Source organism: Perognathus longimembris, chromosome 15, assembly GCF_023159225.1.
Source record: "Perognathus longimembris pacificus isolate PPM17 chromosome 15, ASM2315922v1, whole genome shotgun sequence".
In the NCBI taxonomy this organism is placed as follows: Eukaryota; Metazoa; Chordata; class Mammalia; order Rodentia; family Heteromyidae; genus Perognathus; species Perognathus longimembris.
The window spans coordinates 19,823,045-19,967,223 of NC_063175.1; the positions used below are offsets into that span (position 1 = coordinate 19,823,045).

The following is a 144,179-nucleotide window of genomic DNA, read 5'->3' on the forward strand; positions in this document are numbered from 1 at the left end:
CCTTCTTGCTTAATTTGTTTGTTATTGTTTGGCTATGCAATATCACTCTCCCTCCCCCAAGAAGGCTCATGAATTAAAGGTTTGGTCCCCAGATGCTGGCACTATTTAAAGATGAATTGTGAGGGCAATGACTTCATCAATGAGTTGATTCATTCGTGAGTTCATACCTGAATGGGATCTTAGAATGAAGACTAGTTGGAGCATATAGGTTACTGGGGACATGCCTTTGAAGGATATATCTATCCATTGTTCCCAGCCCCTCTCCCTTTCTCCTCCCTGGTTATCAAAAGGTAAACTGCTTTCCTCTACCACACTATTCGATCATGATGCTTTTGTCTTACCACAGGCCTAAAAGCAATAGATGCAGCTGGCAATACACTAAGAACTCTGAAATCATGAGACAAAATTAATTCTTCTTCCTTTAAGTTGTTTTCCTCCTTATTTTGTTACAGCAAGGAGAACTGCCTTATTTTTATTTTCACTAAGCATATATGTTTATTTAGATAATATTCTCTGACTCTCTGCATAAGCTCCTCTGGGACGGAGACTTTATTTATTCTGGGGTTGAGTTCAAACCCCAGTACTGCAAAAACAAAACAACAAGAAAACTGGTTGCTTGTCTCACATGCTCAAGGTCCTGAGTTTGATCCCTAGAAATTTTTCTTCAACAAAGTAAAAAAAAAAAAAAAAAAAGTTTCTCAATAAAGCAAGAAAAGTGGGAAAAAATCAACTTGTCAATGTGTCTATAGCTAAGTAACACTCCTTAGCAAATTTGAATAAATTGTAAGTGTAAAGTTTAATTACAGGATCCTGGAAAGAGTTAAATCTTTCTCTGTCTCATACATGGGAACAGTACTCTGAGCATCTTTGTACTTCGTCATATTCTCTTTTTAGCCAATAAAATACTGAGCAGGTTATATTAGACAAAATTGCAACTAGAAGAACTTTTACTCATTATGTACTATCTTCCTCTAAACTTTCTAAATGAATAATGGACAAATGAAAATTTTTAAAAATTCTTAACCATCCAAATGATGAATCAGGTGCTGGTGGCTTATATCTGTAGTCCTAATACACAGGAGGTTGAGATCTAAGAAGATTTGAAAGTTCATAACTCTTTTCTCCAATTAACAACCAAAAAAAGCCACAAACAGAGCTGTGGCTTAAGTGGTAGAGCACCAGCCTTGAGCAAAACACACACACACACACACACACACACACACACACACACAATTGAGAGCATGTGGCCCTGAGTTCAAGATTTGAAAAAGGAAAGATGGAAAAGAGGGAGGGAGAGAATGATGGAGGGAGGGAGGGAGATGATGAGAGTATCGAATATCTAAATTATATGCTACATTTTACTAAAGGACACTTCAGTACTGTAAGTGACAGGTGTGATTATGTAAAAATAAAACTAGAGATATGAGTGATAACATTTGCAATTTCATGGTTTATAAGCAGGAAAAATAACTGATAAGTAATGTCAATTATAATTTTTGTATCAAAATCTTAAAGTAATTCTGTCACCCATGCCTTTTCTTTTCTCAGCAATAGCTTGTCCAATGATCTGAGTTCATACCCTCTTCATTCTCTAGGGAAAAACATGAAAGTGCCTGTTTCAAAATAAAATGAGAGGTTGAAACCCTATACTTTAGAAGAGAGAATCAGTTACCTGACACCTAATACCAATCTTTGCTGTGGTCAGTGTTTCACATGCTCCACTCAGGAGAAAAGGTGCTTGAATACATGCGTCTGAGGCTTTATCCAGTTTGGTTCCACTTCAGAGAGTTTAATTTCTTGCAAAGCTTTCAGATAGTGCTTTGCAGTGGCAGGAGTACATCTGGACACCTGCCGTTGGAGTTCAGGAAAATGAAAGCAACTTAGTCTGCTAATGTTTTATCTAAACTTTTCCCTTGTTTTTAAGTTAGCCTTTAAGAACTAAGAAAGCAGTAGAATATTGACAACTCCGGTGATATTAATTAAAAATGTAAACATAATGGCATGAAAGATATCTGGTTGCATTTGTAGCTTATAATAAGGCCATAAAGGGAAACAGCAATAAGTCGATGTTGGTGATTTAACTAAACTAAACTGGTTTCATAAAAGGCTTAAGGATCAGCCTGACTGGGAAAAGAGGCAAAACACCTGCACTACTAGTCCACACATGAACAATACACTTATTTTCAAACAAAGAGCAGATAATACTCAAGCTTTGGAAGAGGAGATCTACTTTTCAGAGAAAGCATGGACACCTGAAAGAAACACAAGGGGCATTGTGTTCAGGAATGAAACATGTGATCTAGGCAAATGCCAGTTTATCCAAGTTTTGGCTGAGTTACTTCTTTGTTAAGAGAAGGGACATATTTTTGAAACAACTGTGATTAACTCAGGTTTAATGTGCCTTTTTGTAATTATCTATAATTTTAAAAGATTACATTGTAGCTTGTAAGCCTGGTTAAGGAACAAATCAGGTGATCTTTTCACAAAAATCAAAACATCACATGTGTTCAGTTGTTTAGAATTTATCCTAAAATACAAAAGACATCTACATTTCGCTATTTACTAAGAGCAATTGTGATGATTCAAGTTGGTTTTTCTTTTGGCTTTTAGTTTCTTAACATTTTTCTATCAACATCGGTTATTCTATGTTTTCCAAAGGTAAACATGCTAATAATTGAAAAGAAATCACTGCACAACTAAGATTTAAAACTAAGACAAAGTGTCACAATTTATCTTTAAAGAACCTTCACATTTTGCATTTTCTTTAATTCAAAGGACAGAACCTGAAAAGAAAATTCTTATGCATTCTAAAACTTATAGACAAGAACTTTCTGGTTTACAAATTAACTCTAAGAATGAATATAGATTGTCAATGTGGCTTTTTGTGTCTTACACATTTTTGAACCAGAAGACATTCTCCATGCCATGTGACATCATACACGCTTGGTACACATCTCCATCCTTCTTACCTGCTTTCACAAAAATGGAAAACTAAAGCCACACCTGTAATCTTAGCTATGCAGGAGGCTGATATCTGAGGAGCATGGTTTGAAGCCAGCTCAAACAGGAAAGTCTGTGAGACTTTTATCTCCAACTAGCCACCCAAATGCTGGGATTGGGGCTATGGCTCCAATGATAAGAGTGCTGGCCTTGAGTCTTGAGCACAAAAGCTAAGTAGTCAGGCCCTAAATTCAAGCCCCAACACTGGGGGTTGGGTGTTTTGCACGCGCACGTGCACACACACACACACACTCACACACACACACTGGGGAACTAAGTATCCCACAGGATTATTCCTATTGTTAGTTTTCCTAGTGTTAGTTTTTATAATACATATGTACAAACATGTATTTTTGCCTTGAACAGTCTGTTTAATCAACATTATTTCTTACATCTCAATCCTTTCATTCCCATTTGGTTTTCTTCTGACTAAACTACATCATTTAGTGTTTTTTTCATTATATACTTGTGAGTTTTGTTTTTGCATGGTAGTTATTTAGGATCAGTTTCAAGAAGAACAAGAGAGATAAGGAGGAAGAAGAGACAGAAGGCAAGGACTCAAAGTATAAGGGAAATTCATTGCACAAACATTTCTCTGGCAGGCATCAGTGGCCCATGCCTGTAATTCTAGCTACTCAGGAGGCTAGGATATGAGGATTGAAGTTCAAAGCCAGCTCAGGCAGGAAAGTTGACACTCTTCTCTCCAATTAACTACCAGAAAACAGGAAATGGCACTGTGGCTCAAGTGGTAGAGCACTAGCCTTGAGCTGAAGAGCTCAGGGACAGCACCCAAGCCCAGAGTTCAAACTCCATGACTGAGAAAAAAAAACCTTTTTTTCTCTGTTACTGGCTTTATAAAGAGAAGGCCATGTAGCAAGGAAAGCAGATGGCTTTTAGGAGCTGGGAATGGCCCTTGGTTGATAGACAGGAAGGAAATGGGGAATCTCAGTCATACAAGCACAATAAACTGAATTCTGTCATAGCTACATATGCTTGGGACAGAACTTGAAGCTCTAGAGAAGAATACTGCCTAGGCAATCTGATTTTCTTTCTTACTTCATCACAACTCATTTATTTGTTTTGGCTAATAATAGAATGATACCTAAAAATACAACAATTAAAAGTTATTTCTATACTTGCAAAAAATGTATTTACAAATAGCATTTTATTTCTAGTGCTGTTATAGTACAGATGTACCAATTCTACTTTACAATATATATACTCCACTTGTGTAGATAGCGTTTCATTTTGGTATAGAGAAAGCAAATTGGTATGCCAGTAAATATGTTTAATTAAAGTCACGATCTGAATTTTGCCAGTTGTGAGGCTTGAACTCAGGGCCTGAGCACTGTGCCTGGCTTCTTTTTTGCTCAAGGCTAGCACTCTACCACTTGAGCCACAGCACTACTTCTGGCTTTTTCTGTTTATGTAGTGCTGAGGAATTGAACCCAGGGTTTCATGTATATGAGGCCAACACTCTACCATTAGGCTGTATTCCCAGCCCCGTGATCTGAATTAATTGAAACCTTTACTAGAATTTGGGATCTTTAGTAGAGTAACAAATAAGAGTACGTGGCCTACAGGCAAGAAAATACAGAACTGTCAATATAAATCAACTCTGAGAGGATTTAGATGTTTAATTTAGTAAAGACTTGCAGAAACTGTGAGAGACCAAAGGAAGGAGATGGAGTGACATTGTCCAAAAAGAAATATACTCTTTACTTGACTTATGTAACTGTAACTCCTCTGTACATCATTATTGTAAGAGAAAAAAAATCGAAAATGCTTGCAGAAGCAGTTACAAGCATGGCAGCCACTCATTTCTTAGCGATCTCTATAACTTTGCCAATTCTAGAATGTTAAATGAAATTGTACCGCATGTGACCTTTTCAGATTGGCATTGCTGTGGCTTGGATATGATTTGAGTATGTTCCCCAAGGGTTTGTATGTTGAAATTTAATTAATTTTGAGTTATCAAGAAGGTGGAAAGTAGATCCAACTCCTTTTTAGAGGTGGGGCTTTTGGACAGTGATTACCATTAGTGAAGGTCATCATGGTGGATCCTCCTTGCTTACATGCTGGTGGCTTTAAGAAAAGAGGACAGATATGTTGAGGATAGGGTCCCTCTGTGAGCACAGCATTTTTACTTGCCTGCAGCAGGTTCCAGATAGTGAGAGACTTCAGCCAACTGGGAACCTGACTTCACAAAGAGCTACACTGATCCATCCCACCAGTACCTGGACTTCTGTTACAGTTCTTTAGAACTGTTCTATGCTTTCTCTCAAAGATTTCTGTTCTTCTTACTGCCTGCCCCTATGAAAATTTTTAGACCCTCATTCAATTTGAAGTTCAAGAGGAAGTAACATTTCCTGAAGCCAGTCATATTCTCACAGACAAACCTCAGGTAGCCAAAGCCTATCCCTGACAGGTTTAGTCAGCAGAATATATGTCTGATTGCCTGGAATCACAAAGCCTTCCAAAATGGAAGTTTTTTTGTTTTCTCCTTATTTATTATAAAGGTGAAGAACAGGAGGATTACAGTTACATAAGTAAGGTAATAAGTACATTTATTTTTAAATATGGTTACCCCCTCCCTCATTTTCTTCCACTTACCCCCTCCTTTCATTGTTGCATTAGTTCATCCTTTGTCCCGCTGTTGCTGTGATTCCCTTTCCCTTCAGATAAGCTTATATACAAGACAAAGGGTGCAGAAAACTAAAGCAGAAAGAAAAAATAGAAATAGCTGCATATAAGACATAATAAGGGGCTGGGGATAAAGCCTAGTGGCAAGAGTGCCTGCCTCGGATACACGAGGCCCTAGGTTCGATTCCCCAGCACCACATATACAGAAAAAACGGCCAGAAGCGGCGCTGTGGCTCACGTGGCAGAGTGCTAGCCTTGAGCGGGAAGAAGCTCTTGTTTCCAATTCTTGGAGCTCATTTTGATATTCTTTATTATATATGGTCCTATGCACTTCATGATTGGGCTATTGTGATCCTCTGTGAAGAATATCATGGACATATTATAGTTATTACAAATGAGGGAAACCATGCAACATACATATCTTTGGGCCTGGCTTGCTTCACTTAATATGTTTTTCCAGGTCTTTCCATTTCCTCACAAATGGGCAATGCCATTCTTCCTGATGGAAGCATAGAATTCCAGTGTGTAATATATAGCACATCTTCTTGATCCATTCATCTACTGAGGGACATTTGGGTTGTTTCCATATCTTAGCTATGATAAATAATGCTCCAATGAACATGGTTATGCTGGTAGCTTTAGTATGGCCTTGTTTGTGATCATTTGGGTAAATGCTCAGGAGTGGGATTGCTGCTGGCTCATAGGGGAGTTCTATGTTTGTTTTTTTTTGAGGAACCTCAAGACTGCTTTCCAGAGTGCTTAAACAAGTTTATTCTCCCACCAATAGTGTAGTAGCATTCCCTTTCGGCCACATCCCTGCCAACATGTTGTTGTTAGCTTTTTTGATAATGGCCATTCTAACTGGGGTAAAGTGGAATCTTAATGTTTTGATTTGCATTTTTATGGCCAGAGATATTGAACATTTCTTCATGTGTCTATTGTCCATTCTTATTTCCTCTTCAAAGAAGTCTTCTTTAAATCTTTAGCCCGCTTGTTAATGGGGTGGTTTTTTCTTTGGAGGTTTGTTTTGGGGGTATTTAATTTCTTGAGCTGTAAGTATACTTTAAATATGAGGCCCTTGTCTGTTGTACAGCTCTAGTGAAGTTCTTCCCCCTATTTGTGGGACTTCTATTTATCTTGCTAGCTATGTTCTTTGTCATGCAGAAGCTCTATAGTTAATGAAATACCACTTATCCAGCCTTCCTTTGATTTGTTGTATTTCTGGGTCTTATTAAGAAAGTTCCAACCTGTGTCAAGGAGCCTTAGTGTTTCCACTAATCCTTTTTGTAATATTTTCAGGGTATCTGCTTTTACCTCGAGGTCTTTGATCCATTTGGATTTGATTCTGGTGCAAGATGATATATAAAGATCTAACTTCAGTTTTCTACATGTGTTTAGCCAATGCTGCCAGCACCATTTGTTGAAGAGGCTATCGTTGTTTCATACTGAGTTGGTATTTTTGGTGTTGTGTTTTTTGTGGGGCTTTTTTGCTCCGTTATCAAAGATTAGATGGTCATAAGTCTATGGGTTGTTTTTTGGGTCATCAATTTTATTCCATTGGTCTTCAGGCCTCTTGTTGTAGCTGAAGCCTATTCCTGACAGGCTGTCTGAAGGATGTATGCCTGATTATCTGCTATCACAAAGCCTTCCCAAGAGGAGGTTTTCTTAAATAATTTTTTTTTAAAGAGCAGCTTTTGGTGGTTTCATGCTTTTTAAATTCTAACTGTTTTTAGGAAAATCTTACTGTGGTCTTAATTTGTACTTCACTAATAGCTATTCATTGTGAACATCTTTCCATGTACTTATTTGCAGGTGTGTAGCACCTTTAGTGAAACCTAGATTGCCAAGGTCACCTTGCAATAAAAATATTTGGCATGGTAAAGTTATTGGCATCATCTTTTAAAAAAACAGTCTCATATAAGCTACTTGGGAAAGGTGGATCTTGAGCTTGGCAGGATTTGGATAGACAAACAGAAAGGAAAAGACAGCGAGTATGTGTTATACTCATGCTGTCATTAAGAAACTGAAAAGAATAAAACATTTCATTTAGTCAAAAGCATAAAATTATAATAAAATATTTGCATATATGGAAACCAGGACATTCCAATTTTACACAGTTAAAAATCCTCTAACAAGTCTTTATTCATCTCTTCTCCCAAAATTTAGCCACTGTCTATCTATTTCACATTCACTCTCTGTCCTTCTCTGCTACCCCATAGGTCAATATGTCTCTCTTTACTATCTTCATTATACAGAACATCAGATAAAATAAAAGGATTGTATTGTGACCACCTTATAAGTGTTAGGGTCAGACATGTGTTCCGTGATATACAAAGTAACTTCGGGGGAAAGACAACTTTTCAAATAAAAAAAAGAAGGGCATTCTAATTTTTCAATGGGTTTCAACAAATAATAACAATTTTCTATGTGCCCAATTATGTCTATGCATCCATTCATGTGGATTACTAAATTATTTCTCAGACAGTAGCTTTAAAATACAAATAAAAGGCAAACTGAAGATAATACTAACAAGGAAGCACAATAACAAGACAATAGCACATTCTCGTCTAATCAGCCTCTCTTCACTTGAAAACAGTACCAACATAATCAAAATCAAATCTGAAAGAAGATGGACAAAATAATTTAAAATTATTTCTTAACTTAATTATTTCTTTTTCTTTTTTTCTTTCTTTTTTTTTGCCAGTCCCAGGCCTTGGACTCAGGTCCTGGGCACTATCCCTGGCTTCTTTTTGCTCAAGGCTACTACTCTTCCACTTGAGCCACAGTGCTACTTCTGGCTGTTTTCTGTGTATGTGGTGTTGGGGAATTGAACCCAGGGCTTCATGTATACGAGGCAAGCACTCTTGCCTCTAGGCCATATCCCCGGCCCCTTAATTATTTCTTTTTTTTTTTATTAATGGGACATAATTTTTTTTTACAAGGTGTTGTGCAAAGAGGGTGCAGTTACATAGTAGGGCAGTGTGTACATTTCTTGTGATATCTTACGACCTGTTTTTCTATCCCTTGTCTAGGTCAGGTTGACACATATGCAATATACAATGTATCAAGAACATATACAGTATTCACAGACTTGGTCTCTACTGTCTCTCTGTCTCCCTTTGTTAACAGTCATATATCAGGGAGAGCATGCCCCTTTGTTTTCTGTGTTCTAGGCTTGTCTCACTCAACATTATTTGTTCAAGTTCTGACCATTTCCCTGCGAATAACAGTATTTCACCATTCCTAATCGCTATCTAGTATTCCATTGTGTATAAGTACCATATTTTTTGGATCCATTCGTCTGTGGAGGGGCATCTGGGTTGTTTCCATATTTTGGCTATTGTGAATTGTGCCGCGATAAACATGGAAGTACAAATGCCTTTTTGATATCTTGGATTTTGCTGTTTAGGATAGATGCCTAGGAGTGGTATGGCTGGGTCATAGGGTAGGTCTATATTGAGCTTTTTGAGAAACCTCCATACTGTTCTCCAAAGTGGTTGTACTAATTTGCACTCCCACCAACAATGGAGAAGGGTTCCTCTTTCCCCACAGCCCCTCCAGCATTTGTTGTTTCCTGAGTTCAGAGTATAGGCCATTCTAACTGGGGTGAGGTGGTATCTCAGGGTTGTTTTTATTTGCATTTCCTTTACTAGCAGGGATGTTGAGCATTTCCTCATATGTTTCTTTGCCATTTTTATATCTTCTCTTGTGAAGTCTCTCTTTAGCACTTTTGCCCATTTCCTAATAGGTTTATTGGGCTTGGAGGGGCTTAGTTTTTTGAGTTCTCTGTAGATGACCGATATCAGGCCTTTGTCTGTTACTGTGCTGGTAAATATCCTTTCCCATATCGTTGGCTGTCTTTCTATTTTGGTGGCTATGACCTTAGCTGTGAAGAAACTTTTTAATTTGTAGTAGTCCCATTTGTCGAGTCTTTCGCCTATTTGTTGTGCCCCTGGGACTCTATTCAGGAAGTTCCTTCTTGTGCCTACAAGTTCTAGTGTCTTTCCTACTCTGTCCTTCAGTAGTTTCAAGGATTCAGGTCTGATGTTGAGGTCCTTGATCCATTTTGAGTTGATCTTGGTGCATGGTGATAGGCTTGAGTCTACTTTGAGTTTTCTGCATATGGCTGCCCAGTTCTCCCAGCACCAGTAGTTGAAGAGGCTATGTTTATTCCATTGTATGTCTTTAGCTCCTTTGTCGAATATCAGTTGGCTGTAAGAGTGCGGTTTTATTTCTGGGTCTTCAATTCTAATCCATTGGTCTTCCGATCTGTTTTTATACCAATACCATGCTGTTTTTGTTATGATGGCCTTGTAGTAGAGCTTGAAGTCTGGTATTGTGATACCTCCTGCACTGCTTTTTTTGCCTAGAATTGCTTTGGCTATTCTAGGTTTTTTGCTGTTCCATATGAATTTATGGATTGGTTTCTCTATTTCAGTGAAGAATGTGGCTGGGATTTTGATAGGTATTGCATTGAATTTGTATAACAATTTGGGCAATATGGCCATTTTCACTATATTGATTCTGCCTACCCATGAGCATGGGAGGTCTTTCCATCTCCTTGTGTCTTCTTTGATTTCCCTTATTAAATTTTTGTAGTTTTCATTGAATAGGTCCGTCACGTCCTTGGTTAAGTTGATCCCTAGGTACTTTATTCTTTTTTTGGCTACTGTAAATGGAATTGTTTCCATAATTTCCTTTTCTGTTTGTCTATTGCTGGTGTACAGAAAAGCTGCTGACTTTTGTGGGTTGATTTTGTATCCTGCTACTTTGCCAAATTGGTTTATTAGGTGTAGGAGTTTGGGGACTGAGTTTTTTGGGTCCATCAGATATAAGATCATGTCGTCTGTGAATAGGGATAACTTGATTTCTTCCTTGCCGATGTGGATCCCTTTGATGTCCTCCTCTTGCCTTATTGCTATGGCTAGGGATTCCAGCACTATGTTGAACAGAAGTGGGGAGAGTGGGCATCCTTGTCTTGTTCCTGAGTTTAGGGGGAATGATTTAAGTTTCTCTCCATTTAATATGATATTAGCAGTTGGTCTGTTGTATATGGCTTTTATTGTTTTGAGGAATGTTCCATCTATTCCTGTTCTCTCCAAAGCTTTTAATAGGTATGGATGTTGTATTTTGTCAAAGGCTTTTTGGGCATCGACTGAGATAACAATGTGATTCTTGATTTTAGTTCTGTTTATGTGGTGAATTACGTTGGTTGATTTACGGATGTTGAACCATCCTTGTGACTGAGGGATGAAGCCTACTTGGTCATGATGTATGATATTCTTGATCAGTTTCTGGATCCTATTAGCTAATATTTTATTGAGGAGCTTTGCATCTGTGTTCATTAGTGATATTGGTCTGTAGTTCTATTTTTTTGTTGGATCTTTGCCTGGTTTGGGAATGAGTATGATATTAGCTTCGTAGAATGAGTTTGGGATTTCTCCCTCCATTTCTATTTCGCGGAAGAGTTTGAGGAGTATTGGAATTAGCTCCTCACTAAAGGTTTTGTAGAATTCGTTGGTGAATCCATCTGGGCCTGGGCTTTTCTTAGTAGGGAGGTTCTTGATTACCTCCTGTATCTCACCATAAGTTATTGGTTTATTTAGTTGATTTATTTCTTCTTGGTTCAGTTTGGGCAGATTGTACTTCTCTAAGAATTGATCCATTTCTGTAAAATTATTGTTTTTTGCTGAGTAGAGGTTTTGGAAATAGCGCCTTATGATTGTCTGAATATCGTGTGTACTTGTTGTAATTTTTCCTGTGGAGTCCCTGATTTTACGAATATGAGTCTCTTCTTTTTTTTGTAAGTCTTGCAAGGGGTCTGTCAATTTTGTTTATTTTCTCAAAGAACCAGCTTTTAGTCTTATTTATTTGTTGAATGGTCTTTCTATTTTCAATCAGATTTATCTCTTCTTTAATCTTTGTGATCTCTCCCCTCGTAGTCGTTTTAGATTCTGTCATTTCTTGTTTCTCCAGTTGTTTTAGTTTCATCGTGAGGGTATTCACCTGCTCTGCTTCCATTCTTTTAATTTGGGTGCTGAGTGCAATGATCTTGCCCCTCAGTACTGCCTTAGCTGTGTCCCATAGGTTTCTTTGTGATGTGTTTTCTTTGTCATTGTGGCTTATGAATTCGTTGATTTCATCTTTAATTTGATCTGTGGCCCAAGTGTTGGATAGCAGCATGGGGTTTAGCCTCCAAGAGTGTGTATAGGCTCTGTGGTATCCTTTGTTGTTGAGGGTTACCTTTAATCCACTGTGATCAGATATAATACATGGGATGACGTCAATACTTTTGTATTTGCTGAGGTTCTTTGTGTGGGCTATGACGTGGTCTATTTTGGAATATGATCCATGGGCTGCTGAAAAGAAGGTGTATTGGGTCTCTGTAGGGTGAAAGGTTCTATATAGGTCTGTTAGATCCATTTGGGAAATGGTGTTATTTAGGTCCTCAGCTCCCTTACTAATCCTCTGGGTGTTGGATCTGTCTCTTGGAGAGAGAAGAGTATTAAAGTCACCCACTATGATTGTGTTTGCGTCTATCTTGCTCTGTAATTCTTTGAGAATTTGCTTGACATATGTCGGGCCTCTTTTGTTTGGTGAGTATACATTTATCACCGTGATTTCTTGATTCTGGATTTTTCCTTGTATTAATATGTAGTGTCCTTCTTTGTCTTTTTGAGTGGACTTTAAAGAGAAGTCCAGCTTGTCTGAGATCAGAATGGCTACACCTGCCGTTTTGGTGGGTGCATTTGCTTGGTAGATCTTGCTCCATCCTTTCACTCGAAGCCTGTTTTTGTCCCGTGCTGTAAGGTGGGTCTCTTGTAGACAGCAGATGTCAACTTTTTGTTTGCGAATCCATTCTGCCAGTCTGCTCCTCTTTATCGGGGAGTTTAAACCATTTATATTTAAAGAGTTCAAGGATAAGGGTGTTTTTTCTCCTTCCATTTTCTTGGTGGGCTGTTTTTTCCTCTTTTTTTTTTCTTGTCTTTAGTGAGCTAGTGTTTCTGCTGGACTTTGGCTATTGAAGTTTCTTTCTGATTCTGTCTATGTGTCTTTTACGATCTCTGTTGGGTGGGGTTCCCCTCTTAATATTCGCTGTAGGGCTGGTTTTTTATTCACATACACCTTTAGCTCCTCTTTGGTGTGGAAAGATCTGGTTCTCCCTTCGAATGTGAACTCCAATTTCACTGGATATTTGATCCGAGGTTGTAAATTGTTATTCTGGAGTACTTGGATGGTGTTCTTCCACTCACTTCGAGCTTGGTAAGTTTGTGTGTTTGTGTGGTAAGTCGGATGTTATTCGAATCCTCTTCCCATTGAAAAAAGTTTCCTTCTTCGCTTTGGCTGAATTCAGAATTTGCTCTTTAATCTTGAGGTCTGTAGTCTTGAATATTATGTGCCTTGGGGTGGCTTTCCTGGGGTCTGGCCTGCCAGGTGTCCTATAGGCTTCGGTTACCTGGATGGGGTCCCCTGTGAGATTGGGGAAGTTTTCTGCAATAACTTTATTGAGAACATGATTAAGCCCTCTGCTCTGGTATTCAGCTCCTTCTTCTATTCCAATTATGCGCAGATTATATCTCTTGTCTTTGTCCATTAGTTCCTGGATTAGCCTTCCCTGAAGCTTCACCATTTTCTTGGAGTGTGGTCATTTTCTGGTTGTTGTCAGCTGCTTCATCGTCCAGGCGAGAGATTCTGGATTCTATATGGTCCACTCTTTGTGTTATGGTTTCAATTGCGGAGTTTATGGATGTCAGAGAGCTATTTATGGTTGTCATATCAGCTCTGATCGTGGAGATTTCTTCCTTTAAAGAGTTGTATTTTAAATCTATTTTTTCATGCATTTCCATTCTCAGGATGTGGAGATTTTCTTTAAAGGCAGCTTGCATTGTATCCATTTTTGCTTCCATTTCTTTAAAGCAGGCTTGCATTGTATCCAGTTTTGCTTCCATTTCTTTCTTGGCTTCCTGGGTGTGCTTCCAGATTTCCACTCTAAATTCCTGGAATTGTTTTCTGATTTCATTTCTGACGCTTTCGATCATTCCTGTTAACATGGCCTCATTTGCTTTTTTAGTCTCCATCTCCTATTCAGTCGTGCTGCTTTTTGGAGCTGGGGAGTTGGCTTGCCCTTTTATGAACTGAGTTATGTTTCTTGGTGATTTGTGCATCTGGAGATCTGGATGGCTTCTCAGGTTTGGTTTGTATCTCTTCCCTCCCTCCTGTGTAGGCATGACTACGGCAGCAGGTGCTGCCGCTGTGGCCCCACCCACCAGTGCAGGGTATGCCTACCAGAGCGGGCGCTGTCGCCGGGGGCCCCGCCCTCCTGTGCGCTGTGCATCCACTTCAACAGGCACTTCAGTGGGATATGCCTCCCAGAGCAAGTCCCGGGTTGTTGGGTTGTGCTTGCGCCCTCCTTCGAGTCTGTTGGGGGGGGGCGGTATGTGTGGGGCCCAGTGGGATCAACTGTCCGGGTGTGGCTTGGCACCTTCAGACCTCACCTCCGCTGAGAGGAGGGGACGTGATCAGGCTCAGGTGACCCTGCTGGGCTGGTATTGCCCACCAGTACCTGTGGTTTTAGTTGTAAGAGTCTGTGAGGTCCAGGCGCCTCGGGTGGGGTTTGCACAACCGGCCATCTCCCGGCCCCTATTGGGAACGGGGCGGGGCCGGTTCTGCCAGTTCAGGAACCTGTGGGGTGTTGGTGCTGCTGCGCCCTTCCCCTGCTAAACTGACTTCCCAGCGCCTGATGGGAGCTTCCCCGCCTGATTTGGGGGTTCTTTGTTCCCTCAGGGGTGGGGGAGGGGGAGGGAGGGAGATCTAGCTTCTTTGTCGGGCTTGGGTCTCAGATAGCTGGTCTCCCGTTGGGGGAGGGGATAATGGGGCACTCACTTTTGCTGCTTTGTGTGTGTGTCCTGCGCAGCCGTTGGCCCTCCAGGGGTTGGCTAAGTGTCATGGTGGCTTCCCTGGTTCCCGATTTCTGCCGCGCTGGGTTCCCTTGTCTGAACCCGGTATGGACCCGAACTTCTCGTAGCTGCCAGTGTGTGTTTTGGTCCGCACCCTGCCTTGTGTCCGTGGGGTCTCCCACTATATGAATTCTGCGCTCCTGGCAGCCTGTCTGCCGATCGCCGGGTTCCCCTTTCCCAGCCTGACCCTGTTTGGGCCAGGGTCGGCTGGTGGGGGGACGGTGCCCTGGTGAATCTCTGGCTCCGTGTAGGTTTTCGGTTCTTCTTTTTTGCTCCTTTTTGTTTTCCTGCGTTTCTCCACTGCTTCTGGCTGCTGGTTTTGCTGGGTTCTTGATGGGGTGTTGGGTGTTGGAGTTCCCAGCTCACTATTCCATTGGAGCGAGTCAGGGTGCCTCCCTATTCTATCGGCACCATCTTTCCTCTCTCCTTAATTATTTCTTAATTACAATTTTCCTTACCAATGAAATTCCTTATATAGTGATGTTAGCTAGCAGTACAAGTTATACATATATATATAATATATAAGTAAATGATTAAAGGTCAACAACTAATGAGCTAAAGATTTAGAGATCAGTGGGCATAAGCACTGACAGTACTATTCTCTCCACCTCTCTCCTCTTCCCTCTCCCCAGGTTAGACTATTGAGACTGCTGGCCTGAGCTTCTATTTCAGTTCCTGAAGTTTCTCTGTAGACCTGAGCCTCAACTTCAGTTCCTGAAGTTTCTCTATTTCCTCTTCTTCAATGGAGCCTGGAGGACTAATTGAATTGTATGATCTTGCTTTTCTTTGGCTCAATTCTAGACAAATTTCCTAACTTACATCTCACAGTCATTCCTTCCTCTAAGCCACCAATGCTATATCCAGAATCTAGGTTGACTATGCTGCAATATTTGGATATGAAGAGCACCTGGCTATCTTCTTCCTCATACCTAAGTGGTTGGCAGCACTTGGAGCCAGGACAGAAGCAACAGGACAGAGAATGCCAACAGTTACTCTTCTGAGACTTTCTACAATTCTTTGTTCTAGGTCTAGAAATTTTAACAGCCAAAATTAATAATAAATTTTATTTATAGGTAATTTTTAAAACAACATAGCATTTTATGGAAATGCCAAGAACTATCAAGTACTAAGTGCCTTCCAATATAAAAGAATATTTACAGTGATACATTTTAACTGAAAAATAAAATCATTCATATTTGTAATACGCAATATGATGTTTTGAAATATGAACTACAGAATGTCTAAATCAAGTCATTTAACATAGGCATTACCTCACAAACAATTTTTTTGGGGTATGAGAACATTTAAAATCTATTCCTTTAACAATTTTCAAGTATATAATGAATTTTACTAACTATAATCACCATGTTGTATACATATCCCTTAAACTTATTCCTCCCCTCATGTAGTTGAAATTCTGTTTCCTTTTATGAATATTTCTCTGATCTCAAGTCCGATTTGGTGGCAGTATTTAATCCACTCCTCTACAATTTCCCGAAATCAATAACTTTATTCCCTCAGTACTACATTACAAATAATTAGTTATTACTACTATCTTTTAAATATTACTTGTGTTAGGCTCTTTTTGTTGTGGTTGTTGTTGCTCATGGGGTTTAAGTTCAAGGCCTAGACAATGTCCCTGGGCTTTACCATTGTGCCACTTTGAGCCACAGCTCCACTCCCAGTTTTCTAGTAGTTGTTTGGAGATAAGAGTCTCATAAACTTTTCCTGCCCTGTCTGGATTTGAACCTTGAACCTCAGATCTCTGCCTACTGAGTACCTAGGACTGCAGGTATGAGCTATCAGCATCCAGCTCTTTTTGTGTTAGGCTCTTACTAACCCCATTGTAAATATTACCCCATCCAATCCTTATAATAATAATCTTATTATCCCCCCTCACAGATGAAAAACTAAGCTCAGGAACCCAGTAACTTATTCACAACTTCATAATTAGTACATGGTTAACCATATACCACAAGAACCCAAGCCTTTCTAATTTTGAAGCCAAAACTTTTAGCCTATGTATTATAATTCTTAGGGGGAAGAATTGAATGCATATGGAAATGTAAAGGCTTGCCACTACCATCCAGACCAGAAGCAATGGCATGTTGCTACAATAGCATTAGACATTATAACACTAACATACATAGGAAATCTCTAACATGTGTCACAGAAAAAAATAAGTTGTAGAGGTACAGGTATTAGGTCAGAGAAAGAAAGCTGAAATACTAGAGTTTTAAAAAGTAGCAGAGGTTACTTTTCCTGGATGAGTCTTCTAACTACTATTGTCATGTAAAATAAAGCTATTCTTGAATTCATATCTGTTCATTTGACACAAAGTACAATTTAAAGGAAAAAGCTATGAATGGAAACAATACTACTTACAACAGCATACACAACCAAAGAGTGATGCAATTTTCATTTCAAGTCTCCTCAAGTTGAAGAATTCATTAGTATGTATATAATACTTGTGTAATTTTAAACAAAGCAAGTTGCAATATTTAACCACAGTTCATCTTCCTTTGGAGTTCTACTACTTCATATTAGAAGTTTAAGTATACCAATTATTTCAACATTAAATCCAGATGGAAAATAACCATTTCAAGTTCTTTTTTCTTTTAAGTCTTGATCAATCATAAAATCTTCTAAGTAATAAATTGTCATGGACATATCCTACTCTAGATGTTAGTTTTAGAGCCATTAAAGTAGGAAAATATAACCTACAGCTCGTTCCAATTCCAAATAAATTTTAATTTACAACAATTTTCAATAGTAGATAATGCTTATATTGACTAACCAGCTTCTCTGTCTCATTTCACTGGGAACTATCACTAGTCAATAATATGGGTCCCATCAGCCTTGTACAAAAACAACCTTATCCCTGACCAAACTGAGAGTTCTGAAATGAATATATATATATTCAGTCTGACTCTCCCTCCTAGGTATTTGGAATCACAACCCAATTCTAATCAACTAAGACTGTTTGCTTAAACTACATCATTACAAGAAGGACTTATCCACAATCACCAGCATAAAGACTGAGAAACAAAACTAACAAAAGTTAAAAAAAAGTATTACCTTAAGAAAAATCTACCAATATTTAAGATGAGTTGTACCCCTCCCTCAATTTTTTAATTGTAAAGGTGATGTATGTAGGGGTTACAGCTACATAAGTCAGGTAATAAGTACATTTCTTTTTGAAAAGTATCACTTTTCCCTTCATTTTCTCCCAGTTTCCCCCCCCAACCCCTCTCCTCCACAAGTTGTATAGTTGATTTCCAACATCTTATATTTAAGTTCTAACCCTCAATACCTCAGGCTATAAATGAATTTGGAGATAGGGTCTTCAAAGAGTTAAGTTAAACTGAAGTCATTAGGTTGGGTCCTAATCCTAAAACTAGTGTTCCTATTAAGATGACATAGGCAATACAGAGAGAAGACAGTATAATAAATACAAGAATATACCATATTACAAGCCAAGGAGAAAGACTTGGAATAAATTATTCCTTCATGGCCCACAGAAGAAGACAATTTTATAAATATTTTAAACTCAGACTTCTGGCCTCTACAATTGTGAGAAAATAAATTTCTGTTGGCTCAGCCATCCTGTTTGTGATTTCTTTTCTGACAGGCCTATGATTATAAAGACCATAAAGGCACATATCCATATTTGAATTGTTTATGACAAAATATAAGACCTTGAGAACATAGATATTAGAAGCCATAGAAACAATAGAGATGGTAAACTTCTCTTCAGAGCACCAGAAAAAAATGGTTTCCCTCATGAGAAGAAAAGAGGTTCATAAGAAAATTTGGTGTTGAAGGAATTGGGTGAAATGCCAAAGAAAAATTTTCAGGGAGGTGTGCAAGTATCTCTAGCAGCCAATTTGGGTTACAACACTGATATTAAACATGCCAATCTTCAACAAAGTCTACAATATTGGAAATGGAAATCCAGAGGGACAGTGGCCATGAGTATATCACCGTGGTCATCCCCTTATTAACTCTCCTACTTATTAACTACTCCTACTACCATCACTTAGAAATCATTAGAACTCAGGCAGAAACCACCAGAGTCCCACTGGGTAGAGACTATGGTGCAGAACAATGCAATTAAAATTTCAAAGTACTTACTTTAGTCAACCTTTGAATCTACAAAGAAAAAAAAACGACTAGAAGACAGATGAAGAAATGAAAAAAACCAATGTCTCCAATGAGAAAGAAAATAAAAGTAATAAGACTTTTCTATTACTTGATTCTAAATTCCTCATTTGGCCACAATGACTCTATGCTTTTGAAATACTTTATCCTTCTATTTCTTTCAGGATTCCTTTACAACCTCACAATAAATCCTTTCCTTTATTAGTTTAAAGTAGCTTCATTTGTAACTAAAAGAGTTTTAAGCTTCATATAATATACATACATATAAAGCGACAGTAGATAAACAGCAGATAGATAGATAGCTATTGAGAATTTTAATCATATCATTATTTCAGAGAAGACATTGATATCATATACTACAATGTATTATCAATGCAGTGAATAACAAATAGTATTGTCAAATAACTATACCAGTTTTAAAATGTGTACTGGTTGGGTGTCAGTGGCTGACACCTGCAATCTTAGCTACTCAGGAGGCTGAGATTGAAGACTGAGGTACAAAGCCAGCCTAGGCAGAAAAGTCTGTGATAACCTATCTCTAATCACCAAAGAGCCAAAAGTGAAGCTATGACTTAAGTGGTAGAGCATCAGCTTTAAGCAACAAAGCTGAAGAGCCAGTGGCAAGATCCTGAATTCAAGCCCCAGTATCAGCAAACACACACACACACACACACACACACACACACACACACACGCGCGCGCGCGCGCGCACGCACAAAGTGTTGTGTATTGAAACCAAACAGTTGGAAAATAATTACACAAAATGACTGCCTGAACAGTAATGGAGAACTCTCCCCTATGTGCTTCAGCCCAGGGGAGATCACTATAAATATTGCTTCTCCTATGGAGGTTCCTCAAAAGACTAAACATAGAGCTTCTCTATGACCTAGCAATTCCACTCCTGAGCATTGTCCAACAGACTACAAAAAAAAGGCCACACTAAAGCTACCAGCACAACCATTTTCACTGAAGCATTGCTTACCATGGCCAAGATATGGAATAAACCCAGATGACCCTCAATAGATGAATAGATGAAGAAAATGTAGTATATACACACAAGGGAATTCTATGTTTCCATCAGAAAGAATAATATTCTACCATTCACAAGGAAATGGAAAGACTTGGAAAAAATTATATTAAGTAAAGTAATCCAGACCCAAAGAAACAGAGTTTGCACAGTTTCTCTCACTGTTATAACTAGAAATTTACAGGTAAACACATTGGATGGTAAAAGACAAAAAAATACATTTGGACATGATAAATTATACAGGCTCTATACATTCACACAGTGAGACCAAAGAAGGATATTCTTAGGAGAGGATAATAAAGATTCAATAGCTGTGTGTATATGATTGTATAAAATGGTGATTATCAAAATGAATTCCAAGAAATGAAACAAGAGAGTTTTGTTATTTTGCACTTTTTTTCCCTCCTTTGTTGCTGTTTTTTATTTCTGTACCTTTTGTCTAGCATGTAAGTTTAGCTGTTTGGGGGAGGGTAAGGGGTAGCACAGAAATGGTGGAATAAAAGGTGAATAAATGCACCAGTGATGCTCACCAAACACTATGCTGAAGTTGAACTATGCAACTTGGGGGGAGGGAAAAACAAGGAGAAAACAACAGAAGATGTGACACTGTTCAAAAAGAAATGTACTCATCACCTGATTAATATAACTTGTAACCCTTTTGTACATCACCTCTACAATAACAATAAAAAAGAAAACAAGAAGTATGTTATTTAAAAGAACTAGAACAATAACGTTCTTTATAATAACAACTAAAAGCAAAATTTGTTGAATCATTACATTATACTGCAGAGAAATGAGCTAGCTTTTGTCCTTAATGTGATACTTTATTACTTTAGCTACTTATGTTTATAGTTGTTGTTATTATTAAGGAAGTAATATTATTTGGAAGCAAAAGTCTTGGTGTTTTACCCTTAATGTTATAGAACCTTCAGCCTTTTTCAGAGGATTAATCTCAGGTATAAGAAGTACTTTATACATAAATGTTGAGAACCAAAAATGGCTGGAGGGGCTGGGAATACATACACATGAAGCCCTGGGTTTGATTCCTCAGCATCACATATATAGAAAAAGCCAGAAGTGGCGCTATGGCTGAAGTGGTAGAATGCTAGCCTTGAGCAAAAAGAAGCCAGGGACAGTGCACAGGCCCTGAGATCAAACCCCAGGACTGGCAAAAAACCAACACAAATAAAATGGCTGGAAATTTTCATCTCTTTCAGTTAGTCAGTTGCCAATAACTGGTTGAAGAATAAAGAAACTCAGTTCCTTTTTCTCCAGGTAAAATAAACTCTTTCACTATAATGTATGCTTTAGAGTTCCCTGGGACTGATAATGAAATCATATCCTTGATTTTCTTATTATTCTTTCTGGCTCTGCCTCCTTAAATGTCTACTGGTTTCACAGGAGAATACATTTAAAATAAGTCATTTAAACCTGCATCCATGTCTCAGAATCAGATTTTATAAAACCTAACACAAAATTAGCTTGCATGTAAAAAAGTGTTCTTCTATAAAAGGTCTCCTTAACTCATCTATTTTGTTTTTATTTAATATTTTAAAATATTTTATTCACATTCCTCAAAGAATCTTAGGCTAAATATTATGAGCTGAATACATATTTAAAATATACCCAGTTAAATTCCCTCATTTAATAAAGTCACTGAGAATCAGAATGTTAAAGAAATTTTTAAAAACTCATGTTTATGTAATCTAAGAGTAATTGAGGCAAACTCAGAATTAAGGTTCTTGTTTGAGGCTTATGCAGATAAAACATGCTCATAATTTTCTAGTTATCAAGTTTAACTAGCTATTGAGTAGTGTGTTGCTTATGAAATTGGCAGATATAAGTGTTTGTGCATACTCTGTAGGTACAAGTTTGTACTGGTACCTCTTTGATTGCCTTCCTCATTTTATGGTCTGTGAACATTAACTCTATTTTCTATTAACTTTACATCAGTTAGGAAAGATTTCCAAATATCTGAGGTAACTCAGTTTAACTATGTTGCACAAAATAACTAAATTTATTTTTTATTTGACTAAAAATGCAATTCTGGTTCAGTGTAGACTATGTTTTTCATCATTATGGTAGGTTTAATATTGTTCTATGAAACTGTCAAATGAAACTAGAAAAATAACTTCCCTAGTGATACCAAGGTCAAAACAAAAAGCTTGCTTCAAGCATCACCTATTAAGATTAATTTGGATAAAAGCTACTCTTTCAGAATTCAAATATCCTCATAGATTATTAAATCTACTATTCAATCACACAGTTACTTTTATGCTTATAGTCTCTAAATGAAATCAACTTCCAGGGAAAGAGTTTGCTTGAGGGAGGAGGGAGGGAGAAGAACAAAATAGATCTTGGTCTTTGTATTAGTCAGTTTTATATTACTATAGTGAAATGCCTAAGGCTGGAAACTTTATAAAGCAGAGAGGTTTTGTTAGCTCAGGTCTACTTGTTCAAGAGCATGATACCAGTATCAATCAGAGCTCTGTAAAAAGCATTGTGTAGGATAGCATGACAATGGCCAAAGCACATGTAGGAGGATGTCATATGGCAAAACAGGAAGCCAGAGAGACACTGAAGTCTTATAAGAACTAGTTTATCCCTTCCAATAGCAAGACACCCAAATGGTCTAATGAGACTCCAATACTCCCCACCTCTCAAAAGTTTCACCACCCTTATCATCACCACAGTGGGGACCAAGCTTAAAACATGGAAGCCCTTGGGAAGCACATTCATAGCATATTCAAATCATAGTCATCTCTAGTTACAAATGTTAAGATAATCTATCCTTCTTCCCATAGATAGGTCTGCAGCTTCAAGATAAATATTAACACCCTGGGCTCAAAAGTTGAGAGTATGTAAGCTTGTTAACCCAAGGTGTTCATCTTTTAAATAGTTCTACCATTTAACAGTTATCACTTAAAATGGTTTCATTTCTGTGTGTCTCATTTTTTTCATCTGTACGGTAGGAAAGATTTACAATATCTTCAATCTTAAGAATAGTTTAATAGACTATTAATATAGGAGCATCTGTTCATTTAGCACAATATTATATGTAATGTGTTCTGTTTCTTTCTAAAACCCCTTAGGGATTTTTCCAGTGTAGAATCCCATAGCTTTAAGGCCTACTCAGCCAGGTTTGTACCATGTACACCTGATAAAGTACAACCACTGAATTAAGTAATCCAGTTATATTCTACTAATATATTCACATAATTTTCCTGTATCCTTCTCCTTCAGTAAAAGTCATAGGATATTCAATAACTTACTGGTAAAGTAACTCATAGATTTTGGAACATGAACTCATAAATTATAGCCATGTTGGACCTTAATTAAAAAAACACCCTTCTCCTGGATTCCATGTTTTCATATTCCTTAATTTTGTATTTATTTTGTAGCACATCTTCCATTAATTTCTTAAGGAAAGATGAGGATATACAAGAATCTCCTGTAGTCAATACTCTACTTATTCTCACACTTGATGGAACAAGTATAGAATCCATGGTTTGTAAATAATATTTCACTGAAAATTTTTGGGCTGTCCCTGAGCTTTTTTGTTCAAGGCTAATGCTATTTGAGCCACAGCTTCATTTCTGGCTCTTTGCTAGTTTACTGAAGATAAGAGTCTCACAAACTCTCCTGCCCAGGCTGACTTTATACCATGATCCTCAGACCTCAGCTTCCTCAATACATAGGATTACAGGTGTGAGCCACTGGTGCCCAGCAATTCTCATTGAATTTTGAAGGTTAATCCATTGTTTTCTAGTTTTCTGTGTTGCTCTTAATTTCCATGTTGTTCTGATTCTTGGTCCTGAGACAGATTTTTGTGTTCATTTGTGACCAATTATCTCCCGTGTGTGTGTGTGTGTATGTGTGTGTGTGTTTCTCCTCTCTCTAGAAACTTTTAGATCCCTTCACTCTCTCCTCCCTCCCTTCCTTCCTTCCTTCCTTCCTTCCTTCCTTCCTTTCTTCCTTCCTTCCTTCCTTCCTTCCTTCCTTCCTTCCTTCCTTCCTTCTTCCTTCCCTCCCTCCCTTTCTCCCTCCCTCCCTCCCCCCTTTCTGTCTGTCTGTCTGTCTTTCTTTCAGTCAGTCCTGGGCTTGAACTCTGGACCTGGGCACTGTCCCTGAGTTTCTCTCAAGATGAGAACTCTACCACTTAAGCCACAGCACCTGGCTTTTATGAGTCGTTTATTGGAGATAGAGCCTCATGGAGTTTCCTGCCTGGGCTGACCTCAAACCACAGTCTTCAGATCTCAGCCTCCTGAATAGCTAGGATTATAGGAGTGAGCCACCAGACGTGTGTGTGTGTGTGTGTGTGTGTGTGTGTGTGTGTGTGTGTGTGTGTGTGTGTGTGTTACTAGGGCAGACTCAAGGCCCGGCACTTACTGGGCAGGTGTTTTACCACTTTAGCCAAGTCCCAAATGATATTTCTTATTGAAACTCTCTTTTCAATTGGTCATTGGTTGACCTTTTTGATCTAGAACTTGTGTTTTTTGCTTCTAGGGAAAAAACATTCAGATCTATTTGATAACTTCCATTCTGCGATTACATTAGTCAATTGTTGGGTTTCTTGGAATGATCCTCTGATTTTAGACAATTTTGTCTTCTGTTTCGTCACTTGGTAATTTTTTTCAGTGACAGGGTCTTAACTTACAGAAAGACAGAGACAGAGAGACATAGAAAGAGAAAGATAGGAACTCCCTGTTGTCTAGGCTGGCCTCTTAACTACTGAGTTCAAGAGATTCTTCAGCCTTCTAAGTAACTGGGACTATAATAGCATGCTATCACATCTAGCTTATGTCCTGTCTGTAACTTCATGTTTTACTTTCTGAAATTTCCTTGACTTTGTCTTTTTTTTTTTTTTTTTGGCTAGTCCTGAGGCTTGAACTCAGGGCCTGAGTCCTGTCCCTAGCTTCTTTTGCTCAAGGCCGTAAGACTCTTAGCTACAATTAACCATCAGAAAACTGGAAATGGTGCTATGGTTCAAGTGGTAGAGCCCTAGCATTGAGCTGAAGAGCTCAGGGACAGTGCCCAGGCCCAGAGTTCAAGCCCAATTGCTGACAAAATAAATAAATAAATACTTGTCAAGACATAAAGGGATTAATGTGTTTATATGTTTAAACTAAGCAGGTTAATTTTAGCTCATATTTTACACAGCCCTTCATGTGGACTACATTTTTCAGATAAATTTATATGTAAATTGTTATTTGAATAGTATGATAATTTTAGAGGGTACTTACTGCTGTTTTACTTCCATTTTACAAATATAATTGATGCTTGATTAGGGTAACCATTTTACAAATATAATTGATGCTTGATTACGGTAACAGAATTTGATTTAGGTAATATAACTGGTATAAAACCTATGTCTTTCTGACACTAAAGTTCATTTTTCTAAGCAACTCTGCAATCTTTTTTAATTAAATTTTATTGAAAGGTGATGTGCAGAGGGGGTACAGTTACATCATAAGGTAGTGAGTACATTTCTTGTCATATTTGTTACACCGTTCCTCATTTTTTCTTTTCTTTCCCTAGTTCAGGTAAGCATATATACAATATCCAGCGTACCAAAATCATATACAGTAACCACTTGGGGTATGCCAAAGGAAATTCACCTAGAGCATTAAATGAAACGACAACAATAGAATCCTCCTGTGTCCTTTTCTTGGAGTTCTTTTTCTTATCTTCATCTTATATAATCATGTACACATAGCTGTTGAGCTATTGTGAGCCTCTGATAGGTCTATCCTAGACCTTTTTATGTTTGCTTAGTAGTTGGTTTTAGATACATAATGTAAAGTTGCTGACCCAAGCATGTGGAAATACCATTTGTAAAGAAGTTTGTTATTTTGCAGACCTGATCTCTACTGTTTCCCCTCCCTCCCCGTAACAGTCATATATCAAGGAGACCATGTGGCCTTTGTTCTCTGTGTTCTAGGCTTGTCTTGCTCAACATTATTTGTTCAAGCTCTAACCATTTCCCTGCACATACCAATATTTTATCATTTGTAATAGCTATGTAGTATTCCATTGTGTACAGGTACCACATTTTTTGGATCCATTCATCTGTAGTGGGGCATCTGGGTTGTTTCCATATTTTGGCCATTGTGAATTGTGCAGCGATAAACATGGATGTGCAGATGTCTTTATGGTATCCTGAGACCAGTTGTTCAGGATAGATGCCTACGGGGCTGGGGATATGGCCTAGTGGCAAGAGAGCTTGCCTGGTATACATGAGGCCCTGGGTTCGATTCCCCAGCACCACATATACAGAAAACGGCCAGAAGTGGTGCTGTGGCTCAAGTGGCAGAGTGCTAGCCTTGAGCAAAAGGAAGCAAGGGACAGTGCTCAGGCCCTGAGTCCAAGGTCCAGGACTGGCCAAAAAAAAAAAAACAGGATAGATGCCTAGTTGTGGTATGGCTGGGTCATAGGGTATGTCTATTCTGAGCTTTTTGAGGAAACTCCATCCTGTTCTCCAAAGTGGTTGTACTAATTTGCACTCCCACCAACAGTGGAGAAGGGTTCCTCTTTCCCAGCATCCCCTCCAGCATTTGTTGTTGGCTGAGTTCAGAGTATAGGCCATTCTAACTGGAGTGAGGTGGTATCTCAGGGTTGTTTTTATTTGCATTTCCTTTACTGCCAGGGATGTTAAACATTTTCCTCATATGTTTCTTTGCCATTTTTATTTCTTCTCCTGTGAAATCTCTCTTTAGCTCCTTTGCCCATTTAATAATTGGTTTACTGGGTTTGGAGGGGGCTAGTTTCTTGAGTTCTCTATAGATGACAGATATTAGGCTTTTGTCTGTTGCTGTGCTGATGAAGATCCTTTCCCATTTTGTTAGCTGTATTTTTATTTTAGTGCTTATGTCTTTAGCTGTGCAAGCCTGTTAATTTAAAAAAGTTCTGCAAACTATGATCCACTGGGCAAATTTGGCCTGACATCTGCTTTATAAAGTTTTACTGGAATGTAGCCACATCTATTCATTGGCTAAGTCTTCCTTTTTTTTTTTTTTTTTTTTTTGAGACAGGATTTCAATATATAGCTAGTTCTCTATGTATAGCTCTAGCTGGCATCGAATTTGGTTATGATCCTCCTACTTCAGCCTCATGAGTAGTGTGTACCACAGCTCCCTGGCCAAATCTGGTTTTGTGCTACAATGTTACAACTGAATACTTGAAACAGAGAGTCCCATCCACAGATTAAATTTTTTTTTAATTAAAAAATGGGCTGACTTTTGTTATAGAAAATAACCAGGTCACCCAGTTTAAAGCAGTGGTGTCCTAAGATATCTAACACTTCTTCTAAACTATACCAAAGAAAAGGCATTTGTTGTTTTTGTTGTTTGTTTGTTTTGCTAGTCCTGAGGCTTGAACTCAAGGCCTGAGCATTGTTCCTGGCTTCTTTTGCTCAAGGCTAGCACTCTACCACTTGAGCCACTGCACCACTTCTGGCTTTTTCTATGTATGTGGCACTGAGGAATCTTACCCAGAACTTCATGCATGGTAGGCAAGCACTCTACCACTAAGCCACATTCCTAGCTGTGAAAATTTTTTTAATTATACTTTTAAGCTTTTGCTACATGCAAATAGCAATCTTTGACCATAGTCAAAAAAGTAATCCTTAAACCAACCTTTTCTCCATACTGACAGTCATACTTGCTCTTATTTCTGGGCTTCTACATCAATTATTATAATTATAGTATTTCACGCAGTTACTAGCTGTGGGTTTTCCTAGGATGCAGTATGCTGACTCTGAGTAGATAGTTACTTAGTAAGCACTCATTAAGTCCTTTCTAAGTGTCATTATTATAGATACTGGAGATTCAAAATTAAATATGTTAACATTTGCACATGTATCAAAATAGAAAAGAATGAGAATAATTAGAATATATTGTAAATGTGTGGAAATGTAACAGTTTAATCACCCCTCTGTACAAATAGCATAAACTTATAAAAAGTAAATAGGTAGACAGATTATACACAGAGAGAGCGAGAACGAGAGTGAGAGCGAGAGAGAAGGAAAGAACCTAAGCTGAAGTCCGGCCTATGGTGCCTGGCACAGCTGCATCAGAATCACTGCAAGTGCTTGGACAACATTCCAGACCTATCCAGTCAGAACTCCTTAGGCAAGGCCCAGCAATCTGTATTCTTCATCCTCTTAATTCTTCAAATGATTCTAAAAGTGTCAGAATCATTGTCACTAGGAAAAGTCATTTCAAATATGTTAATATTATGAGAAAATAATAAATCTCACTTGAGTCCCCTTAACATATGCCAATTTCTATCAAAATGCAATCTTGTGTGGCTTGCTTTTTCCTTCTGAAGCTTATTAGACATGTTTAATCAGAAAGCTTGACATCATTCCCACCTCTTACTAAATTTGTCTTTTTCACCATGCATTTGGCACAGTTCCTGGGACACAAGACACATCACTAACTTGTGTTGAAATGTTGAAGAGCCAATGTAAAATCTTTCTAAATTCTTCCTAGTATATAGAAGTTTTCCAATTTTAAACTGGAATGGCATGAGGATCATTTGAGAACAAGGAAAGTAACACACCCAGGCAAATGTTTGGTCAACCTACACCTTGTTTCTCTCCCTCTGGAAATGCTTCCTTCTAGCCCTCAGAGCAACTACCCTTGGGGAAATACTGTCTCCCTTCAAAGGCTAAAGTAGAACAACTAAAGCCAAATGTATTAGAGGGAAAGGCTGAGCTTTATGGGATTCTACTTTATTGTAGATAAACTATTTCTAGAGATATCAGTAGAAACAGATCCCTAGAATACATTTTTTAAAGATTTTTATGGACCTCTGAGTATAACAGGTATTTGCTTATATGTACCTATCAGGAGAGGCATATAATAACAATGAAGTTTTGCTATACCTGACACACATCTACCCCTCCCACTAGAACACCGAATTATTTTGCTGGAGGCTACAACATTCTGAGTAGTTTGTTGGGAGTGGATGAGAGGTGGGGATAACTCACCCAGTACAAGCTTAGCAGCACTGAGCCGCTGCAGCACGTTGGGCTAGCCTTTGATGCAGACTGGTCCAACAGGTTCGGGATCCACAGAAGAACCAGTTTGACTGGCCTGTTATGCCAACACATTCTGGTTTGATTCCATGTTCCACAGACGGTAGAAACCTGCCCGGTGAGTTAAATGAAAGGCATATTAGGTTATCCATTGCACACAGTATATAGCTGAGATGCAGCAGAACTCTTGCACATAGCAATAGTGTCTAGCAAACTCTGGTGTGGTCTAGAGAGGTGACTTCCTCTGATTTAGCATTTAACTCCATTGCTTCAGAGAAAGTGAGCAGTGAAACGACTTCTGCTTTTGACCAAGAGCAGAAGTTTTCTAAATAAATTGAAGGGTAAGTTAATTTTTAAAAAATATTTCTCAAACTTCGATGCATCTTTAGAAGGTAAAACTAAATGATACTTAAGATACCTATTCTTGACATGGTAATACTTGCATAATACTTCTCTATAAAGCTGGTTAGATATTGTTATATAAAATTTGGCTGCATGTTCATTGATTTGTTGGGGTAATTTATAACAATACAATATATTTTTGTTCTTTTTCTGTAAGTTGGTTATGTCTGGCATGTAAAAAGCTGGGTCGAATATATATTTCACATATTAATGATTCATCTTAAGTCATCTACTTCTTTGATAATTACTATTATGTTTTACAAGCTGTTGGTATATGGTAACTATCTTATATGGTAAATCTAATTGTAGATAAAATAATAATTGCTTTTTTAAGGCAAAAGAAAAAAGTATTGGCCTGCTGGGTGATCCTAAGTACATGAGAGGAACAATTCACAGGAAGAATTGAGGAGAGAGGAAAAACAAAGACTGGAATCTGGTAACTGATTAACTATTGGAGCTCAAAAGCCCTGCTGAGCTGAATAGAAAGGAATGAAGACAGGTTTTGTCATGCCTATTAGGTCTGAAAAACTCTTAGGTCAAAGAATACTTGGATCTTCCTTTCACTTATATTTTAAAATATTTCTTTTACCTCTCTCTTTCATTGATCTAATTTGTCTGAGTAGTTTGTGTCACTTAGAAAATAAACTGCCAATCTTCTTAGATTTATTTTATCATACAATATACCTCCTTACTTATTGCTATTAGAATTAATTGAATGCACACATCTGGAGAATTCAACAGAAGAGCTAACATATGAATCTGAGATTTGGAAACATTTTAACATTTATATTGCATACTTTGTTAGTCTATCTGGAGGTAAGTGTAATGATGCATACATGTAATCCCAGCACGCAAGGAGGCTGAGGCATGAAGATGACAAATTTGAGGCCAGCCTGAATATATAGCAAGACTTTGTCTCCAAAAACAAATAACTAAATCATTTAAAAATAATTTTAAAGATACAATAGGTTATTTCAATGGGACTTTGCCTTGAATTGAGCAAGAAAGACTTATGTGTCCTTCTCATTGTTGGTAGTATTCCTAATTTGTTATGTTTGAACTCAGTTTCTTTAGAAAATTGAAAGATAACAATGAAATTAAGTGTTCAAATATTTCCTTTTCTAAGGGAAACATTTTAGATGTTTCTTAGTCTTACTTCTAGAGAATTCTGCATAAAACTTCTGGTAACCAGTAAAACTTCTGAAAAGCTGTGTAATACATCTGCAAAAGGAATGTGCTGATTCAGCAAGCCAAAATTAATTTTATCCAGCATAAGTTGTATTTTGACAAGCTCCTAGTAATATGAATCAAAACATACAGTTGATTGAATTTTCTTTTTTCAGTTAATTTTCAGGTGGAATAAAAATACCAATCAATACAGTATATTGCTTATGTTTCTGGTAATACTTTACATATATCTAGTGATTAAAACACTTTAAGCTATATTATATTTAAAGCACAGGGCTAACCATTTAAAAATAAGCTTAATTTATTGAACATTGCTTGTTTACGTCTTTGAAGAAAGCAATGTAGAAGCTTCATACATATTTCATACAAAAATCCAAGAGTAAAATGGCAAGTTTAGGGAAGAGGTACTATGGCTCAAGTGGTCAAGAGCACAAAGAGGCTCAGGGACATCATCCAGGCCAAGTTCAAGGACAGGCAAAACTAAACCAGGACAGGCAAAAACTAAAACTAAATTAAAAATTTTTTAAAGCAATCCTAATTCTACATTTTGGAAGGAAGATTCCTAGTGTTTTGATTAAAGTTAAGTATAATGCATATAATACCCAAATTAGGATACATTCATTTCTCTGTTTCTAGCAAACAATTTCAAACAATGCCTCTTGTCAAAACACTAGCTTTCTTAATAGCTGCTTATCCTTCCTTCCAAAATGTCTTTGTGTGCTACTTATAAATGCATTTAGAACCATGACATTTTTTTGTCCCAGGAAGACTTTTTGGTTTTGTTTTTCTGTGTGTGTGTGGGGGGGGGGGGTTGTTTGTTTTTTGGTGCCAGTTCTAAGGCTTAAACTCAGAGCATAGGTACTGTCCCTGAGCTTTTTTGCTCAAGGCTTGTGCTCTACTACTTGAGCCACAGTACCAGGTCTGGCTTTTTGGTGACTAATTGGAGATAAGAGTCTCACAGACTTTCCTGCCTGTGCTGGCTTTGAACAATGATCCTCAGATCTCAACCTCCCAAGTAGCTAGGATTACAGGTTTGAGTTATCAGTGCATTGCTTTAAGAGGACTCTTAAAGAGTAACTAGTGAATCCAACTCCAAGTTTTTCAGTTGAATAATAAAAAGTACCGAACTGTAGCTAAGCCACTACTGTATAATTTAAGGGTGTAGCTAGGACCAGAAAACCAGATTTCCTGAATACTAGTTGGAACTAGCAATCTTTTCACTGTGCATATATTGACTGCCCTGAATACTACATGAAATCTGTGTTAAGTAAAGTACTTGGGAAGTTGTGAAACTGTGTTGTATATTTATGTCAATGAATCTTCAGTGAACTAAAAATTTTTTGCTTTTGTTTGAGTCTGTACTATTATTGACACCGAACATTTCTGGAGTTGCCATTGATAATGAGGGTGACTACCACTTCAAGGCCTAATCCCTATTGTCATAACAGTCTGTTACAAACTGAGTAGAGTGCTTCACATTCCTTCATATTGGTCATATGTATCGTGTTGTAATTTTCCAACTCAATGATGCTGTACATTTGTTTTCTTGGTACCTATTATGTAGTTTGATATTGTTTCAGTCACTTTTTTTTCTTGTGCCAGACAGGGACTTGAACTCAGGGCTGGGGTGCTTCCCTTAGCTTTTCTATTCAAGGTCAGTACTGTACCATTTGAACTACAGCTCTCCATTTTTATGGCTTTTTTTTTAAGGTTCAATTTTCTGGCTTCAAACCATGATCCTCAGTTCTCAGCTATTGTTACAGGCCTGAGCCACTGGAGCTCAGATTGTTGGCTTTGTTTTAGTCACTCTTATGTAGATATAGTTTCAAATTTGCCTAAGAGCTTAAAACTCCTAAAACTTGACTTCAACTGGTAAGAAAACTTGAATGTTTATGAAGACTAGAGCAGCCACAACTCAAAACTCATCTTACAAGTGATAGAGCCTGTTATATAAGGGATAAGCTCTTTAAAAATGCTTTGTACAGGGCTGGGGATATGCTAGTGGCAAGAGTGCCTACCTCATATACATGAGGCCCTGGGTTCGATTCCCCAGCACCACATATACAGAAAATGGCCAGAAGTGGTGCTGTGGCTCAAGTGGCAGAGTGCTAGCCTTGAGCCAGGGATAGTGCTCAGGCCCAGAGTCCAAGCCCCAGGACTGGCCAAAAAAAAAAAAAAAATGCTTTGTACACAAGTACTCAAAAATGCTTCAAAGGTTTTTAATTTGAGGAATCCCTAGGAACGAGGAGTACAGAATGTTTGAGAATCAGACCTACAGTTATGGTTCAAGAGATAGAGCTCTTAAGAGCTAAGCTTTGAGTCCAAATCTTGTGCCACCAAAAAATAAAAAAGAAAATAAAAATTTGAGAACTAAAGGTTTGGAATTTCCAATCCCAATTCCTAGTACTAAATGCTATTTCTCCAAATCCCTCTTTTTACAGAAAAAAATCTTACCTGAAGAGTACTTATAAATTTTTAATCTTGTCCAAGTGGACTCTAAAAAATAATCACTTTGTCTATTTTACAATTAAGAGTAAAGAAAGAATATTGAAAAGCAAGTGAGCTTTTCAACCAAACTGACATGGGCTTGAATAATGACTGCAACAAACTATTTAACACTTGTGAATTAATTAACTCTCTGGGTTCCTTTTCTTCATCTGTAAATAAGGAAACTAAAGTCTTTCATTAAGAGTTGCTAAATTAGAGCTACAATTATAGCTGAGCAGTAGAAGGCTTACCTAACAAGAGTGAGGCCTTGGTTTTCAAAACAATTCTTAAGGAAAAAGAGTTGTTGCAAGGCTCTGGTGACTCTCATCTGTAATCCTAGCTACTCAGGAGGCTGAGATCTGAGAATCAAAGTTCCAAACCAGCTGGGACAGGAAAGTTGGTGAGATTATTCAGTTAGTTAGAAGTGGAGCTGTGGCTCAAGTGGTAGAGTGCTAGCCTTGAGCACAAAGTTGACTGACATCACTCAGGCCCAGAGTTCAAGCTCCAGAACTAGCAAAAAAAAAAAAAAAAAAAAAAGACAAGTTTTTGAATTAAATGATGTATCATGTGTAAAACACTTAACAGTGTCTAGACCATAGCAGGTGCTCAGCAAATGCTAAGATGCTCTTATTCCTTTAAAAATGTGTAATACATTTTCAAAAATACTACCAGTAATAGAAGTCAAAGCTTTACCTAGAACACACAATTCATTTTGGTCAGAGCGATGAAAATTAAGCCAGTAATCTTGGAAGGCATTAAGATTTAATACTGGAGAACATTTTAATCTTTTTTTTGTTATTATAAAGGTGATGTACAGAGGGGTTATCATTTCATAAGAACATTTTTAATCTTATTAAAATTTAAAAATTAAAAAAAAAACTAAATTGGGGATTTAGCTCATTGGTAGTGTGCTTGCCTGTTATGTACAAGACACGTGGTTCTCACATAATCCAATTAAATTAAAGATTAATTTCAAAGAAGGCTTTGTAAACATATTTTGAGAGCAATATATCAAATGTTTAAAGTTTAAATACTTAAAAAAAAATTCTGGGCTGGGAATATGGCCTAGTGGCAAGAGTACTTGCCTCGTATACATGAAGCCCTGGGTTCGATTTCCCAGCGCCACATATATAGAAAATGGCCAGAAGGGACGCTGTGGCTCAAGTGGCAGAGTGCTAGCCTTGAGCAAAAAAGAAGCCAGGGACAGTGCTCAGCCCCGGAGTCCAAGCCCCAGGACTGGCAAAAAAAAAAAAAAAAAAAAAAAAATTAAATTAAATTAAAAAAATAAAAAATAAAAAAATCTGATTTCTGGCTGGGGATATGGCCTAGTGGCAAGAGAGCTTGCCTCGTATACATGAGGCCCTGGGTTCGATTCCCCAGCACCACATATACAGAAAACGGCCAGAAGTGGCGCTGTGGCTCAAGTGGCAGAGTGCTAGCCTTGAGCAAAAAGAAGCTAGGGACAGTGCTCAGGCCCTGAGTCCAAGGCCCAGGACTGGCAAAAAAAAAAAAAAAAAAAAAAAATCTGATTTCTATCATATACAGTACTACTGACAGAATATATTATCCAATAACTCAAATACTCTATGTGTGTCTATTAACTGAGGTTTCCGAAAGGTATTTACATCTATTATCTCATCTGACATCAAATTAGTTGGCCAAGGACTTCCATATGCTATAAAGATCATGCTATTTCCTTTTTTTTTTTTTTTTTTGCCAGTCTTGGGGCTTGGACTCAAGGCCTGGGCACTGTCCCTGGCTTCTTTTTGCTCAAGGCTAGCACACTTCCACTTGAGCCACAGCACCACTTCTGGCTTTTTCCATATATGTGGTGCTGAGGAATCGAACCCAGGGCTTCATGTATACAAGGCAAGCACTCTACCACTAGGCCATATTCCCAGCAAGATCATGCTATTTCCATTGTCAATTGAATTATTTCCTCAGGGCTTTAGAATGTGTTTATTCCTCCAAAAGATTCTTTTACAAATTAAATTTATTATAGCTAATATTAAATTATGTTGCATTATTGTAATATAAGTCAAAATGCAAAGAGTGAGTCCAAACCATATTCAGTATAAAAAGTGTCAGAGAGTAAGACTTGACAGTTTCTAAGGATATTTATCTCAGAATAATTGGTGAGCAAAGATCACACAGGAGCTTTTTGTGAAACATTAGTGAGAAGTTCAGGATCTATGACAAGTATTCTAAGAGCCTATCTATTGGCGAATATTTCAACAAATAAAAAGTGGTGGGAAATCACTTGAATTAGAATCAACTCATAAATCTATAATACAAAGTACACATATACAGCTCTTGTTACCAACTTCAATTTCCTGAAAAAAAATGTTTAAATGAAATACATACAAGCTTTTGCTGTTTCCTTCTTTCTTTCTTTCTTTCTTTCTTTCTTTCTTTCTTTCTTTCTTTCTTTCTTTCTCTTTCTTTCTTTTTTCCTTCCTTCCTTCCTTCCTTCCTTCCTTCCTTCCTTCCTTCCTTCCTTCCTTCCTTTTTTTTTTTGCCAGACCTGGGGCTTAAACTCAGGGCCTGGACACTGTCCTTGAGCTCTCTCTCTCTCTTTTTTTCCTCAAAGCTAGCACTCTACCACTTGAATCACAGTGGCACTTCTGGCTTTTTCTGTGTATGTGGCACTGAGGAATTGAACCCAGGACTTAATGCATGCTAGGCAAGCAATTTACCACTAGGTCAAACTCCCAGCCCCACAAGCTTTTTTGAAACCATACTATAATTTGATTTATAACCATGGTAATTGAATTTGATTTTTTTCTTACATGATAGAGCTTCTATGTAGGTGGTATACTGAAAAAGTACTGCCTAACCAATATTCACACACACACACACACACACACACACACACGTATGTATGTATGCATAATATGTGTCAGTCATAGCGCTTGAACTCACTGTCCCTGAGCACTTTCTACTCAAAACTACTGCCCTACCACTTTGAGCCACAGCACCACTTCCAGTTTTCTGGTGGTTAATTAGAGATAAGAGTCTTCTGGACTTTCCTGTCCTGGCTAACTTTGAACTCAGATCCTGAAATCTCACCATCCTGAGTAGCTAGGACTACAGCTGGTAGCCACCAGCACTCTGCTTTAATTATATATTCTTTTTTTTTTTTTTTTTGCCAGTCCTTGGGCTTGAACTCAGGGCCTGAGCACCGTCCCTGGCTTCCTTCTGCTCAAGGCTAGCACTCTACCACTTGAGCCACAGCACCACTTCCATCTTTTTCTGTTTATGTGGTGCTGAGGAATCGAACCCAGGGCTTCATGCATGCTAGGCAAGCACTCTACTGCTAAGCCACATTCCCAGCCCCAATATTCTTACTGAAACTCCCTTGTTGCCAGGCACTGATAACTCAGGCTTACAATTCTAACTACTCAGGAGACTGAGATCTGAGGATCATGGTTCAAAGCCAACTAGGGCAGGAAAGTCCATAAGCTTTTAATCTCCAATTAACTACCATAAAGCTGGAAATGGTAGTGTGGCTTAAATGGCAAAGCATCAGCCTTGAGTGAAAAAGCTAAGGCCCCAGTATTAGCGCACACACACACACACACACACACACACACACACACACCCTACTTTGTTAGAGATATAAGCAATTTAGCCTATATAATCAGTCATTTGACTAACATTTAATTTCTATTAAGTTATTTTCATACATTTAGAGTAGATATTACTAGAAGCAATTGAAAAGAATTTAGAGATATAAAAAATTAAATGTTTTTAAAACAACTCTACATACATAACTGATTTGTATAATTTAGGATAATTCAGGACAAAACTGGCTATGAATAAAAACCTAACTGGGAAATAGTAGCTTATTTTATTAAAAATGGCTTCATGACTTATGATTGTAATCCCAGCTGCTTGGAGTACAGACAGAAGGACTATCATCTATGGTTGGCCCAGAAAAAGGCAAGAAATCTTATCTGAAAAATAATTAAAACCAAAAAGACTGGAAGCATAGCTCAAGTGATAGAGCACCTGACTAGCAAGTTCTAACTTCTGAATTCAAGTGCCTAAAACCATTTCCTACTCCCCCATAACAAAAGACTGACAACTGTACAAGTAACCAGAAAATGTACTTTGAAAGTAATGTAACACTACAAATAAGTTCCTTCAAATCCAACCCATTAACACTATCAGACAAAGAAACTTGAATGAACATATTCACCCAATCTTGAGTCAGCATTATCAACCTTACAAACAACTTCATATAATTGCCATGTCTATCCCCTTCAAACCTGTATGAGTACAAACTTTCGAAACTTTTAAATTTCCATTATACAAAATAGTGAAATGGAAATCTTCTGTTTCCCTTTTATCTCTTAGAGTACATTCTACATGGAGAACAAAGCTTGAGTCCTATAATTTATGTAAAAGCCCTTTACTTCGGAAGTCATCCTGGGTACTAGAGTGAGGGATTAGAAGGAAACAGAAAAGGAAAATCAACACAGAGCGCATGTCTGAGTTCATTTTCCACTAAAAGCTAATAATACTCAAACCTAGTATGTTTTAGGAGTGGTGAAACTACTCAATGTTGCCTGCCAGAGGGCAGAAGAGAGAAGTATGTATGTGCCAATTCTGACTTCCTTCAGTTAAGGGTGGCCTCATGCATTATTAATTTCTGAGAGGGCCCTAGGCCACAAAGTCAGGTGAGGGACTGTCAGGTTTCACCTGCATGAATCTGGTTGCTACTGAAATGGCTAGAACAATCAGGGCCCAAAAAGTATCCAGTGTATCATATGATAGAACAAATATCATCTTTTATTATGCTTTTTCTTTAGTTTTACTAGTGTAATTTTAACACACAATACAATGGACTTTGAGAAATTACTGTAGCATTTTCAAATAGAAAGTAGGCCTATTTTTTGTCCAATGTACTCAATTCATTCCCACAAAACCTGAGTTGTACTGAAAGTTGATATTCTGTGATCAAAGTATTTTCTAGTAATCTACAATTCATTTCCTGAGTTTTAAAGAGCAAAATAAACAGTACATACTAAAATGCATTTAGACCCAGCATCGATGCAAAGATGATCTTTTAAGTTTATATTAAAACCATAGGAAAAACAAACTGACCACACTGGACCCACAAGTAACATTTTTCATTATAGTGAGACATAGAATTTTTATTGGAACAAGTTTGTTTTGGACTGTGTTCAAGATGGTCTAGTTACAAGAAGTAATTCATTATAACCTATAATGTGATTTTGGAGCTTAGCTCTGAAGAATACATTATGTGAAGGCTCTAGTGGATTAAAATGGAAAAACTGAACAAACTACTCATATGCTCTAATTGAGTGAATATCATTTTCTTTTGTATAAGGTATGATGTTAGAAAAAATTGAGGAAGTGCTTGCTTTGGCAGCACATATACTAAAATTGGAATGATACAGAGAAGATTAGCATGGCCCCTACGCAAGAAAAAGTTGAGGAAGAAATTGGTGTAAATAAATAAAAAGAAATATGACAGTATATTTTCTCATTTAACTTGACTTCTGTTATCATAAATATTTCTTAGGCTGTAAAGTAGCTAATGAAATGAATAAGGATAAATAAGAAACTGAGCTAAGGAGTACATAGCAAAAAAAACAAGTAGAAACACATACTGTTGAGCAAGACCTCAAAAAAGGAAAGAGAAGAGGGGCCTGGAATATGGCCTAGTGATCATTTCGTATACATGAAGCCCTGGGCTCGATTCCTCAGTACCACAAATACAGAAAAAGCGGGACGTGGTGCTGTGGCTCAAATGGTAGAGTGCTAGCCTTGAGCAAAAAGAAGCCAGAACAGTGCTCAGGCCCTGAGCTCAAGACCCAGAACTGGCAAAACAAAAAAGCAAAAGAAAGAATAAAATGTACTCTGGTCTTACAATATTGCCTCAGATCAAAATATGCTGGCATTTATAATATTTCCTTACTTGAACTAATAGCTGGATAAACTACATATCACTATTAAATAAGGAATTTCTTATACATACTATTTCCTGAAATAAAATTAGTTTTCCATTTCAATATAATTAAAAAGTATTTTATGAACTTCTGAATCTCCAATTGGCTGTACAAGGAGGTTACAATTTAACATGTCCATTTTTGTGTTCCTTTCTATATAATTTTGATGTTTTATATAATTTTGAAGTTTATTTAATGAAAATAGTATCAACCATGTTGCTTTACCAAAACTTAATTATGTAAATCAAATAAGGTTATATATTATAAATATATATTCAAACCATGTCTATACAAATATCTCACGGTTTGCATAGCAATTCAACACTTTTACCATAATAATATAACTTTAGCAATTGGAAAGAGCACTGATTAGCCAGAGCTTTTAAATCTAGCTATTAAACAAGTTTTTGCTTTTGTTTCACTTTGCTGGTCCTAGGGTTTGGAATCAAGGCCTGGGTGCTGTACCTGAGCCTCTTTGTACTCAAAACTAGTGCTTTACTATTTGAGTCACAACACCACTTCCAGCTTTTTCTGAGTAGTTTGTGGGAGATAAGAGTCTCACCAACTTTCCTGCCCGGGCTGCTTTCAAACTTCGATCCTCAGATCATAGCCTCGAAGGTAGCTAGGATTACAGGACTGAGCCACCAGTGTCCGGCTACAAATTTCTTACATTGGTTAACAATGTAATAATTTAAAAGTCCTCAATCTCGGGCTGGGAATGTGGCCTAGTGGTAAAGTGCTCATCTTGTATACGTGAAGCCCTGGGTTCGATTCCTCAGCACCACATATATAGAAAAGGCCGGAAGTGGCGCTGTGGCTCAAGTGGCAGAGTGCTAGTCTTGAGCAAAAAGGAGCCAGGGACAGTACTCAGGCCCTGAGTTCAAGCCCCAGGACGGCCAAAAAAAAAAAAAAAAAAAAAAGTCCTTAATCTCATTCAGTTTCATCAACAATTCTGTGAAATATCCAACGTGTGTGTATTTGTCATGTTGTTAATAAACAACCAAAGCAAAGTTGCATGATTTGATCAACAGGATTAGAATTAAAAATTAGAATTAATCAGCAAATTGAATGAGGCTGTTGCTTTCCCAATGTGGTAGCATAGATCTGTATCATCACAGCAGGCCCTAGTCTTCTTTAAGAAATTTCAAAATAACTGTAACCTCTCTGTACATCAGTTTGATAATAAAAATTTGAAAAAAAAGAAATTTCAAAATATTATTTAATTCTTACAACCACCACCACTTTGTATATTAAGTATTAAAATTTTCAGCTCTCAAGGAAATAAGACAGATAACGAAAATATGCAGATAATCAGAGACTGGGCCAGACTTGAAAGCCCGGTCCTATCTCTCAGCTTAGGGCTGTTTTCTCATTGTCATAGGCCAACAATATAGCAAAATGCCATCACTGAATAGAGAACAGTATCACCAAGAGCACTTCTTGCTCTGGTCCCTCATGTGATTACTATAATTCAAGGCTCTTTCATCTTTTGTTGTGTGTTTGTTGCCTTGTGTTGGTTTTTGACACACGGTCTTACTAAATACTCCAAGTTGTCCTCAAACTGGCAATCCTCCTGCCTCAGATACTCAAGTGCTGGGATTACAGATGTGCACCACCATGCCCACGTCAGTCTGTTAAATTTTAAACTTAGTACCTGAAAGAATCCACAACTCTGGGCCAGAAAAGCTAGTATAAACATTTTTGTTAATTCCATTAAAATTCAAATGATATTCATCCCATACCTTTTATAAAGCAAAGTAAAGTATATGTGTGTGTGTGTGTGAAATTGTTAAAAAATAAAGTATTAGTGGAAAAAAGGCTAAAAATGTGAAGTTGGATGGTTCATAATAACTCTATCCTTGACTAAGAGAGAACAGTTTATTGTCTTCTCGGTTGTGAGATTAAATTAAATTGCTGCCAAATTTAAAGAAATCTTTTTCATAAACTCTTGAAATGTAACAATTTCTGAATGAATAGAAAAGCACTGGAACATACTGGAAATTAATTAATTAATTTTTAAATACTAACATTTTGGTCAATATTAGAAAGTTTAATTATTTTTTCAAAAGTGTTTTCTAACCTAAAAAAATAAAAAAAGGATAAGCTTTCTATAGATTCTATTATTCAAAAACATCATGGTATGCTGATAGTAATATACATATGTACACACATATACATATACACATGTAAATGTACATATATTCTGGTCATTATACATGCATAGGTTATATATGTATATTTGTTTTACTTTATGACAGGGATTTTTAGGTTGAAAAGAGAAGATATATAGGAAAGATACTTTGTACACTATCACTGTTAATTCTCTGGAATTAATTTCTTGTAATAAATTACTTCTGAACTCATAGGAATTTCAGAGTACTATTAGGAAATAAAAAAGCATAATTCTTTCATAGATTCTATGTACACAATACTATAAAGAGAATTTAGGTCTGTATATAGATAAGAAGGAAATATCTTGGATGAAAAAGGGCATTTAAATCTTCCCTGCTTGATTCATTTTTGAAAGTAAAAGCTAGTACTTACATAAGAAGCCTACTAGATGTGGGAAGAAGAAAATTATTTCAGCCTTAGGATCTTAAATATCCCACAAAAGTGTGAAGTGAGTTATGACATAATTTCACAAAAAAGTAAATACTTCTCATTATAGCAAAAAAAAAAAAAGTACTGGCTAAAACTCAGGGTCTTCCTAACTTTTTAAGGTTATTTGTATATGTGTGTATGTGTAAGCGCATGTGCACGTGTTCATATTGTATCCTAAACTCATAGCATAGCCTTTACCTTGCTTAGCTTGATTGCTTGCTGGGCTGGTGCTCCACCACTTGAGTCACAGTTCCAGCTCAGCTTTTTGTTAGCTATTTTGGAGATGGAGTCTTGAAGACTTTTCAGCTGGGTCTGGCTTTGAATAGAAATCTTGTAATCTTTGCCTCCTAAGCAGCTAGGGTTACATGTGTGAGCCACTGGTACTATTAATTTGTGTGTGTGTGTCCTGGGGCTTGAACTCAGGGCCTGGGCCTTGTCCCTGGGTTTTTGTCCTTAAGGCTATTACTTTACGACTTCATTTACAACTCCATTTCTGGGTGTTTTTGTTTGCTTTGTTTTGTTGTTTTATTGGCTAGTTAATTGGAGATAAGAGATTCATAGATTTTACTGCCTGGGCTAGCTTTGAACCACAATTCTCAGATCTCAGCTTCCAGAGTAGCTAGGATTGCAGGCATGAGAATCTGCCCAGAGGCTATTTTTAATTGTACATATTTATGCAGAACAATATAATTCAATTCATGTATATAATGTATAATAATGTATAATGTATAATAAAGTTAGGGTAATTCTTATATTTAGCTCCTTAAATATTTATTCTTTGTACTAGGAAACTTCAAACTCTTTTCTTGTAGTTCTTAGTTCCAGTCCTTTCCTTCTTTCTTTCCTTTCAGTTAAATCTTCCCCATGAAATGAAGTAGCTCAGTAAATGATGTTTAAAAACAAATGAAACTACTCTAATAGTCCAGTGTAGTTTTAGCTATATAGTTTATCAAAATTAAACTTTTTTATGTATGCTGAAAATTGGCCAGACCATATGATCCTATTTGTAATTGAAGCAATGTGTAATATTTAACTGTATCTTTCAAAACAATTATAAAACTCTTAAACTGACTTGGAATCTTGGCACTATCAAGTCATACCATAAACTAAGTATTTTGGCACTTAGAGCAACATCATGAGTGCTGTATACTCCAACACACAAACATACTTACTAATTACTATAAACAATTTTTAAAAAATTAAATCAAGTGTTCACTTAAGTTGACACAAATACTGACAGCATATTTCCCTTTTGATGTACTTTTCCTATTATGTCAAGCAACTTTTTGTGCTGTTCTTAAAACAGTTCTGACTGTAAGGATCCCAGAAAGGAAACCTGACACATGGTTCAGGCAGAAAGGAGTTTATTGCGGGGGTGGGGGGGGTGGGGAGAAGCAAACTGCCAGCCCACACAAGATGGAGGTATAGAAAGACAAAAGGGAAGGAAGAAGGGAAAAAGAAAGAAAAGAGCAAGAGAAAGAAAGAGAGAAAGGGAAAGAGAGCAGGGACTTGTGTTGATCTGGATTATACAGGGAAAGGCAAGAGATATGGCCAGGTGGATTGGATGTGACCTCAGAGAAGGAAGAGGTAACTGCCTCCAGGTGTGCCAGTTACCTAGGTAACACAGGTACTGGGCACAGACTTAAAACAGGTGCAGAGCATCTGCATGGCGCTCTCCTGGGGGTAGACTTTACACTGACCACGGATATGAGAGCTCGCCTTAATTTATCAGTATGTGCTTACATTAGAGGTGCTGAAAAATTTAAACTAATAGTAATTTAATCACTTTTTTGGTAGTATTGCTAGGTGGGCACTCCAGCAGTGATTAGTTTTGCGATAGTAGTTTCATTTCCTCCCTGAGCATTCTTCTGAACCAAGATCTACTTACATTTCTCATGAATATAGCATGTGAGGTGCATGCCACCATATCTAGCTATTAGTAGAGAAAGAGTTTCACAACCACCTTCACCTTCCCACACCACCTCTGCCACTGGCCTGGACCCTCTCTTACACTTCCACAAAAGCTGCCAGTACTTGGTTTAATCACTTATTTTAAAGCTTTAAGTCTAGCCATGCAAGTACTCAGTGTTGGGGCAGAGGAGGGAACAACATGAGGAATACAGAGAGATGGGAAGTGCCCAAAGAATTAGCATTACTGAGAATCAGACAGTATGTCTTATTCCAGCTTCATCTTGGTTCTACTTTGTTCTTTTGACAGCAGTGTGTAATTATATATTGTTAGGCCTGTGATGTCCAAAATAGTGGTCACTAGCCACATGTGGCCTTGAGCACTTGAAATGTGTCTAGTCAGAGCTGAGGTATGCCATAAATTTAAAGGATTTCAAAGACTTAGTATGGGAAAAAAGAATGTAAAAAGCTTCATTAACTTTTAATTAATTCCATTTAAAATTTTAGATGAATTAAGTTGAATAAAATGCTTATTTCACCTATTTTTATTTTTTAATGTGGCTATTAGATCATTGGAAATTACACAAGTGATTCTGAGATAGTGCTGTGTTAAGACTGATAAGAACTAGAAAATTTAAGAAGATTAAAGAAAGCTGTCTCTGATATTGAGAAGTCCATAGCCTAGATGGAAAACACAGAAACTTTATGAAAATAATTACAATGCAATGACATCAGTGTACTGATAAAACTATGTATTGAGGAGTATGGGAGAATGAGGAAGACTACTTGTGGAGTTGGCTTCGAAGGAGAGGTAAAGAGAAATACTAGGTTAATCTATTGGAACTACTTGAGCCAAATCTTAAAGGATAAGTACAAATTTGAGAAATGGATTGGTGAGCACACATACACACACACACACACACACACACACACACACACACACAGCCAATCAGTGGAGAGAACAATAAGTGCATTTTCTTACTGATAAAAGTGCTAGGACTAGGTATGTGGTAGAGAATGTTCAAGGCTAAGAAAAGTTTCTGTGACATTTTAAAGGGGTTGAATTTTAACTTTGGAAAAGGAGGGTTTTAAGCAAATAGTGATAAGATTACAAATAAAGGTTTAGATCTCAGGCAGCTGTGTGGAGACTAGATTAAAATGAGTAAGACATCAGAAAGGCAGTCATCTAGGTAAGAAATAGGGCTGGAGCCAGGGCAGTAAAACTGGGGAAGTGAAGAAAACATTAACTTGAAACTTTAGGAGGTAATATCAGTGATGTACCGTGACTGACCTGTCCTGACTTTTTGGAAAAGTGTTTGGATATCCCTAAGGTGATGGGAATGCTCTACAATACTTTGAACAGGGAAGTACGATGTTCTGGCCAATTGTTTCCTGGTCCTGGGGCTTGAACTCAGGGCCTGGACCCTGTCCCTGAGCCTCTCTGTGCTCAAGGCTAGCACTCCATTTGAGCCATAGTCCCAATTCAGCTTTTACTCAGTAGTTTATTGGAGATAAGAGTCTTGAGAACTCTCCTGTCACAGGTTGGCTTCAAACCATGAACCTCAGATCTCAGCCTAATGAGTAGCTAGGATTACAGGTGTGAAACACTGGTGCCCAGGAGTCCTGGTAGCTTTTAAGGATGGTTCTGTCATTAGAGGATAGATTGTAAGTAGGAGTAAGAGTAGGGAGAAAATGGTATTTTTTTTTTTTTGTCAATCATAGGGCTTGAACTCAGGGCCTAGGTGCTATCCCTGAGCTCTTTGGCTCAAGATCAGCACTCTACTACTGTGAACCACAGCTCCACTCCCAGTTTTTGAGTGGTTAATTGGAGATAAAAGTCCCATAGGGGGTTTTCTGCCCAAGCAGGCTTTAAATTGCAATCAGATCTCAGCCAGTAGCTAGGATTACAGGTGTGAGCCACCAGGGCCCAGCAATGTTTTTAAATGGAAGGTATTGATAGATGATGAGGTAGGTGGCTGACATTAGGTATATGAAATGAGGTGGTGAGAAGCATTTGAATTAGTTATATTTTTAATATGCAATGTGGACTGCCTAATTCTTAGAAGGAAAAAAACTAACATCTTTTGAGCTCAGTTATCTCATTTAATCAAGCTCGCTTTTCAACTGTAGTGAAAATACTATAAAAACAAGCTTAAGGACTATAATAAAGGTTTGGAAGACAGCAAAGGAAACAGAATCAGCTGAATGAAGGCTATTTTAGGGATTAACAAATAGGTGGCATGGGGTTTAAAAACCATGTAATTTTAGGGTTATCAGCCTAATCTGATGTGATTTTTTTTTCCTTCACAATGCTCATCTATCCAGTGATATAGAAATTAATCATGGACTGTAAAATTAAGTTTCATTTATAAAATTTCTTGAGTTAGATGGCTTTTGGTTGTTCTTGTTGGAGACTGGGACTTGAACTCAGTATCTGAGTATCTCAGTATCTGGTTTGTGCTCTATGACTTGAGCCATGCCTCCAAGCCCAAATAGGATAGTTTTAAAATCTACATTGAGTTCCAAAATTTTAAGAACCCTAGTTTTACTGCTGCCACACAGTTTCCTTAAAATTGGGGTTATATATTAACACAGATTTTACCACTTTAGCCAATTCACCATAGTTTTAAAATTGAGTGTACCAACTGAGGACTTCCAATGGGTTGTAGATGTGCAGAGATTTATATTCTTGGCTCTGAAGATGGCAATGCTGAGCATGAGGTGACTTGGAGCTGCAACTTCTGCTGCCTTTGAATGGAAATAGCGTTATTCTGTCATCACAGTATGTAATACAAGTACTGATGCCTCTCTACTTATAGTGGGGCTTCATCCCATTAAACTCAGGATGACTTTAAAATTTTTTCAGTGAGAAGTGCCTTTAACACACACTTACTGAATGTCATAGTTTAGCCATACTATTCTGTAGAATATCAAATATAGCAGGAAGGGGTGCTAACATCTCCCTTTTCCTATTTCAAAGCTGACAGAGCTGTGTCTAGCTGTGGCTGACCCAGCATCATGACAGAGAATTTCAATGCCTGTGGTTAGCCTGGGGAAAGACCAAAAGCCAAAAATTGAAGCTTGGCTTTTACTGAACACATGTTGCTTTCACACCATTGTAAAGTAAAAAAAAAAATTATAAATCCAATAGACCTAAGTCAGGGACCATCTATATTTATTTTCTAAGAATGCCAAAATTGAAAATATTTGAAAAGTAGTTTTAAGCCACAAAATATGAAAAACTTATGAAGTGTTCAGAGTGACTGCTTCTCTGATAAAGACTTATTTTTGTTGTTTTAACAGATCTTTGGGATATCATAATTTATTCCCATAGTAGATTCTAAAACTCTTCATTGAGGGCAAACACCTATGATTATGATCACTATTTTCATCGTTAAAGAGATTATTATAAAATATCATTAGCTATTTTTTTTGTTGTTGTTTATGTGTTGAGAGTCAAAACAGGCTGGCTTCAAATTCTCAATGCTCTGCTTCTACCTCCTGAGTACTAGGATTTATAGTAGTATGTTACCATAACCAGCAACCTCAACATTTTTGAATGTATCCAATGATTTTTATGTACAAATAACAAAACATCAAAATAACAAAACAAACAACAAAACAAATAATAAAAATAATCCACTCAGAATCAGGGATGCAGAATTCATTTATTTATCCAGAGTACTGATTCTGTGACAGGCTCTGTGTTATAGAGCTAGTGGAAAAAAAGGATAAAACAGTGAACAAAACATGGTGAATTGAATTAAAGGTAAAACTGAATTAATTAAAACTGGAAAAGATTAAATGTAAATAGCGAAGTGAAGGGTGCTATAAAAGCAACTAAAAGACTATTGAAACAAAATAAGATGATTAGAGAACAAATAAGCAAAAGGTAGGGGGTAAGTTTGGTGGAAAATTCCAGAGACAGGCAACAGCATGCAGACTAAAAGGAAAGTGATGGGGTTGGAGGCATGGCTCAGGTGGTAGGGTGCCTACCAATAAGCAATAAGCATTAATTCAGAGTCAGGTCCCAGTCTCTGACAAAAGAGAAAAATAAAGAAAAGGCAAGTGAAATTAAGAGCAGAAAATGGAAATGAAGCTAAAGAGGTATGAGAAGCAGACCATAGGGGCTTTCAATGGCAAACAGGAAGTCACTGAGAGATTTGTGCAGCATAAAATGATCAGATCTACTTTTCAGGATCACAATTGTTGTAATGCAGAAAAGTCTCAAAGTGGGCACATTTTAAGGTGTGGGAGAAGATACTAGGTTTTCATTTACATTTTTAGAGGCTGAGATGTGAGGATCACGGTTCAGAGCCAGCCCAGGCAGTAAATTCAGTGAGACTCTTATTTCCAATTAACCACCAGAAAACTGGAAGTGGCACTGTGATTCAAGAGCTAGAGCACTAGCCTTGAGCAGAACAGCTCAGGGACAGCTCCCAGGCCCAGAGTTCAAGCCCCATGACACCCCCCACCCCCCCACCCCTGCCTTAAGATCCTTCCATCTCTGCTTTCCAAGTGTTGGGATTACTTGCTGTACCACTAGGCTGGCCTAATAGATTTTGTCAAGCATACATTATATAATCTAAAGATTGCACTACATGGTATTTGTTTATTTATTTTTATTTAATTTTTGGGGGGGGCCAGTCCCGGGCCTTGAACTCAGGGCCTGAGCACCATCCCTGGCTTCTTCCCGCTCAAGGCTAGCACTCTGCCACCTGAGCCACAGCACCCCTTCTGGCCGTTTTCCATATATGTGGTGCTGGGGAATCGAACTGAGAGCTTCATGTGTAGGAGGCAAGCACTCTTGCCACTAGGCCATATTCCCAGCCCACTACATGGTATTTAAATATATGTATTTAATCTTCATACCCTATGAGGTTGGTCCGATGATAATCCCCATTTTGCAGGAAAAATGTGACACAGGTTAAATAAGCAATTAGCCCAAGATCATTCTGTCAGAAAGTATTACTGCAAACAGGATTCAATGCTAGGAGGTCTGGCTACAAATCTTGTACCTTATTCATTAGACTACATACAATTTTGTGATTTCTAGTAATACACATATATAATTAATAAATAATTAATAATTTGAAATAAGATTTGTGTATCAAATTAGAATAGGTACTCAAATATTTTCCTGAACACCAGAGAAGAAAAAGATTTAAATCAGGTATAGTTAGCTGGATATAGAAAACTGTCTATGTGAAGATTAGATAAAAAGGTAATAGTATTTGAGAAAACAGAAGTAGTGATAAATACAAGGAGATGGATTTAGAAGACACCTGGTAAATACAATTAACAGGATGTGGAGATAAATTGGAGAGGATAGGATACTTTGGATTCTGATTTGCATAAGTAGATTACCAGGCAATAGGAAGGAGTTTCTACTCTGTTTTTCTGCAGACTACAACTACAGTTCTTGTTTTTTTCCAGTCCTGGGATTTGAACTCAGGGCCTGAGCACTGTCCCTGGCTTCTTTTTGCTCAAGGCTAGCACTCTACCACTTGAGTCACAGCGCCACTTCTGGCTTTTTCTATATATATGGTGCTGAGGAACTGAACCCAGGGCTTCATGTATATGAGGCCAGCACTTTACCACTAGGCCATATTCCCAGGCCACAACTACAGTTCTTTCCATAATACTACACTGATGTCAGATTCTTTCTAACATTTCTAGTCCAGGTCTCCATTTTTCTTATAAGCATTTATACAGCTTCACTCTGCCAATTATGCATTCTATGTTGTTTTACAAAGGACACACTTGGGCTTGGAACATCCGTCTGTGCTATCTAGAGCCCAGGGTTTGATCTCTAGCTCCACAAAAAGAAAAAAAAAATGGCATTATCATTCTTTATCCACTTGTTTCAAAATGTGCTATGTAGAAAGTTATTAAACTAGGGAATAAATTACTGTAATAAGGTAACTAGTGTTTAGCAAACTTTCTTTAATGATACCAACAATACATAGGTATAGTATTGGTATACAAAGTTGCAATAACACAAATACCTTCATACTATTCACTCCCCTCAAAATAAATTAGGATACATTATTAATCCTTAAGATTAATTAAAAATAACATGGATGGAAAAACTACTTATACACCTGGTATTTTTGGTTTTATAAGCATTACTAAAATTTTAAGCTTATAATATCTCCAGCTCTTGCAAGCAGGGGAATTACAGAAGTATTTGGGCTCGTTTAAAAGATCTTAGCTACTCAGGAGGCTGAAATCCGCGGGTCCACTAGAAGCCAGCTGGGGCAGGAAGTCCTAGAGATTATCTCCAATTATCAGCAAAAAGCTGAAGTGGAGCTGTGGCTCAAGCGCTGGAGTAATACCCTTATGCGGAAAAAACTGAGGGACAGGGCTCGGTTCTTGGGTCCAAACCACACGCACAGCGATTTTTGAATTTCTTTGGTAGAATTTCTAATTCTAAAAAACGCTTCTTTGAAACTCGAGATAAATATGTAAATATCCTGCCAGTTTGAATAGCAAACAACCGCCAACAGGCACAGGAAAACTTGACTCAAACAATGAAAACATTACCTAACCGGATGTTGGCCCAACAAATAAACTGGTCACTAGGATTCCTTCTTATTTCAGGTTTATCTAGAAACATCTCACGTGAGCTCAGCAAAACATCCTCTAGGAACGTGGCGTTAGGCTCCACTCAGGCGGACGCGAGTCCATCCCCACTCACTTAAAGCGGGTCACTCACGCCCGACAGTCAAGACCCCTTTCACATGACACCCAGAACTTGAAGCTCTCCACCCAGAATGGCTGCCATTTTCTCCAGGGCACCTCAAACGCGGCTGCAGTCGCCAGGCTCTTGTGGGAGGCTCACAGCGCGGACCTCAGGCACCACAGCCCCGCGCCGCAGAAAGGGGCGTGGCGCCGTGGGAACTCCCGCGTGACGTCAGGTGACGTCGTCGCAGGACTCCCGCGTGAGGTGGGGCGGGGGCGGCAGCCTCTGAGCCAGGCTGGGCTGGCCGCCCTCGGGCCTTCCCCCACCCGGGAGGCAAAAACTCCCTCCAGCCCTGGGTCTTGCTGTCTGGTGAGGGAAGCGGGCGAAAGAGAGCCGCGAGCTGTCCATCTCCTCGCATCCTAGAGGGCATTCGTTCCCCTCCTGGAGTTTCCGGGAATCTGAAAGCGACTTTGGAAGCCGTAAGTAAGTGGCATCTCCTCCCTCCCCTCCCCCCTACACAGAGTTGGAGGTCCTAGCGGCTACTTCCGGTCTGCAGCGGGGAGCTTGGCAAAGGGGTTTTAGTTTCCAGGTTTGCGGGAGCTGCCAGGCCCTCGAGCTGCGTCTGCAGACGTAGGCTGGCCGGGACGTAAATTCTCTGGAAAGGACCGTGAAGTTCCAACACCTCAGTGCCGACGGGGTAGGCGCCTCCCTGCGCCCGGCCTGTCCGCGCATGCGCCGAGCGTGGGGCGCGCTTTTCCAGAGCGATCTTAAAAGCCGTCCGGTCGCTGCGGCGCGCGAAACCTGCAGGGAGACTGATGACGGGCGAGCTAGAATGAGGGCCGCGGCGCCGCTGCCTGGATTCTGAGAGGGAAGTTCAGGTCCTCCGTGCGGCTTCGCTAGACTCACCCGTATGAGAGTACCCGTGTGGTGTGATAGTACATAAGTTGACAAGCAACGTGAGGGCTGTTCCCCGGCGTGGGAGCGCGCGGTGCGACTTGGCACGCGTGCGGCGAATAACGGTCCAAGGCGACAAGATGTCAACAGAATGTTCTGGGCCTGCAGAGTAGGCAGAAGGGCTCTGGGCCCGAACTTGCACGCTTGATTGGTTAATATTAATGTTCTTTGTTTGGTTTTGTTTTGTTTGCTTGTTTTTTGCCAGTCCTGGGGCTTGAACTCGGCTTGAGCACTGTCCCGGCTTCTTTTTTGCTCAAGGCTAGCACTCTGCCACTTGAGCCACAGCGCCACTTCCAGCTTTTCCTATATATGTGGTGCTGAGGAATCGAACCCAGGGCTTCATGTATACGATGAGTACTTTACCACTAGGCCACATTCCCCGCCCCAATATTGATGTTCTTAAGTTTTTGTTTTAAAGCATTTTCTTCTTTTTTTATTTTGCAACATTCTTCGTTAATCATTTCTAATGCAAAAAGGTTCAGTGTTTCATTTGTGTTATCTGGGCTTGCTCAAAAGCATTTTTTTCTTCGAGATTTTAGTGACATTTCTTTAAAAAAAATCATTTAATTTATAGTACTGTATGTCAGTCCACGTGCCAGTATTGGGACTTGAACTCCAGGCTGGGGCTCTGTCCCTTAGCCTTTTTAGCTCAAGGCTGGTACTCTACCACTTGAGCCACAGCTCCACTTAGGACTTTTTGGTGGTTAATTGGAAGTAAGAGTGTTGTAGATTTTCCTGCCTGGGTTGGCTTCACACTGAGGCTCTCAGATCTCCTGAATTGATAGGGTTACCATCGGAGCCCAGTCAAGTTATAAAACTTTTTCAACTACTTAATAGGAATAGCATGCTTTTTAATAGCGTATTTTATTTGTAGTTGTTTGCTACTGGCTATATTTTGGACTCAACCTGAGTTCTAGCCTTGACATAGCTATGTTCTTAAGCAAGTTACTTAATTTACTACATCTTTTCTCCAGCTTTAAAATGAAATTAACAATGTTTTTAAATTGATTAAAATAATGAATATAAAATAATTCCTCTGCTGTTTGTTACACGTATGATTTTTTTTAATCAATAGTACAGAACTATTCATTTATCTGTTTTTTTAAAAGTGGTTGAACACAGGCCTCTTTGGAAACATATATTAAGGTAGAGCACCTAACTTCGCTTAAAACGTGTGTGTTGGTACCGAGGCTTGTATTCAGAACTTTGCCTCTGTCTTGGCTTTTTCCCACAAACTGGTGCTCTACCACTTGAGCCACCTCCACTTACAGCTTTTTGCTGGTCAAATGGAGATTAAAGTTCCACAAACTTGTTTTGTGCAGGCTGGCTTCTTACCAGAATCCTCAGATCTTAGCCTCCAGAGTAGCAAGGATTGTAGATCTGAGCCACCAGTACCTATCTTGAAAAAGAAAAAAACTAACACAGAAATAGACACTACACAAGGGATTAGAACATGTACTTATTGTTCACTCAACTCAGTAATTCTCAGCCTCAGCTATTTTTGTTTCATCTCCCCATCCAGCACTTTTTTTTTTTTTTGGTGCTGATTCTTGTTGGCACTTGAACTTAGGGTTCCAGCTCTTGCTGGAACCTTTTTTTTTTTTTACCCATAGCTTGTGCTCTACCACCGAAACCATAACTCCTGCCCTCACACCCAGCCAACAAAATATTGGATTTAGCTGAGTACTTTTAAGCCAGCTACAGAGACTATATTGGTTTACCTTTAAGTATACAATATATTCCTTTAGGAGAGGGGAAGCTTTTTCTGCTAAGGACCATTTTTGTATTTATAACATCCTTACTGACCATACAAAATAATCAATACCAGCAGATTGGCTACAGTCTGAGAAAAAGCTGACATATCTGTCCTGTGGTGTACTAAATGATGTGATGTCACTGGCCTTATATGGCCTGAGAGCCAGATGTTCTCCACAACGGCAACATATAAAGACAAAAGCCTTTATAATGATTTATAATCATTTTAACCAGTATTTTACATGAGAAGAGTGACAATAATTTTCTTAGATTATCTGAAATTCATTTATGCCTAGTTCTGCTTTTTTTTAAAAGTTCAATTGTAGTTTGTTAGAAGCTTAATAAAAATGTATATTTGTTTCTATATTACCAATTGGTTGCATACAAACTCTTGTTCTATTTAAAATTTTTCTTGCTTATTTTACCTCCTTCATCAAGTAGCTCATATCAGGTTAGCAAAAGACTCTTAAGTCAGTTTGAACATTTGCTGACAGTGGCTCATCATTGGGTAGGTGTCAGAGGTTGAGTTTTGTAAACTTGTTGGTAATTTTACTCCTTCCCCCCCCTTTTGTCAGCATCTCACTATGCAGCTCAGGCTGACCTGAAATTTTCAGTATTCTTGCCTTGTTTTACACCTTTAATGGTAGCTAATCAATTAGTTTAGTTTATGAAAATGTATTAGAATATTAATCTATCTGAATTTTTTTAATAGCCTGTTACTTTTCAGGGGCTACATAAGTAACAAACTTAATTGTTCCCCTTTAGTTTGAAGGAGGCATAAAGTAGTATTACTCTGATCACCTTGTTTCTTTGTTCATAGATCTTTGCTGTGTCTGTCTCTAACTTCTCCTGTTCTTAGAAGGATACACTGATCCTTCTATGTCAACAACTGTCTTCTTTTTTTTTTCCTTTTTGTTCAGGTCTTGGGACTTGAACTCAGGGCCTCAGCACTATCCTTGAGCTTTTTTGCTCAAGGCTAGCACTCTACCATTCAAACCACAGCTCCACTTCTGGCTTTTTTGGTGCTTAATTGTAGTTAAGAGTCTCGGACATTCCTACCCAGGCTGGCTTAGAACCATGATCCTCAGAGCTCAGGCTCCTGAGGTGCTGGGATTACAGGAGTGAGCTACCAATTCCTGGGCTTCTTTTGCTTTTTTATGAAGTGTTCCTATATATACAGATTTGTGTGTATGTGTGTGAAATCTGGAATATTTAAGAATATTTTCTGTTTTCCAATTTCTGGATCAGTAAATTGTTATACTCCACATCAATTCAAAAGTTAAAACAAATCATATTTTAACCCTGATTATCTCTCATGGGCACAAAACCAAATGTTTTACCACTGATCAATATCCTTGGGCTTTTTTTTTTTTGAGACAGGATCTCATTATATAGTCCAGATGGACTTCAAACTCTTAATCCCCCTGTGTCCAGCCCTAAAGTGCTGGATTAAAGGTTTATAAGATCAAGTCCAGCCACTAAAATCTTCTATAAATGAAGTTTCTTATATCAAACTCCTTTACAATTTAACATAATTTAGATAATTACTCATTTCTAGGTGGAATAAAACAATTTGCCTGAAAATTTACATGAACGCCAAATAACTAAAATTGTAGTTTTTCTCATCATTATTATCATCTTTCCTCACTTTGCCCCTCCCCTCCAAAATTCTCAAAATGGGTAAATAACAGAAACGTAACATCATGGCAGCGTTTGTTTCATTCTGTCATTTCAGCTATCCAAAGACAACTTCGAATCTATATAATGTAACAGGAAGGGCCAGAAAATAGTACATAGAAGTGTGGAGCCTACTAAGCAAGATGAATGTCTCTGGAAGCAATTGTGGAAGCCCTAATTCTACAGATGTATCTAGTGACTTCAAGGAACTCTGGACAAAACTAAAGGAGTATCATGATAAAGAAGTACAAGGTAAAAATCTTAAATACTTGAATATTTTGTTGGGATGTTAATAGCAAAAATGGATATTTTTACACTATTTTTTTTCTGATACTGATACTGGGGCTTGAACTCAAGGCCTTGAGCTCTTACTTGGCTTTTACCCTATGGCTGGTGCTCTAACACTTCACTTCCAGTTTTGCCTGGTTAATTGAAGATAAGAGACTCAAAGCTTTGAACTGTGATCCTTAGAACTCAGCTTGGTGATTAGCTAAGGATACAGACATGAGCCTCTATCATCAGGCTTATTTTACATATTTTATAGAAGAAATGACCTTGTTTAGGTTCAAATGTCCTATCTTTAAGGGGCATTTTTATTAAAAAATTTTTTATTAAAAAATGCCCCTTAAAGATAGGACATGCTCTACCTTGAGATATGTGTTACCTACAAATAGCTACTTGAGAAAGTCTAAACTTGTAGTTACTTACATGTATTGGAGTGGTGAAAAGAGCTAGATTTGTTTATTGAAGTTCTGGCTTTCAATTCTAATTTTATGTGTTTACTTGCTTTGTGTCCTTAGCTAAATTACATAATCTCTCATCTTAATTTTCTGCTGTAAAATTACTTTCAGGATTATTTGTAAATGTAAGAATATCTTGGGACAGATCTTGGGAGTCAGTTTGTTCCTGTGCACTGTGCAGTACCACTAAGCTATATCCAGTCCTGCAACTGTTTCTTGATCTCTCATCACAGTCATTGATTTAATATTACAATGCCATTAAAACATCATGCAGTCTGATTCTAAAGTGTAATATGTGAGATGTCTTGGAATTTTCCTGTGGTGCTTTGTTTTTGGTGGAACTTAAGAATAATAGCTTCATCATTAGTTAATGGATTTTTAAATATGAACCTCAAAAGTAGCCTTGCAGGCTCTCAGGTCTGTAGAGACATGTAGACAGTGTATATATTTCAGAAATGTATTTTGGGGATTTATGGTGTGCCAGACCTTATGAATAAGAGGGATCATATATTGTCCTAAATTTAAGGAAATTGCTTTTTTCTTTTCCCAGTACTGGGAATTGAACTTAAGGTCTTGCACTTGCTTGGCAGGCACTCTATCCTTTGAGCCACACCTCTAATACCTTTTTTATATTGGTTATTTTCAAGTTAGGGTCTTTTTTTGCATTACACTCAAGCTGGCTGAACTGCAAGCATCTTACTTGAGCTTCCCTATGTGGTGTGGGATGGCAGGCACATGTCACTGTATACAGCCATTAGTTAAGATGAAGTCTTGGGAACTTCTTTTTTGCCTGAGCTAGCCTTAAAACTTGAACCCCTGATCTCTTTTTCCAAGTGGTTGGGATTTACAAGCTAGAGCCACACACTCAGGTTTAAGGGAATTTGTAATTTAAAGAAGTTTAATGCAGCATACCATGTTATTCAGGCACAAATTTACTTATGAGTGTTTTGGCTTTTTTGATGCTACATTATATAATGTTATTTTGTTAATTTCCTTTACAAATTGGTCATTGTTAGTTTGTACACACACAACTGATTTTTAAATGTTGATTTTTTTTTGTATTCTACAACTTTTCTAAAATTCTACATTTCTTTTTTCTTAATTCCTAGCTGAAATAAAAACTTTTTTAGATTAAAAATTATCTTTAAGTAGTTGTATAAAGAGCTTTCAACATGTCAGTTTATGAATACATTTCATCTTGATCAATATCATCCCTTCCATCATTCTTCCCCCATCTATTCCAACCCTGCCTATCCATCCCCTCAAGATTCCTAGGTCCGTTTTTCACATATGTACATTGATTGTTATTATTCACCTTTCATTCCTCTCTTCATCTGCTGCTCCCATAATTTTTAAATAATTAAACAATGGAAAGTAATTAGTAATTTTTTGCCTAGGCTGGCTTTGTGATCCTCAGATCTTAGCCTTCTGAGTAGCTTGCATTACAGGTGTGAGCCACCAATTCCCAGCTTAGGAACTATTTGTATTATTTTTTTTGAGAACATATCCTTTAAGTTTTCTGAAATGTAAAAGCACGGTCTTTTCCATTTGATATTTTATTTTGGGAATTGTATACCTGTACAAAAGTAAAGCAAATAATATAATCACTTAACTTTAACTATTGTCACACATGGCCATCAAATCAATATGCCTTGTTCTGCTTATAGACCACATACTTCCCTATCCTTTTTTCACTGTTATTTTGATATCTGATGTAATTTCTTCCATAAATGTCTCTTAAATACATATTGCAATATGTATTTCTTGTAGTCTTTTATTATGTATTTACTTTTCTGGCACTGGGGATTGAGCCCCAGGTCTCACATCTGCTAAAAAAGTGCTCTCCTACTTAGTGCTCCAGCCTCTTGAGGTTTTCTTCTATTTTGTTTTTTAGGTGCCGTTAATACTAACAAAGCAGCAAAAATATATTTTGGGTTTGTGTGTGTGTGTTGCATTAAAACCAGATTCTTGCATATTGCTCACCATGGAGCTGCAACCCTCAAAACAAATTCTTTAATATTATCCTATATTAGTATTGAAAATTTTAGTAATACATGTTGATATTCAGGTTTCCTAAAATGTTATTTCAAATGTCTTTCTCCCCTTAGTTTGTTCAGATGTGTTTTAACAGCCTTAACATTGCATTTGTCTAAATTGTGACTCTCCTGCTGCTGCCTCCAAAGTGTTGTTATTGCAGACATGCCCTACAATACCCATCCCTGACTCCTAATCTTACAGTGAACTATATTTAGATATATGCTCAGAGACAAATATTAATTCTTCCTTTTGCTTGCAACACAATTTCACCCCAGAAAGTTTAGTATTGAAGAAAGATTATGAGATCTGGTATGGATTTGCCATTCATTTAATGAATAATTAGGGAATTATATATGCTTTGTGTGGTGGTAGTTACTGAGGATACAGCAATGACGATGTCACTGTCGGGTTTTAGGGACACTTACGTTCATTTTCTTTAGGAAAATAATTGTATAAAATAAGTAATGAGATGAAATACTAGCAAAAATAAGCTAGATATAAGACAGTATGTTTTGATACCACTGATAATACCAATATAATAAGCTCCATGTACTTCTTTTTACCTCGGCCTTCAGGTACTAGGTTTGAACCCAGGGCAAGTTTTATACCATTCAGCTACCTTCCCAGCCAGCTACATATACTTTTACTTTTTTTTTTTGGCCAGTCCTGGGCCTTAGACTCAGGGCCTGAGCACTGTCCCTGGCTTCCTTTTTGCTCAAGGCTAGCACTCTGCCACTTGAGCCACAGCGCCACTTCTGGCCGTTTTCTGTATATGTGGTGCTGGGGAATCAAACCCAGGGCCTCATGTATATGAGGCAGGCACTCTTGCCACTAGGCCATATCCCCAGCCCTATACTTTTACTTTTTAAGAAACTTTTTATAAAGATGATATACAGAGGGGTTACAGTTAGATAAGTCAGATAATGAATATGTTTCTTTTTGGAAATTATCACCCTCTCCCTCCCTTGCTTTCTCCCCAGCTTTTCTCTCTCTTCCCCACCCACAAGTTATATAGTTCATTTTCAACATAGTGCCTAGTAAGCACCACTGCTGCATTTGTTCACCCTTTGTTACGTATGCATTTTGTATTGCTAGGGGTTAAACCCAGGGCCTTATACATTAACATAGCAAATGCTGTACTACAGAGCTACAACCCACAACCCTGCCCCTCTTTCCTACTATTAAAATAAATGCATGTAGTCTTATTTTCTTTTGCTAGACTTTATTATCCAAAGTATTATTTTTCATTTTATAACTATCACATTAGAACTTTTCTAAAAGCATAATCATTGCTGTAGCTTAGATAGTAAGTACCCTACAAAAATCTAAGTGTTCCTAGGGTCATAGTTTTTGGGAGTGGTGGTACCTTTAGAAAACCTGACGGTAGGGCTGGGAATATGGCCTAGTGGCAAGAGTGCTTGCCTCCTATACATGAAGCCCAGGGTTCATTTCCCCAGCACCACATATATAGAAAACGGCCACAAGTGGCACTGTGGCCCAAGTGGCAGAGTGCTAGCCTTGAGCAAAAAGAAGCCGGGGACAGTGCTCAGGCTCTGAGTCCAAGGCCCAGAACTGGCAAAAAAGAAAAGAAAAGAAAACCTGACAGTAAGACCTTACATCACTGGGGAAAGGACATACCCTTTTTTGGGGTGTGTGCCAGCCCTGGAGCTTAAACTCCCGGCCTGGGCACTGTTCTTGAGCTTTTTTGCTCAAAGCATTTTACCACTTGAGTCACAACTCCATTTCCAGTTTTTTTTTGTTGTTGTTGTTGTTTTTGTTTTTTTTTTTTTGGTGGGGGGAAGCATAGTTTATTGGAGATAAAGAGTCTCATGGGCTTTCTGTCCAGGCTGACTTTGAACTGTGATCCTCACATCTCAGCCTCTGGAGTAGCTAGTATTACCATGTGAGCCACTGGCACCTAGCAGGACATGCCTTTTCTAAGGGATTAATGTCAGGGGGCCCAGTAGCTCCTTCCTCTTTTTCTTCTGCTTCACTGTTATGAGTTACACACTTTATTCTGCAGTGTGTTCCTCATGTTGCCATCATACTCACCAGAGATTCAAAGCAAGGGGCTCACTCAGTGTTGGACTGGAGCCTTCAGATTTTTGAGCCATGAACTGGAGATGTGGCTCAAGTGATAAAGCACCAGCCATGAGCAAAGGAGACAAGAGAGACTGTCAGGCCCTGAATTCAAGCTCAGTACCAGCATAAAAATAATGTAATACACAATAAAATAAATAAAAGCTATCATTTAGCAAGATGCTGGTGACTCATGCCTGTAAACTTAGGTATTCAGGAGTCTGAGATATGAGGATTCAAGTAAGCAAGCCAAAGGAAAAAAGTCTGAAATTCTCTTTTATTAACTAGCAGAAACCCTAAAGTGGAGGTGTGGTTCAAGTGGTAGAGCTAATGTGAGCAAAAAAGCCTATTAAGAGCATGATTCTCTGAGTTCAATTCCCAACCAGAATACCAAAAAAAGAAAATGAACAAATAAAAATCAAACCTTAGTGCCAATCATTTCATTTTATTAGTTGGTTTATTTGTTCATTTATTTTGTGCTGGCCCTATGTCTTGAACTCAGTACCTGTTTCTGAGCTTTTTTGCTGAAGGCTCTAACGCTCTACCACTTTGAGCCACCACTATTCTACTTCCAGGTTTTTTGGCGGTTAATTGGAGTTCAGCATCTCATAGAATCTTTCCTGCCTGGGCTGGATTTGAACCATGATCTTCAGATCTCATCCTCCTGAGTAGCTAGGATTATAGTCATGAACCATCAGCACCCACCTCATCTATTTAATGGAGAAAAATATTTTTTCCCTAGAAAGAAAAAGCTTTCTTTATGTTCTCCAGTATTAAAGTATTTTTAGAAGATTTCTATTTTATAAAAGGAAGCATCAGAAAGAGAATGTAATTTTAATAGTAGTATTATGCCATATTTATCAAGTTATATAATCTGACAAATATTACTTAGTAGATGACTCACATAATGCATAGTAGACAGCTCTTTTAAATTATGTAATCCTTGTGGCTGTGCTCTAATAATGTTCCCAGAGAAGTCACTGCATTATAATAAACATTAGGGGAGAAAGACAGCAAGTATTAATGTGGTTAATATCCATATCCATGTGTCTTGTAAGTGACTGGTAAGTATTGGATATGTTTGACCTAAGGAGAAAAGGTAACCTTTCATACACTATAGTGTATGGATTAGGCCACTTTCTCCAATTTCCAGGCTGCTTTTACCAATTTCAAGTCAATTAATTCTTGAAGATATTAAATGAATAAGCATTTTTTGAAAATTATTATGCCATTGAAAACATTTTGGTTAGGGCCACTGCAAATTTGCTGAACAGAAAACTTTCATGGTACTACTCTTTTGTCAATGTGTTCCATAGAAAATTAGATCCTTTCAGTATATGATAACATCAAACACTTGCCTGAAGGGTACTTTCAAAAGGTGGGGGATCTACTTACAAAAACCAGTATTAGGTGGCTATTTATAAGACATCAAACAGGACTTGTCTGGACATTGCAGGTTTTGAAGTTTATATAGAAATCAAAATTGACTCACTGTTTTTATTTTCTACTTTTTGGTGCCAGTCCTGGGGCTTGAACTGCGGGCCTGGAAGGTGTCCCTGAGATTTAACACTAGGCTAGTGCTCTACCATTTGGGCAACAATTCTACTTACGACTTTTTGATGTTTATTGAAGAAAAAAGTTTCAGAGACTTTCCTGCCCAGCTGGCTTCCAACAGCGATCCTTAGATATCAGCCTCCTAAGTAACTATGATTATAGGTCTGTGCCACTGGTACCTCACTACTTTTAATACTTCATGTCAGTAAAAGACAAATAATAGTACTCGATATATATGTATACATATATATATATAATCTTGGATTACATATCTATTAATTACATACGTATTACATATACATACATTACATGCATATATATATATAAAATCTTGGATTACATATCTAAGTAAACCTATGTAATCTTTGCTTAGCTAGCCAAAAAAACCCACTGATGTAAACTTACATGTGTGAATATGTAAAGTTATATGTATATGTGTATATATGTAAATGTATAGGCTATATGTAAAGTTTTGGTATTTGATGAAAACATAATAAAATGGTAGCAAAATATGCCTCATAAAAGACTGTATTTCCACTGATCACAGTATATATAATAAGGTATATACAATTTCCTTTAAAACTAGGAAATAATTAAAACCTCACATCTGCTCTTAAAATATAGCAATATATAAGCCAGATCAGATCATTATGGGGGAAAAGTTCTGAAGATATTTATCATCAAGATTTTGCATCTTTTATCATTAATTTTCTTTCATAATTGTTCATTCTAGTGTCTTAAGTTCCTTTTATGACAAAGTCTGCTATTTTCAAGGCTTAACACAAATTGTTACTGAAAGGAAGCCGCCTTTATGCTTTGAATATAGAATTAGAATTGTTCTAACAGAATTTAATACTAATTTCCGAATTCTTTAGTATTTATTTATTTATTTTTTTTTGGCCAGTCCTGGGCCTTGGACTCAGGGCCTGAGCACTGTCCCTGGCTTCTTCCTGCTCAAGGCTAGCACTCTGCCACTTGAGCCACAGCGCCGCTTCTGGCCGTTTTCTGTATATGTGGTGCTGGGGAATTGAACCTAGGGCCTCGTGTATCCGAGGCAGGCACTCTTGCCACTAGGCTATATCCCCAGCCCCTAGTATTTATTTGGATTAAATTATCTTGTCTTTTTAAGTCTCGATCTTTCAGTAGAAGGTTTATTATTAAAATCACAAACAGTAAAAGAGTTTAGAATATATTTCAGAGCATCATCATTTGGTAAGTTGTCTCTTGTTAATACTAGATTCTGCTGTCAACAGCTTAGCTAAGGTAGTAATTTCTATATCTGATAAATATGGTAATCACTTTCATAGAAAAGTATGAAGATACTGGTTGGGAGAAGAATTGGAACTGATTTGAAGATATATCATAGTTTGGAGCGAATATTTTGTGATTCAGTTTTAGATGTTTCCAATTACTTGTCTCATTTATTCTTAGATGTTTCAAAATTCCACAAAGAAAAATTTACACAAAAACAATGTAAATTAACAATGAAAGTAATTGTTTGTAATTTTGGTCCATCATTGTATTCTGGTCATTATTAGTAATACTTAGTAACGCTCATGTTTTGTTTTGTTTTCTCTAATTACATTCCTATCTATAAATTAGATACATTTCACAAAAGCTAATTTACCTATTGTGAGTCAGAAAAATATTGAGCAAAGTAAGCAAACCTTACCTAAGGAGCTCTACTTTGTAATTGAAATAATATATCTATATATAGTTATATTAGCGTTAGTATTTTTGATGGTTAAATTATTTATAAATAGAGTCATTTGGCAGGAAATGTGGCATTAATCTTATTTATAATTCAAAGCAAAATAGGAGACACTATGTATTACATATGGTTTATTCTGGGTAAAGAATTAAAATAATTAACATAGCAATGATTTTTGTTCATGTATAACAAATTGATCTTTTCTTCATTTTGAATTCTTTTTAAATTTGTTTGGTTCATTATAACTACATATACATGTCCTTGATTATTTCATCTTCTCCAAAATTCATATATGAGTAAGAGTAGGGTTATGTTCTAATGCTTGGTGCTTTGGGCACTATTTCCTCAGTAGGTATCTCAGGTTGCCAGTGTTACAATCCCAAATACTCTGTTCAACAGACAACCTGTTCGTACAGGAACTGCATTGTTGTATAGCCTCATTCCTTCCGATGGGTGTGGAGCAGGATTAAAGCACACTTTATAGGGGTTCTAATTGTAGATGCCTAATTGATTTGATGAATAGCAGATGCTAAAATTTTAAACACACACACACATGCACACACATATAAACCTGTTTTGGCACTGCTCTGCATGACAGAACAAATGCCTTGCAGGTGTTAAATGCTTGCAAGATAAAAGAGTAGTCTTTCCATATTTCCCAAGAATTTTCTTTTGAAGTTTATATGGATTTTCTATCTCATTGTTTCTTTCCTTAAAATGGTTCCTGGCAAGAATCCACTTCATCCATGGATCTCTGGTTATACTTTCTACTTCTAAAGGCAGATCTGTGTTTTAAAAGTTAGCCAAAATTAAAAACAAGAAAAACATTACCCATGTTTTGAGGAAAGGAAAACTGCTGACTAGACTTGGATTTGATAAGGGTCACAAGGTCTCCCCCACTCCCAAGACATTGTACTTTCTAGGCAAGAACTCTTACCATTTGCATCAAGCCCAAGCCCTTTTGCTTTTGTTGTTTTTCAGATAGGTTCTCAAGTCTCCCCTGCCTCTACCAGCCCATTCTACCATACTCCATTCTCCTATTTAACTTTCTCAAGTGGCTGAGATGAAAGATATATACCACTATGCCCAGCTTTTTTGTTGAGATGAGGTAGCTAACCTTTTCCCTGGGCTACCATTTTAAAATTGTGATTTAAGGATCTAACAATTTGTGTTACTCCCTCAAATGCTCATATTTTATTTTACTTAACTATATCCCTCTTTTGAATGTTTTATATTGATATAAATTATTCAGTATTTTTCTGTGACTATAGTTTTTTTTAAATCAGAAACTAAGAAGTGATATAACTGATAACTAAGTTTTCCTAAGATTTATGTCAATTTCTAGTATCTAATAAAATATGGAAGTATAGTTATGCAACCCTTACTGTTATTGGGTATTGGAATTTTTTTTTGCCAGTCCTGGGGCTTGGACTCAGGGCCTGAGCACTATCCCTGGCTTCTTTTTGCTCAAGGCTAGCACTCTGCCACTTGAGCCACAGTGCCACTTCTGGCCGTTTTCTGTATATGTGGTGTTGGGGAATTGAACCCAGGGCCTCATGTATAGGAGACAAGCACTCTTGCCACTAGGCCATACCCCCAGCCCTTTTGTGCTTTTTAAATGGCTGTTTTTATTTTATTTTACTATTCGTGAAAATTAAAAATGCCACATTATTAACTTTATCCATATCCTTCATAGTACTTTCAGTGCCTATGAGCTTGGTCTCTTCTCAGTAACTACCTGAGTAGCACTGGCAGTGCTCTTATTTATTTTGTGTCAGACTTCATTAAAATTAAAAGTACATCTAACAAACCAGGAGTTGATGGCTTATGCCTTGCTACAATCTGGTTTAAATCCAGAAGATAAAATCCTACATAAACACTATTGCTGGTAGCAAACATGTAGGCTGTGTCAGAACATTGACCTGTATTTATAGTGAACTTCTAATTACATGTTTGTTCTCACTATTAGAAAGGAAATAACTTGCTTTAGGTGAGGAAAATTTTATTCTACTTTGCTTTAAACTAAAGCAATAATATTGCAAATTTACTTTTATGACTTCAGTAAAGGAAAGGAAATACAAATAAGAGGCCTGATTGAAATGACTTAATATAACATTTAATTTGTACGGGAACTTAGGTGATTACTTTAAAAATAGTACAGGTATAAATAAAATACTGTTGCTTTTTTTTTTCTTTTCAGGTTTACAAGTAAAAGTAACCAAACTGAAAAAGGAAAGAGTTTTGTAAGTATCTGTAACTATAAGTAACTTTGGTGTTTTAGTTACAAAGTAATTGGTATTGCTCTTCTGTTTGAACTTGGTGCTTTATTTTAAAAGGAGTTGAGGTTATTTTAAAAATAAATTAGCCCAATTGTCAGCAGTTTTTTTTTATAAAGTTCTAAAGTAAAAAGAACAACATCATTTTAACCTTACTTGTGTGAACATATACATTTTACTATAACAAAATACAATTTTTTTCATAGATTATTTAAGATGAGAACTGATCTGTGAGTTCATTTTGATCTCTCAGTGGTAGCCTTTGCTATGCTAATACCTGGAATTCAGAGTTCTTCAGAATGATTCTGGGATTTTAAACAGTTTAAGAAACCAAGGCTAATTAGATATTCCAAGACCAATTTTAAATAGTTTAAGATTACTAGAGGGTCCCCTGAATTGTTTCTATTATTTAGTATTGAATTAGATCTAGTTTTTTCTAAGTTAAAAGTAGATGTAACTCATGGTTCTTTAGAAACTTTTATACTCAGGACTATTAAACAGGTGGTATAATAGGATTTAGTACATATAACAAAAGTCAGTATCATTATAATACATAATTTTGTATTTTCTTTCCAGTACATTCCTACAGATCTCAGTTTCTTCATGTCTCTCTGTAACTTATAAGTCTATGACTGAAAACTTGAGTAACTAACCACCCATTAGCACATACCCAGTATATTTGTTATAATCTAAACAAAAATTGAGAACTTTTCCTTCACATCTTCAAAGTCATGTTTTAAGGTATACATGTTAAGTCAGAAATGTAAAATCATAAAATTTAAAAAGTTGTTCCAAATGATAATTGTTCTGCTTAAGTAACACTTAAGTGTTTTTGTAGTGTTAAAATGGCACATGTTCCTAAAGATGACATTTTAAATAGAATAATCCATTTCTCTACTTATGTGATACAGCTGTGTTTAGTTTTCACATCTGAGAGTTGTTTCATAGGAAATTAAATAAGCCTTTTCTGAAGAGTAAATTTAGGACATATATTACACACACACACACACACACACACACACACACTTATATGGTTTTAATTTTGGCAGTGGACCGGCTGAATTATTACTATGAGAATTCTCTCTCTCTCTCTTTTTTGTATCAGTCCTGGGGTTTGAAGCCTGGGCCTGAGCTTTTTTTGCTCAAGGCTAGCACTCTTCCACTTGAGTCACACACAGCTCCACTTCCAGGGTTTTGGTAGTTTATTGGAGATAGGATCATAAGAGCCTAATAGCTATGCCCTTATGAATGTATAAGATAATGCCAAGTGAAATGAACTCCATGTTATGGAAATGACTGTTAATATCACTGTTGTAATTACTTTCAACATGCCATGTGAAACCGTAGCTTCTGTTGTTGATGATCCTCTTGTATCCCCTTCCTGTGGTTGTACCCGCACTATCACTATATCTTATCTGAGTACATTGGAAACTGTATATACTGGTATTAGAACTAGGAAAGTGAAAGGGAATATCAAAATCGAGCAACAAAGGATAAAAAGACAACTACAAAAGCAATACTTGAAAAACTGGTGTAAATCAACTGAACAACTCATGAGGGGGGAGGGAAAAGGGGAGGGGGGAAGGGAGGAATGAGGGAGGAGGTAACAAACAGTACAAGAAATGTACCTAAGGCCTAACGTATGAAACTGTAACCTCTCTGTACATCACTTTGACAATAAATAAGAAAAGAAAAAAAAAGTCTTACAGACTTTCCTGCCTGGGCTGGCTTTGAATTACTTACTATCCTCAGATTTAAGCCTCCTGAGTAACTAGGATTACAGGCATGAGCCACTGGAGCCTGGTCAGAGAATTTTTAATATGTTCATGATACATCAATTTTTATATTTCCTTTTTCTAGCATTATTTCTTTTCTATTTTATTATTATTATTTTTAAATGTAACTACACTCCCACATGGGAATGAGTCTCTACTGTTTTTTTTATTTGTTTTATTTTATTTTATTTATTTATTTATTGCCAGTCCTGGGCCTTGGACTCAGGGCCTGAGCACTGTCCCTGGCTTCTCTTTGCTCAAGGCTAGCACTCTGCCACTTGAGCCATAGCGCCACTTCTGGCCATTTTCTATATATGTGGTGCTGGGGAATCGAACCCAGGGCTTCGTGTATACGAATCAAGCACTCTTGCCACTAGGCCTTATTCCCAGCTCCTATTTTATTATTTTTGATCAGCCATGGGGTTTGGACTCAGAACCTGGATGCTGTCTCAGAGCTCTACCACTTTAAACCACAGTGCTACTTCTGCTTTTCTGGTGGTTAATTGGAGATAAGAGTCTCAAAGACTTTCTTGCCTGGACTGGCTTCATACCACGGATCCTCAGATCTCAGCCTCCTTCCTGCGCAGCTAGGATTACAGGTGTGAGCCACTGGTGCCTGGCTTCTAGCATTCATTCTTTCTTTGTTTATTTGTTTTGTTTCTGTTGCCAGTCCTGGGGCAAGGAGTCAGGCCCTGAGCACTGTCCCTAGCTTCTTTTTGCTCAAGGCTAGCACTCTACCACTTGAGCCATAGCTCCACTTCTGGCTTTTATCTATATATGTGGTGCTAAGGAATCGAACCCAGGGCTTCACGTATTCGAGGTGAGCACTCTACCACTAGGCCATATTCCCAGCCTAGCATTCATTCTTAAACAGAAATGCAACTGTTTACTAGATAAGAAATTAAATTTCTTTAGTTACATTAGGCCTTTATTAACAAAATGATGCATCACATTTTCATAACTCACAGTTGTCAAATACCCCAACTTGTATTATTCTTTATAGGGGAGCATAAGGAGCATTTTAAAAAGTGAGAAGAAAAGTGTTTTAAGATGAAAATGGTCAGTTGTGCCAGAAAACATAAACTAGCCCTTATTAACACTATCAAACACACAGTCCATATGGCCGACATCGTGGATAGGGAAAAGAAGCAGCAGAAACAGTCCCAGCAGTGATTTATAGGACATAAATATCTTTATAGGTAGATACTTTCTTACTGTGGGCAAAAAAATCTAGAAATGAATTTTACAGTGAAGAAAATACATTCTGTAACATAAAAGGCTAGAAAGGAACATTCTTGCATTTCATATTCAGTGACATAAAATCATTAAGAATTTGGGTTACTTCTGTTTTCTGCTATGGCTAGTATTTGGCTTTTCCTCCTAGCCTGAACAAAATGAAGAGAAGACCATTCTCATTTTTGTCATCACTTATAGAATGTCTTTGTGTCCCTTTTACTAGTTGTAAACATTTCCTAGTACAGATCCTCAGCCGATTTTCTCTGACTTCCTGGCCATAATTGTATAGTTATTCCTAAATCATAGCTAGCATGATTGGTTCAGGATAATAAAGATGTTGACACTGTTTTATCTATATTCCAGAACAGCACATATAAGTAAATGCATTGCTGATAATGAGGGTTAGGATCCTCCCCGCCAAGAGAAAAAAGTTAAATACAGAAAGGGAGAAAGAAGCTTGAACAAATTGTATGCCAATCAGGGTAGAAATTGAAGTTAGCAGTGTAACCTTCATGGTTTTTAATAAAAAAGACAAAAGAATAAAGATCTTTCTCAGTGTGTATGAGTACATACATGTATTTCCTAGGCTTGGTCCATTGAAAGGCCTAGAAACAGTGACATTATCTCCCCCCCCCACCCCCGCAATCATGGACATACCTTAATCTTAGATCATGATCTCTATGCATTTTTTTTTTCCAGTAAAAGAAATCTGTGTTCTTTAGGAAAGTGGCTACATGATAAACTGGACAATGTTACCATGCCAGAAAATAGGAACTTGCTTAAAAAGCCAGGATATTAAAAGATAATAGAAGCAACTTGGGGGGAAAAATGGCAATCCCTAGGACAACTTGAGCAGGGAAATAATGATGGTAATGAATTATACTTTTCGTAGAGTAGGAACAACTCTTTAGTCATTTCCAATTAGTAAATGTTGAAAGCATGATAGAGAAAATCACTGTTTGAGAAACACTACAGCATTAATGGTTAAAGAATTATCAGTGGAGGATAAAATAAATGGATGGCAGGTTCATGAGAAAAAGTATTTGCAAATTTTGTAAATTAATTAGTCAGAAATGTTGTGATGTTATAGCTGAGAAACTTAACAGTGTCTACTGCAACCAAATATCCAGGTTAACATCACTAATAATGAGATATATCTACTTCATGTGTCTCCTGATGTGGGGTGATAAAAATAGCTCATTGCAAAAAAAAAAAATGGCTCATTGCTTCTATTGTATTTCTCCCCAAAACAAGTTTCACAATGGGGAACATCTAATAAAACAAATTTGACAATATTTTGGTATATTTTTTCTGTTAATAGATTGGAAGGATGTGGTTCAGTAGTCAAACAGTTTCAATGATCAAGATACTGTACAGACCTCTTTCCACAAAGTGTGGAAGTTGAGCAACAAGAGCTATTGCAATTGATTAAATGCAGCCTGATGTTTGTGGCAATCCCTAGTGAAGAATAGTCACTTATTGCTCCAATATCTTTAGATGACTATAGAAGCAAAGATGTGTCTTTGTGATCTTGAATATCTTAGTTAACCAAGAAGAAGAAGATAGTGGGAATAATACTGATGAATACTACTAGCTATGTGGTTGTATAGGAAAGGAAGATGAGACCTAAGTTTGATAGAAGAGGCTAAAAAGAATGTAGAGTGAGATAAGTAGAAAAGATCTAGTTAACGTTGTATTGGACCACCTAGATAGCTGGACTGATAGTTATTTTTTTTCAAATTTTTATCAAACTGATGTACAGAGAGGTTACAGTTTCATACGTTAGACATTGGATACATTTCTTATACTGTTTGTTACCTTGTCCCTCATACCGCCCTCCCCGCTCCCCCTTACCCTTTCCCCCCTGAGGTGTTCAGTTCACTTACACCAAACAGTTTTGCAAGTATTGCTTTTGTAGTTGTTTGTCTTTTTTTTTTACCCTGTGTCTCTCAATTTTGGTATTCCCTTTCAATTTCCTAGTTCCAATACCAGTATACACGGTTTCCAATATACTCAGATAAGATTACAGAGATAGTGTAGGTACAACCACAGGAAGGTGATACAAGAACATCATCAATAATAGAAGCTACAGATACACATGGGACGTTGAAAGTAGTTACAACTGTGAGATAACAATTGTCTCCATAACATGGAGTTCATTTCACTTAGCATCATCTTAGGTGTTCATAAGGGTATAGCTATTTTGATAGCTGGACTGTGATTATGCAAGATGCTAACGTTTTGAGAAGAACTGATAGGCATGGCAGGTAAGGTACTCTGTTCCATGTTTGTAACTTATTTGTAAAGCTGAGTAATAGATAAGTACTGTATGTTCTTTGTTTAGAAGTTATACAAAAGTCTGAAATTATTTCCAAAGTTAAATGTTAAAGAAGATAAGGTTCTCTCCAAGAAGCTACTACATACTGAAAGGAGTAAGGATTAATTTTACCAAGAAGAGAAAAAGAAAAATGAACATTTGGAAACAGCCAAAAATGTTGTTAGGATTCGACTAGTGAGTTTTCTACAATAGCCAGTAAAGTAGTAGTAGCCAGGGCAGCTCCTTATGGAATTCAAATTTTGTTTCTGTGAGTAATAGACATTTCATATAAGCCTTTTAATATAATTAATATTCCTTTTGTTTAAATATGCTAGAATTATCTATATTACTACAAGGAAGATCTATAAATTCTCCTTATAAAATTACTCATCATTAAATATAATAAAGTACAAATAATTGGATGAGGCAAAAATAAGACTTTTATTAGCTAATAAATAAAATTCTTTGGCAAAAACATTTTTAACTCTGAACTAAAGGGAAATGCTTTTATTTTACTTAGGAATAGATAAGCTTTTCTTTACTGGTGAAAATATTTGAGTGGTTTGGGATTTAAAATTATGAAATACACTTATTTCCTTTTTAAAACTTTTTGTTATGGTGATTCTTTATATAAATATCATTAATCAGAAGATGTGTATTACCAATGACTTATTATGGTAATTTAATATGTGCCAAGTGAAGTAACTCAGCTAAGCCAGATGTGGTGACATGGGCCTGTAATCCTAGCCCTCTGGAAAGCTGAAGCAGGAGGTTTGTGAATTCAAAGCTAGCTTGAAGTATATAGTGAAGCATATAGTGAATTTCACATATAGTGAAGTATTTGTTTAGCTCTCCTCCATCTCCCCAAATAAAGGAATACATAATTATTAGGCTGGAGCTATTCTACAAGTCTCCCCTTGCATGCATAATAGTACTGTATAGGACTTTTTGTTCCTCTCATTTCTCTACTACTAAAAGTTTTATGTTTTCAGAAGTGATTAGTAGGTAGACAGTTTTTTTTGTGTTTATGTTGATTCATTGTTTACTGACCTTATAAATGCTGAATTAGTAACCATTAATAAAAATGATATCTTTAGAGTCAAAATGTTAGTCACTATGAAAAGCAATACAAAAACCCAGAAGTCATTGTGTTTACTGTTTATACAATTTAAGCTACAGTCTCTGAATGTTCTTTTGAAGAAAAATAGTTTTATTATATCTTTTGTATAGGGATAGTGGTTTTTTTTTGTTTGTTTGTTTCTTTTTTTGTTTTTGAGCCTGTCCTGGGGCTTGAACTCAGAATCTGGGCACTGTCTCTGAGCTATTTTGCTCAAGGTTAATACTGTGCTACTTGAACCACAGCTCCACTTCTAGCTTTTTGGTAGTTAATTGAAGATGAGAGTCTCATGGACTTTCCTTCCCAGTTTTGCTTCAAACTATGATAATCAGATCTCAGTCTCTTGTATAGTTAGAATTACAGACTATTTATGTCATCTCTCTTGGTTTTTGAAGTATTACTACTTTATTTTTGTGCCACTACCTGTCTTCAGTTCAAGACCAGGGCATTTCATTAGCTTTTTCTGACATTCTACCACGTGAGCCACACCTCCACTTCCAAATTTTGGTATTTAGGTATTTTGGTAATTAGTAGGAGATAAAGAGTCTCAACTTTTACCTGGAATGGCTTCAATCCACAGTCCTCAGAGCTCAGCTTCCTAATTAGCTAGGGTTATAGTGCCCAGCCATTATTACTAGTTTAAATGATAGTTTAATAGCCACAAAGTAACATTTTACCTTAGTTTGAATCAAAGTTACTTCCCTGAAGATTGAACTAAACACAATTAGAAACTACTGAGATTTGCTTGTTATAAAAAAATCTTTTATTTTATTTTATTTTATTTTTGTTGGTCATGGGGCTTGAACTCTGGGCCTGGGCCCTATCCCTGAGCTTTTCAGCTCAAGGCCAGCATTCTACCACTTGAGCCACAGCCTCACTTCCTAAAAACATCTTTTATAGTAGACTTTCTGTAAAATTATTAGTCTATAAGAAAAAGCTCATTTGTTTTTAAGATTTTTGGTGACTGGGAGGGGTGGTTTGGTAGTGGGGCTTGAAGTCAGGGCCTCATGCTCTTCTCACTTGGCATTTTTGTTCAAGGCTGTTGCTCTACCACTTGAGCCACACCTCCATTTCCAAAAAGCCATAAGCTTGTAAATGAATGTTGAATACCACATTCTCAAAACTCACTTGTAATATCTCTGAATATCAAAGAACAGAAACACAGCTTATTGTTCACTAGCTGATAACAATGTCTTACTTCACTGTACAGTTTGCAGTTATCTGGTCCTAATACCAATTTTTAATGAGTTGTTATTAATCTGTTCCTGTGTAGCTCAGGTAGGTTGAGGTGATACAGTTTAGAAACACAGGTGAGTAGCTATATTTGTTCAGTAAATAATTAAAGGGATGCTTTATTTTACCTTCTTTAGAGTAAGTTAAGTCTTTGCATAATAGAACCATGAACTTGGATTTATCTATCATATATAAATACATTACTTACCATGACTATCAAAATTATAGTGATAGTCTTATTTATTAGCCACTATTTAGCCTTTTCTTTTTTTGTGCCGTCCTAGGACTTGAACTCAGGGCCTTGCCACTGTCCCTTGGCTTTTGTACTCAAAGCTAGCATTCAACCACTTGAACCACAGCTTCACTTCTTAGCCACTAGCCATTATTTTAAGAAAAAGAATGGCTTCTTTTACACAGAGGGAATAAATGACTGTGACATCTAATGTAGACATCTATTTTTTTAGCACTTGCAAAGAAAATCCCCTTGCTAGATGCTGAAAAATAGATTGCTCACCTACAAATAAGCTCTTGTTGTCTTTTCAATTGTTTTTAATTAGAGAATTACAAATAATCACCTTTTTAGTTGTTTTGAGATAAGCAATTCATGGCATATGTATACACACACACACACGGCAGCAAATATACAAGTACATATGTAGCAAGACTAAACTTTGGAGTTCTAATAACAGAATTATCTTTTCCAAGTATTTTTCCCTGAAAATTCTGTTTACTTATTTTTTTAGAGATGCACAAAGACTAGAAGAATTCTTCACCAAAAATCAACAGCTGAGAGAGCAACAGAAGGTTCTTCATGAAACAATTAAAGTTTTGGAAGATCGGTGAGTCAATCTGATGCTTAAGTGAGAGGTGATTTTCTTCTCACTAGATGCACATCATCTTCAAAAAACTTTTTTACTTTATGGCTTAAATTATACTTCCAGTTTGTTTGGTTATCTTTTATGTTTTGTACTCTTTTTTTTTTAACTTTCTGTGAGAAGAAATGTCAGTAGATGAGTACCCCTCATCTTTCCCATTGTTTTCCTTTATGCAGTAGAAATAATTAATTTGAAAAATACTCTGTAATTTCTTAGAACTAGATTCTTTTCTCTTTAGAATCTACTCTACTTTTGCTCATTAATTTCATGTGGATGTTATGTCTTATTATTGTATCACATCTTAAATGATCTCTTTCTGTTCAGTTTACATGTCGTTTATTGAACAATGAAATTCTAGACTTTTCCCACCATTCAGTATTCTTAGTTTTTGTTTAACACCTGCCTTGCTGTCATTTTTTATCCATTCTCTTTTTTTTTTCCTGTTCTTGTGTGTTAAAATATACACACATATCTTTTTTGTTGTTAGTGGTGGTTGTGTTGGTACTTGGGCCTGAATTTGGGCCTTGAGCTCTCACATCGCTTTTTTTTTGCTCATAGCTAGTACTCTGCCATGTATTCCAGGCTTCTAGTTTCATATACTTTTACTGCAGTTTTGTGGAGTTCTAGGAGAGGAGCAAAAATAGATGCAAAGTTTCACCTTGTTAGCATTACTTGCATAGTGTTCTTCTTACATCATGGCTTCAAGTCTCTTTTGTTCATTTTAATTTCTCTTAGATTCTTCATTCTAGAAATTATAATTTGATTAGTATATCCTGTGGTCTCTAACAATTATTTCTATATTCATGTCAGCATTGCTTATGTTTTACTTTCATATAAAATGTTTAGGATTTTTGTTTGTTTTAATTATATAGTTTCTCCAGTTTTGTCTCCTTATTTTAAAATTCATTATATCCTCTGCAAGGCTGTGATTCAAATACTTCTTATTCTATTGACATAGGTTATTAAGTTGTGGATAGCGGAATGGCTCAGGTGGTAAGGGGCCTACCAGTGAGCAATTAAGTGTCAGATAGAAAGTTTGAGTTCCAGTCTCAGACAAAAGAAAAAAAAATAAGGAAATAACCAAGGTTATTAAGTTGAAATAATTATAAAATGTTTCTTAAATTCCTAATGTGCTGTGTATGTTTCTTTTTTAAACTGTGTTTTTTTCTAATTGTACAAGTAATGAAATTGGAGAAATCTTGAAAAATATGGATCAATAAAATCTCCTATATTGTCTTTGCTAACATTTTAGAATACACTATTCTGCACACTGCCAACACATCAATTTTATATATATTTCCCTTCTCAACATCTCAGATAACTAGCAAAAACAGTAACCCTTTTATAATAATATATTGTAAGTATTTATTGGTTTCTTTGAATACTTAAAGGAAAATATGAAGTTTCCTTTGTGTTCTTTGACCATTAATAATTTATTCAATGACAAAAAAAGTGTTGTATGTTGTACTTAGCAAAGTAGATGCCAGGTGGATGATTTATATAACTTGACCCCCTTAGTGTGGGTTGGGACTTACATTTTGACTACAATAAATGAGAGCAAATTTCTTCAATAAAAAAGTTACTTCGGCTTTGGAAGCTGAGGCATGAGGATCATAAGCTGGAGGCCAGGCTGGACAAAGTAGCTAAGACCCTGTCTCAGAAACAAAGCAATTCTCTTTGCAGAGCCAAGGCACCAGTGGCTCATACCTGTAATTCTCTTTACTCAGTAGGCTGAGATCTGAGGATCATTGTCAAGCCAGCTTGGTCAATCAAACCCAAGAGGCTCTTACCTCCAGTTGACCACCAAAAACCAGAAATGAAGCTGTTGTCATGTGATAGAGTGCTAGCAACAAAGCTCAGGGATAGCACCCCATTCCCTGAGTTCAAGCCCAGGACTGGCACACAAAAAAGTTAAAGTGCTCATATTAAACTAGTTAATTTTCAATATGTATGCCAATTCAGTTCTTTAGATTTTCTTAAACTATAAAACTGTTGAAATGCAAACATATAGACTGATTATCACTAATGAAAAATTTAAAATTCAGTATACTCTGAAATTCCAAACCTTTTCAGTATGCCGTGAACGTTAAAATTCAGATTTGTGGGTCATTTCAAATTTTAGATTTTCAGATTAGGAATGTGTAACCAGTAAATCGATGCAAACTGAAAAATTCTACAAACTGAAATCTTTGGTGAATCCCAGTCATTTCATAAAAAGGATAATCAACTCATATATGTCAATGTTTTTTAACAAATGGAGAATATTTTGCTTTTGTTGTATAGATTAAGAGCAGGACTGTGTGACCGCTGTGCAGTAACTGAAGAACATATGCGGAAAAAGCAACAAGAATTTGAAAATATCCGGCAGCAGAATCTTAAACTTATTACAGAACTCAGTGAGTTTTCTTTCTTAATATACTAAGCACTAACGAGCATACTGTACTATGGTTAAAACCTACTGGTGGGTTGGGAATATATGGCTTAGTGGTAGAGTGCTTGCCTAGCTTGCATGAAGCCCTGGGTTCGATTTCTCAGTACCACATAAACAGAAAAAGCTAGAAGTGGTTCTGTGGCTCAAGTGGTAGACTACTGGCCTTGAACCAAAGAAGTCCAGGGGCAGTGCCCAAGCCCAGTTCTTTAACACAAGAAGCAAATTTATGGCAAATTTGCTTCTTTGGCTTATTTTTATTTCATGTAATTGACTGCATAGTAAAGTTAAATACAAAGCCAAGTTTAATGTTCTCTGAAGATGTATACCTTTTTGGTTTTTGTGATACACTGTTATGAATATGCTATTTGCAGCTTCTTATTCTTACCCATTCAGTATTAGAAGACATTCTTAGCTTTCTCGTACCCTCCTTCTCTTCTATCTCAATTAACTTTTTACTCTTTTAACTATTTATCTCCCATAGTGAATCTTACCTGGATTTCCCATAAACAACTCAGAATCAACATATCCAAAATTTAATTACCTTCTTTTTCAAACCAGTCCTACAAGTATCTTGCTTATTATCTTTTTAAAAGGAAAGAAAATACAGCTTTATTTGGTGCCAAGAGGGTTAACAGACTCTTTTGTATCTCTCTAGGCCCAAGTTTATTTTTCTTTTTTCTTCCCTCTCCCTGACTTCATTTCTTCTTTCTCTTCCTCTCTTTTTCTCCATTCTTTTTGCGGTACTAGGGATTTATTGCTGTGTTCTTTTTGCACTCCTAGGGATTGAATCCTGGGCCTCATGATTGCTAGCCAAGCACTTTACCAATTGTAGAGCCCTTTTACTTTTGTATTTTGTTCTTAAGGTAAGATTTTGCTAATTTTGCCCAGGCCTCCTTCAAACATTTTGTGATACGGTTTGAACTCACAGTCTTATGCTTTCTAGGCAAGTCCTCTGCACTGACTTATACCTTCACCCCAGAAAGGCTTAACAAGGAAATGAGCCACAGCTGAAGCAATGACAATACTGAATCCTAAGGCCCTTGAACTTGAGCCATACCTCTACCCCTGCTTTTTGCTTGTTCTTTTGGAGATGAAGTCTAGAGGGCTATTCTTCCCAGACTGGACTCAAACCATGATCCTGCACATCTCAACCTCCTGAATAACTAGGATTAAAGGCATAAGCTAACAACACTCTACTACAAATGTTTTTTTTTTTCTTTCTGTGCTTCCTTTTCTTTGTTGTTTTTTACTTTTCCAGATTATTAAAATTTGAGGGTATTTGTATCCTTGTTTTCCTTATTTCTATTATTTTGCCCAATTTCAAAGTTTTACCATGCATTTTTATTTATGTATGTATTTTCCCTTCCTCCCCACTTTCCTCTATCCCTTTTCCCTTCTTCCATCCTAAATCTTATTATGTAGCCCCAAACTGGCAGTGAACTTAGTACATACCCAGGCTTTCCTCCAACAGTTGAGTTTCCTGTCTCTGCCTTCCCAGTTCTGGGATTACAGGCATGTGCCAGAGCATCTAGCAATTATGATCTCTTTGTAAAGTTAATATCTTAACCCTCTTCTGAATAATACAAAAACATTAAACACTAGCTCTGCGTATCTCCTCCATTTATATGCTATTTTAGCAGAGGTATTGGACTTTGGGTGGATTTTTGTTTTTGTGGTTGATTTTTTGTTGTTTGAACTCAATCTCATGGTAGGAAAATTGTAGGGAAGCATTCTACCACTTGAGTCACACCCTAGCAGCCTTTTGTATTAGGGAGTTCTTTGTCCTGGGCTAGCCTCAAACAGAGGCCAAACTGAGATTACAGATATATGCTACCATGCCTAGCTTGTTTTTGTTGAGATAACTTTTTGTCCAGACTGACTTTGAACTACAGTCTTCTGCTCTTCCAAATAAGATTATAGTTGTGATACACCACACTTTGCTAGGTATTTATTTCTTCTAATGATCACCTGACATAATATCTTGTCAGTACTTTCTTCTCATTTTGGTATATATTATATATACTGAAAAATCAATCTTCCCATCATTTATACACAATGTATATGGAATCTTTATATGGAATCTTTTAGGCAAAATCCTGATATCATATCATCATATTAAAAGCCTTTTACCTAGTCTTTCTTTCCCCCATTTTCTTTATTTAATAGTCTTTTGTCTAGCTCATTTTTCCTTTGATGAATCCTTTTATGACTTTATAGTGGCTAATGTAACTTTTCTTCCTTGAAAATTCCTTAACATTTCTTGTATACTTCTTTTTTTTTTTGCTGTGTATTAATAATGAACTTATTCTAAAATTTACAAAATTTGAGCATAAGGATCTTGGCAGCAGAATGCAAGTGGACATTGCATTTGATAAATCCCACTAGTCCTTTTTAAATTTTTTTTCATTTCTTTATTGTTAAAGTGATAGAGGGGTTACATTTACATATTTAAGGCAGTAAGTACATTTCTTATCCACCTTGATACCTCCTGCCTCATTTTCCTTTGCTTCCCCCCTTCCTATTCCCCTCTCCCCCTTGAGTTGTACAGTTGGTTTATACCATATAGTTTTGTAAGTATTGGTTTTGCATTTAATATATAAACAGACATATTTAAATTACTGATACTGTAATCATTCATGAAACAGTATGCCTAAGAAAGTTTGACTTTATAAATTATGAATATATGGTTATATAATAAAAATTATACCGATGTTCAAACACATTATTTTTATGAGCAGATTTGTTTCACAATAAATAACTCACTGAAAAGGTATTTAAAATTAGTAGGGAAACAAGAACACACTAAAGCCACCATCACAACAGTGTTCATCGTAGCACAATTTGTCATAGCTAAAATATGGAGCCAACCCAGATGCCCCTCAGTAGACGAATGGATCAGGATGGTACATATACACAATGGAATTCTATCAGAAAGAATGACATTGCCCCGTTCATAAGGAAATGGAAGGACTTGGAAAAAATTATACTAAGTGAAGTGATCCAGACCCAAAGAAACATGGACTCTATGGTCTCCCTCATAGGCAATAATTAGCACAGGTTTAGGTTAGTCACAGCAGAGGACCACAAAAGCCCAATAGCTATGCCCTTATGAACACAAAAGATGATGATAAGTGAAATGAACTCCATGTTATGGAAACGACTGTTATATCCCTGTTGTAATTACTTTCAACATGCCATGTGAAACTGTAGCTTCTATTGTTGATGATCCTCTTGTATCCCCTTCCTGTGGTTGTACCTGCACTATCACTGTATCTTATCTGAGTACATTAGAAACTGTGTATACTGGTATTGGAAGTAGGAAAGTGAAAGGGAATACCAAAATCGAGAGACACAGGATAAAAAGACAAACGACTACAAAAGCAATACTTGCAAAACTGTTAGGTGTAAATCAACTGGGGGGAGAGGGAAAGGGAGAGGGGGAGGGGGGAATGAGGGAGGAGGTAACAGACAGTACAACAAATGTATCCAATGCCTAACGTATGAAACCTCTCTGTACATCAGTTTGACAATAAAAATTAAAAAAAATAAAATTAGTAGGACTGATTAACCCAGATGGAATTCTTTATTGTCCTCAGTGTGAATAATTTGAGTGTATCCTCTAATACATGAAGTAGGCTTTTTTCCTCACAAACATTACATAAAGTTATTAGTAAGTTGTATAGAAGTGGCACAATGAGATGTAGTGATCATTACCTAGTAGCAAATTTGTTTTCTGCAATAGCATTACCGCTCAATAACATGATTTAGGATTAGAAATCCTAATTTCTTCACAAATGTTAACATTTTATGTTAAAAGCCTGATATGAATATCAATTATATTCCTCTCTTTCACATTGTATTTAAGTGAATGAAAAGAACACTCTTCAGGATGAAAATAAAAAGCTTTCTGAACAACTGCAACAAAAAATTGAGTGAGTATTTTTCATAAATTGCAACAAAGTATTCTCCAGTTTTTGTTGTACTTAGCTATACAAACTAAAAATATCTTGTTACATATAGCATTTAAAAAGAATTAAGTGCTGCCCTACAAAAAGACAAAATGTGTGTGTGTGTGTGTGTGTGTGTGTGCTCATGCTTTGGAAGAACATGCAAAGTATTTGTGCTTCTCAGGTTTGAGATTATACATAGAAAGTGTGTGTGTGTGTGTGTGTGTGTGTGTGTGTGTGTGTGTGCGCCCTGGAGCTTAAATTTAGGGCCAGGATGCTGTCTGTGAATAGCTAGGATTACAGTTGTGGGCCACCAGCACCTGGGTCTTGTTTTCTAAATATCTGAGAACTTATTCAGGAAATAATTACCTATGTTGTAACTTCCAGAGTTTTCTTACAGTGGATTTTAAGTTTCAGGTCTTACCTTGAGTTTTTTAATCATTTTGGAGTTGATTTTTGTACAAGGTGATTGATAAGGATCAAGTTTCAATTGATAAGGATCAAGTTTCAATCTACTTGGAATTAATATTCTTGACAGTATACTTTTAGGTATTGGATGTCCTAGGGAATTCTGGTATTCCTCCCACAACATCAGTCTGCTGAGCATTAATAGTTAAAGGGAATTTTGAGAAAGAAGACATAGCCAGATGAGTTTGGGTTGTTATGAGATTTAGACTGGGCCTATAAACCATGAGTGTGAAAATGCCAAAATGTTTCTGTTTTACTCAGGCTTTCTGATGCAAAGAGGATAGAACATACATATAGGATCTATTAGGTATGATTCCAAAGCCTAAATAAATTATTTTGAAATGTTATTCATAAACTATATTGATCTCAGCTGCCAAGAAACTATTTGTAGCCTTTATCTTATTTAATGTATTTGTATGTTTTGTAGTGAAAATGTCAATATGCTTGATTTCATAATACTTCAAATTCCACTGGAAGTGTTACATAATATATGTGCTATATATGACTTTTTATTTTTAAAAAATCTAAATTCTGTCAGGATTGGGTGACTCATGCCTGTAATCCTAGGAGTCTTAAGATGTGAGAATCATGGTTCAAAGCCAGCCCAGGCAGGAAAGTCCACGAGACTCTTATCTCCAGTTAACCACCAAAACCCCTGAAGTAGAGCTGTGGCTCAGGTGGTAGAGTATTACCCTTGAAAGCAAAAGCTTGGAGACCTTACCCTGGCCCTAGATTCAAGCCCTAGGACTGGGGGAAAAATAAATGCTCACAGAGTCGTTGTGAGGAGATCCTTACAGGTTTTGGAAAAAAAGCACAACTAAAACAGTTTTTTAAAAATTAACCTGGTAGAAGCAAGCAAACCCAGGAAGCTTGAAGTCCAGAGTTCACACCCAAGTTCTGGGGGAAAAAAAAAGACATTCTAAATGAAGCATTAAACACATTTTATTTCTAAAGTGGAGTTAGTTATTTAACACAGGGTTTTCTGTGATCAGGAAACCAATACAGAAGTCAAACAGCAGAAGCAAAATTCTGATTAAATAAATATCACTCAGTAAAGCTGATTATAAAGTATTTCTTTTTAGTCTGATGCTAAGTGCTTTAGTAAGAAATCAGTGAATCCTTTTTAAGTAAGGGAAAAGTCCTTTGAAAAATGTCCTCAGTTTTGTTCTGTGTTGCATACTGTTCCTATCAGAATGAGGGCTCTAGGTCATAAGTTTTTTTGTACCCAAGTCAGAGAACTTTCAGAATGTCTGTCTTAATAACTGGAAGCGAAATAATTTGAGCTAAATGATTTCTGTCCATTTCTTAGGAATTCATTCTTTGTATTGTTTTTTCTTTGTTACTATTGTTGTTGGTCATGAGGCTTAAATTCAGGGCCTACGTGCTGTTCCTGAGTTCCTTTGTTCAAGGCTAGCACTCTACCATTTTGATTCCTGTGTCACTTCCTGTTTTCTGGTGGTTAATTGGAGATGAATCTCATGGGCTTTCCTGTCCCATCTGGCTTCCAACCACAATCCTCACATTTCATAAGCTACCAGCATCCAACCTGTCTTTTATATGTTAACACTATTTCTGTGCTTTAGATTGCTTATTAAGTAAATATCTATCCACATATCTTCCTAGTCTGACAGCATTGTACTAGAACATGTAACTCTTCAAGCTACTTGTAGTTGTTGTTCGTTTCTTGATGAGTTCAAGCCCCAGGACTGGCAGTAGCAAAAGATATTTTTTAAAAGTTGATATATACTTGACAACATGAAATTAAAGTAGTGATATAGCTATATATAAATACTAAAACAATATACATATATACACATACACACATATGTTTAGCTTCACTCATTACTTACTAATAATATATGAGAAAAATACCTACTAATATATAAAATACAAAGTTGAATATTCTATTTTATAACATAACAAATCTATTTTACTTGTGCTAGTACCAGGACTTGAAGTCAAGACTGGACTCTTGCTTAGCTTTCTTGCTTAAGCTGGTGTTACGCCACTTGAGCAATTTCTTCAGGTTTGCCTTTTGCTTGTTATTTTGGAGAAGGAGGTTTTCTGACTTTGCTATCCATGTCTGCCTCCAGCTTTGTTCCTCCAGATCTCAGCCTCCTGAGAAACTCAGTGCCTAGCATGACAGCTATTTTTGAGTACTGTCAGGTGCAGTGATCTATAAGAAAGGCTACTCTGGGACAGCATTTGCCTGGCATAAGCTGAACTTCCATTGGAGCAGCCAAGAAACAGATAAATGGCTTTGTTCAAAGTGTATTGGGTAGAATCCTGCCTGCTTCAAATAAGATGAGTTTAGCCTGTAGAATATTTAAAGTGTAGGGACATGTTAGAATCTAAATTGTTCTAGATTAAAAACAGTATGAAAATCCACCTTCTGTTTCCTTTCTTTCTCTTCCTCGCTGTTTCTCTCTTTCTCCCTTAATCTCCCACTGTCTCTTCCCTTCTTTTTCTTCCCACCTTCTCTTCACTTTTTTCTTTCTGCATTTATTTATTTTATTCTTTTGATTACGCATTTACAATGAGGCACAAGGTTATGCACTTTGTAGGTACTCAAAATATTACTGTGAGATTGCATTGTGACCAGCTCACATTTGTTGCAAGCAGTCTGAATGTTAAGAAAACCTTCTGAGAATGGTGCTTTTTTGAAAACAAGTAGAATGCCTACAATATGTACAAACACAGTCAAGTTTCAGAAACTCCTACAGCAGGCCCTATGTTAATCCCCCAGACATGTTAATGGATTTTATTATGATAATGCAATAAAATCCCTAAAGTATATGATTCATGACCCACACAAAAACCTATTTTCACATTTCCCAGTACATTTATTGAGATAATATAGTTTGCTTTAGTAGCTAACAAATTCATGATTAAAAATGATCTGATACGAGCCAAGCACTGTTTTTTTGCCAGTCCTGGGCCTTGTACTCAGGGCCTGAGCACTATCCCTGGCTTCTTTTTGCTCAAGGCTAGCACTCTGCCACTTGAGCCACAGCGCCACTTCTGGCCATTTTCTATATATGTGGTGCTTGGGAATAGGCCATATTCCCAGGAGGAGGTATTTTATAAATTTAAAAACAAATGATCTGATAAACCTATTTATATTTGAAAGGATAGAGCTAATGAGCATTTATATCAATATTTTAACTGGCTTTTTTTTCTTTTGAAATTTGATCATGCTGCTTTAAATGGATTTTCTTTACTTGTGAAGATTACCATTATTCATGTTACTTAAATAAAATAATAATAATAAATAAGCCTAGTAAAAGCTGGGCACCAGGGGCTCATGCCTGTAATCCTACTCAGGAGGCTGAGGTCTGAGGATCACAGTTCAAGGCCAGCCAAAGCAGGAAAGTCTGTGGGACTCTTATCTCCATTTAACCACCTGAAAACCAGGTGTATGGTGCTGTGACTGAAAGTGGTAGAGTGTTAGCCTTAGGTGAAAAAGCTCAGGGACAGCACCCAGGTCCCGAGTTAATCGCCACGAACAACAATAACAGCAACAAAGGCAAGTAATAACCCTGGGAAATTTTTTTAATTTTCAAAAACAATTTTTTTTTTTGGCCAGTCCTGGGGCTTGGACTCAGGGCCTGAGCACTGTCCCTGGCTTCTTCTTGCTCAAGGCTAGCACTCTGCCACTTGAGCCACAGCGCCACTTCTGGCCATTTTCTGTATATGTGGTGCTGGGGAATTGAACCCAGGGCCTCATGTATACAAGGCAAGCACTCTTGCCACTAGGTCATATCCCCAGCCCTCAAAAATATTTTTAAATGTATTTAAGTAGTTGTACAAAGGTGTTTCAGTTCAACAGTTTTGATGGGAATTTAAAAGGACTATAAATAACCCCAAAAATGAACAGAGGCCATGAACATTTCTTTAGAAAATCAGAGCAAGAACTAATGTTTTAGTTATTATCTTAGAATAAACTTGGTTTACACACAAAAATTGTGTTGTTTCCCCCTTTCTGACAAAGGAAAACAAAACAGGTACTTGTTTGCTTAGTTGGGTTAGAGCTAGTTTGGGCTTCTGGTGTAATTTTTAATTTTTCTTCTCTTTTTTCTTTTTTTTTTTTTTTTTTGTCTGTTTTCAGCTTGAACTCAGGGCCTGGGCTCTGTTCCTGAGATTTTTCACTCAGATAGTACTCTACCACTTTGAGCCAAAGTGCCACTTCCAGTTTTAGGGGGGTTAATTGGAGATAAGAGTCTCATACACTTAACTGCCCAGGCTGGCTTTGAATCAGGATCCTCAGCTCTCAGCGTGCTGAGTATTCAGGATTGCAGGCATGGGACACCAGTGCCTGGCTTGGCTTTTGTTCTCTTCTTTTGTGATACTAGAGAATCAGTTTCTTTTCATGACTCAAATCATGTTTCAGATTGAATTTGTATTACTAGTAGGAATGCAAGCTATACTATGATTAATTAAAGCTAAATCAGGTAGATTTTACACTTCATTAATTTGTAAGGCATTCTCATATAACTATAGCTTACTCTGTTTTTTCAAAGTAAGAGTAGAAGAGATTAGAAGTTAGATATTAAGCTTTTTACACATGGAGGTGGCTAAAACAAATAATGCATTATACATATTTTTAAATGGTAAAAAAGTAAATTTTAAATATTGTACCATATAAGTTTGTGAATTGATGGATCTTTTGATGGATTTGTTAGTTTTATTTAACCATTACACAACGTGTAAACATGTGCCAAATCTTTCATTTTGCTTCAAAAATATATAGAATCAATATTTGCTAGTTAGAAAATTTTTGATCAAAGTAGTTTGTTTACATGTATGAAAATAAACATTGAATTAATCTTTTTTTTTTTTTTTTTGCCAGTCCTGGGCCTTGGAGTCAGGGCCTGAGCACTGTCCCTGGCTTCTTTTTGCTCAAGGCTAGCACTCTGCCACTTGAGTCACAGCGCCACTTCTGGCCATTTTCTGTATATGTGGTGCTGGGGAATCGAACCCAGGGCTTCAAGTATACGAGGCAAGCGCTCTTGCCACTAGGCCATATCCCCAGCCGTGAATTAATCTTAAGAAGCAGGGAGGGAGCTAAAAAGACTGATAGAAGGGATGTGAGTGATGGAAGTTTGTTGGATATGTCACAATGAGCCCTTTTCTTGTGTAACTAGTATATGGAATAAAAGAAAATGAAATTTAAATTGTCATTGCTTTAAAGATTTTTCCTCACTGTAGTATGTGTGATTATAGACCACAAGTAATGTTAATATAATCCACTAAATTAGAGTGTAAGTTTTTGTTAGTTAACATGAATATTTGCTTCTAGTGACTTTTTAGAAATCTCTGAATATATAGTTTATAAAATTTTAATGTACTTTTCTGTTTGAAATATTACATATTAGTATTAGTATTATAGAACTAGCTTGGTTATGTAAAGACTGAAGTGGCTAGCAGACTGGTAAGAATTGGTCGACTAAAAAGGTTAATAATAATTAGACATGGAAAAACGAACACAATTTTAATGAATAATCACAGTTCAGTCCAAACTCAGTGTTTTAATTACTACTGGTCCTGAATTGGCAAGAACATATGCCTAGGAAAGCATAGATTTACTTTTTAGTGGATTTGAGAATACCTCCTATTCATTCAACCAAAATGAATATGCGACGCCTATTATATGCCTATTCTTAGAGACATGCTAATCACGTCTTTCTACTTGTGTTCTGTAGTTCCATATCATATAATCGTTGAATTCATTTCTCCCAATGTGTCATTTTCTTTTAGGAATGATCAGCAGCTTCAAGCAGCTGAGCTTGATGGTGAAGAAAATATTATTCCGGATTCGCCAATAACAGCCTTTTCGTTTTCTGGCATTAATCGGCTACGAAGAAAGGAGAATCTCCATGTTCGATATGTAGAAGAAACACATACTAAATTGGAGCACTCTGGTACAAATGGTAAAGATTAGAGTTGTATTTTAGTTAACTGACTTTGTAAAAAATTATACATCTATCTAGAATGGAGATGGTCACTGTTCAGGTAACCTATAGAACCCATGTGAATTTAACTTCCATTAGTAAAGCATTATTTACCTGTATTATGTATAGATATATATACTGAGTATTTTATAAACAATTATTTTTGTTTGTGTTTTTGATTTTTTAAAAATATTTCTATTATCTTTAAGTAGTTAGCAGTACAGAGGAGTTGCCCTTCAACAAAGCAGTTTATGAATACAGTGCATCTTAATCAATGCCACCCCTCTCATCATTCTCACCTACCCCTCCCAAAATACCCCTTCCCTCACTTTTCTTAATTTTAGGATAAATATTGGGTTTTTTGCCACTTATCAAAGCAGTTTATGTATACAATGCATCTTGATGTGTGTCATCCTTTCAACATTTTTACATCCCTTTGATCCATCCCTTCTCTTATTTTTCTTAATTTGGTGGTATAGACAATGAATTCTTGATTGCATTTTACCCCCTTCCCTACTTCATTCATCTACTCCTCTCCCCTTGTTCACATTCCCTCTCCACTTGCAAGTACCCATTTTCCTGATACTTATTTTGTTGCAGTTTGACTTAGTCTTTCTAAAGAACTATACAATTTGAGCCCTGAACTCCATTATACTTCAATCATTGTGTTTATACAACACATTGCTGAACCATCGATGGGTCATTGGAGAGATAAGAAGAGGAATTTAAACATTTCTGGAAATGAATATAAATGAACACACAAAATACCAGCTCCTAGGCAGTACTCAGAAGAAAATTTATAGCTTTGAGTGCCTATGTCAATGAATTAGAGAAATCTCAGATCAACACTAGAAAAACAGAATAAGCCAAACCCCAAGTCAGTAAGTGGAAAGAAATTATAGTAGTTAGATCAGAAATAAATGAATTAGACACTTTAAAAATAACTTCAAAGAATCAACAAAACAAAAAGTTGATTCTTTTTCAAAAATATTGACAGGCCCTGAACAAACCTAAGTCACACAAATATATATATTGCAACAGAGTTTGACTGGCTCAGGCTGGCCTGGAACTCAGACTGTGTAGCCTAGGCTGACCTCAAGCTCCCAATCCTCCTGACTTCACTCTGAGCATTTTTGCTCAAGACTAGCCACCTGAGACAAGCTCTATTCCCATCTTGTTGGTGCCTAATTGGAGATAAAAATCTCACCTTTTTCCTGGCTTTAAACCATAACCCTACAATCTCAACCTCCTGAGTAGCTATGATTACTAGTGTGAGACCAGCCATTGTTACTATTGTTAATACTCAACAGACATGTTAAATAGATATTAGCTCCTTGGTTTTAAAGTCATCCTCCACTGGCTAGTAAGATACTGTGATTGTAATTGTAGAGTTAGGTTGAGAAAGGTCAAAAACTCACTCAAGGTCACTGTCCAATAGAGAGATGATGGAGGATTCAAGTATCTTGTTGGTTTTAAATTTTTGTAAGGTTTTCTAAACTTTCCAGGGCTTGTTCTGTGTGATACAAGAGCTTAAATCAGGGCCTGGGCACTGACTCTTAGTTTTTTTTTTTTGCTGAAGGCTGGTGCTCTGTCACTTGAATCACAGCTCCAACTTTTTGGTAGGTAATTGGAGGTACAAGTCTTCTGCCCACATGATCCTCAGATCTTAGCCTCTTGAGTATCTAGGATTACAGGTATGAGCCATCAGCACCTGGCTGGAGCTGTCTTTAACTTGCTCTTTTTATTTGCTTATAATTTTAGGCAGTTTTTGTGTTTTAATATATATGCTTTGTATCAGTGAACACATTTCTAATTCCAACCCAGATTACTCTTTCTGCTAAGTGTTTTGAAACTGCTTTTGCATTCAGCTCTGAAATGCATCATGTAACATGTTCCTGTGATTATTTCATTCATTTTAATACCAAGTAAATGGCAAAGACTTTGAAACAAGGAAAGCATTTGGAAGAAGAAGGTTTGAGAAATATTTGTATAATGTAAGTTATTGTTGACTGCAGTTGGAAAATTGGCTGATTTTTCCCTCATTTTATATGAGTGTGCATCACCATCTAGTGGAAATCTAAAGAGTTGTTTAATAAATATACCTAACTAGGAGCTAAATTAAATGTAAGATCATAGATCTTGAATGAACATTAAAAACAGGCCTGTTAGCCTGCTGTCAGAACATGAACTATTGCAGATAGTTATCTGTATAAAGTAGATCACATATAAATCTATGAATATGAATATCCATAAAGCAAAACAGTAGTTTTTTTTCTTTTGTTTTTAATTAGGAAAGTCTTTCCTTTGAGTCTAGCACTTCTTTCTTCATTTTATGAAGACAGCATAATAACATTTAAAAACTGAATTTGTTTTTATCTTGTTCTGGTCTTTTTTTTTTTTACTTAAACTCTGAAATTTGGGTTTCAGGGCCAATGTAATTTGAGTCATAAAAATTATTTTAAAGTAAATTTTAACGATTAACTTTTACTTTCTTTCTAAACATTCTTCATTTTAAAATTTGTAGCACTTTTTAATATTACTTTCATGTTTTAATTAAAAGTGAAGCTCTCTTTACTTTTTGTTGGCTTTCTTTGAATTAAATCCTTAAACAATGGAAATAATTCTGATAAAATATGTTTCTTTCACAGTCTCCCTCCATAAAATAAAGATTCTAAAGGACTATGGAGATGCATAATACAGTATATATTTTAAATAAATCTGCTGATTTGTAACAGACACCCAAGACAATTTAGTCCAGAAGATACTTGGCCTAGTGTTGTTTTTTCCCCAACTGTCCTAGCTTATAGCTTTACCATGAAACTAAAGAAGCTTCTTTTTTTTTTTTTTTTTTTGGCCAGTCCTGGGCCTTGGACTCAGGGCCCGAGCACCGTCCCTGGCTTCTTCCCGCTCAAGGCTAGCACTCTGCCACTTGAGCCACAGCGCCGCTTCTGGCCGTTTTCTGTATATGTGGTGCTGGGGAATCGAACCTAGGGCCTCGTGTATCCGAGGCAGGCACTCTTGCCACTAGGCTATATCCCCAGCCCCTAAAGAAGCTTCTTAAATGTGAGAATTTATCTCAGCAAATGTGTGTGTGTAATACAGTTAAAGACAAGTTTATATTGGCTTATCAGAATAATATTTGATATTTTAAGTTATTAATTATGTAATTTCTCATCTTTTTCTCATAGATTTAAGAAAAGTTTGTAAGGCCTCAACTCATTCACAACATAACTCTAAAGAAAATGAAATTCTAGCAGCTGACAGTTGTGAACAAAGTCATTCTCCACTGGCTAGTAAGTAAGATGTTGAGATTATATATTTATATCTATATGAGATTATATATATATATATGGGTTATGAATACGGATTTATATATACATATGAGATTTTATATATGTATATAAGTTTATGTATATGAGATTATAAGATTACAATTTGTAGGTATATATAGAAAAGAGTGACCAATAGTCAGAATTGATCAATATCTAAAAGATATTTTTGTATGATTTTGTTTAGAAACTAGTTGTTTGGAAGACTTTTCATATAAATAAGTAATGTTATCCTAGATATTAGTTCATGTTAATATCCATTAAAATGTAAATTGCTAGTGATTTAGGTAAGGAAGGCTTTATTGTGTTTTTTTTTTCCATTAAACAAGTGCCCACTCTAGGCACTGAACAAGACAAAGTCATAATGTAGTTTAAGGAAAAAGAGAATGAATATATACAGAGACAAGGGCTCTGAAGACTAATAAAACAGAGAGGGCTATTACAAACTTTCACTCATAAAGTGCCACTTGAGCAGAGAGTAAGGGAAGCATGTGAATATTCGGGTGAGAAAATAACAGACAAGAAAAGTGTCACTTGGTTTGTTAGTGGGACATTACAAAAGGCTTAATGACTAAAGCAGAGTGAGTGAAAGAGACAGAGTACTATAGGCAAAGAAAAAATAAGGTGCTCTCTGAAATGAAAGAGACTCAGGTTTACAGAGAAGGATTGGGGAAAATCAAAATTCAGGAGTTTGGGTTTGAGAATATTCTATCTAAAATGCAGCATAGATATTTAGATAAAGATTTTGAGGAGCATCGTAGATGTTCAAGTTTAGAGACGTTTAGAATGGAGACACAAGTGGAAATTGTTGGCGGAATATCCAAAACCAAAATTGTTGGTGGATGGATGAGGGAGAAATGCCTAAGTCCCAAGGTCTGGGCAAATTCATTATATAAAATAATGCTTCTCAGCTCTTTTCTGTGACCATTTCTTTTCCCAGGAGCCTTTCCCACTGGTTTTTTTTTTCCCCCTAATCACCCTCCTCATAGAAATTTAGTACTGCATATATACCATATATGTATTATTTGTATAGTATATGTGTTATTTCTTTTTATACATAAAAGTTAAGAATTTCTTGCCCCACTGAACGGCCTTTTTTAACCCCATTTTTGGATACAGTATTGCAACTGTTCATGTTGTGTGTTGCAGGTTGTAAAAATGAGAAGGAACTAACAAAATTGTCAAAAAAGCTGCCAGTGAGATAGAAGGACTAAAAGTGATATCCTTTAAGGCATGTACTTAGAGGAGGAGAAAGTGGTCAAGTATGTTAAACAGTGCTTAGCAGGTCAAATAAGATGAAAACTTCTTAGAACTGACCATTGAATTTGGTTGGCATTCATCATTGAGTTATAAACTTAAGTCACTTTAAATATAAAAGTGGTCAACTAAGAGGAACTAGAACCAGAGAGTAGGAAATGTGTATATGTATGTGAATTTATATACACACACATACATACATATGGGACTTCCAGGGTATTTTATAGTAAAGAGAAGGCAAAAATGGTGCAATAACTAACAAATGAATCAAGAATAGGTTTTGTGTTTTTTCAAGATAGATTATTGGGGCTGAGAATATGGCCTCGTTAGTGGTAGAGTACTTGCCCTCGTATACATGAGCTCTGGGTTCGATTCCTCAGCCCCACATACATAGAAAAAGTCAGAAGTGGCTCTGTGGCTCAAGTGGTAGAGTGCTAGCCTTGAGCAAAAAGAAGCCAGGGACACTGCTCAGGCCCTGAGTTCAAGCTCCAGGACTGGCAAAAAAAAAAAAAAAAAAAAGGAATCAAGATGGATTATTACAACATGTTCAGCACGTTTTTTTTCCTCAAATCTTTTCTCAAATCTATTTTATGATTATTTCCAGTGTCAACAAGAAAACTATTACATTCAATTTATTTAGAAAAAAAATTAGAAAAGTTAGATGAAAAAGTTTAGCAAGTATAGATGCTAAATATCTGAAAGTGGACCTTCTGGAATAGAATTTTAAAATTTGTCCTAGTAGTTCTTGGTCTTTCCTTATAATTTTTATGTATCTAGTTTCAATAATAACATAATTGAGTTTCTTTTTCCTTACTTAGAAACTCGAGGAATGAACAATTTTAATTTAGCTACAGTTGTTGCTGAAACACTTGGGCTTAGTGTTGGAGAAGAGTCTGTAAGTACTTATTTTGATGATTAACACAGATTAATTGGTGTCCTTTTAGACCATTCTTAGAGAATGGGTAACACAAGAATTATTTTATCCAAAGGCAGTAAAATGCCTAGGATAAAATTCATGTGTTAAAAAGGCTTATTTATATTATCTAACATAGGCAGTCCCTAAAATATACAATTATTAATATTACTGTGTCATAGACTGAGTCAAAATTTTGAGGAGTAATGATAGCATTGAAAATTAATCAACTCTTGTTCATGCCCCCTCTCTCATTTCCTCCTTACCTTCATTCTAAGAAAAGACCTAAACCTTTAGATTTGTTTCATTATGTATTGAGTCTTTATGACATCCATTAAACCTGGTTTGATTTTAGAAGAGACTGAATTCTTACAACTATCAAGCACTGCCAGTAGTTAGGCCTTATGTTAGGAATTAGATCAGAGATTGACTTAATTTTTGTTCTTTTAGTACTTTCTTATATCAGGCAAGTTTACATTGTTTTTCTTGTTTCATTTTGTTTGAATTTTGTGCCAGTCCTACAGCTTGAATTCAGGTCCTAGACATTGTTCCTGAGTGTTTATGCTCAAGTCTAGTACTCTACCACTTGAGCCACAGCTTCACTTTTGGCTTTTTGTTGGTCAACTAGAGATAAGTTTCATGGACTTTCCTCTCCAGGCCGACCTTGAACTGAGATCTTCAGTTCTCAACCTCTTGAACAGCTAGTCATGAGCCTCCAGTGGCTAGCTACTTTTTTTCCTAATTGATATCTAGAAAATTTTGAATTTTAATCTCTTTATTATTATTTAAATTTTTATTGTCTTCAAAGTTTCAAAATAATAACACTTTTGTGGGTTTATTTTTATTTTTATTTTTATTTTGCCAGTCCTGGGGCTTGAACTCAAGGCCTGGGCACTCTCTCTGAGCTTCTTTTGCTGAAAACTAGCATTGTACTACTTGAGCCACAGCACCACTTCTAGCTTTTTCTGCTTTTGTGGTACTAAGGAATCATACCCAGGGCTTCATGCATGCTAGGCAAGCACTTTATCAGCCCTGTTTTAATACTTTCTAATTCCCTCCTGCCCATAAACTTGGCAAGTGAGTAGTTTAGACCTCAAATATATTGAGAGATGAATATCTAAAGACTCACTACTCCAAGTGTGATCTTCAGCTTCAGTATGAGTTATAGAATTTCAGACCTACTGAACTTGGATTTTTAATAAGATTCCCAGTTGTCAGGCATAAACATTGAATTTTGAGAAGTGCTTCTCTCTGGAGGATCTTTTCAAATTTAGCTATATCCTCTTCCTTTCTTCTTAACATGTTTGGGGATTGGTATTTTATAAGCCAGTAGTAAAATTTACTTACATAGATGATTAAAATATAATAATCTCCTCTCTTTAAGCTTGACATACTTTGTTTTTTATTTTGATTAAATTCTCAAATCTAAATCCATTTAAAACAATTGAGAAGTATTGTGTACATTCACAGTATTCTGTGACTACCACCTCTGTCAAGGTGCAGAGCACTTTTATTCCTCAGAAAAAAACTCCATTAAATATTTCAGTCTCCATTCCTTCCTGTGAAGCCCCTAGCAGTTACTGACCTGTTTTCTGTCTCTATGGTTTTACCTATTCTGGACAATTCATATAAATGAAATCATACATTACATATGACATCTTTCATTTAGCATGTTTTTCAGATTGTAGAATTGATCAGTTCTTTATCCCTTTTAAAAGGCTGAATAATATTGTTTGGGTGTGTTTCATATTTACTATTGAAGGAACCACAAGGTCCTATGAGCCCTCTTGGTGATGAGTTCTACCACTGTCAGGAAGAAGATCACAAGAAACAGACGTTTGAGGAATGCATGAGGAATAGTAAAAATAGTTCAAGGTAATTTGGGGGCACTTGGTAACAACTTAAAAACTCTTCATGTAATTCTATTCTAATTAAATCATTTAAGTAAACTCCTTCTCTCCTTCAACACATAGTTTTTTATTGTCTACAGTTTTATTTTTAAGATTATTCAGTTTATGACTAATTGAGAGCTTTGTGTATTACAATAAGAAGATAAGTGTTTAACCTTTTTGTAAATCATCTAGCAATACTTAAGAGCTCCATCCTTGTTATTCTTCCCCTTTCAAGACCAAGTCCTCCCTCTGGGTATCCATTTTCAAATACTGGATGTTGTACAAAATATGTCTAAGTTTGAGTGAGCTTCTAGGATTGTGCTGCTTCTCAGTTCTTACTAATTTTAGAACAAATATTAAATAATAATGCCTGTATTGATACAGAATTTTGTTTACTTGGTTTTTAAATACCTATATCACATTTAATCTGTTGTTATAGTAACCCATTAAGTTTTATTACTCATACATTTTTTAAAAACAACTGAAACAAATACCTCTCCAGGAAGGTTAAATGTCTTGTTTCAAGATGATATAGGCTATAAAGTACCAGATTCAGAGTTGTTGTTACTAAGCCCACATCTTCAAATTTAAACCTAATGCTCTTTCTAAGACTGTCTCCTTTGTTCAGTTCTATAGTATAAGAATTTTGGTTTTTGGCGGGGCACTCAGAGGTTAAAATCTGAGGATTGAAGTTCTAAGCCAGCCAGGGCAGGGAAGTCCTTGAGATTCTTATCTCCAATTATAGCAAAAAGCCAGAAGTAAAGATGTGCCTGGGGTGGTAGAGAGCCAGCCTTGAGTTAATGAAAAAATGAATTAAGAGTATGAGGAACTGAGTTTAAGTTCTAATACCAGCAAAAAGTAAAAATAAAAAGTTGTTCTTTGGAATTACTTATAAGTTTTCATAACAGGACTGAGTCCTCAATAGAATTTATTAAATTTTTATTTAAGTTATTTGAATTACTTACGACAAAGTATAGTAGCCTACACCTGTAGTCTTAGCTTCTCAGCCACATAGGATCACTTGAATCAAACAGTTCAAGACCAGCCTGAACATCATAGTGAAACACTGTCTTTTAAAACACACATACAGTATGAGGGACAAGGTAACAAACAGTACAAGAAATGTATCCAATGCCTAACATATGAAACTGTAACCTCTCTGTACATCAGTTTTATAATAAAAACTTAAAAAAAAATAAAACACACATACACAGAGAGATGAAGGGGCATGTTTCATATTCCATTTCCCTCTTTTTTTCTGCCCAATGAAAGGGCTACCAATGTATCATACTCTATTTTGATTTGTCATCTGCCTTTAAAAGGTAGATGAGACCTTACTATTCTCTATCAAAGAAGTTTTTCTTATTATGCTTGTCTTTTGATTTTATCAAATTTCTTTATTAGGAAAAGCTTATTACTCTTTATTTATTTAGATTTTCAGATTCTACTTCAAAGACTCCTCCTAAAGAAGAATTGAGTACTCGGGTATCATCTCCTGTTTTTGGAGCTACCTCTAATTTGAAAAGTAATTTGGGCTTGAATACAAGTTTGTCCCCTTCTCTTTTAGAGACTGTGAAAAATACCCTAAAAACACCCTCCTTTAGCAACATTTCTATTTCTAGACAAGAGAAAGTTAGATCAAAATCTGAAGATAATACCCTTTCCACACATCATAGTCTTGGATCTGACATGAACAAGATCATTAGCCAGTCATCGTCTAATAAACAAATACTGAAAAATATTAGTGAATCCGTAGATGAGCAGGATAACACTGAGCACATTAAAGAAGCTATTACTGATAAATATGTGATATCTCTGAAATCATTGGGAAGTAGAACATCTAAAAGGAAGAAGACTGAGGAAGAAAATGAACATGAGATAAACTGTCCCCAAGCCTCTTTTGATAAAGAAAATGCGTATCCTTTTCCAGTGGATAGTCAGTTTTCCATGAATGGGGACCACATGATGGATAAACCTCTGGATCTATCTGATCGATGTTCAGCTATTCAGCGTCAAGAGAAAAGCCAAGGAAGTGAAATTTCTAAAAACAAATTTAAGCAAGTGACTATTTATGAAGCTTTGAAGCCCATTTCAAAGGGCTCTTCCTCGAGCCGTAGGACCTTGAGTGGAAGCTGTGTGTTACCCAGAGATTCCCCAGAAGAGCTCTGTTTACAGGAGTGTATTATCCAGTCTTTGAGTAAATCCTCTCTGGACCATAAAATACCATTACAAATAAAAGAAGAAAATCCTGTCTTCAAAATCCCTCTGTGTCCACGTGAAAGTTTGGAGACAGAGAATCTTTTTAATGACATGAAGGTTTGTTCTAGCTATTCAAAAATTTGTACTAAAATTAATTGTTTGTGATTCCATCTAGTTGCTAATAAACATTTCTGTTTAGGATGCTGGTTCTCATGAGTCAAGAGTGAAAACCAGGTCAGTCCGTGGAGGATGTGAACTTGCATCAGTTCTACAGCTAAATCCCTGTAGACGTGCTAAAACGACCACTTTGCAAAACAACCAAGGTATGTACACTGTAAGTAGGAATTCTACTTAATTCTACTTTTTAATGGGTTTAAATTAGATCTTTATTACATTCTTTGAGTAGATTAAATTGCTTCAAGGCAGGAATCCCATTTCTTCTGCATATTTCTGTGTTTATCAGATGACTCCTGTTAGTTTCACTTATGATGTTTCTGACTTTGTGCTTTTTTCCAAAATGAGTTGAAATATTTTTTAAGGTGACATTGTGTATTTACTTACTCATTTCTTATACAGAAGCTTTTGAAAAAAATTTAAAATACAGCCAGGTACTGGTGGCTCACACCTATAATCTTAACTGAGATTTGAGGATTGCAGTTCTAAGGCAGGCCAGGCAGAAAAGTCTATGAGACTCTTATCTCCAATTTACCACCAAAAAGCTGGAAGTAGAGCTATGTATGGTTTAAGTGGTAGAGCACTTGCCTTAAACAAAAAAAACTCGGACAACACCCAGGTCCTGAGTTCAAGCTCCAGTACTGGCATACAAAAAGAAAATTAAAATACAGAATTAAAACAAAATAAAAATGAAAACTGATTATCTAAGCTTTGTTCATCACCCAATAGGTAACCTGTCCTTTCTCTTTTCATTAATGTGTTTATCAATAAACATATACACATATACATTTGTATGGGTTTTTAAATTTCTTATTCAAAAATGTCATTTGTCCTAATACTTATATTAATATTTTTCTAATTCTAGTGTGTTTTAAGAAAGTCCTCATGTTTTTGAACCACTAAACCTTTCTTTTTCTCCCTTTTTAAACAAATTATTTCTTTATTGTCAAAATGAAGTATGGAGGGGTTACAGTTTCATACATAAGGCAGTGTGTACATTTCTTTTTTTTTCTTTTTTTTTTTGCCAGTCCTGGGGCTTGGACTCAGGGCCTGAGCACTGTCCCTGGCTTCTTTTTGCTCAAGGCTAGCACTCTGCCACTTGAGCCTCAGCGCCACTTCTGGCTGTTTTCTGTATATGTGGTGCTGGGGAATCGAACCCAGGGCTTCATGTATAAGAGGCAAGCACTCTTGCCACTAGGCCATATCCCCAGCCCCATGTACATTTCTTATCCAACTTGTCACCTCCTCCCTCATGTTTCCCCCTACCTTCTCCCCCATCCCCCCCCATGAGTTGTACAGTTGGTTTACAGCATATAGTTTTGTAAGTATTGCTATTGTATTGGTTTTTCTTTTATCCTTTGTCTCTCCACTTTGATATAACCCTTCCCTTCCCTAGTTCCAATACACGCATATACAATATCCAGGGTACCAAAATCAGTTACAGTGATATCAGGGGTAAAACCATGGGGAAGAAAGACAAAAGAAAAAGCCATAATTTCACATGGTATGTTGAAAATAACAACAATGCTAAACCATTTGTTTCTATAATTTGGAGTTCATTTTGTTTAGCATCATCTTGTGTGATCATACGTACATAGCTATTGAGCTATTGTGATCTGCTAGGATTATCCTAGACATTGTACTAATTATTCCCAATGAAGGAAACCATAGAGTCTATGTTTCTTTGGGTCTGGCTCACTTCTCTTAATATGGTTTTTTTCCAAGTCCTTCCATTTCCTTACAAATGGAGCAATATCATTCTTTCTGATAGAAGCATGATATGACACATTGAAAATCCAAGTTATAATTTTAACTTGTTAAAAAACTTCTTTTTTTGATGGTACTGGGGTTTAAACTTGAGGCCTCCTACACTATCACTAAGCCATGCCTCCAGCCTTAAAAATCATACTTATGGAACTACAAATCACATACCATAAAAATCACCCTTAGTGTCTGCTTTGGGGCTGGAAATATGGCCTAGTGGCAAGAGTGCTTGCCTCATATACATGAATCCCTGGGCTCCATTCCCCAGCACCACATATATAGAAAACGGCCAGAAGTGGCACTGTGGCTCAAGTGGCAGAGGCCAGGGACAGTGCTCTGGCCCAGGACTGGCAAAATAAAATAAACTGTCTGCTTTAGTGGTCAAAGGGACATTCATAGTTGTACAATTGTCTCTACATTCTTAAGTTTAGAACACTCCCATCGTCCTCTATCCTTTTTCTACCCTCCCTAGTTGTAGGTCCCATTGATCTCCTTTTTGTGTCTATAGGTTTAACTATTCTAGCTTTAAATGGAATTAGTCAATGTATATTCTTGGAATCTATTTTCACTTTTACCTGGAGTAATTTTTTCAATTTTTATCCATTTTGTAACACATAGTAATATCTCATTCTTTTTTATTGCTGAGTGCCATTTCATTGTATATCATATTTTATGTATCTTTTCATTAGTGAATAAAAAAAATGCAAGTTTCTTATCCCTTGTACAAATAATGCTGCTATGAACTTTGCTTTTTTGGCTGTGGATATTTGTATACAAGTTTTTGTGCACATGTGGATTTGTGGGAGAGGGGATGATTATACATATACAACTCACTGTACTATATGCCATACAGTATAGTGTGAAACAGTTGTTCACACTTTTCTTTTTATTCTAGCTATCTTTAATGGGAGTGGAATAGTATCTCACTCTGTTTTCTATTTTCCTGATGGCTAGTCATATTGAGTATATTTGTATATAATATTGCCATTTGAACTGTATTCAGATCCTTTGTTTTAAATTGGGATATTTATTTTTTAATTATATGTTATTCAAGTTTTGTTTTTTTTATCCAAGATACAAGTCCTTCACCAGAAATGTGATTTGTAAAATATTTTATACCATTCTGTGGGTATCCTAACATTTTAAAGTGAGGAGAGTTTTCAAAATCAGCTTTCAATTTGCACTTTTTTCTTATCTAAGATGTGTCCTTCGAAAATATCCAATGGAGTGTAGACCCTGGAGTGGACCTTTCTCAGTATGAAATGGATATTACTGTAATAGATACAAAGGTAAGGAAAATATAGAATGTTTTGGTCCATGTTCTAGTGAGATTTTAGCCTCTTCTCTTGAGTCTCTTTATGACCTTATGATAGTCAGATACATCCTAAACCTGAACTGTTTATTCAGAAAACAAAGAAAATTTTAAAATGTGTGTTCTTCCTAACTTTATGTTATTCTTGAAAGAGCAGTAGTACTTTTGACTTTAAGTGCCTTTGCCAAAAAAAAGTAATACAGTTTTTATATATATATATATATAATCATAGTTCCATAATTTAAATTTATTTTTATCAAAATGATCCATCATATGTCTTTGTATTTTTTTGAGACAAGAGGTTGCTATGTCACCCAAGGCTTTCCCCAAACTCAGAATACTTCCTCAGTGTGTCCCACCACACCTGGCTCCATTATATGTCTTAATTTACTTTAATATACCATCAAGAAAAATAATTACTTTTTCTCTATTGGCTTTAAGTACTTTATTTTAAATTAATACATGTAGTGGAAGTACTTCTTTTCCTTGTGTTTAGATTCTATATAGTTTGAAAAATTCTCTTTACTTGGTGGCACATTAATAATAACATTTTTAATAGTTGCTACAATAATACCTAGCCATCAGAAGAATCAAATTTGGTTATTGTTGTTCTTAGTGTACATTGATGTTCATTACTGTGAGGTAGATTAGAAAAGAAGGTAGGAAAATGGTTCAGCAGTAAATAAGTCTTCTTTTCCTAGGTTTGTATATCAAAGCTAAAGTGTTTCATAAGCAATAAAACCTAAGTCTCTATTCTGAAGATATAAAAGCCAAAATATTTAATACTTTAAAATAGTAAAAATTGGCATTGTGTACGTTTTTCCAAAAATTTTAGTAAAAACTAAGTTATAAGGCCATAAAAATAATTCATACATTTGGGATTTTTAAACTGTTTTCTCAGGATGGCAGTCAGTCAAGATTAGGAGCAGAGACAGTAGATATGGACTGTACGTTAGTGAGTGACACCATGCTTTTGAAATCGAAGAAGCAAGAGCAAAAAGAAGAAAAAAGTCCAAGTAAGATTCTTTTTATTTTGTTTGCTTTTTAACTTTAGTTGTATGGGATCAAGTTTGAAATGACACCATTGTACTGATGGGCATAATGACTTCTTTACACACCAAGTTACTTCTTGTTCTTAAGTCCATGTACCTTTTTAGGAAAGCTTAGTTTCACTATTTTAGAAAAGAAGGCTAATAAAAATCATTTTATTTCAGAAACTCACATGGTTTCCACATGTCAGCACACTATATCCAGCGCCCAATTTTGTACATAAAGGTTTAGCAGAGCATAGCCTCATTCATTTATGTGTTGCCTGTGGTTGCTTGCTTTGTACAAAAGCAGAACTGAGTAGTAGTGCAGAGATCGTATAGCCTAGTAAGCCTAATATACTTATTTTCCCGTCTTTTAAGAAAAAGTTTGCCTACCCCTGGTTTAGAGAGCTTCTCTCTCTCTCTCTCCCTCTCCCTCTCCCTCCCTTCCTCCCTCCCTCCCTCCCTCTCCCTCTCCCTCTCCCTCTCCCTCCCTCTCCCTCTCCCTCTCCCTCTCCCTCTCCCTCTCCCTCCCCCCCTCTCCCTCTCCCTGTGTCTCTCCTTCTCTTTCTAGTATTGGTTTGAATTTGGACAGTTATTTCCTAGTGTAGAAGAAGATCTTAAGAGTCTGATGTTAAAATTAAGATTTTTCTAAAGCAATTTGGTGAGGAAAGAAGGAATTCTGAAAATATAGATATGCAAGTTACTCTTAAGAATGATGTGTGTATGCTGAATTAATCTGCCTCTACAGAGGAGATTCAGCCAAATCAAGTTCTGTATACCTTTGAGTGATAAAATCATTTAATTTTGCCTAAAATCTTGATTTTCCAAACATGTGTGAACAATGGAGGGAACTAGGAACATTCCTTGTTAAGTGGGCCCATGAAATGAGAGTAATTAAGCTGGAAAGAGCCATTTATCACCCTTGTGTATGGAAGAGTCATGACCTGCTACTTGGGGATACAAAAGACTTTGCTAGATGCAAAAGGATTTCTCAGTATCTCTTACAAACTCAGAAGATTCTGGTTAGATGTGTTTTTTCTCATCTGCTGCTGCTCTGCTTTCTTTTCTCTCTCTGTGTGTGTGTGTGTGTGTGTGTGTGTGTGTGTGTGTGTTTGGAAATTTTTTAAAAAATTTATTTGTATAGAGGGGTAACCAATTCAACATGTCAGTTTATAAGTACAATACACCTTGACCAATATCACCCCTGATTTTCTATAGACTTACAGAATCAAGGACATAAATGAAACATGCAGTCTTACACAGCTTTTTTTGAATCAACCTGTACCTTGTAAACTAAACCCTTTCAGCACTTCGAATTGCTTAAAAGTGAAATTTTAAAATCCCAGTTACTATTACCTTAATATTAGACATACTAGGTGCTGTGACAGAAAGGTCAAAAGAGATATAGTCTCTGCAAGTATTTCACAGGTGAAAATCAGACAAACAAAAAATAGTAATAATAAGGCAGCAACTTAGCATTGAGAAATATGAACAGCTGTAGAGTACTTAGAAATGTTTGGCATACTGTCTGGTCTACAAAAGTTATATTTTATTAATTTTTTATTTTTTTATTGTCAAAGTGATGTACAGAGAGGTTACAGTTTCATACGTTAGGCATTGGATACATTTCTTGTACTGTTTGTTACCTCCTCCCTCATTTCCCTGAGTTGTTCAGTTGGTTTACACCAAACAGTTTTGCAAGCATTGCTTTTGTAGTCGTTTGTCTTTTTATCCTGTGTCTCTCGATTTTGGTATTCCCTTTCACTTTCCTAGTTCTAATACCAGTATACACAGTTTCTAATGCACTCAGATAAGATATAGTGATAGTGCAGGTACAACCACAGGAAGGGGATACAAGAGGATCATCAACAATAGAAGCTACAGTTTCACAAGGCATGTTGAAAATAATTACAACTGTGATATAACAGTCGTTTCCATAACATGGAGTTCATTTCACTTAGCATCATCTTATGTGTTCATAAGGGCATAGCTATTGGGCTCTTGTGATCTTCTACTGTGACTAGCCTAAACCTGTGCTAATTATTGCCTATGAGGGAGACCATAGAGTCCATGTTTCTTTGGGTCAAAAAGAGACTTTTCTGATGAGGAAATGAGAATAGCCAAGAGACATATGAAAAACTGCTCTAACTCACTGGCCATAAAAGAAATGCAAATCAAAACAACGTTGAGATTCCATCTCACCCCAGTAAGAATGTCCTACATCAAGAAAACTAACAATAATAAATGTTGGAGGGGATGTGGCCAAAAGGGAACCCTACTTCATTGTTGGAGGGAATGTAAACTGGTTCAGCCACTCTGGAAAGTGGTATGGAGATTCCTCAGAAGGCTAAACATAGAGCTCCCCTATGACCCAGCAACCCCACTTTTGGGCATCTACCCAAAAGAGCACAAACAAGAACACACTAAAGCCACCAGCACAACAAGTTCATCGCAGCACAATTTGTTATAGCTAAAATATGGAACCAACCCAGATGCCCCTCAGTAGAAGAATGGGTCAGGAAAATGTGGTACATATACACAATGGAATTTTATGCCTCTGTCAGAAAGAATGACATTGCCCCATTCGTAAGGAAATGGAAGGACTTGGAAAAAATTATACTAAGTGAAGTGAGCCAAAAGTTTTATTTTATATACAAATGTAACCCTGTGCAAAAATAATAAAGGCATAATTACCCAATAAAAATCAAGGAAAAATTCTGTACTTGAAAGTATTTTAAAAACTGGAGATAATATGTGAACAGATCAAACGTATCTGCCTCATGGAATTTACATTCTAGTGGAGGACAAAGAATCACATTTATAGTATGATAAACAGTGCTAAATCCAGGAGGAAGATAAACAGCGTAAAAGTGACAGCACTGTGGATTAGAAGCTTTGCTAATTATTTAATACTGGACAATCTGGCCTGTCAAACTTAATACACAATTGAATCTGTTTCTAATTTTTCTTAAACTTTGGTATTTTAAAGATGTTGATTATATAATGAAAATGAGAAATGTGGTCAAATAAGATGAATTTAGTACTTTTACAAAGAAAACAGGGAATTCAGTATATTATTTCTATCAATTTTAAGCTGTCAAGTACTAATCATGATTCAAAATACATTTTTTTCTGCATCATTTAGAAAAATAGCAAAAAAGTAACATTCATTAGAGACTTTAATATCTACTATTTAAACTTGGCTTTTTTTTTTTTTTTTTTTTGGCCAATCCTGGGCCTTGGACTCAGGGCCTGAGCACTGTCCCTGGCTTCTCTTTGCTCAAGGCTACCATTCTGCCACTTGAGCCACAGCACCACTTCTGGCCGTTTTCTATATATGTGGTGCTGGGGAATCAAACCCAGGGCTTCATGTATACTCTTGCCACTAGGCCACATTCCCAGTCCTAAACTTGGCATTTTTTATCCTTTATTGTAATATAGTTTATATTGCTCATAGTAAGATTACTTTTGGTTTTATGAATTATACATGAGTTGATAGAGGAAAGAAATTAGGATGGAAATTATAAAGAATTTAGTTATATCATGATAACAAATGAGAATTTTCTTCAAATAGGACATTTAAAATCACAACATAAAGTCTTTGTAAGTGTACAATAACTATCAGGATGTAGAAGTTTATTCCTGCGTGATGTATCAATAGTAAGAATTAAACTCCTTTCTAAGAATCATGGTTAAAGCAATGTTTTAATTACATACATACATTTTCTTAAAGTCTTAATGAGTAACCACTCTAATGTTACAACTTACAGTATTCTTAGAGTCTTATTTTTAATATACATCCCTACTTAAATCTATTCACTGAAAGAACACTTTTCACAACAGAAACCTATATGGTAACTATTATGTTTTGTTTTTTTTAATTGCCTTTACAGACTTTATATATTACAGTTTGTTACCAACTTAAACTCACTGAATGTAGACAGCACACAACTAACATTCTTAAATTCATCTTACACATTTTTCTGTAAGCACTTTATACATCTATGTGTGAACACATAGATGTTCACAAGAAAGCCAATAGACTCCACATGTAAGAGTCATCTTTTAAAGAAAGCCTTTAAAAGGCTCTTTAAAGATCTTGCCTTATTACATGTCCAGGTATGGTAGCTCACACCTAAAGTTCTAGCTAAGCAGGAGGTAGAGAAGTAGGAGAATATTGGTCTAAAGCTAGCCCAGGCAAAAATGAAGTACTGTATCTGAAAAATAGACCAAAGTGAGCTGAGTACAGTTGTTCACACCTATCATCCTAGCTACTCAAAGGCACAAAAGTCTGAGAGACTCCATCTCAACCAATAAAAAGTTGGACAGGGTAATGTGCAACTGTATTATCCAAGTTATAATGGGAAGCAAAAATAAAGTGTTACAGTCCTAGTACATACAAAGGCAGGAAGTGAGAGACTTTCTCAAAAATTACTAGTGAAAAAGAGAGCTAAAGGTTGTATGGCTTAGCAGTGTTACCTACTTAGCAAGCATAAGGCCCTGAGTTCAAACCTCAAGACTGTGTCTCCCCCCTGAAACTCTCATTATATTATTTTGTAATAGCTACTACAAATTTCAATTTGTTTCATAAAAAGCAAAGAAGTGCCTGGCACTAGTGGCTCACTCCTGTAAACCTAGCTACTCAGAATGCTGAGATCTGAGGATTGTGGTTTGAAACCATCCTGGGCAGGAAAGTCTGTGAGACTTTTTTTTTCTTGGCCAGTCCTGGGCTCGAACTCAGGACCTGGGCACTGTCCCTGAGCTCCTTTTGCTCAAGGCTAACACTCTACCACTTGAGCCACAGTGCCACGTCCAACTTTTTTCTGTTTTGTGGTACTGAGGAATGGAACCCAGGGCTTCACACATGCTAGGAAAGCACTTTACCACTAACCTACATTCCCAGCCCCTGTGAGACTCTTTATCCAGTAAACGGCACAGAAAAAGCCAGAAGTGTCACTGTGGCTCAAAGTGGTAGAGTGCTAGCCTTGAATACAAAGCAGCCCAAGCCCTGAGTTCAAGCCCTGTGACAGGCCAAAAAAAAAATGCAAGAGTTTGCTTGTTCTAAGCCAAAGTTTTTTGTTTGTTTGTTTTTTTCTCACATAGATGGAGAAAGAAAAATGAATGATAGCTTGGATGATATGTTCGATAGGACCACACACGAAGAGTATGAATCCTGTTTGACAGATAGCTGCCCCCAGGTAGCAAACGAAGAGAAGGAATCAGTGGCTGCCTCCAAGAAACCAAGCAGTAAGACTGTTTTCTTTTTATGCCTTTTTCCTTACACTGCATTCACTACGCTAAGTCATTTAAACTAATTAACAGGATTGATAAAATATACTAAAGAAGTTTCTTGTATAAATTACTTTTTCAATTACTTTTTAAAATTTTGAGACAATTTCAGATTGATGGAGGAGTTTCAAAAAGCAGCTCAAAGGGTTCTCCTGTTATTTACTTACCTCCCCTTTATGAAACATTTTAGTCACCTCCCCTTCATGTCCAGTCTAATACCCTGGAAATAGGACTATCTCCAAAATGTATTTTATATCACTTTTTCCATTTCTGCAGCCTTGACCATCCTAGTCCTTTTTGCTTTGGTTATTTTTTAATTAAGGTCTCAGTGTTATCCAAGGCTTGGCAGTCTTGGCAGTCTCTGCTTACCAAGTAGCCAAGATTGCAGGTATGATCCACAATATCCTGCCTAACAAAATTCTTTATAATCTTTTAATTTTCTATTCATAATCTACTTTAAAGACATATTGTCAGATTCAATGAATAGATAACTAGGACATACTAAAAGCTGTTTTTTTCATGCCAAGTATTAACAACAGATGGATAGTTCTTTTAAAATAGAAAATATTTTCTGAGCTGTAATTTGTAGTAATAATAGTAACTGAAAAACACAAACAGGATCCTCTTCATTACTGAAATGAAAAAGAAGAAAAATAGTGATAGAAATTTTAAATGAGTTGGCTTATGGGCCTATGGTGTAAAATTCAATAAATAGGTAAGTTTTGGTATATGTTAGGTTCTTACCCCCTCCCCCAGTATACTGTTTCTTAATAAATTCTGTGGTAACTTTGTGATAAGCTTGTTTTGTTTATGGTTTTAGCACATGGTGATAAACAAGAAAAGGTCAAACAGAAAGCATTTGTGGAGCCATATTTTAAAGACAATGAAAGGTAAGTGTCTTAATATCAACAAGTACCAACCAAGTAGAAGTACAGTGGAGCTGTCTTTGTCAGAGTAGCTATGAAATTGCTACTATGTTTAAACTAGAGGAGTTATTTAGAATCAGTCGGGTAATGTATAATATATAATGTATATTCCTTACACGAGAGGACAAGGCAGAAGGATCCCAAGTTCCAGGCCAGGCTAAGCAATAGAGTGATTTTGAAGTCAACCTGGGCTGTTTAGTATGACCCCTATCTCAAAAACAAGCAAAAAAAAAAAAAATAGAGTTGTTTACTTAGATCATAACCCCAAAAATGAACTCAGAAATAAAAATAACCAGTTTTACATGTAAGAACATTTTTACCAATGGCAAGAAGCTCAGTAAACTTTTTAGGTGATGCTTCATTTGAAGTCTACTATGAATGATAGTCTGTTCATGATTTTCCCACTTCATTGTAGTATACTTCAGAAATAGAGATTAGTATTCAGAAAAAAGGGTTTAGCCAATATATGTTCTACAAAAGCTTAGAATTTCACAACTCTGAAAAATATATATATATGACTGGGAAAATATATTTTATCTGTTTTTTGTTTCCCTTTCTAAAGTACATATACTGCTTTAGTTCTTTTTTTTCTTTTTTTGGCCAGTCCTGGGGCTTAGACTCAGCCTGAGCACTGTCCCTGGCTTCTTTTTGCTCAAGGCTAGCACTCTGCCACTTGAGCCAGAGCGCCGCTTCTGGCCATTTTCTGTATATGTGGTGCTGGGGAATTGTAACCCAGGGCCTCATGTATAGGAGGCAAGCACTCTTGCCACTCGGCCATATCCCCAGCCCTGCTTTAGTTCTTGTGTTAAAACATGTATAACCTTTATAAACCTATACCTGGAAACAGCTATTAAAGCTTCTTGAAGAAAAGTGCTAACTAAAGGGGCATGAGATTCACATGTTATCACAAAGTCATTTAAAAATACAGTTTTGGAAGTAGAGCTGTGGCTCAAGTGATAGAGTGCTAGCCTAGAGCATAAAAACTCAAGGACAGCACCCAGGCCCTAAGTTCAAGCCCCAGGATTGGCACCAAAGAAGTCAGTTTTTGTGAGTCAAACTGTTCAAGCTTACTGAATATGTTTCTATTAGAAACAAGTACATAAATGATTATATACATAACTATTCATTTACCAGGCCTGTAAGTATTATGTACTGAGCTTTGCAGAGCTTCGTAAAGTATACTATTTTTTTTTTTTTGCTTTTTCCTTCTCAAAGTACTCCATGGTAAATGCTATACCACATTGATCTGTATCTCAGTGGTTCACAGTAGGACCTGAACCATTTACAGACAAATGATAATTCTGCCTGATGATATTTTGAAGTGTTTAGGATGGAGTAAGGAAGAAAAAAGAAATACTTCTTCTAGTCAAAGTGCCAAAAGGCATACAAACAGATTAATTCATTCTAAGAGAGGAATAGGAGTAGGTTAAGTGGGCTCTTAGTAGTTGGAAATTGAGGCATTATTCTTTTTCGTAGGTGTGTTATATGGTATTACTTCCTGAGCTTAATAATAAGCATTCATTTTTAAGTGTTATTGTATTTTACCTTCTGACCTTTATTATTTTCAGGCAAAGTTAAACTATTGATTAGAAAAAAATCTATAAAAACCAGAGGGTTGGGTATGGTGGCACACATCTATAGTCCCATCTATAGGGGAGGTGAAACGGAGGATTGTCATCTGAGGCCAGCCCAGGCAAAAGCGCAAAGCTGTAATTGAAAAACAAACTAAAAGTAGAAGGACTGGAAGTGTGGCTTAATTGGTAACAGTGCTTACCTAGCAAGCATGAAGCCCTGAGCTCAATCCCCACTATCACTCTCCCACCCCAAAATATTGGACATATATAGTAAGCACTTAAAATTATTTGAGCTGCTACCATTGGCTCACACCTATAAGGTTGCTACTAAGGAGACTGAGATCTGAGGATATATTAATTTTCTTTGAAATATTACTTCTCATAGAGATAATAATATATTATTTGCATATACATTTAATTTATATATATTTGTATTTATAGATATGTTCATATCTGTAGATGAAATATATTTAATAATATGTATAGTATATATAAATAGTATATTGCCTATATGAGAAGTAATATTTCAAAGAAAATTAATATGTTTTTGAGATTATTTCTCTCCTGAACTCTCAGCTTTGTTAACTCATATTTTAAACAAAAGACCTATATGGTGGCAAATTGGTTAATTTTTAATTCATTTTCCTCTAGAGAAACTAGCTTGCAAAATTTCCCTCATATTGAGGTTGTTCGGAAAAAAGAAGAGAGAAGAAAATTGCTTGGGCATACATGTAAGGAATGTGAAATTGTGAGTACTGATGCAAAAAAATTTTCTTAAAGTACAGCTTCATAAAACACAAATGCATGATTTTAAAATCATAGCCAGGGACTCACATGTAATCCCCGCTAACCTGGGAGTTAGAGATAGAAGGATCATAGTTTAAGGCCAGCACAGACAAAAGTTAGGAAGACCTTATCTCAACAACAAAGTTGAGAGTGGTGGTATAGTCCTATAATCCTCACCATACAGGAATCCTCAGCATGGGAAGAAGGATCATGGTCTTAGGATAGTTGAAATACAAAATTTGAGGCCCTGTGTAAAAAAGAAAAACACAATAAAAGCATAAAAGAACATAGTTGAGAGGTACAGTGCTGAGTTCAAATCCCAGTACTTCCTCCCCACCACCCCCAAATTACAGATACAAACCACATTTATATCCAGAAACCTTGTTTGAGCCAGTAATAATACAAAGAATAAGAGTACTAATTATGATGGGAAAGATCTGAACTGATAAAAATGAAAGCCCTCAATTCTCATAGACTAAAAGAGTCTGAGGCCTAAACCTTAGTTGCATGCCCATTTTTGCCATTTTTCTTTCCCATATTTATTTGCAAAGGTGTCTATATGTGTACTATTGGGGGAAACGCTGATGTTTCACTAGGAAACTTTACTATATTCTTTTTGCTAACACACTTAGGAAATTAGATTTACTTGTTTTGTTTTTTTTTAAGTAACTGGTGCTGCTGTATCACCACCATCATCTTCCTCCCCTATAAACATTCTTATTCCAAAACAAAATATGATGAATAAGCTTTTCTTCATCCTTAGGACACTTTATATTTTTGCTCTTATATGTTGATGTCTTAGATGCTCAAGTTGTAGTACTTACTGTCCTGTTAGTAAATCGTGCCAGGCAGGTTCTTCGTTATCTGAAAATATGCTATGGTTTTTTTTTTCCTTATTACCCATTAGCTGTCAGATCCCTGCCTCTAGAAACTAACTTCCCTGTTTAGAGTTCCTTTTTAACACTTGTGAGCTAGAAAACTTTATAATCAAGCAAATTAAGATTCTCAGTGAAAGAAAATATATATTTCAGTGCAGGTAAGCATTTCACAAAATTATGTTCTTAGACACAGTGGGAATATAAATTGAGATTACTATTTTGAAAAGCTGCTTGGCAGTACAAACAAACCACCTTTGTCATGAATTTTTATAACATAGATTGAATGTATTCTGATTTATTAATGAAAGAACATGGTCTGCATGAGCCTTTCCAGTCTTGTTTTGTTTTATGCCAGTCATGGGGCCTGAACTCATGGGGCCTGGGTGCTGTCCTTGAGCTTTTTTGCTCAAGGCTAGTGCTGTAACACTTTAGCCACAGTGCTGTTTCCAGTGCCTAGTTAATTGGAGAACAGGGTCTCACAGACTTACTGCCGAGGTTGGCTTTGAAATAAGTTTGATCAGATCTCAGCCTCCTGAGTAGCTAGTATTACATTCATGAGCCACCATTCCCAGGCATACACTTTCAACAAAATGATGAATGGTCTTTCTTTTTACTAATGACCTTTAAGAATGAAATTTAATTAATGTCAATTTCTACCAAAACCTTTCTGTGTCTTCTTAGCTTACTAAGAAACTGAACCCCAGCAGTGGAGCTCACTGAACACAGAAGAAAATGAACTATACTACTCATGGGTGGAGACAGGAGGGAGGGACTGAGAGAGAGTAAGGGAACAGAAGACACCAGACACCGTATGAAAGGAAATGTCCTCATTGCCTGACTCATGTAATTGTAATCCCTCTATACATCACCTTTATAATAATAAAGTTAATTAAAAAAGAAACAATGTGAATGTAGCTCAGTGATAGAATATATACATAGCACACATGCAATCCTAAGTTCAGCTTGTAGAAAGAAAAAGAAAAGAGGCAATACAAAATTATTGTCAAGGAGAAGAAACTCTCTCATTCCTCCTCCACTCTTCACCTAATCACTGTTACAACCTCACTAGCTTATTATTGTTTCTCAGGCATCTTTTCCTTTGGTGACACTGTTGTTCCCAATCATTCTCTAAAACCATCCTATCCCAAAGTCCAGACTAAGCTTATAAACTGGGGCAATGAGAATGCCAGAAAAAGATATCTTAAAATGAAAAAAATAAATAAGATATTTCAGAAATTCTCTGAAAGCATGTATACAAAATTTAAATGTATTTTAAAATTTAAATTTAAATCCTAGTCCTAAATCTGCCCCTTTTAGTAGGTTGATATCTGGGGAAATTACTGCTTAGGTTTTCAGCTTCTCAAAAGATAAAATGAAAGATCCCTGGATAAAATGGCCCTATAATCTGTTCTATTGGACTATAAACTTCTGCTTTGTTTCTTGAGGTAATGAGCTTGAATACCTATACACTTCTTATACAAGCTTAATCCATGTTAACATGAAGTTCAGATTGTCTGTGATCACCACTACAAGAATAATATGCCCTGTGTGTGTATGCATGTGTACTCATGCGCAGTGGGGCTTGAACTCAGGGCCTGGGTGCTGTCCCTGAGCTCTTTTGCTAAAGGTTAGCATTCTGTCATTGAGACAGCTCCACTTGCAGCTTTTTGCTGGTTAAAGATGTCTCGGGCTGGGGACCACATATATAGAAAACGGCCAGAAGGGGCGCTGTGGCTCAAGTGGCAGAGTGCTAGCCTTGAGCAAAAAGAAGCCAGGGACAGTGTTCAGGCCTTGAGTCCAAGGCCCAGGACTGGCCAAAAAAAAAGATAAGTCTCATAGACATTCCTGTTCTGGCTAGCTTTAAACTACAGTTAACGTATCTCAGCCTCCCAGGTAACTAGGATTATAGACGTGAGCCACTGGTGCCCAGTGTAGTATGCTTTTATCCTAGTCTTAAAATAACAGCTTAAAGGGAAAAGTCCTGGGTCCTGGAACATATAAATGTAAATGTTTAGTTTAAAAAAAACCATAGCAAGCCAGGCACCAGTGGCTTATGCCTGTAATCATAGCTACTTAGGAAGTTGAAATCTAAGGCTCACAATTCAAAGCCATCCAAAGCAGGAAAGTTCATGAGACTTATCTCTAACTAACCACCAAAAAGCCAGAAGTCAAGCTGTGACTAAAGTGGTAGAATACCAGCCTCCAGCCTCCAGCACAAAAGCCCAAGGATAGTGGCACCCAGGCTGAGTTCAAGTTCCTTTTCTCATTTGTGAAATTACATAACACAGACCAATACCAGTACTGATTATTTTTTGTAATCAATACTAAACTGTTATCTATTAATATTATCAGTAAATATTATTACCTTAGAATGCTGAATTTTTTAGTAAATGACCTTTATCTTCTAATTTATAGTTAGACGATACACACAATCTACTATTCCTAAATAAAAAAAAAAACCTTACTAGTTCTTATTGTTAGTATTATGCAGATATGCCTGAAGAAGAAAGAGAAAAGAAATTGGCTTCCTGCTCAAGACATCGATTTCGTTACATTCCACCCAACACACCAGAGAATTTCTGGGAAGTTGGTTTTCCTTCCACTCAGACTTGCATAGAAAGAGGTAAAAATATAGATTGTAACATGATCTGTTCTAGTTGGAACATTAACTCTTTTTCTATGTTATTCCTTATTTTCTGTTTCAGCTTGGGTACTACTTCCATGCCATACATAAAAATAAATTCCCATATATAAAAGGCTTACCTTGATTCTTCTGTTAATTGTATTAGACATTGTTTATGATCACTTTAATGTAGTTATGTATATATTAGCCCTCTATAACATTCAAATTTCAGAAAGAAATTTCATTCTGTCATCAAAATTACTTTTAACAGAATACAAGCTTCACAGAACTTCCGTTGCTAAAGTTGTTAAAAAAAAAAAAAAGAGGTTGAATTTTCTATTTGAAACCTCACTTACACAGAATGCTGAGCATTTATAAACCATGTCCGAATTAAATATGGATGTCAGTTAGGTAGTTGGCATGCTGCTAGTTTCTTCACATTTGGTATTTTATGTAACATAATTTGAAAATACATGTAACTTTCAAGTAATGTATAAAAAGTCACAAGTCAGGATTTTTCTTCTGTCTTACCACCGTTATCATTCACAATATCACAGTTCTAAAAAAAATATAGTTACACTGAGATTTATGAAAATGTGAGATGTTTTGTGAATTGTGATGTCAAAATATAGTGTTCAGAATATTAAAGTTTATGCTATTTCATTAGTGGCCTTTGTAAGTTATAAACATCTAAAACAATTTTACCCATAAGAAAATAATATATTAATGAATTTAAATCCATAAAATCACCACTTAGACTTTTTGCTCAACTCTTGCCATCTTTTCCCTTTTCAGTTAAGAATTCTAAAGATCTACTTATCTGACAAGAAATTGTGGGTATCTTCTTCACTTTTAGAGAAACCTTAAGATAATTAAGAGATTTACTTTTATCCAAAAGATACAAAGTCTCTGATAGAAAGTATTTTTCACTTTCCTCATTATAGCAAGTTAGCTTAAGTCCCTTTGACATGATCTCTCTGCCTGCTTATCACAGAGAATCAAACAATCCGACTAGAGTCTGTTTTCTTTTTTTTTTCTTCTTCAAATTTTTATTATCAAACTGATGTACAGAAAGGTTACAGTTTCATACGTTAGGCAATGGATACATTTCTTGTACAGTTTGTTACCTTGTCCCTCTCCTCTTATGGTCCAGAGGTATGGCAGGCCACAGTCCTCCCTTGAAAGTTAGGTGATTGGAGACAACCTTGGGGAGAATCTGAATGTGTGAAGAGTGTAGAGGCATGCCATCCAGTGAAGTAGCTACTTACATAAAACTTTTTTAAATTAGCACTCAGGATTTATCCATAATAGTATTTTGTGTTTAGCAGTTTGTTCCAGTTTGTAACATATGGGAAACAGAATAGGAAAATGCCTAAGAGTTCTCAGTACTAGAATTAGTGCTTGTACAGTTCTTTGCATTGTGACCCTGAACTAGTTATTCAGTTTCTCTGGGTTTCAGTTACCTCACCTGTGAAATAAACACAGTAGAAGCTACTTCAAAGGAGTGTAAGAGTTATCTGAGACAATGAATAAGCATTCAGTAAATGCTTATTGTTTGTATTTTTAGTGTGCAAGAGACTGAGTAAAATCATTCATCAGTCACAAAATCTAGAACCATGTAAACTTAGAGGACATTACATAAGATAAATATTCATTAGATATGTGCTAAAAATGCATATTGCCAATATAGTCTTCTAAATTTATAATGTTTTCTTTAAGGTTACATTAAGGAAGATCTTGATCTTTGCCCTCGTCCAAAAAGACGGCAGCCTTACAACGCAATGTTTTCTCCAAAAGGCAAGGAGCAGAAGACCTAGATGTTAAAGCAAAACCAGATGATTGAAGACAGTTTTTTGCATTTTAGTTATTTATAGTTTAAGGTGGTATCAAACATTGATTTTTTTTGATCTTCTGTAAATTGATTTATAAATCAGTTTTCTATTAAAAATGTTTTTAAGTGGCATTTTCTACCACACAAAAACTATTTAGAATGTGGATATGTTTATGTTGTGTTTTCTTGCTTTTGCACCTTGTTTTAAACCAATGAGGTAGTTCCATTTTGCATTCTTATTTAAGGGTTTTTATTTACTTTATTTGATAATTACAATTTTGAAAATATGGTATTGGAATTGTGATTTCTTTCATGCAAACTTAAAAGAATTAGCTTACATTTGTTATATGGGTGAGGGAAAGAGAGTTTCATTGTTACATTTCCACAACTTGTAATATGGTGTATTCCACTCAATCTCACCCACTTTATCACTCTCCCTTAACCCCTTCCCCAAACAGTTTCAACAGGCTTCATTGTTTTGTTGCCATAGTTGAAAACAATCTGTTTCTGTATCCAGATTCTTTCATCCTCCTTGTTAGCCCATTCCCCTCCCACATGCTCACTCCTAGCAAAGTCTATTTGGATTTTTTCTTTTTATTTCATCTTTTCATTCAATAGTGATTTCATGTTAATCATTATAGACTTCATTTTTAATCAGTTGCTGTTTTGTACTTCATACCAGTGCCTGACATTACATTTGTTGTTTTTGTTTTTTAAAGGGAGGGGGTGCTAAATTTCAGTAATCCTTTTGACTCTCCAAAGCCCTGCTCTTGTTGAAAGGACCTACTCTGTTGTAAAGTCCATTCAAGGTTACTACAAGTATTAGTATATTTGAACATTTTCTGATCTGATCATAATACTCCAGCTCTTCACATCTTTTCTTTACATCATATTTTTTGTTATGGTCAGTGTACTAAATGAGTTCATTAAGTACTTCTTTTCCTATTTGATCAGCTTCAGTTGTTTTATTTTTTCCAGATTGATTAATGATATGAACTTCCAATTTAGCTTCCAAGTAGATTTCTCTATAGAGCAACCTTCTGTTCCTTTAAGTCCTAGTTAACTGACCACATCTGTGTCACCTTTTTTTTTTTTAATTAAATTTTATTGATAAGATGATGTGCAGAGAGGGTATAGTTACATAATAAGGTAGTGAGTACATTTCTTGTCATATTTGTTGCATCCTCCTTCATTTTTCTTTCCTTTGTCATTTTTCTTTCCTGTGTCACCTTTTAGTGTGGCATTTTGTTTACCCATGTCTTTTATGCGTGTGTGTTTCTTCAGTCCACATCTTCACATTAGTTATGTAAGTAGGAATACAAAAGACAGTGAGTAGAATGCCTCACTATAGAGGCAGTTTAAATACCTACTCCTCAGAGTTGCTTACATCTCTTTTAATCTCCTTTTTGTTCTATAAATAAATTGCATCAGTTTGTACTTTGACAGATTAGGCTTGCAAAAGAGATTGCATACATCAAATATTACATGTCAGACCACTTTTTACTACATTGTTTGGCTCTGAATTTTATTCTGAATTTTTTACAACCCTATCATCCTTCTATTCAGTACTTCTCAAATTGTCCCTTGTTTCATTTTTTTTTCTATTGGTAGTTAACTGACCTCTCAAAACTAACAGCAGCTGACCAGATGCTGGTGGCTTACACCTGTAATCTTAGCTACTCAGGAGGCTGAGCTCTGAGGGTTACAGTTTGAAGCCAGCCCAGGCAGGAAAATCCCTGGTATTGTAGTCTCCAATTCCAAGAATTTGGAAGTGTGATTCAAGTGGTAAATTGTGCTGGCCTTGAACAGAAGAACTCTTGATAGTGCTCAGGCCAACCAAGTTCAAGCCTCAGGACCAGCACCCATACACAAAAGTAATAGCAATCATTTGTTGGTTTCTTGCTATATATCAGGAATTATGCTATGCTCTTCACTTTTATTGTATTTTTCTCTTCTAATCCTAAATATTGAAATGTTGATATGTAAATTATATATATATATATCACTTAATAATGTCAAGATGCAAGAAATGGGGTCCCCCAAAGAGCAGATTAAACACTGTGACTGGCTTTATTTTTCTCACCTTCAAAAGTGTAGAAATCAAAGGCTATTAGAAGGAGCTAGATTGCTCCTAGTTTTCTGTTCTTCTGTACTTCATATATTACCTTCATCTTCATGGGTAGTGAATAGTACTGCACCTCTAGAATCCTATCTGTGTTCTATGCTAGAAGAAAGGAGAAGAAAAATAATGAATGCAAGTACTATTTGTTTTTCACCCCATGAAAAATATTTCTAAAGCTCTATCCAGTAATTTCCCTTCTGTATGTATGGGTACATACCAGTTCTGGGGCTTGAACTCAGGGTCTGGGCACTATCCCTTAGCCCTTTTGGTCAAGGCTCTGAGCCACTTGAGCCACAGCTCCACTTTCAGCTTTTTAATGATTGATTTAAAAAAAAAAAAAAGTTACTGACTCCTACCTGAGCTGATTTTGAATCAGCAATCCTAAGATCTCAGCCTCCATAGTAGCTAAGATTACAGGTGTGAGTCACTGATGCCCACTCTTCTACTTCTTAATGGCCAGAATTGTCATCTGCCACCTCTAATGCCTTATGCCAGAATTGGAGCTCATTTATCTACTATATGCAAAGAATAGGGACTGTCCAGCCAGCAGGCTGTGAAGGCCTTTGAAATCATTTGGTACATTATGGGCCAGACACGTGATTCTCAAATTCTTGTCATTGGCTACCCATAGCCACCTGTCTGTTTTGATAATTTTATGTGGCCTGCACATGATGCTATAAATAACCAAATAGCACCTGGCAGAGAAAAGATGTCAGCCTCCTGCATACTATAGCGTCTCTACAGGCCAGGAGTTGGAGAAGCACTTCTACAGAGTACCAGAAATATAGTTCTAGTATTATACCTCCACTAGATTTGCTTTTTAAACAGCCTACCCAGGTGCCAGTGGCTCTCACCTTAATCTTTTAATAGATAGAGATTCAGAGGATTGAGATTCAAGGCAGGCCTGTCTAAAAATCTCACAAGACCACTCCTCTACCAATAGCTGAGCACAGCATAGCACTCCCAGCTTCTTGGGAGGCAGAGACCAGGAGGATCAAAGTTCCAGGCCAGTCTAACGAAAAAATTGATGAGATCCCCATCTCAACAAACAAACTAAGCAAAGTGAACATGCCTGTCCTCTCAGCTGTTAGGAAATTTAGGATTGTAGTGAGGATAGCCCAAGAAAAAAACCATATCTCAAAAATAACCAGAGCCAAGAGGATCGAAGGTGTGGTTCAACTGGCCAAGTATCTGCCTTGCAAGTGCAATGACAAGTGGCAAGTGGCAAGTATGGCGGGGGGAAAGAAATGTGGGAAAAGCAGCCGAAGCAGAAAGGATTAGATTATCTACCTGACAGTAGCTTGACAGCTACCTAACCTATTTAGCTAGTATTTTTCAGGTGAATTGAGCACTGGTTTTTTATTTGCTGCTAATCAGCTCTGTCATTAAATAGAGAATGGATAGAGCATCCCACCTCCCCTTTTTATTGAAGCTTGAATTTATGGCCTGTACTTACTATATACTTCAGCCATGCTTCAACCCCTCCCCCCTGCTTTTTTTTTTCTAGCTCATTTTTCAGTTAGGGTCTCTTCATTTTCCCCAGTGCCAGGAACCAACTGTGACCTTTCTACATCTGCCTAGCCAAGATTACAAGCATGAGCCAGCACATCCATCTTGTTTTTCTTGTTTTTGTTTTATTTCTTTATTGTCAAAGTGATGTGTTGAGGGGTTACAGTTTCATATGTAAGGCAGTGTGTACATTTCTTATCCAACTTGTTACCTCCTCCCTCATTCCCTGCCCCGCCTTCCTCCCCATTCCCCCCTCACCATGAGTGGTACAGTTGGTTTATAGTTATGTAAGTATTTCTGTGGTATTGGTTCTCTTTTATCCTTTGTCTCTCCATTTTGATATTCTCCTTCCCTTCCCTAGTTCCAGTACACATATATACAATATCCAGGGTACCAAAATCAGTTACAGTGATATCAGGAGTAAAACCATGGGGAAAAAAGACAAAAGAAAAAGGTATAATTTCACATGGTATATTGAAAATAACAATGCTAAACCACTTGTTTCCATAATTTGGAGTTCATTTTGCTTAGCATCATCTTGTGTTCATATGTACATAGCTATTTGAGCTATTATGATCTTCTGCTAGGATTATCCTAGACATATACTAATTATTCCCCATGAGGGAAACTGTAGAGTCTATGTTTCTTTGGGTCTGGCTCACTTCATTTAATATGGTTTTTTCCAAGTCCTTCCATTTCCTTACAAATAGGGCAATGTCATTCTTTCTGATAGAGACATGGAATTCCATTGTGTATATGTACCACATTTTCTTGATCCACTCATCTACTGAGGGGCATCTGGGTTGGTTCCATATTTTAGTGATGACAAATTGTGCTGCGATGAACATAGTTGTAAGGTCTGGCCAACTTTTGCCTGACCTAGCCTTGAATCAGTCTTGCTGTCATCGCTGCATAGCTAGGATTGCAGACAAATGCCACCATGCCTAGTCCTGAAATGGACATTTTTTTAAGTCACTTGAGTTAATTGGATACATTTAAATGTAAACAGAAGCTAAGATAATGGAATTTCAAACTTTTTTGTTCTTTTCTTCTCAGTACTGGAGTTTGAGCTCAGGGCCCCATGTTTTCCAGAGAGATACTGTACTACCAGTCTTGCTTGGCTAGCTTGATTAACTGAAACTCTGCCACTTCAAATATGCCTCTAGCCTGGCAGTTTTTCCTGATTATTTTGGAAATGGAATCTCAAAGACTTTTCTACCTAGGCTGGCTTTTGACTGTAGTCCTCCAGATCACTACCTCCTGAATAACTAGGATTACAGGCACCTGACAAACTTTTCTCTAAGTCTATAATACCTTTATACATTGTATTCTCATGCAGATAGATACCATTCACTGGTTATACATAATTACATGTCATGTCACATTGCCTCTAAGAGTTTGAAGTTCAGCTCTGATTTAAATGTTTAAGAATGCAGGGGGCTGGGGATATGGCCTAGTGGCAAGAGAGCTTGCCTCCCATACATGAAGCCCTAGGTTTGATTCCCCACCACCACTTACACAGAAAATGGCCAGAAGGGGCACTGTGGCTCAAGTGGCAGAGTGCTAGACTTGAGCAGAAAGAAGCCAGGGACAGTGCTCAGGCCCTGAGTCCAAGGCCCAGGACTGGCAAAAAAAAAAAAAAAAAAAAAGAATGTGCAGAACTTGTTGTATATCAGCTCAACATTAAAGTAGTCTTTTCCCACTTTTGATAACCTATTTCAGTTAAACTAAAATTTAAGGCTTTCAGTGAAACTATTTGAGTTAATCATGGGTACCTAAATGTTGTAGAAGACCTGTTACCTTGAGAAAAAGCGAAATGAAACAATGTTCCCTAACACCTTTCAGGCAGTGAAAATTTTTCCGAATCTCGGTTGGAAAAGTTACTGTTGATGGATGGCATTGTGTTAGTAACTCAATCTGCAGCTAGCACATGCATTTACAAATGCAGAAAATCTAGAGATTTCTCCCAAGAATCCTTTTTATTCTTTTCTTTTCCAAGATTGTCTTTATTTCAAAAGTCAGTTACAAAATTTGTTTTTATAAATAAAACCATAATAATTCATTTAACATTTATCAAGTGCTTTATTTCTAGTAGGCACAAAATCAGGTAGACTTTGAAGCACTCTCTCCAATCTGAGTCAGTCCATTGTCTCTGGTACGTTATCAAGCACGAACCTAAATCTGAAAAATACTTCTTCCAAGATTAAACATTTTAAATTATATCTCAAATTCTACCATTCATCTTTCTCATCTTATTAGCTTTCCTAACAGTTTAAGTACATCTCATACTTCACTTTCACAATAAAGGAAAAAAATAAATAAAAATAAACAAGAAAGAAAACATGAATAACAGTAAAAAAAAATACATCTCAAGGTTTTCTCTGTTAGGCAGATGCTGTAGGAAAGGGTCTTAGTGAAATGAAAGTGTAAAGTGTCCTTCAGCACGTTCTCTAGTATGCACTTAAAGAATTCATGCAACAGTTGTCTGCTGTCAAACCAGCAGAGGCCAGAAGAGAGCTATTTTTGGAGAATTAGTTGGACACAAGAGCATAAGTAACCATAAGAGAAAACTTCTAAATTAAGTAGAATATGAGCTGGATGCTCTTGGTACCATAACGACAACTCATTTAATAGCTCTTGATAGAATAAAGCAAATGACAAAAGCAAGAATTCAGTCCTGAGAGGGGGAGGATGTCAACATGTGTCATATACTGGACATCTGGGGAAACAAAGTTAGAGGAGAGCCCATTACCCAGTGGGAGATGGAAACAGCATGAAAAGATGATCAGAACCCAAATTGTGCTTTAGATTCATTAATCTAGAGAACAGATGTAGGGAAGGTGCAATCTTCGGGGCAGTAAATGTGAATGTGAAAATGCTAAAATACTAAGGAGCCCAAAGGAACTTTAGTGATAACTTGCTTCTTGTCTCACTTTTTAATGAATGAAACCTAAAGAAATAGTGCTTGCCAAGGTCCCAAAAGACAGAAACTAGACTGTGGTATATTAGGGACTTTAGAAGTTTCGTGTTTGTTAATTTGTTTACGCTTTCTAGGTGCATGTGTCTCTTTACAGAACACAGTCCCTTTGAGGCATTAGCTGGATGTCCTAAATTTGCGTCTTGAATGTAATGTAAGATCTAAGAATTTAGAGTCCAGTGTTTACAGACCTATGATTTCTAAACCATGAGTAGCAGATCCCTTTATTCAAATTAAATCTTACACAGAACTTCAATAAACAGTGATTCTTTAATGTCATAAATTTCTCTCAATCAAATCTGCCACCTTATAAGTTCAACCAAGAAGACCACAAAATTGTGAAATGAATTATGGATGGCAGATTATGTTTTATATCAGCTTGGTCTTCCATGGTAGAGTAATCAAACATTTGCTGTACTTCAGACTAATTAATATCTGAGTGCCAGACACAGGTGTCAGTACTTGTTTTTAAGTTTGTACATAATTCTAGGGTGCAGCCAGGTTTGTGAACATAGTCTTATTGCTACACACTAGGGCAGTAGCATTTAAACTGCCACTTAAGCTAGCATGCATAAGAACCACACATTGCTAAGCCACATAAAGCATTGAGACCCTAGCATTTACAGTTTTCACATGTTCCCAGATGATGTTAATGCTACCAACAAAAGGGCCACAAGGGCCCAATCATAAAAAAATCACACCGATTTTGATTGGAGATTCTCAGGCTTTTCTCCCAGGAATTTCAATAGAGGGATAGCCTGAATATCTGTATTAACTTCCCAAGTTATTAGTGTGAGGCAAATTGAAATTTTCTCCTATATGAACATGTATGTAAGTAAGAAATATGTCAAAATTCCATACATGTGGCAGAAAATATTTTGAAGGTAATAGTGCATTAATTTAGATAAAGTTCTAAGGCCAGCTATGTATATAAAATGGATTTAGGGGGTGGGGCAAGGGTAGGTCAGGCATATTATCAGGTGTACAGGAGAATCGTAATTACTATATTCCAAGTATAACCAGCAACAGGGCCAAGATGGTGGGAGTGAAATTAGGAAAAAAAAAATTGTAAGCAACCACTTTGTATGTTACATACCACAAACAGGATCTGAGAATACAAAGCTCAGCATGACATCATTTCTCCAGTTAGTGGCAATAAGGGACAATACAAAGTAAGAACCATTGGACTAGGTCCCCCTCCCCATGAAGATCCTTGATCTTTGTGTCAATTGTAACTTAAAAATAGGAATTCCTAATTCTAAAATGGACTTTAAAACCATTGAGGCTAGAGGTGTAGCTCAGTGGTAGAGCACGTGCTTAGCATACATGAGCCCTAGGTTAGATCACTCCCAGAGGTTGGGAGGATACGGGAATATCTGATTCTTTAGTTGTACATGGTGTCTCAAAGCTGCAGCTCCAGCACTCAGGAGGCTGAGACAGGAGTGGTCTGGACTACATAGCAAAACCGTGTCTCAAAATTAAAGAATTGAAAGCTGAACACCAGTGGCTCACCTTTAATCCAGGTCAAAGGCATCCCAAGCAGAAAAGCCTAAAGACATCTTCAATTATCTAGCAAAAAATTTGCTGGAGGCATGGCTCATGTAGTAGGGCACCAATCATGAGCAAGTCAAGCAAGAGCACTGGCACTGAGTTCAAGCCCTAGTACCAGGGGAAGAAACAAGTTCAGAAACAAATAGACACTCTCAAGAGTATCTATTCTCTTGTAGATTTGTTTAGCAGATTCCTTTAGTTTTCAGTTTTATCCTTCTATTTAAAGGTACTAGAGAGCTGCTGAAGTACCAACAGATACTAAGATATTGGAACAGAGACACCTCTAAGAGGTAAGCTGAATTCTGCTGTTCCCTAGGAACAAGAGGCTAAGAAACCCAGGCTTCACATACCAGAGGTTGCTATTGTATGTAGCAAAAAACCTAGAGAACGGTAGTCTCACAGGGTACAGTGACAAAGTTGGATGCCTGAGGAGCCTCGTTTACATTTTTTTCTTAAGATTTTTGTCAGTTTTTGAAATTATGTAAGATGAGAAGCTAAGAACCCATAGTGTTATTTTACAAGAATGATTAAAGGTGAGTTTTATGTGTATTCTATAGCAATAATAATAATAATTTAACAATTCAACAGCCAGGTGCAGTTTTAGAAGGGGAGAAGGAGAGGGACTAAGTGAATATGATAGGTCAACTCATTTAAAGTACATTGCATATATCTATTATGTATTGTATACATCTGTTAATGTATGCTAACTTTTTTGAAGTCTGAAAAAGAGAATCCCTTTAGACTCCAAGGAGGAGAAATTCAAAATAAAACACTTAGACACATTAGTAAGATTTTGAAAATCATAAAAAGAAAATCTGAAAATAGCCAGAAAAAGAAAAATTACATTTCTTTCAAATAAGTAACAGTAAGATGACTGATTTCTTAAACAGGAGTATAGGTAACAATGGAATAAAAATTTTAAATAGCAACATATAATTCTATACCAATGGCATCTTTTTTTTTTTTTTTTTTGTCAGTCATGGGGCTTGAACTCTGGGCCTGGGCACTGTCCCTGAGCTCTTCAGCTCAAGCCTAGTGCTCTACCACTTTGAGCCACAGCACCACTGGTTTTCTGGTGATTAATTGGAGATAAGAGTTTCACACTTTCCTGCCTGAGCTAGTTTTGAACCCTGATCCTCTCTCAGATCTCAGCCTCCTGGGTTTCTAAGATTGCAGGTACAAACCACCACCACCCCACCCATTTTCAAAGAAAACTTGAGAAAAGTCATTACCACTATACTTGAACTATAACATCCTAAGTGTTTAAGATTAAAGGGAAATTATTCCAAATGAAAACATGTAAGTATAGGAAAGGAACACTGGAAATAGTGTACCTAAGATGTGCCTATTGTCAGAATTTTACTGAGTGAATTTTATAGAAAGCATGTTAAGCTCAAGAAAATCAGATAAGTTGTACAAAAATATTCTACTTAGTATACCTTTTATTGACAGATTCATAATCTAGTCCAATTTCTCATGATAAATATGTTGTTTGGAGGTTCAGGAGTAGTTTTCCCCTTTACACATATACAGACACACACACATGCATGCACGTGCACGCACACACACACACACACACACACACACCACAAAACCTATGTGGATTTGGACCTTGTAGTTATAAACAACAGTCATCATATTATTCTAACTTTAGTAGTAAAGTACATTGAGCATTTTGGTCACTTAGCTTCAAGATTATCTTTATCCACCCAGATAAAAATTCTTAGCAATGGAAAACATTTTTAAAAACCTCTAACTTGAGGGCTGGGAATATGGCCTAGTGGTAAAGTGCTAGCCTCGTATACATGAAGCCCTGGGTTCGATTCCTCAGCACTACATATATAGAAAAAAGCCAGAAGTGGCTCTATGGCTCAAGAGGTAGAGTACTTGCTAGCCTTGAGCAAAAAGAAGCCAAGGACAGTGCTCAGGCCATGAGTCCATGCCCCAGGACTGGCAACAAAAACAAAACAAACAAAAAAACCCCTCTAACTTGCATTACAAAATACGCTATTAAACTGTTCCAGACACACCTGAAAAGTAATAAAAGAAATTTCACAACCAAGTTGAATCATTTGCAGTGTCTAACATCATGTAAGTAGCTAAATAAATATTTAAACTATGCATTAATATTCACTGTATCATCCTGATATAGGCAAATACAATCAAAGCGTGCTTTCTATTTCAGTACATCTGGGATACTTGTGATTTGACTGTAATTGTTGTATTCATTGTGCAATTTTCTATGAGTACTCATAACTAGGCCAAAAATTTTAAAGAGTTATGTACAACCTTTCTGATCAATTCTACATTTATAAGAACTTACATGCCCAGAGATAGGTGGGTTTTTAATATGAATTACTATAAAATTTGAGTTAATCTGACAGCACAAAGTAACTATGCTATCCAATTTATCAAATTTTTATGGATGTTTGCATGGTGTACTTTGAAGTTGTAATGGGAACACCATGTTTGTTGAACAAATAAATAATGAATGAGTCTAGGAACTAGGAAAACAAGTACTTGTTTAGCCTCTGCCAACATTTCACCATGTCACTTTTGTCAGGTCTTTGCTTTGGGAGGCTGTAAGTTTTTTATCTGTAAAATCAGAGGATAGGACACTATCACCTTTGAGGTCCCATATAGCTGCATCAGCTTCCTGCAGTTGGGTACTTAGCACCCTTCAGGAGCATTAAGTCTAGAGAGCAGTCAGCAGCATGGTCTTCAGAGCCAGCACACTAATACAGAGTTCAGCTCCATCACTGCAGAGTACAATATGATCAGCACATTCAAATTATCTGAGCTTTTCATACCTGGAAGTAACAAATTTGTTGTGAGGATTAAGCACCCGGTGCATGGTAATTCCAGTAATTGATAGTTGCCATCAAATTACTGTCAGTATTGCAGAGATGATGGCACTGGATAAGAAAGAATGCCCCTTAGAGAAGTCAGAATTGGTATTGGACCTTGAAGATGAGATAAGATTTATGGAGACTGGGGGAGAAAGGTAGCAGAGAAAATGTCACACAAAGAATGTGGTTACATAAGCAAAGGACTGGAGGTGGGAGGGGAGTTGTGGGTTGTGGTGAATGTAAGAAGACAGTTGGCCTGGGCAGGAGAGTCCACTGGGGCAGTCAAAACCCACTAGAGCAAGCATGCATGGGTAAGTCAGTTGTCTCTAGATACATTGTACAAAGGGGCTTCACCTCCCAAATACCCTTTCTCAGTCTGCTTGCTTTCTGAATGTCCAAACTCTGGGAAAGGGGAATACACAGCCGGAACAGGTGTCACTGCTGGTCCAAAATTGTTTAAAGTAACTATCATTTTTGAAGAGTGCATTTCAGTCTATGAATTTTCACTGACCACTTCTTAATTTGCTCATAATGAAGTCAGCAGAGACCAGAGACAGATGGTGAAAAGTTTTTCTGGGACCAGGTGAGAACAGAAAAACCAAATGCATACTTTTAGAAAAACAACCCCAAAGGGATTTTCCAAAATGTGCATAGCCTTGTTTCATAATTCAAGACTTGAAAGAGAAGCCAGCTCAAGCAACTGCAGATGCAGCATGCAGAGGGCTGATAGTTCTGCTAGTAGGCAGGTATGCATTTCAGGTACAAGGTGTGCTCTTGGCAGTGCTAACTGTCCCCTACATATACTTTCCTAGATGCCCCATTTGTTCCAGATAGGGTGAAGGGGGAGCAGGTTAACTGACACAGCTTCAGAATTACCCAAATATGCTCCCTGCCATCTGCCCCCACACCACACACCTCTGCACAGAAAACAAGGGAAAGCTTCCTCAATCAGGAAACCTGTACAGTGGAGAAGTACAAGGAGGAGGTCAACTCCTCAAATATTAAAACATGGTCTACTTAAGCAATGTCCAAATAGCCACAGTGGAGAACAACATGGAAATGGTAGAAATATGATCATGCATAATCTGTTTGTCCTTTGACAATGTGAATATTATATACTTTCACTCATTAGAAATTGAGATTTAAAAAAGTAGTCTTCATCTCACAAGGAGATGAACCACTGATGTGTAGATTTTGATTCCTTTCTCCAATAGTTTAATCCCTGACTTTCCCTCAGCTGAACCAGTCTTTGATATAATTTCAAGTGCTCTAGAATCACCTCCACTTACCTTTGAGCCTTACTTGAAATACTGTATGGTTCACAGTTATTTCTATAAAGTCGCACTACCTTCAAGCATCTCTTGTTAAAACTGAACATCCCTACCTAACTCCAGAATTTTTTGGGGGGCTGGGGGGTGGGGCTGGGGGGAGGGTAAATCATGGGGCTTGAACTCAGAGCCTGGGTGCTGTCCCTGAGCTCTTTGTCTCAAGGCTTGCACTCTACCTCTACCACTTTGAGCCAGAGTACCCCTTCTGGTTTCCTGGTGGTTAATTGGAGATGAATCTCATCAACTTTGCTGCCCAGGCTGGCTTCCCACCACAATCCTCACATCTCAGCATCCTGAGTAGCCAGGGTCACCGGTGTGAGCCACACCGGCACCACCTCCTGAACATTTTAACAGCCATCCTCAACCTGCTGTCCTGTTGAAAAAGGAGAGTTGGGTCTCAGGGAAGGGTTTTCTGGAGAGTATGATTTGGGAAAAAAAGAGAGAAATGTCTGAGGCACCAAGTACTCCCCAGAGAGACCAGGCATTGCTGGGAAGAGCAAGGATAGGTGCAAATTGGAGCTTGTGGAATGCCTGTAGGTTCCTAGAGTTGTGGGTACATACAGCCAGGATGGCAACAGGCTTATTCTGAGTGCTGTAAAACCCTGCACAAGAGTCTCTGTTGTGGGGCCTTTGATGGAGGAAGCCATGGGCACCTGGCCTTGCTGGGAAGAAGAAGAGAAGTTTCCTGGCAAAGTGCCATGGAAGGTCTTCTCAGCTTCTGGTTCTGGTATTTCATCTGAGCAGAACTTGTGTTCATCTACCAGGAGCTTTGAATCACTACCACCTTGCTGATGGTGCCTCACCAGGCCCAGAAGATCTGATGCTAAAGAACAATCTGAATAGCTCTACCTCTGCTGGGATTTGCACAACATTCTCCTAGATCTGGGAGAGACCCGGAGATTGTTCAGAAATTTGCAAGAACTGTTATAATAACACGAATACATTCTTGCCTTTCTATTGTGTTGACATTTTCATCAACAGCCCAAAAGTAATGGTGGGTAAATTTTGAACATGAATCAAAATAAGTGTATTCTTCATTATTACAATGAGAGGAGAAAAGGCCAATTTTTTTTTTTTTTTTTTACTAAATAATGTCATTCTGAATTGTTACAGAGGGAAAGAAGCTGAGAAAAATGAGGCAGTAACATGCCACGTGGGATCCTGGATTGATTATGGAACCAGTGCCTGTAAAAATAAATTAATAGAAAGCGGGTGAAAATTTGAATGCCTATAATTTTGCTAATAGTATTTGCAATGCCAGAGTGCCAGCCAGTGAGTGAAAGCATCAGATGCTGAGTTTGAGTCCTGGTCTCAGGCAAAAAAGAAAAATTATAAGTTTAGAAGTTAAGAAAAGAAGGTACTGAGGGGCTGTGAATTTAGTGGTAGAGTGCTTGCCTAGCATGCATGAAGCCCTGGTTCAATTCCTCAGCACCACATAAACAGAAAAAAAAAAAAAGGTGCTGTGGAGTGCTAGCCTGGAGCAAAAAGAAGCCAGGGACAGTGCTCGGGCCCTGAGTTCAAGCCGCAGGACTGGCAAAAAGAAAGAAGGAAGGAAGGAAGGAAGGAAGGAAGGAAGGAAAGGAAGGAAGGAAGGAAGGAAGGAAGGAAGGAAGGAAGGAAGGAAGGAAGGAAGGAAGGAAGGAAGGAAGGAAGGAAGGAAGGAAGGAAGGAAGGAAGGAAGGAAGGAAGGAAGGAAGGAAGGAAGGAAGGAAGGAAGGAAGGAAGGAAGGAAGGAAAGAGAGAGAAAGAAAGAAAGAAAAGAAAGGAAAGAAAAGAAAGAAAGAAAGGAGGAAAGAAAGGAAAGAAACGAAAAGAAAAAAGAAAAGAAAAAATGTACTTAGTGAAGCAATAAAAAGCTATTGCTTTAATTTAACTTTCAGCATCTTTCTTGTATTTGTGTAGGGATGCTTGTCTTGAGTTAAATTTCTTTTATAGTTGAACTGCAAGCTAACCTAGCCACTCTTCATGGAATACTATTTTGTTAAAGGATTAATAACCATATTATTATTCAGATTTTATTATTTGAAAGATCATTTTTCTCAAAAATTAATGAAATAAGCTTACTATTTCAAGGAAAACAATTCCAAATATTTTTATCAGTGATAAAAACTGAGCTTTAGGGGCTGGGGATATGGCCTAGTGGCAAGAGTGCCTGCCTCATATACATGAGGCCCTGGGTTCGATTCCCCAGCACCACATATACAGAAAATGGCCAGAAGTGGCGCTGTGGCTCAAGTGGTAGAGTGCTAGCCTTGAGCAAAACGAAGCCAGGGACAGTGCTCAGACCCAGAGTCCAAACCCCAGGACTGGCCAAAAAAACAAACAAACAAAAAAAAAAAAACTGAGCTTTAGCTGGGTGCTGGTGGCTCACTCCTGTAATCCTTGCTACTCAGAAGGCAGAGATCTGAGGATCATGGTTCACAGCCAGCCTGGGAAAGGAAAGTCCGTGGGACTATTATCTCTAATTAATCACCAGAAAACAAGAAGTGGCTCAAAGTGGTAGAGCTCAGGGACATGACCCAGACCCTGAGTTCAAGCCCTACAACCGACCAAAATAAACAAACAAACAAATAAATAAATAAATTGAACTTACAAGTGAAAACTTGAAGTTTTTGAAAACTTGCATCTGCTACTGTAGATCTGACCACTTCTCAATACTTCAAGAGTTTTATGATGAGGTTGATGACGGTAATAATGTATCTCGTTTTTTGTTAAATAGTGAAACAGGTCAATATATAGGATATCTAAATACTTATTGAAACAACATTTTACAAATGACCAATGCAAGATGCTAAATAATTATGCATGTACAAACAATCTAAATTACAAATTTATGGATTTTATGAAACAGTACCAAAAGTTTTTACTATTATAGTTTCATATTCTGCCTTGCAACTAACCTTTAGAAAACTTCTACTTGCTCAGTAATGGTTTAATTTAAATAGAAATCTATTTCCTTTGGTCAATAGGAAGCCTACCAGGTTCTTTGCAAATTTCATTCTTGAAATTGCTGTAGTGACTTTATCTATAGATACCCAGTTGATGTCTACAGAGAATTAAAAACTTTCTAGTGTAGTTAACTTACATTTGGTGTAAAAAGTGTTGTAGGTAGAGAATTAGTTTTCCTTTACATTTCCTCTCAGGCTAGTGTTCTGGAGCTCTGCTGATTTATGTCCGTTTCACTGAGGGAGTGTCAACCAGGAATAGGACCTAGAACAGGTGAAGAGATGAACTGACATGGTTAGTTTCTGTCCACACCATCGGTTCCTGTTGTATAGAGAGTCTTGAGAGTCACCTGGCCAGAACTGAGAGGGTTGCTGAGGGATTAATACTGACTCTTACTAACTACCAAGAACAGACTCATTTATGTGGTCTTCCAGAGAGGGCTTAAGACCAAGAGATGTGGGCAAAAGTCAAAGAGCAGAACTGCAAACATGTATAAACAGAAGTTCTTAGTAAGGAGAGACTCAAAAGCCAGCATGGAGGTGGCTGCTGTGTAAGTATTCACTGGAGCTTAGTCAGCAATTCAAATAGTTGAGCTCTCTTAGTATATCAACATAGGCCAGAACTCCACAACTTAGGTAGATTTTCGCAGCCTGACAAAAGCTTTAGAAATATGTAGATGAAAGTGCTCTTCATCTTGGTGTCTTTGATTCCATTATAAGGTTTGGTGTCCCTTAAACACAGTTGTCACACTGACCTTGCCCTGCTCACCACACCTCTACCATTTTTTCAGAAGAGACAAAAAAAAATCTACTTTTCTCCTTCAAAAATAAAGAAAAAATTTCCCATGTTCAATTTTATTTCCAGCTCTTTTAGGGGAAGATAAGCCAACAAACAAATATAATGATTGTCATGCTATTTGTAAAATAAATTTTAATAGCAAATCATTTGTTCCATCTGGTAAGGACCGATCACCCTTTCAGCAACTAGGCACACATCAGAATAAACTGCTTCTAGCATTTAAAAAAAGTTTATGTAGATCCACATCACTCCAGGCATTCACCATCCATGGGGTTCCCTGATCCTGCCCCAGGGCTAAGTTCTTCACTACTTCCCTCATCCTTTAAGGCTACTATCTCACAATAGCAAAGACATTTTTTTTTCACCAGAAACATCCTAGAGTATCTGTCAAGTAGTTTGTGAAGACGGTTGTGATTTGTGCTATGATAGTAGCTCACACTGTACTTGTCACTCAGCTACTTGCAAAAGCATCAGCCAGTAACTAAACTTTCCCTCTGGGTGCTGCTTTTGTAGCACACAGCCTCTTGAGGAGAAAGACCAGAAGTAAAAGAATAAAGCTAAGGATAGATTGTTGAGGGGGTGGGGGCGTGGGGGGGTGGGCGGGGGCGGCGAAGGAGGAGCCCAAGAAGGGGTTGGCCGGCTTGTGGGTGAAGCCCGCTCAGGCCAAGTGGAACCCAAGCCAGAAAAGCCCGCGGGAAAGGATAAAGCTTTGGACAAAAAAGGGCAAACAAAAGGAAAAAGAGGAGCAAAGGGCAAACAGGCCGAGGTGACCAGCCAGGACACGAAAGAAGACTTGCCTGCAGAAAATGGAGAGACTAAGAACGAGGAGAGTGCAGTCCACTCCTTGATCCTTTCTGTCAGAACTGTGTGCTCTGTCACACCTCCGCTCATGGTACTGCAGTTTTCCTAATTGTTACTGTGCTGTGAACGATGGAAAGCGTGTCCTGCGCACACTGTGACGTTGCGATGTGCCGTGGTGGAAGTTACATAACAGGACCAACATTTGAAATATGGGTACTTGGTTTCCTCTTATGGAAAATTCTCTTCCAGGTTTAAAGCTGGAATGTCACTGGAATACTTTTCAAAACAGTTCATGGCTTTCAACTTTTGGTACGTGTGCTAAGAATTGTGTACAAATCGAAATGTTTGTGTGCTGATCCTTTACACAACCAATAAAATTGCAATTCTGAAAAAAAAAAAAAAAGCTACAGATAGTCTTCAGTCCTCATTTTGGTCCTCCCAATTCTAATTTGCTCTATAGGAAATCCTGAATAGAAGAAGGAAAAGGATGGAACAAACAGACATTTGTACTCTTATTCACGGCAGCATTACATACAATAGCCAAAAGGTAGAAGTGACCCAAATGTCCATCAACAGGTGAATAAAAAAAATACAGCTATTCAATGGAATATTATTCAACCTAAAAATGGAAGGAATTTCTGACATTCAACAGCATGGATATACTTGGAAGAGGTCATGACAAGTGAAATAAATATAAAAAGACAAATGTGGCAAATGAGTTATGAGTCCACTTCTGTGAGGTACCAGAACAGGCAAATTTACAAAGACAAAAAAATAGAATAGAGGTTACCAGGGGCTAAGGAGAAGGGAGAATTGGGCATTAGTACTCAAAAACAGAACTTCAGTTTTGGATGTTGAAACAATTCTGGAGATGGATGGTGATGCTCGTTGCATGAAAATGTTCATATATCTAATGTCACTGAGGCACACATTTAAAATGATTCATATAGTAAGTTTCATATTAAGCATGTTTTACCATCTTCAAAAGTAAAATCTGTTATGCTTCCACTTGGCTACAACTTTTTCTAAAGGGAGACTTCTGTGGTCACCATTGATGAAGCAATGGTTAGTGAGTGATCAAATGACCCACTGGTCTACTGGCCAATGTTCAACACCTGGCTCTCCAACCAAACAAAAAATATCTGAGCGCAAATTGCTCATAAATTTATTATATGCTTGGCTAGTAAGAGTGTTGCATAGTTTACAAATAATAAGATAAACAACACCTTTATTTTAAATTCCACATTGCCAATTCAGGGAATGATTTAACTGACTCTGAACTCTTGTATCTACAGCCAATAATGAATATAATGATTTAAAAAAACATATTCTATGTGATTGCTTGACATTTTCATTTTATGAGTTAATAAAAATGAAAAAACAAAGCCACATGCTGGAATGCCACTCTTTCTCAATGATAGTAGCAATTTTTGATGAAGTGGATGAGAGTTTGTGAATACTGAATGGATACATCCTCAATGTCTTGTGTTATCCACCCATAATACAGCAACTGTAGGCTCAACAATTTTTAAGTTTAATCTGCATTTTTAACATTTCTTCCACCATGTTGTTCCAATCCGATAATTAATCAAGTGATTTTGTTGTTGTTGTTGTTCCCAGTTCTGGAGCTTGAACTCAGGGCATGGACATTATCTGTGAGCTTTTCTGCTCAAGGCTAGCTCTCTACCAATTGAGCCACGGCTCCACTTCCAGCTCTTTGGTGGTTAATTGAAGATAAGAGTCTCATTGACTTTCCCACCTGGGCTGTTTTCAAATTGCAACCCTCAGATCTCAGCTTCCTGAGTGGCTAGGATTACAGGTGTGAGCCACAAGCACCAGGCTCAAATGACACTTGAAGCCTTGACTTTCGGTGTTTTCTTATTTGCATGGTTGAGTAAATATTCCCACAATGGCTGACTACAGCCCATTAGTGTGAACGCACCTAAAGGCAGAGTTAGGAAGGTAATACACCATCGTGTGGCATTTTCATCCTAGAGATATGAACAATCTTCAGAACACTGATGAACAGAAGCTATACTAATTAGGAAGTGATGTATTTTTTGTGTTCTTTATGTGTTTAACATTTATTTCATTATAAGTTTATATAATTTTATTTTTAATAGCCATGTCGAGCAACTTAGGTCATACATTTTCTGAAATTTAGTAATCAATTCTGTCAAGTACATAACAAGTTTGGAAAATCATGAAACCATGGTTTTCCTGACTCTGTGGGTCTTGTCATTTTTCAGATGCAGCATTCTCTGAATAGGATTTCTCAGATGTTCTACTTTCTTCTCTTTCCTTTCTGACTCACTTTGGTATTGTCAATTATGCATTTCTGTTTCTCTTTGTTTCTTTTATTCTTGGTGCAGTGTTAGCTTTCTCACCACTGGTTCACTTTCCTTTTTCCTGTCAATGTTTTGGTTGGTATCTCCTTGTTCTCCCCTGTTCTTTCTCTTCTTCTTCTGTTACAAAGGGTATCAGACCACAGGAATCCTCATCTACCAGACGACTAAGAGGAAACCTATAGCAAGCTCAGTCTTTTGGGGACATTTTCTTTTGTTTTCTGACAGTGTTCCCCATTTTAATGAATTCAGCAATCAGCAGAAAGGGAAACAACTCTACAGGTTCTATCATCCTCTTCTTTTTTCTGCTGTGCTTTGGGTGGAGCTTGGGGTGTCATGCATACTAGGCAAACACTATACCAATGGGCTACAGCACAAGATACATTTCAAGTTGGATACTAGAGTAGTTGCTTATTGTATGGGTTTTCATTATGAAAAAAGCATACCACAGAAGATTGTGGCATAAAAAAGTTAAACCCTTTAATTAAGGCAATAAAAATAGTGAAGACTTCTAGAGGATATATTTAAATTTTTCTTTTTCAAGACTCAATAATATCTGATTCTCCAATATTATGTAGCTTGTGGACCTTTGGAGAGAAAAATATTATTATAGACCCTTTGCAAAAAAAAAACTAACCTCATTAACTTTCATGTTGCTTTAAGTTATTTTTATTATGCAATTTATACACTACAAATATATACTAGACATAAATATAATCTTCATGTAATCATACAAGCATGCACTAAAATATAAAAGCCACCAAAATAATTAGCATTTTAATGAGAAACATAATTTAATGTGATGAATATTGTTCTCATAAGCAAGTTGCCCTGTTGGGTTAAATAGCTGGTTTGTTCATTTTCATTCATCTTTGTTCTCTGGGTGACAAGAGATGGAAAATTATGATACTCTTTCCCCCAGTCCCCACCATCTCTTTGCTGCTACACAACATTAGGGAGTAAAATAAGATTCTCCCATATTTGCAACCACTAGTAAACAAACAAAACAGAAAATCAACACCAAAAGCTTATTCACCAGATAGTTTATAAATATCTTTGGTATTTTATTATCTTAAAAGTTGCCTGGGAGTCACCTCATACCTCTAATCCTAACTACTCAGGAGGCTGAGATCTGAGGATCACAGTTTGAAGCCAGCCTGGGCAGAAACAGTGAGACTCTTATCTCTGATAAACTTCTCTGAAAAGGCCAGAAGTGGCACTGTGGCTGAAGTGGTAGAGTGCTAGCCTTGAGCACAAAAAGGCTCAGGGAACACCCCGGGCCCTGAGTTTAAGCTCTAGGACTGGCATTAAAAAAAAAATGCCTGGGGAATTTTTTTACTTTATTTTCCCTTAACTGATTTTATCTCTTGAACCGCTACTTCTACCCAACAATGGGAAATGTCATCTGACCAATTCAGGATAAACCTAGTCATTCCTAAAGAACTCTTTCTTATTTTTCTACTGGGAGATGAGTAAGCTGCAGGGAACTAGTACCTTATAAGAGAAGAATCCTGGTACATGCCCATTGACTTCCTCTACAGTAGCTTCTTCTGTGATAAACTGGTCCTAAAGATGTTGACAGGCATCACTGGCCCTGCTTTCCTAACAGAAGATCAGGGATCCCTCTGGGCCTGTGAATCCCATGCCCCTGAACCAATCCAGCCAATGCTAATGGCGGTCAGGTTGTCTTTAAGGGAGTCTAGCTCTCCAGGTGTGCTTATCTCTGGTGCTCTGCTGTCACTTCTGCCCACTTAACATATAGTATCTGGTAGTACTACATCTTCTCACAGAATCACAAGAGAAAGCAGCACACGGGCACCTCTGGCCTGGGGTCTTCAACCTAATCTGGCATTTTTCTAGACCTTTCCCTCCTGTTTTCTGTGTCCAACCTAGGAAGCATCTGTCCCAGCATGTCACTTGAACTCTTTCCTCCTAATCCCTTACATCATCATTCATTGTTTTAACTGTTTCACACACTAAATCAGTGATAAGTATTTAACAACTGGTTGTCTGGAAAAAACAATTGTGGTAGGCAGCATTTGAAGATATTATGGTGTAAAGACTTCCACTGGAATTTATTTCAAGCTACAAAATGTCACCAAACTTGGAGTTTGGACAGAATCCACAATAAGGCCAGCTCTGTCACATGACTGGATATTGAGATCATTGATATTGATACTGAGGTTATTGATAGCCAAGAACAAATTTTTAGAATTTAAAATTCTACTTTTCTCTCTCAAAAAACCCTAGCTCCTAACAATGGACTTTTACTTTCAAGATGTTTCTCACAACTGACAGTGCCCCTATTTTAGATCTCAGAGCCAGGAATTTGGCTCTTTGTCAACTCTCTCCTGAAAGTGGCACATTTAGAACCCTATCCCTAAGTTCCAATACTGGCAGAAGTTTCATTGGAATAAGAAAGTTTGGAGGGAAAAAACTCACAGTATCTTTATTTTTTTTAATTCAAATTTTTATTATCAAACTGATGTACAGAGAGGTTACAGTTTCATACGTTAGGCATTGGATACATTTCTTGTACTGTTTGTTACCTTGTCCCTCTTCCCCCCCTCCCTCCCCCCCTTTCCCTTCCCACCCCCGGAGGTGTTCAGTTCACTTACACCAAACAGTTTTGCAAGTTTTGCTTTTGTAGTTGTTTCTCTTTTTTTTACCATGTGTCTCTCAAATTTGGTATTCCCTTTGAATTTCCTACCTCCAATACCAGTAAACACGGTTTCCAATATACTCAGATAAGATTACAGAGATAGTATAGGTACAAACACAGGAAGGTGATACAAGAACATCATCAATAATAGAAGCTACAGATACACATAGGACGTTGAAAGTAGTTACAACTGTGATATAACAATTGTTTCCATAACATGGAGTTCATTTCACTTATCATCATCTTATGTGTTCATAAGGGTATAGCTATTGGGCCTTGTGATGCTCTGCTATGACTTGCCTAAACCTGTACTAATTAATCCCAATAAGGGAGGCCATAGAGTCCATGTTTCTTTGGGTCTGGCTCACTTCACTTAGTATAACTTTTTCCAAGTCCTTCCATTTCCTTACAAATGGAACAATGTCATTCTTTCTAATAGAGGCATAAAATTCCATTGTGTATATGTACCACATTTTCCTGATCCATTCGTCTACTGAGGGGCATCTGGGTTGGTTCCAGATTCTCGCTATGACAAATTGTGCTGCGATGAACATTGTTGTGCTGGTGGCATTACTGTAATTTTGTTTGTGGTCTTTTGGATAGATACCCAAAAGTGGGGCTGCTGGGTCATAGGGGAGTTCTATATTGAGCCTTCTGAAGAATCTCCATACTGCTTGCCAGAGTGGCTGAACCAGTTTACATTCCCACCAACAATGAAGTAGGGTTCCCTTTTGGCCACATCCCCTCCAACAATTGTTATTGTTAGTTTTCTTGATATATGACATTCTTGCTGGGGTGAGATGGAATCTCAATGTTGTTTTGATTTGCATTTCCTTTATGGCCAGTGATGTAGAGCATTTTTTCATATGTCTATTGGCCATTCTCATTTCCTCATCAGAGAAGTTTCTTTGTAAGTCTTTAGCCCACTGATGAGGGGGCTATTGGTTCTTTGCGGTTTTGTTTTGGAAGAAGGTAATTTTTTTAGTTCTGCATATATTTTAGAGATGAGGCCTTTGTCTGTTGAATGTCCGGTAAAGATCTTCTCCCAGTCTGTGGGCTTTCTGTTTATCTTGCGAGCTATGTCCTTTACTGTGCAGAAGCTCTGCAGTTTGATGCAGTCCCATTTGTCCAACCTTTCTTTGATTTGTAGCCTTTCTGGGTCTTTGTTAAGGACGTTCCATCCTGCGCCAAGGAGCCCAAGTGTTTCTCCTACTCCTTCCTTTAGTGTTTTCAGGGTGTCTGTTTTGATTTCAAGGTCTTTAATCCATTTGGAATTGATTTTGGCGCAGGGTGATATATAAGGATCTAGTTTTAGTTTGTTGCATGTGTTGAGCCAGTTTGCCAGCACCACTTGTTAAAGAGGCTATCTTTCTTCCATACTATTGTTTTAGCTCCTTATCAAAGATTAAGTAGGCATAGTTCTGTGGGTTCAATTCTGGGTCTTCAATTCTGTTCCATTGGTCTTCAGGCCCGTTCCGGTGCCAATACCAAGCTGTTTTTATTACTATAGCTTTATAATACAGCTTGAAGTTGGGTACTGTAATTCCTCCAGCACTGTTCTTCCTGCTTAGGAGTGTTTTTGCTATTCTAGGTCTTTTATTGTTCCATATGAATTTCTGGATTGCTTCCTCTATTTCATTAAAGAATGGTGTTGGAATATTAATGGGTATTGCATTGAATTTGTAGATAGCCTTTGGCAATATTGCCATTTTGATTATATTAATCCTCCCAATCCAGGAGCATGGGAGGTTTTTCCATTTTCTTAGTTCTGACTTAATTTCATTTTTCAAGCTTTTAAAGTTCTCATCAAAGAGGTCTTTCACTTCTTTGGTTAAGGTTATTCCTAGGTATTTTATGTTCTGGGGGGCTATTGCAAAAGGAGTTGCTTTCCTGATTTCAGCCTCGGTCTTCAGGTTGTTAGCATATAGAAAGGCCATTGATTTTTGAAGGTTTATTTTATATCCTGCAACTTTGCCAAAGTTTTGGATCAACTCTAGTAGCTTGGGGGTAGAGTCTATGGGATTCGTTAGGTATAGGATCATGTCATCTGCGAAGAGAGAAAGTTTAACTTCATCTTTTCCTATTTGGATCCCCTTTATATTTTCTTCTTGCCTAATTGCTCTGGCTAGGAATTCTAGTACTATGTTGAAGAGCAGGGGCAAGAGTGGACATCCCTGCCTTGTTCCTGATTTTAAAGAGAATGGCTTTACTTTTTCCCCATTTAGAGTTATGCTTGCTGTTGGTTTGTCATAAACTGCCTTGATTATATTCAGGAATGTTCCCTGGAATCCCAGTTTTTCCAGGGCTTTTAGCATAAATGGGTGCTGAATTTTATCGAATGCTTTTTCCGCATCCAGTGATAAAACCATGTGGTTCTTTACCTTGCTCCAGTTGATGTGGTGGATTACATTAATTGACTTGCGTATATTAAACCAACTTTGCATCCCTGGGATGAATCCAGTTTGATCGTGGTGTATGATTTTTTTGATGACCTGTTGAAGTCGATTGGCCAGAATTTTGTTGAGAATTTTTGCATCTATGTTCATCAGGGAGATTGGTCTGTAGTCCTCTTTCCGTGATGAGTCTCTGCCTGGTTTTGGGATGAGGGTTATACTGGCTTCATAAAATGAGTCTGGTAGTGAATGTTCTCTTTCAATTTCATTGAAGAGTTTGAGAAATATTGGAGTGAGTTCTGTTTTGAAGGCCTTGTAGAATTCTGCAGTGAATCCGTCTAGACCTGGGCTTTTCTTGGATGGGAGATCATTTATTGCCTTTTCTATTTCAATACTGGATATGGGTCTGTTTAGAAGGTTTAAATCTTCATAGTTGAGTTTGGGGGTATCAATTTTTTCTAGGAAGTCATCCATTTCTTCCAAGTTCTCAAATTTGTTGGCATAAAGGTTTGCAAAATAGTCCCTTATTATTTTCTGAATTTTGGTTATTTCTGTGGTGATGCTACCTCTTTCATCTCTTATCTTGTTTATTTGAGTGTGCTGCCTTCGTTTTTTGGTCAGGTTTGCCAGGGGTCTGTCTATCTTGTTGATTTTTTCAAAGAACCAACTGTTTGTTTTGTTGATTCTTTTGATGGTTTTTTTAGTCTCTAATTGATTTAATTCTGATTTGATTTTAATTATTTGCTTCTGTCTATTGACATGGGGTTTGGCTTGCTGTTCTCTCTCCAGAAAATTAAGGTGCTTCCTTAAATTACTGAGTTGCTGTTTCTCCAGTTTGTTGATGTATGTACTCAGAGATATAAATTTTCCTCTGAGTACTGCCTTTGCTGTGTCCCAAAGGAGCTGGTACTTTGTGTCCTCAACTTGGTTGAAGTCCATAAACATTTGAATTTCCATTTTAATTTCTTCAATGACCCACTGATGGTTCAGCAGTGTGTTCTTTAGTCTCCATGAATTGTGGGATTTTCTGTGGTGGCTGAATGAGTTGAGCTCTAATTTTGTTCCATTGTGGTCTGAGAGAATGCAGGGAATGATTTTGATACTTCTGAATTTGTACAGATTTTCTTTGTGCCCTAAGATGTGATCTATTTTGGAGAATGTTCCATGTGCTGCCAAAAAGAATGTGTATTCTGTCCTTGCTGGGTGGAATATTCTGTAGATGTCGATTAAGTCTAGTTGGTCTATGCAATTGTTTAGTTCTGTGGTTTCTTTGTTCAGTTTTTGGCGTGTTGATCTGTCCAGAGGTGATAGTGGAATGTTAAAGTCCCCCACTATCAATGTGTTTGGGTCTTTGAATGTTTTTAGAGCCAGTAGGGTTTGTTTGATGAAGTTGGGTGCTTCTGCATTTGATGTGTAGATATTTAGGATGGTTATTTCTTCCTGTTGGAGAGATCCTTTTACTAGTATGTAGTAACCTTCTTTGTCTCTTCTTACCTTTTTTTATTTGAAGTCAATTTTGTCTGATACTAGGATTGCAACTCCAGCCTGCTTATGGGGGCCATTTGCTTGATAGATTTGTTCCAGCCTTTCACTTTAGAAGATGTTTACTTTTGCTGGATAGATGTGTCTCTTGGAGGCAGCAGAAAGATGGATCTTGATTTTTGATCCAACTTATGAGCCTATGTCGTTTGATTGGAGAATTAAGTCCATTAATGTTGACAGTTAGGATTGAGAGATGATTGTTTGTTCCTTTCATTATCACTATCTTGTTTAAAGCTGTGTCTTCCCATTTCTTGATCTAGTGTTTACTAATTAGGGTTCATTTCTCTGTCTGTGTTGGGATCTTGATTATTTTCCCTGTATAGTAGATCTTTAAGGATTTTGTGTAAAGCTGATTTGGTGGAGATATATTGTTTCAGTTTTTCCTTATTGTGGAAGACTTTTATTTGACCTTCGGCTATGAAGGAGAGTTTGGCTGGGTACAGAATTCTTGGTTGGTAGTTATTTTTATTTAGAGTTTGGTATACTTCATTCCAGGCTCTCCTTGCTTTCATGGTCTCTGCTGAGAAGTCTGGGGTGATTCTGATTGCTTTTCCTTTATATGTGATTGTTTTCTTTGCTCTAACAGCTTTGAGTATTTTTTCCTTGCACTCTGCTGAAGCTGTTTTGATCACAATGTGTCAGTGGGATGTCCTATTCTGGTCTGGTCAATTTGGGGTTCTAAATGCTTCTTGTATCTGTATAGGCCTTTCCTTCTGGATGTTTGGGAAGTTCTCAGCTAATATTCTGTTAAATAGGTTGCCTATACCATTAACCTCTTTCTCCAAGTTTTCCTCAATACCTATTATCCTTAAATTGGGCTTCCTGATCATGTCTTGAATCTCCTGTAGCGATCTGTTTTGTTGCTTGGACAGGATTTGTATTGATTTTTTATCTTTCTCCATAGACTCTAAGGAATCTTCAGCTCCTGAGATTCGATCCTCTGCTTCAGTTAGTTGGGACTGTAGGCTAGCTACTTGATTTCGAATCTCTTTTCCTTCTGACTGGTCTTTCCTGATGATTTCCATGTCATTTCTTAGGTCCTGTATGGACTTCTTTACTTCATTAACTTCATTACTTTGGTTTTGAGTGTTGTCTCTCAAATCTTTAAGCTGGGTAGCTATCTTTTCATTTGACTCTTGAAGCTCATTTATCTTTCTATTTGTGGATGCCATGAAATTCTCCATTAATTTTTGCTTTGCCTCCTCACGCTCTAACATAATTGACTGAAGAGATTCAAACTTTTCATTTATCATGTTTATCAGTAGACTTTGTAGAGCATTTTGGGGGTTTTCTTCTATGTTTTTGATTGACTGCTCTGCATCCTGCTTGTTTTGAGTGGGGAATAAGACTTCATTGTTTGCCATCTTTCTTGTGTTTCTTCTGCCCATTTGAATTGGGAATGCCAGTCTCCCAGCACCTGTGAGCACTGTTTAAGACCCAAAGCAGCCCTTACCAAGCACTGTTGTGTAAATCTTACAATTTTACAATTATATACAGATAACTTGTATACCTGTCTATAATGTTAGATTTGGTGTTCCTAAAGAATACAATTTCAATATAACAACCGATCCTGGGCCCTGTATTCAGTAGTTACTTATTTACTGTTACAACCCTATACGCAATTCTTGTTTTTATATTAAGTTCTTTTAGGACTGTCTTTCTCTAAGAACCCCTTTGATTCACTCGTATTAAGCTGGGATACCTTCTATCCAATAACCAGGAGTCAATGGAACCTGGAGGTCCAGGCAGTAAGTCAGGAGGGTAAGTTGGAGGTAGTAAAGAGAATAGAGTAAAATGTATTGGGGTGGTGGTGGTGATTTTGGTTTAGTTTCAGTGACGTGGAAATGTGCAGAAGAGTAGAATCAGTAGAAAGAACAAGGGTAAAATGACAGACACTGGAGAGTTAGCAGAAAAGAGTGGAGGTGTTATAGGAAAGTAATTTTTAAAGGAAGAGGACGCAACGAGAGAAATAAAGTAAAAATACTGGAAGACAGATACACAAAACAGAGAAAAATTATTTAAAAAGGCAGAAAAAGTAAATAAAAAGGAAAATAACAGAAAAGGAACAACCCAAACAAATAAACAAACACAAAAAAAACTTGATAAAACAAACCGGTAAAAATGGAAAACAAACAAACAAATAAAAAAAAACAAAAAAAAAAAAACCAATGATGTTTCAGATATGAAAAAATTAAAAAGAAAATTTAAAAAAAAAAGTTTAAAAAAATGTTTGAAAAGAAAAAGAAGAAGAAGAAAAAAAAGAGTCCTCCTTCTTTGGGTGGTTTCTCCCCAGTCTCTGGTTTCCCTGCAATGGACTGCAGTCTATTTTCCTGATTGGCTGGTTTGACTTGATTTCAGTTGGCAAGGGTTGGGTCTGTTCTGACCCTTCTCCCGTTGGTGCCATCGTGGGTCTCTGAGTTTCTCACAGCTTGCAGGCTGGCCTTGGGCGTCCTCTGTCGATGGGGACGTGGGCAGTCACAGGAACTGTGGCTCCTCTGTCTGCTGTGGGGCTGCTGCCTTTGATGCCTGGACTTGACTAGGCTGTGAACTCAGCAGGGCGGGGCACCTCTGGCCTGTTTTGCTCGGCTGAGAGTTGCTTGCCTGAGGGAGGCGGCCTCCTTGGCATAGGTGGGTATGGAATGCAGCTCCGTTTTGGGCTGGGAATTGGGCTTCCTCTGTGACGGGACCGTTTAGCTGTCCCAGGAACTGTTTGTTCCTCCCTCTGGTGTTTCCGTGCCCCGGGTAGCTGCTCGCAGCTTTTGCTTTAAGATTAGAAATTCCGGCAGGCAGGGCGGGGCACCTCTGGCTAAGCCGCAGTCCAGGACTAGCCTCCCGCCCGGGCAGGGGGCGTTCTTCTGGGCGGAGCTGGTTCTCACTGATTCCGCCCCTCCTGCCCTTTTCAAAGATGGCTTTTTTGACCTCGCTTTCCCCAGGCCCGCTTCAGTTCCAGTCTGGCCTGACCCTATGCCAGTGGCAAAGATGGCGCTTTGCTCTGGTGGTGGGGACAGGGATGCCTTCCAGAAGCTGGTCTGTGGGCTCAAGTGAGAATAACTTTTGTGGGGTACTCACGCTGTCTCTGCGATGTCAGGTCGTCCGTGCTCAGCTGCCGTCTGGAGTATTTCTCGCTTTAGCTGCGTGAAGTGCGGGGGTGCTGTGCCGGGTGCTGTGCCGGTGCCGGCACTGGCGCGGCGGCAGGACACCGCCCGGAGCTCAAATCTGTGTTTTCAGACCAGCAAAGTCGATTTTTCCTTCCTGTTCAGAATCCCTGTACTGTTAGAACTTACTTTGGCTGTCTTTCTAGGAGTAACAGTTTCTATGGGGTGAGAAAACTACGATATTGGAGGGAGCTCCACAAGCGCTCTGCTTCTCCTCTGCCGTCTTCCGCAAAGTCCCCCTCACAGTATCTTTAAACAACTCTACTGCAACAAACTTAGAGAAAAGGTCAAGTTCAGCTACTAAGATCAGTGATGAGGAGGGAAAGAGGAAGGGATGGAGAAGAAGATGAGTATAAGGAGGAGAGTCCTAAAATAGAACTACCAAAAGTATGTATTTTGTCCATATTTAACAAATCAATGGTTGCAGTAAATACACTTCCTGGATGCAATATGTCAAGCCACATTTGTCATGAGACTCACTCCTGTCATGAAGTAAGGGAGCCCCTTCTGACCCCTTTACTCAGGTAGCTACCAGCCACTGTAGGGATTGGAGGAAGGAAATGTGAGTGCTCACTCCTCTCCCCCATCTTCTCCACTTCCTCCTACCTCCCATGAAACTGTAGAGGCAGAATTCTGTACCTACTGGCCCCCTCCAACATCCTAGCAACAAGAGGCAGGGGCGGTGATATGCTGATCCTTTAACAGTTCAACCTGAAGTACCCAAGAACCCAAATCGAAAAATGTAAAGACAATCTTAAAGATAAACACCCTTGATCACTTGCAAAATTGTCTTCTTTCCCTCTCTTATTGGACAGTTTGCTGTTTGAGATACCTCAAAGTGTCTCTCAGTTTAAATAGTGAGCAACACCTCTAAGTGAGAAATGACAAAGACATCAGTTTCCAATTAACCCAACTGCTGATTGCTTTCAGCATCTGAGAAAGTTCCTAAACAAGCTCAAGGACTTCTCTATTTACTACCTGTGTGATTTCACAAAAGTTACTTGGTATCTCTGTAATATGGATGTCAGATCTGGCCAGTGCCATCATTGGCTGTTGAGGGGTGTCAGATTGACCCCATCTCAGATTAAAGAGAGCAGAAGCCAACTCCATCTTCACTAAGATCTCCCCAGCCCTATCAAGGGAAGTTCCCCTTCGCTGTGATAAGATTGTATAAACTGCTTGACCACCTGAGTAGTGGACCGCTCAAGGTTAA

At 37.1% G+C, this 144,179-nt stretch overlaps 1 protein-coding gene, 1 long non-coding RNA gene and 1 other non-coding gene across 7 annotated transcripts; all 3 read left to right on the plus strand.

The window, feature by feature from the left end:
- Positions 1-29,024: 29,024 nt before the first annotated feature.
- On the plus strand, positions 29,025-114,152 carry Rbbp8 (RB binding protein 8, endonuclease). 5 transcript variants are annotated; one of them, XM_048363145.1, is made up of 21 exons: positions 29,025-29,169; positions 54,522-54,715; positions 64,785-64,827; positions 73,282-73,377; positions 75,697-75,809; positions 79,710-79,776; positions 86,017-86,189; positions 89,399-89,503; positions 91,615-91,691; positions 93,472-93,584; positions 95,035-95,917; positions 96,000-96,123; positions 98,939-99,022; positions 99,438-99,447; positions 99,810-99,819; positions 99,952-100,066; positions 105,185-105,328; positions 106,191-106,260; positions 108,522-108,618; positions 112,016-112,157; positions 113,877-114,152. In XM_048363145.1, exons 2-21 carry the CDS (start codon positions 54,607-54,609, stop codon positions 113,972-113,974), a joined length of 2,673 nt encoding a protein of 890 aa, XP_048219102.1. In that variant the 5' UTR covers positions 29,025-29,169; positions 54,522-54,606; the 3' UTR covers positions 113,975-114,152. The 5 variants fall into 5 exon arrangements, with proteins under 5 accessions (XP_048219102.1, XP_048219100.1, XP_048219101.1 ...); XM_048363143.1 differs by lacking the exon at positions 29,025-29,169 and adding an exon at positions 50,350-50,560; XM_048363144.1 differs by lacking the exon at positions 29,025-29,169 and adding an exon at positions 50,350-50,556.
- On the plus strand, positions 38,288-38,394 carry LOC125364321. The gene has a single exon (XR_007213481.1). It is a non-coding gene; the product is annotated as a U6 spliceosomal RNA (small nuclear RNA).
- Positions 114,153-119,281: 5,129 nt separating the features above from the next.
- On the plus strand, positions 119,282-121,651 carry LOC125364042. Its single transcript, XR_007213402.1, has 2 exons — positions 119,282-120,351; positions 120,382-121,651. It is a non-coding gene; the product is annotated as an uncharacterized LOC125364042 (long non-coding RNA).
- The last annotated feature ends 22,528 nt before the right edge of the window (positions 121,652-144,179 follow it).

What these genes read in the sequence shown, in the direction of transcription:
- Rbbp8 (XM_048363145.1), top strand. Translation starts at nt 54,607, where the DNA reads ATGAATGTCTCTGGAAGCAATTGTGGAAGCCCTAATTCTACAGATGTA. An exon ending in GGAGCACTCTGGTACAAATG is followed by an intron (nt 86,190 to 89,398) that starts GTAAAGATTAGA and finishes TTTTTCTCATAG; the next exon opens with ATTTAAGAAAAGTTTGTAAG. An exon ending in TGCCTCCAAGAAACCAAGCA is followed by an intron (nt 105,329 to 106,190) that starts GTAAGACTGTTT and finishes TTATGGTTTTAG; the next exon opens with CACATGGTGATAAACAAGAA.